This window comes from Carettochelys insculpta, chromosome 19 (assembly GCF_033958435.1).
Source record: "Carettochelys insculpta isolate YL-2023 chromosome 19, ASM3395843v1, whole genome shotgun sequence".
NCBI lineage: Eukaryota > Metazoa > Chordata > Testudines > Carettochelyidae > Carettochelys > Carettochelys insculpta.
In genome coordinates this window covers 12,733,043-12,877,221 of record NC_134155.1, presented here as the reverse complement: position 1 = coordinate 12,877,221, position 144,179 = coordinate 12,733,043, and the positions used below count along the sequence as shown (strand labels likewise).

Sequence of the window (144,179 nt, the reverse complement as noted above, 5' to 3'; positions counted from 1 at the left end):
ACTTGTGTTTGCTTTATCGCAGGAAAAAGCAGCACAGCACTCCCCTTGCTGATATTATGCTTTTAGCTTTTTAAATAGTGGGGTGGAGTTTTTTGTTAAATCAAATGTGCATTGAGACACAGGTCTATGCAACAAAGAAAAACTGACCATCAGAAAATTTAGAGTCTTATTCTGGTGACTGAGTTTTAATCTGTAAAGTTTGTTCCTATATCTTTGTGGGACGTGACATTGGCAGAACAGGAGCCAATGTAATGTCTTCTGCAGGTAGAATTGAACCTTAAGCTCTGGAGCTAAGTGCATGAACCTCTACTGCATGAGCAAAAAGCCAGCTGGCTGTTAGGTGAGGCTGTGGACCTTAACCTTAGTTCATCTTATGCTTCTTAATACATAGGGCTACCCGCATTCTCCATGCTTGCTTATCAGCTGCCGTATGTCCTAAGTCCTCCCAGTTCAAATTCAATTTTTCTATGTGGTTGATAATCATATACTTCATCCTAGGTCAGGGGTCGGCAACCAAAATAGCAAGAAGAGCCATTTTTTCCAACTCAGATAAAAACTCAATAATTCAAGAGCTGCAATGCATGTGAATATGAGACGGTCCTTAATAAATAACATCAAAACATACTTTTTGTAACCCCTATGTTAAGAACGGGGCACTAACAAGGATTTGTAATGTTATAAATGTTCACTGCAGGATGTTCACAAGCTTTTTACTCATTCTATTTCCTCATACTTATGTGTGTGTTTGTACCACTGTCTTCCTGATTTTCCATTCGTGATCCTTCTCTCTCTGAAGGATGCTAGGGAGAGTTATCCAATGTTTCGAGATCACATATCGCTTGCGATTTCAATATGAGTTGTTCATATGGGGACTTTTAGATGTTCACTGCTTATTGACAATAATCAGTTATAGCACTGGGATCCACAAAGAAGTCCTTAAAGAGCCACATCCTCTGTCCAAGGTCTACCCTTTTTTCTTGTTGGATTTACTGCCTTCCAACTGTGAGCCATAATCCTTAGTCGATCCATTCATAATTCATGCCTTAGCCAGTGAAGACTCATAATTTTCTCTGTAATTGGCCTCAGTGCCATTAGATGGCACAGTACACCACACCAAGAAGATGTGTGGGTTATACCAGCTGACACAAAAGCCCTTAGGATTCCTTGAGAGGTGCTGCAGGAAGTGATTTCATTTACAACATCTGCCAACCATAGTATAAAGTTATACTGAGTATGTGCTTTTTGAAACTCTGTAATTATATAATTCACCAAACAAGAAAGATGCATTAATTTAGCATAAACTTCTGGTGCTGCCCACAAGAAGTCCCACTGAAATCAAATGAGCCATTGCAAAGCATCAAAAGACAAAGACTCAGCTGGTTGCTCCCTTACTCCCTACTGGAAGAGGAGGTACATGCTGATGCTGGTTTCATCAGTTTGAACTTTCAGGAAAGGGAATACAAATCCTTGACCAGAAGGAACTGCATCACTATGTTGCTTGGAATTTAGACAGGTCAACATTTCTAGGTATCAGCAAGGAATGCCCAATCTGCTTGACTTAGGATAGCTCTAAAGGACATAGAAAGATTGCACATTGCTTTTACAGTTTGAAACTCTCTAGTCCCACACTCTCTCATCCACAACATCTGTGATCCACCATGTTTTTAGGTAGCCAGACAACCGCTTATCATAGGTGTGGTCAAGTTTCCTGCGGTCCCATAAATGTGGTTTCCAGCCAACAGTCCTGGCTCTCGGTGTTCTATGCTGTTATTTAGCTGTAATTTACCCATAAATATCTTCTAAGAGCCCAGCAAGTAGTGGAAGTGTTGGTATTGACATCCTGTGGTCTGGCAAATTCTCTGGTTTAGCACTGGTCAGGGCACAAGGGTGCTGGACTAGAGATTCATCCTGTATTACCTTTTGTTCTCCTGGAGGCTATAGTTTATTCTATACTCTTTTGACAGAACACAGTTCTTTCTGGTATCATACTGCTTAAAATCATTTTCCTTTTCACAACCCCACTCCAAGTGGAGAAAACACAGCCATGCAAAAGACCTGAATCACATATGTGAGTCAATGTTTTCTAAAAATGTGCCTGCAGCCTTAATGCTACCTGCCGGCTGAGGAAAGAATCCACTGTCATTTCTTCCTGCTTTAACAGTATCCAATATTCTCTGGACATTCCAGCATAGTTGGTAAAGTAGTTGTAGTGGCATTGCCACAGCACTAAAATACCATTCTAATACCTTTATTTCCTCTCACAAGGTATTATCCAGCCCTGTAATATCCTGTATGGGGGGCCTGATGGAAAGATGCCTCTGGACTTCAGTGGACTTTGGATTAGGCCTTAAATGCTGTCTGCTGTTGGGAGGGATCTCATGTCCTTTAAGCAGAAGAAAAATGGTGTCAGGGAAATTATGCGGGTCAAAATGCAACTTTCCCTCCCTCCCCGCTCTTACTGGCAGGGAAATATTGAGGAAAATGCTTGCTAAGCACTTATACCTGAATTCTTTGTCTCTGACAATTACTGTGACCTTTGCTGCCTGCCCATGATAATTTGGCACCAAGTTTGCAGAGTAAGAGCTGTGGGAAGGTTTTGTAATGCTGCTGGAAATCAGGCAAAGCCAAATTCAGGAGCAGTTTGCTGGAAATCTAACATGCCACACAGCTATTGTGCAGAGCTTGCACCTGTTTCCAAGCATGCTGTGCCCTTAAAGCTTTCAAAAACACGGTGACAAATAACGTACAAAGGCGCTGGTTGGAATCCACATCTCTGCTTTAAAAATAAGAGTTCAGAGTCCTTTGCCATGGTAATAGAATCTCTTGACCTTTTTGGAGATCACGATTCCTTAAGGGTGACAAAGGTGTGAATGGTTTCACTAGAAGCTCTGGTCTTAATCTATTAAAAGCACTGATGTCAACACAAAAAGCAGTCAAGTAGCACTTTAAAGACTAGCAAAATAGTTTATTAGGTGAGCTTTCGTGGGACAGACCCACTTCTTCAGACCATAGCCAGACCAGAACAGCATATTTGCCGCAAGGCGCTATTTGTCATGTGTTTTCAGAAGGCACTGGCCTGTTAATCATACAGACCTTCATGCCTTGCAGATAAGCAGCCAAGCTAAGCTATTCAGTGAGAAGCTCTCCAAAGGAGGGGCTACAAAATCTTGCACATGAGGCACAAGTGTCAGAGCCTATTTACTGGTGGGATGGAGTGAGGTGCACCTTTGAGGTAGTTTTCTTGAGGCCTGAGAACTGTGTCCATATAATTTTATTATATCATAGAATGAACTGGACTTCCAAATTCCAGCATGGAAAATCTAAGCTGTAATAACTGTGATGATTTGGGGATCACCCAGACCAATAAAGTGTTGCCTTTATAACTTAGGGCATCTTAATTCTATGCCATTATAGTTCAGTGCTTTGATGCCAGTAGCCAGACTATAAAGTCCCACCTTGGCTTCCACAAAACTAGTGATTCTATATAGGGGAATGCTCAATAATCCCTTCTGGTTCTGAGGCTTGGTTTACACTAGGCAAGCAAGTCGATTGCAGATACGCAATTCTATCTATGGCAACTGTGTAGCTAGAGTTGACTTATCTGCAGTTGATTTACCTGGCCATTTTCACAGAGGGAAGTCAATAGGAGAAACTCTCCCATTGACATCTCTTACTCCTCACAATATCGAGGAGTACAGAGGTCAACTGCTAATCCCAGATAGTTCAATTTCATGCATGTCTACCATGCACATGAAATCAAACTCCGGAAGATTGACCCTGACTGGGTCAGTCTTCCGTGTAATGTAGACGAGCCCTGAGTCATGGCCCTCTCTGGATCAGTCTCCCTGAGTTCTTAGCTCCCAGCCCCTCAGATTTTCTCCTGTGGTTCTTCACCCTAGATGGCATGAAACCTGCCCCCAGTTATCAGTTCATCTAGGTGCATGTGCTGCATAGCGTTTACACAAGAGCCCTGCTAGAGGTACAAATATACAAAAAGTTGAAGTTTTTTTCATCGAATAATCAGCTTCAGAGATAAAATAGCAAGGCAAAGCGAACAGAAAACTGAGATGCAGTCTCAGGCTTGACACCTGTCTATTAGCTAAATTTCCTTTTCTTGCCTATTGCCTCTTTATAGTTTCCCAGCAGGTCCTGTGTCCGAGGACAAATGTGTGGCTAGCAGCCAATTTAGATTCTGGCCCTCAATTTCTGGTTATCAAACCTCAAACCCAGAACAGATTTTTAAAGATATTTGCTGTCTTTGCCTGTTACCTCCTTTTTCTCTTGGTGCACTCCCAGCTTTTCCCATGACTGGCGTTTTCTTTTCAACTTCAGTGTCAGTCCATTAACTTGAATGATCCGCCATTGTGTCTTCCTGACTGGGAGATTGATGGATACTTTAAGTTTGTTTCATGTAAACAACTAGGCTAGCAGGTGCCTCTCCTGCTTGATTACTTCACCTCCTGTTGTGGAGAGATGCTGTTGTTGCACAACAATTACGATATTCAACACATTCACATGCCAACATTCATAATTGTAACCTAGCTTCTAATAGCCATCCAATTCAGAACATTACAAACTTTCATAAAAACCCTAGTGTGGAATATGTTAATCTAATCAAGGTCTGAAGGACATCTCCCTGAGAGCTAGCAATGAGTTGTAAGGGAAAAACACCTCAGGACCAGACTGTATTTGCATGACACGCCTACTCTCCCTAGGTAGCCAACAGACAGAACTATGTCATTCAAATGAAGAATTATGACTGACATTGGGTTACAAACCGCTTTAGTATTTGTCACTGACATCTTGAGAACTTGAAGCTGCAAGCAGAGCCTGTCCTAGGGGTGGGTGAGCCAGGCCATCACCCAGGGCTGCCAATTAGTTAGGACTGACCCTGACTGCAAGGCTAAAACCCCCATGTTGATTGTCCAAGCCCTGGGCACAGAGGACCCGAGTAATGAGTCAGTGTTGAGCAAAAGTGGAGTTGGACAATGGTACTCTTGGCTGATGCGGCAACTCATGGTGTCAAACACCATCAGGAAGTCAAGGGACATCTACACAGAACACATCGCCGAACATCTGCAATATCAGGAGAGATGAAGAGGAGCACTGACTGATTACATTTGCTACCCACACTCAAGCCTCTGGAAAACTTCCCATGAGTGATGTACCTGTATATTCCATTCAAATATTTAAGCTGTACTATTAACCCAAATTTAGGTGCATACATTTATTGCTGATGGTGCACTATTTAGCTATGTCTACATAATAGCCTAAACTCCAAATAGGCTATTTCAGCATTCGGTACTGTCTGAACAGTGCCACATGTTGAAATGGTGCTATTTTGAGGCATCTCTTACTCCTCTGTAGCTAACCCAAGCATGACACCCAGATGTACAGAATTTCCTCTTCTTTAACCTGTGTCTTAGATAATTTTTTAAGCATAAGCTTTAATAAAAATGTTTAAATTGGAATGCAGGGATAATGGAGAGTTGTTATCCTTATCATATGAGTAACGGGCAGCAGACCTGTTCTTAGCCTGCCCTGATTTGCAGGGGAAGGTCACCCTCAGCTGAACTGAATTCACTAAGCAAACCCAGGGGATCAGATCACAGTGAAGAATTAGAGGGATGGGGGCAGGTGTTCCTACTGTACCCATTTAACTTGCCCATCTCCATTGTCTAATGCTATAGCTAACTAGTCTCCATTGAGAAGCTTTTAAGTGATCACTAGAGATGAAATCACTACTGATCAGATATAAGAGTTGCTTAGCTGTGTTGGGGAACAGCGCTTCTGCAGAAGAGACTGCCCAGCCTGTGTGGGAAGGGAGGTTCTCCCACTGAGACCTAGAGTCGTGACAGCAGCATGGCGTTGACTCAGAGAGGTCACAGTCAAGAGGCAGGTGGCCACAGAATGTGACAGCGCAAGGCCATTGGTGACACAGCAGTGCCATGGAGTGAATGGCAACAGGAGGAACAACCCAACCAGAGCGAGCAATGGGGTAGCAGCCGGCCACCGTGCACCGTGAACGGCCATGACTGTGAGCCAGCTGCGGTGGCAGGTGTCGTACATTTTTTCCCCACCCTCCCTGCCTGGAGATGAACTCACACGAATGCACCTCTGAATTCTGTGTCTTCGCTGACCAAGGAGAGCCGTTGTGAAAGGGAGTGGCCATGCTCCTCTCCCTGTGCGAGTTAAAAGGAAGTTGGTTGGTTGGATTTTCACATGAAAAGACACTGCCTGAGGTTCTCTGGTGTAGGAGTTTTGCTCATGGCCAGATGTATTCGAATCACAGTTGTTTCCCCAAATTAATTACAGGTTTCCCCCCATTTTTATTAAAAGTTTTAACTGCTTGATCGAGGTCAGTAACCTTTCCAAGGCAGAGTGCCGAAATTTTACCTTTTGACCTCTATGTAAGGTCCAAGTGCTGGTGACGTTTTTGACTAATAGTCCTACTTACAGCATGGTCAAGGCCAGCAGATTAGCAAAGTGCCCAAAGCCAGCAGCATGTGTTTCTACTTGTGGTACACATCCCCACACGCCTCAGCACACAATAAAATTTATTCTACCCGCAATGGAAAAAATTAGAGGAAACCCTGAACCTGGCCCTTGTTGCTTCTGACTACACCTGACAGACAGCTTACATTTATACCCTAATTGATTCAATTGCTTGTAGCACTGTTCCCTCCACAGAGTATCTGGCCCTCGGTCATCCCAATGACCCACTCCTGCTCAACAAGTAGTTCTTCCTATTTGTGCACTGTGTGATGAGAAAAAGCTGCATCACAGGAAGGACTATAGCAAGGGGAGGGAGCAATCTGCCACTGTATAACATAGTTCATAAAGCAAGGGCAGCAGCTAAGAAGAGAGAAAGAGATCACATTTTATGCTCCTCGGCTGAATGGTATACCGTCTGGCTTGCACTGCTTTACAGTTGTGAAATACCCACAAGACCAATGGAACTAGTCAGTTAAAACGGGACACTATATAATTTGATGCTAAATCTAGGTAATGCTGCTGTTATCACAGTAGCATTTGAAGTTCTTAACTGGTGCTATGTCTATCCACTTCTCTGATGGATATAAGATTTCACTGACTTAAAGCTTGTCCCGCCATCACAGGTACCACCTGTTGTGGAGGCAGGAGTTATGAAGATGACCAGGACACGCAAAACGGGGTGGAGGGGGGCAAGCAGGGGCATCCCAGTAATCACTGAGCGCAAAGAATTTCTGGGAAGACTGAGCAAGGAGCTGCTGCCAGGGCAAGCACGGTAATGAGCTCCTGCGTCTTTCAAAAGAGGCCAAATTTGAATTCCTCTGTGTGCCTCTGAAGCTGACAGGAGAGCTCTCATTTGTCAGCTTACAGAGTCTTCGCTAGAAGCACGGTTATCAGGGTGCAGCTGCATCAGTGTAGCTGCTGGAGAGTAGACATGGCCAGAGGTCAGCATCAAGTGCAGTGTAATCAATCTCACAGGCTTGGCCTATACCAGGAACTTGATGAAAGAATTCTTCTGTCGACATAGCTCGTGCCTCTCAGGACAGGCAGTGTCTACACTGATGTGTTCTGCTGTGTCCCTGTAGCCTTTTAAGTGCATACAAGACTTAAAATGTTTTCTCCAACTGAAGAACTCTTTTTGGAGAGTGGCTAAAACCATCTTGTAATCAAAGCTTTGTGGTGTTTCTTCTTACCCATCTTTTCACTGGTAATTACCACGCCAATTAGAATCTCCAATTAACGGAATCAGAGGTGGTTGGTAAATGACCTGTTAACTCATGTTTTAAAAAAGGTTCTATTACAGAATTCTCTTTGATATACTGCTTCCAGGTACACTAAGCCCTATAATAATTACTCTAATTACAATGCCATCTCTGAAAAGCACTTAAAACTACATATTTACAGATGGTATAAAGGGGAAGCCAGGTGTTTCATCTTCAGCTCAGCTGTACTGAAAACAAGAATAAAGAAAGCAAATTTGGTGAGTTTTGTTAGCAGGAAGCATTAGAATAAAATGGAATGATCAAGGATAAATGTAGAGCTTTTTTTCACAATTTGACAAATGGTCAAGGTGTGTTACTGTGATCAAGGGAAAATGACGTCAGTACTAGCTACAGCTAGGTAAGAAACAGTTTTCCCATCCTGTAGACACTGTTACAGCTTTTAAAACCTGCTCCCATTCCAAATCAAGGCAATGTTGAAATTTCAAATTTTCTCTCTCTTAATACATGCATGTACACAGGGCTTGAGATCAAAGTGGTTTGGTTTGACTTTGACCTTTTAAAAATTTTACTGTAAATAGCTTACATCCCTAAACAGTTATTTCAGACCAGATTTTTTCTTTTAAATGTTTTGCTTTGACAATTAAAATAAAAAGTAAGTAGAAAAAATTAGTCAAACTGCCACTCCATGCAAAAAAAGCTTTGATTTTGACAAATGGGCATTTTCCAGTAATTTCATTGTATTATTTAGAAAAAAACTTATAGCAATTATTAGTTTCTCTTCTATATATTTCAGCCTGTTGCATTTGATTTAATATGAACACAAGCACAAGTTGCACTTGAAATATGTATGTGAAGTGCTTTGCTGAATCAAGGCCCTTTTGGAGTATTAAGCTAGCCCGTGCAACCAGATATTCTTCTGGGGTGATCTTACTGCCATTCAAATTCATGGGAAATGGATTTGAGGGGTGCTGGATCAAGTCCATAATGGGTCTAGAGGTGGGCAGTGACTGGTCATGTCATTTTGAGAGAGATCATCATCTTGGCCTGGTTTTGTATCAGATCTCAACTCTAGGGTGGAGAGTTAATGGAAAAACAGACTAAGACCACAATCTCTCTCCACATGACATGACCAGTCACTTCTCTACATACTAGGATGATTTCCCAATTACTACACCCATGGCTTTGAATATCCACATGGAAAAGCTGCCATTTATATGGAAGTTGATAAGGAACAGTGTGGAATTTTCTATAGTATTTCCTGAGGAAAAGGAACAGGAAGGTCATCATAAGTGACATGCTACTACTGATGTGGAAACTTTAATTATTCTACAGCTGGTGCTCAGAGCACATTGTGAGCTAGTGTTTCCCCAAAAGCAAAGGCAGCCCTTGATCTCAGAGCCCAGTATGAAGAAACGACAGAAATAACAGCAAGTGCACGGCAGCTGGGTGGTGTGGTGAGTTCCATCGCCAGTGGCTCAAAGAAAACAGTTAAGAAGAAAATCAAAGATGGTTGGATTTGAGATGAGGAAATTATCTTTTAAAATCTATGCTGCTTTTGCAGGAAGAAAGAGTCCGCCTTTCCTAAAGATATGATTCGTTTGATATTGAAACCAATTCTGTAAATAAAAAGTCTTCATTATATTGTCATGCAAGGTCTAGAGAATATGATCTGATAAGTTTACTATATTCATTTAAAAATCACTTTTGGTGAAATCCTGACCGTATTTAAGTCACTGGCAAAAGTTTTATTGTCTTTAATGGGCTATTCACCCTTTTTTGCATTTGTCAATTTGGGTGTTGCAACAATTACACACACATATTGTGGTGCCAAAACAGCAGCCCTGTAGCACTTTAAAGCCTAAGAAAATGAATTTATTAGGTGATGAGCTTTTGTGGGACAGACTCACTTCTTCATAATTTCTAGATTGGAAGAAGTGGGTCTGTCCCACAAAAGCTCATCACCTAACAGTTAATTTTGTTAGTCTTTTAAGTGCTACAGGACTGCTTTTTTTGCTTTGTGAAGATACAGACTAACATGGCTACCTTCCTGGGAATACTATAGTGCTGTAGGAGTGCAACTTGGCCATTTGTATCATTAATATTACCACTGTTACGCAATTGTACACAGTTTGCCAGGTTAAGGCATCAGTGGAAAAGTGACAATATCAAATCTGATTATTCTGTTTATATGCATGTATCACTTTTGCATCTAAAGTTATAGACATTGCCTATGTATTGGCAAATGTGCTGTATTCCTGAGTATCACCCACCAGGTAAAATCCACATTGTAACCAGACAGCACATTGTGAATGGACTATTCAAGTTGATGTCTGTAGCAGATAGGCATGGGCTCCCCTGGAGGCTAACAGTCAGGGAAGGCCAGGTTTCCTCTTGGTGGGCAGCACCAGGAAAATCACACATGCTGAAAGTGGGGTGGTGGTGCGGGGAACAGGAAGTATAAAAGACAGGCCTGGTAGCTTAATTGAAGGGAAGTCACTGAGGTGGACAGATGCTTCCACCCCGCTACCAGAGCCTGAGGTCCTGAGGACTCCTCCAAACTATACTGAGCAGTGACTGGGATTATCATTTTCAGTATACTCAGGGGAGATGGAGGATAACCCAGACATCCAGGTACACCCCAAAGGAAGGATAGGAACTGGTGCAGGGACAGCTGACTATGGGCTGGCTGGGTTGTTATCTGATGATATGTCTATACTACACTGAGGATTGACCCAGCAGGGATCAATCCATGGTGCAACGATTTACCATATCACTGAAGATGCAATAAATTGATCTACAAATGTGCTCCTGTTGATGCCAGTACTCCAGCAAAATGAGAAGTGTTATGGGAAGTTACAAGAGATTTTACAAGCCAGCAGTCTGTAACGTCACAGCTATAAACCCGATCCAAGAACTTTGCAATGATTGTATACATATGGTATCCGTGTCCATCTTCACTCTTTCCTCTTTCTTTTCTCTTCATAAATAAACTTTTAGACAGTAAAGGGTTAGCATTTGTGAGTTCTACATTGTCCTGGCTATGTGGGTAATCTCTTGGGATTAGAAGGTCCCTTTGGATATGTCTACACAGCAAAATTATTTCGAAATAACAGCAACATAATTTTACTGGCGTCTACAAAATAAAATTGCTATTTGGAATAATTTTGAAATAGCAGTTGGCCTATTTTGCAACTGGTAAACCTCATTGCACAAGAAATAGTGCCTATATGGAAATAGATATTTTGAAATAGAGGCTGTATAAACAGGGAATACGGCCTATTTCGACATAAACCATAGTGTGCCAATTAATCTACTTCCAAATAGACTCTACTGTGTTGTAGACACTCTATTTCAAAATAGCTGAGGGCTATTTTGACATGCATTTTGTGTGTAGCAGCATTTTTTCAAAATAAACTATTCCAGAATAGTTTATTTCAAAATAAGGCTGCTGTGTAGACGTACCCTCTGTTTCATGAAAATGGTTTCAAAAACTCTAGTGTCTGGATAGTGAAATGAGTGCTGGAATACCTATAGAGACTTAATTTTTGACTTCTTGTTAATCCATTAGCTGAGACAGAAGTGTACTTCTGTTACTGACTTGTATACCTGACACATCCCAGATGGGTCGTTATCCACCCTATTTTCTTAGCAATTCATCCTGAATTTGGTATCTTCAGCTGTAACTTGTTGAGGCACGACACATATATATGTAGATACTTCTTTGAATGTCTAGCATCAACTATGAAACTGCAACATGGTTGCAAACCCTATAGGACAGGCCTGGAATCTCCACGTATAGGCCCCCCTACTGGTAATACACCTGCTGCAAGCAAATAAGTCTTTTGCATATGTGTATATATACTTTAATTATTCTAAATTGAAGACCTTTCAGAAATGATGCTCAAAAAATGGATCAAAATATTAAACTGGATGTCAATGAGCATTCGGTTAATGGATTTTCTTGTGGCTCTTGTAGCAGATCAGTTTTTCTCTTATGTCGACGACTAATATTTTTAATAAGGAAAATTGCAAATTTTACTCAGGTTGCTATGAGACTTCTAAACTACCCCAAAATGTGGCTGTTAGATTTGTCTGTTAAATAGTCAGTGGGGTGTGCCAGATGCTCAGCACTTTTGACGGTCTGGTTTCTAAAGCTCTGGTTCTGTAAAGACTCTACATAACTTTATGCACTGTCAATAGCCCTACTGAAGCAGGCAAAACGAGCATGTCTTGGCAGCATCAGGGCCTCATTAAGATTCCAGGCTCCGATACTGCACTTGCCTATGTGTAAATGCACCTAAGTGGCCTGTGTGAAGCCCCACAGACAATACTGGGAGTCTGCCCAGACATAGGCTTCATCTGTCCATATGGACGTACAGGATCAGATACTAAATAGGGATTTAGAAGCCAACTTTACATTCCTATTTGGAAACCCAGGCCAACATACATGGGCATGGACTTGGTGGTGGTAGTAGTATATAATAAATGCTGGAGAGTGTAGATATAGCATCTATTAAACAGTGAGGCACTGGGCACCTGGGAAGAATAAATAATGTGTGCATGTGTTGAAATATAGTGCCCTTCTCCTTCAAACATCCACACCCTGCTTGACAACTATGATGAGTAGTTCCACTGATTTCATTGTGGGGTAAGACCTAAAGCACATTTTTTTTTTTGGAAAAAATGGTGTCTCCAACAAAATCCATGTTGATATTTTTCATACTTTTGTCCAGTGTTTGCAATTTAGGGTTTGTGGTCTCTCTCTCGGACACCAGCTTGCTGGACTGGAATTTAGGCAGGGTTCCATAGCCCTCCACTGTAGGACCTGGGTATTCATTTCCACACTGAACTGGTAAGGTCTGTTGTTTAAAACAAAAAATAAAACATCTGGCTAGAGGTACATAAACCTTCCTATTGTGCTCTTCAGATACAGACTCAGAAGCCCAAATAGCTGACAGAGCCTGAGTGGGGTCACATAATGGGCTTTTAGTTTAAAGTTAAATTCAGGGAGAACTGAAGTGATCCTTTCCAGACCCAGCAAAGTCAGTTTGTACTGTTGCTTTGATGTTGCCTCTTAATGTTTGTAAAGTTACTTCAGTCTCCATTAAGGTCCCAGAGTGGTTCTTGAGTGATAGCTTCCCTGCTCACTAGCGTACTTAAATGCACTTCCAAATGCTTCCTTTACCCTTTTAGGATTATTGTCAGCCTGTCCTTTTGTTTCCTCTGGTGGATATGGAGTCTTCAGTTCACGCTGTATTGGCTCTAACCTGAGCTAATAGACTCACCCTTTTGTAAACCTCTTGGCTTTTTCCCAAAACCTCATTAAAGGCCACAAGATATTCAGAGCCAACATGCCTGACTTCTTGCTGGAAATCCAGCGTGATCATCATCTCTGTTTTGGAGGCTTTCCCTGGTTATTTCAAGCTTGTTTTATTGATTAGTTTTCTTTTCTTCTTCTTTTTTTTTAAGAAGCATGCTCATGACTTTTAAAGTTGTTTATGTCCCTCATTAAAAGTTATTTCATTCAAGTATTGACAATATGATTGGTGATGGTGCTGCGGTATTTCTCAGAGCCTGAACACTATATAGGCACAGAACAACACAGGTCTGTATAGAAAAAAATCTTATGGCCTGATTGTGCAAAGACCTAGGCATGTGCTTATTTTTACATTCTTGAAATAGCCCCTCTAAAATTGATGAGATTGCTCATGTACTTAAAATGAAGCTTTTGAACAATTCTTTGCCAGACTGAATTCTAAAGGGTTGATCCTGCTAGTGCCTGTGAATTTTTCCTAAGTTTTGCACTGGATTGGGCTATATCTCTGCTGCAATTAGACATCTGTGACAGCTGAATCAGACACATAGGGGCTAAGGGACTATTTAATTGCAGTAAAGATATTTCGAATCAAGCTGAAGCCTGGGTTTTGGGATCCTCCCACTTTGCAGGGTCCCAGAGTCCAGGCTCCAGTCAAATCTATCCGACAAGTAAAAAGCCCACTGAGCCAGAGTCAGCTGGCATGGGCCAGTCTTGAGCTTTTAATTGCAGTGGAAACAGACCATTAATCATATTTGCCCATTGGTGAGGGGCAGGGGTATCTCAGTGGTTTGAACATTGGCCTGCTAAAACCAGGGTTGCAAGCTCAATCCTGGAGGAGGCCATTTAGGGATTGGGGCAAATAGATGTCAGGGATGGCACTTTGTCCTGCCAAGAGGGCAGGGGACTGGACTAGATGACCTTCTAAGGCCTCTTCCAGTTCTAGGAGATGCATTTCTCCAACTACATACATACATACACAGGCTGAACCTCTCTCATCTAGCATTCTCTCACCTGGCAACATCTGTGATCTAGCATGATTTTAATTAGCTGGACAACCACTTATCGTGAATGTGGCCAAGTTTCCCATGGTCCCACAAAGTTTGTTTACAGCCACCAGTTCTAACTCTGTGTTCTGTGCTGTTATTTAGCTGTAATTTACCCCTAAATGTCTTCTAAGAACCCAGTAATCAGTGGAACTGTTGGTAATGCAGCTAGACAACATTGACCTCCTGTGCTTTGGCAACTTCTCTGGTTTGGCACCACTTGGGTCCCGAGGATGCCAGACTAGAGAGGTTCAACCTGTACAAACTACTTAACTTTAACAGGGCCACACCTGTGCTTAAGGAACTTAATTATTTGGGCTATAGCCCCCAGCACACCTGCATGTTTTTTTCCCTAAATAATGATCCACCCCCCCAAATCACCAAGCTCAGAATTATCCAAGGAGTGGATCACGTTGGGCGTGCATCTCTTACAAAACTGTACGTTCTGACTGTAGGTTCTGTGGACTTGACCTGGCTCTGGAGCTGGGTGGGAAAGGTTTTACCTGTCCCCAATAGGAATTATTTTTTCCATGCATGATTGGTACAAAAAGTCAAAATCTTGACTATTTTCACAAACTGACAGACCTTTTTGTTAGTTATCAAACACAATGTTTTATCTGATCACTTTAAAACACTCTTTCAGTGTCCATTTTTTTCTGCTCAAAAATGTCAAAAAGGAGTGATGCGTCTACTCTGAAACATTCTCCCCTAAAAATAATGGTTGCATTGGGAGATGTCTGGAAACCACCTGTGTTTTGCAAACAGTGTAGGTTTTGACATAGTCATTTTTCAGCAGTCTCCTCCCCCTCTATTCCCAGTTCACTGAATAATCCTCAAAACAGATCTACCATATGTTAGAGAGGCTGAAATTCAGGGAGATAAAAATAAAGCTCCATGAATATTATTATGTTTGATGGCAGGTTACCTTGGTTAAAGCTTGTATTTTTACTCCAGCATAAACAAACAAATGGTACAGAAGCACAAGAGGATGACTGTACAAAAGTCATCCTCTTCCTGTTTGGTTTGTAGGGTAAACAGAAATCACGGAGACACAAAACATTGTTCTGAAAGTAAATCAGCGGGAGACCCTGTTGACTGGAGCACCGCTATATGAGATTGATGAATTAATAGCACAATAGAGAAATGAGCACACGCACCAAAGCCCAGAAGGAGGTTGAATGTTCCCTTATTGTTAGATTTATAAAGAGACAGCATGGTACTTTCTAGAGTGCTTTCCTAAGAGGAATTCATTGGCTGTCCATGAGAAAATTCAAAAGGATGTATGTAATTTAAGAGAAAATGAGGCCGTGACAACTCATCTTCCGTTTATCAAAGCAAGTGATAATTTTTCTACTTTTCCTTAGTCACAAATGTTACATTTCAACAGAGCGCATCATTATTAGAACTAGGTCAGTGCTGAAAAGGACCTGGGCATTATAGTGAATGAGAAGCTGGACATGAATCAACAATGTACCCTTGTAGCCAAGAAGGCTAACAGCATATTGGACTGCATTAGTAGGAGCATTGCCAGCAGATATAGGGAAGTGATTGCTCCCCTTTATTTGACACTGGTGAGGCCACATCTGGAATACTGTGTCCAGTTCTGCAGCCCTCATTACAAAAAGGATGTGGATGCATTGCAAAGAGTCCAGCAGAGGGCAACAAAACTGATAAGGGGGCTGGAGCACATGCATTATGGGGAGAGATTGAGAGATTTAAGCTTATTTAGTGTACAGAAGAAAAGAATGAGGAGTGAGAGCAGCCTTCAACTACCTGAGAGAGGATGGAGAGAGGATGATTTCAGTGGTGACAGAGGACAGAGCAAGGAGCCGTGGTCTGAAGTTGAAGTGTGAGAGGAGGGTGGTGAAGCACTGAAATCCGTTGCCTAGAGAGGTGGTGGTGTCTCCATCCCTAGAGTTTTTTAAATCCCAGTTTGACAAAGCCCTGACTGGGGTGATTTAGTTGGGGTTGGTCCTGCTTTGAGGAGGGGATGGACTTCATGACCTCCTGAGGTCTCTTCCAACCCTCTGATTTTTAATGGGGGTGATGACTGAGAATAGCAAGGGGCCTCTTTTTTACACCCAGGGTGCACTTTTTCAATAGGTCTTAATCTGAAATTAAAATTATACTCTGTAATGGAAAATTGTAATGTGGGTCTGAGGAGGGAGGGGGGGAAAGTTCTCCTAGTTTTGATGTTGGCCCACACTGAAAGCCATCAGGGTGAATTCCAGTCTGGGGAGTCAAACATATATTGCGTTTCAGTTCTGGCCTGTAAGTCCCACTGACTTTTAATGAGACTTAAGTTCCTAATTCACATCGGTTCTAGATTTTTTTTACCCACAAGTTGTTTGAAATGCACATGCTCAACACTCACATCCTAAGCCAGATTTTCATAAAAGCTCAACACCCAACGTGACATTCAGTGGCACATGTGCTTTCAAGTGATTTAGATGTTTTTTTGAAAATCTCATCCCCAATCTATAAAAGTGGTTGATTTTATTTTTCAGTTTAGATCAGAGCTTCTGGCACTTCCTTATCTATCAAAACTGTATGTAGTGGAAAACAGGGTTTCAACCTAAGCACATTTTAGTTCACAAAAGTGTCTGCTTTCTATGAAAAATCAGGATTCCCCCCCCCCATAAAAATCAGTAAAATTTTAGTCAAAAATACTAAGTCAGCAAAGTGCCTTGTGGATGTTGTAATTTTATTTGTGGTCCCCCATCCCCCCCGACTTGTGTGTAGGGTTGCTGAGTGTCCAGGATTGTCCTGATGTCTTCAGGAATTAAAGATTAATTTAACTTGAAGTCTGTCATGTAATGGAACCTCTGGTAATAAGTCCAACCAAAACTGGAAACCCTCTCTATGCACTGGGCTCCCCAGCTGGAATTGATCTCCCATTAGTCCTCATATGTGCAAGGCTGAGAGTGAATTGCCTGTCCCCTCCAACCAAAGGAGAAGACGAAATAGCACATCATGGGAGAAGCGACCTTACCCATGAGCCTTGTCTACTGTGTTACTGCTCCCTTGAGATACCATTGTTGCACCTCAGAATTTAGATTTTTTTCAATGCAATGTTGAAATTCTCCAAGGAAATCCCTCTCCCATTTTCTAACCAGCTCCTTTTGGTAGTTCCATCCAAGAGGGCAGCTTTTACCATTATGCAGACAGCTTGGCAAAAACTGATCTAATTCTGTGTCTTCCGCAAGCACTGCAAACTAAGGCTTGATCCCAGTAGTGGAGTTACAGGTGTCTCTGGGCCAGCTGTGAGCAGAGTCTCTGCCCTGAGATTGGCTGGCTGGTAGAGGTAGCCATATCCTGTGCTTTGTCCATACAATCACAGAAGGTTACAAAATCAAGTGCCAGGGCTGTTTTTTAAAAGGAAGCAGGGGGTTTTAATATCTGAGTCCCATATAACAGCATAGACCATCATTATGAATGTTATGAAAATCTCATGCTTCCAGTTATAAACTGATTGTCACGGAAAGGGTTTTTTTAAGCTCCTTCATGTACAGTATTCTCCAGCACGTTCATTTTAGAAGGGTTTCAATTTCTGAAGCATCAGGTGTTTGCTGATGGCAGACCCAAGATGTGCAGACTTGATATCCACACTCATGTTCCCCGTAAGCTGAGCACTACAGCGCCCCCCGAGGAGAGATTCAGATGCTGCCCAGCGAATTAGCAGAGCATCCACAGCTGTCCAGAGCCTCCAACATGTGTTTCTATTGGTGGTGCACCTCTGCACATGCTTCCATGCACATAACAAAATTTATTCTGCCCATAGATGAAAAAAGAGGAATACTGATGGCCTTTATACAAGAGGACAAGACCTCCCCCCTCCACCCCAAACAATATGTTAGCTAAAATTAGCTGTCAAGACAACAGAAGCCAGATCCTCAGTTGTAATAAATCAGTGTAGCTCTAGTGAAGTCCATGCAAATAGGCCCAGAGCCACACATGAACATATGATTCTTTTCTTCTTCTATTCCAATCATTCTGAAATCTAAGGCTCCCTGAATGCCCTAGCTCAGGAAATAAGTGTAACTCAGTTGATTAATAAGACCCCAATGAAACAAGAAATTCAGAAACACCATACCTCACTTTTAATCAAAGGAACAACCCAGAGAATCTGTAAGCAAAGCATTCTCATTGGTTTGACTTTTAAGTGAAGGAAATCTTGTAGCACAAACAGAGGTCAAGATTTAATAGGGAAGGATATGAAACTTTTTAATAATTCTTGTTGCCAAGAAATCAATGCTTAGAGAGGCTGTTATTTTAGAAAAAAAAATAAAAAATGCCTTTAACTTTTGCTACTGGTGCTCTGCCCTATGATTTGCTGGCTGTTGATTTTAACACTCAGGACAGTAAGTCAATAGTCCCTGTTGAAGATTGCAAGCCCTGCTGGTTAAATAAGTAGGCCACCAGAATTAAATGTTCTTGAGGGACAGCATTCAGTGATTGGTCTACATCCTTTGGAATAATTTCTCCGGGTATTTGGGAGAGCTGCCCTGATGTGCATATAGGCTGCTTCCTACACACTTAAGTATTTTATTGCTAATGTTTCTTAAGAAGTTCAGTCTCCTGCTGTGGATCAGTTTTATGCCCTTCAAAAGGACTGAGGATTTTTATAATGTAATTAACAGACCAGCAACCTTATGGATAGGAATTTAATCAGCTTGTTCTATCCATATTTTGAAAAATATGCTAAGTCTATTTAAAATGGAAGGCAGTAATATGGGTGTATGGTTTACTGCACACTGAAGTGCACAATTTCAGTATCTTGGGTTTGTTTGGTTAATTTTATGTGGTCCCCTTTAAAACTGTTGACTGGGGCATTACTTATATCCATTTGGAAGCCTCATGCTAATATTTAATTGCTTCCCCTTTTTAACTGAAATATTTACTTTTGAGGGAAGGTGGGAGAGTCAGGCATTGCTTGCAATCTACATGACGTAGACACAACTACCCTAAGTGATAAATACAAGACTTGATGAAAAGTAAATATGTAGAGGTATTTCCCCTTGAGAACTGGCAATGAGGAAACACTGGCAAATTAAAATGTTTCTTAGTTATGTATTGGAAAATTAGCAAGAGCCTGCATTAATTGAGATTCAGTTCTCTATGTATATCAATTCCTCCTTAGCCTTCTGGGATTTGCAGCAGTGAGAGAAACACAGAGCAACAGATTAATCCAAATGTTGGCAGTGACATAGATAAACTGAGGGTTTAAAGCCGCCATTGAAATGAATTACTATTAAAAACCTGTTCACTCTTCTTCCTTAGTTTCTTATAAGAACAGGTATTTTGTCAAGAAATGTATTCCTGGTTTGTAGACTAAGATACTGTCACTGGAAAAGGCAATCAGAGGGCTTTTGGCCTAGCTAACCCCCCAAAATTTCAAGCTAATGCTTTCATGCTGCCTGTCATGTTGGGGAGGATCTCCTCATAAATGTGAGCAATAATGCTTCATTGTTCTTTTTCAGCTTTGTCCTTAAAACTCTCCTGTGAGGTGTTGCCTATAGGAAAAAAAAAAACAACAAAAAAACCTTGACAATGGTTAGGTCTATCATGTTGACCAATAATGATTGTTCCCGTATGCTCCTGTACTGTGCATCTGTATTAAGATGTTGTCTCATATCTTATAGCTTAGATTGTACATTCTTTGGTGCAGTGACTGCCTCTTTGTTCTGTGCTTCTACAGCCCTTAACACACTTTGGCCTTTGTCCATGACCTTGGTTATTATGCTACTGCAATAGAAATAATTTAAAATATTGATGTCAATATTTTATTGACTTCAGAAGATTCCAGATGAATCCAAATATTCTTTTGGAGTGATTTTAGGTGTCTGAATATTGGTTAAGATGTGGATTCATTTTAATGTATCTTTTTCATGATCTTTGGCCTTATTTACTAGAGATACTAGATAACAGTGCAAGCCCATTATAATGTTGTACTGTTCTCTTTTACTTGAGCACTCAAATCTAATAAGCAACCTGATCTAATTTTCTATCTTTAGAAAATTTTAGATTAGCCTCTGCATAAAGAGGTGAAATCACAGAAAATTAGAGTAATTTAGAATATTCTATAGGGGGCTTTTCATGGCATCTGAAAATGTGGTGCCAGTACACTGAAAGCTATCTGTTGAGCATGGGCATGATATTTTTTTCTCCAATTTAAATGTGTGAGCTCCTTGAAGACTTAGCAACAGACTCATTGGAAATCAGAGGGGTGCTCTGTGCTACTTTGCGGAGGCAAAGTAGTCATTAACCTAATTTTAGTTAGCCAATTACGTGGGATTTTTGTCTCCTTTGGGTGACTGCAGTGGCTCAAAGCAGCTGAAGTGAATTGGTGAAAACCTTAGCAAATAAAATGCCAACCTATGAACCAAAGGTTTGGCTACTCGTCATGTTTTTGTTTAAAAGTACAGGTTATAGGATGCTTTCAGTGTTATGCCAAGGAAGGAGAGAGGACAGGCCAGATCCTTGCTTCACTTCTTTGATTCCAACAGATCTTAGCTGACTTGCACAAGCTGAAATGTACACTGGTTCAGTTGGGTTAATACAGCTGAAGAGGACAGATGGAAGAGAAATGCTGTGTGGCATCATGATATACTGTGAGATAGGAGTCCTTCCTTCAGTCACAGAACACTATGGGGCAAGCTGAACTTGTATAATGTGCTTCATGGACACGCCTAACCATCACCTGCAGGGGAATGAAACTTGTCCTTTGCAAATCCTTGAGCTTTCATCTGAGATTGTCCCACACAGTCAGTACTAATTGTGATGGTATTTGTGATCTGGACTCTCACTCACTAGTAACTGGACAGAGACCTTCCAATTGCATTTCATAAAGCTTCTAAACAGCTATAACAACTTATAAGATGAAACTGATGTGATAAACAGTGTGCCAACAATTTGGGAGACAATACATCCTTAATAATGCAGTATCTGATTCATTAACGCATACTCCCAATTCTAAAAGGTTGTTACAAAGAGGAGGGAGAATAATTCTTTTTCTTAACCTCTGAGGGTAGGACAAGAAGCAAAGAGCTTAAATTGCAGCAAGGGAGGTTTAGGTTGGATGTTAGGAAAAAACTTCCTAACTGTCAGCGTGATTCAGCACTGGAATAAATTGCCTAGGGAGGTTGTGGAATCTCCATCATAGGAGGTATTTAAGAACAAATTAGATAAACATCTGTCGGGGTGATCTAGATGGTGCTTGGCCCTGCTGTGAGTGCAAGGGACAGGACCCGATGACCTTTCAAGGTCTTTTCTAGTATTCTATGATTCTCTGATCAACTATCTTAAGCTGCCATGCAACTTGGTTCACACAGCAGTGAATTAGTCCTAGACTTAGGCTAAAGGCACATTACATCAGAGATCGACCCACTCAGGGTTTTGTTCATATATGTGCAAAACAGCACTTTCCAGGATCAAAGTCAACCCCGGAACTCCTCATGAGCAGTGAGGATTAATGAAGGTCAACAGGAGAAACACTCCCACCAACCTTCTTCCATGTAGACAGCCATTGTAGTCGACTGCTAATAAGTCAATTTTAGCTACACTATTGGCACAGCTAAAATTGTGTATCAACGATTGACTTCTATGTCTAGTATTGGCATAGACTTAGAATGGAAATGCTGTACAAGTTTAATGTTGTTCTTCTGTTCTGTAATATTAAAACAGTTTTGTATGCACTCTTCATGGTTATTATTGATGTTGCCTTATTCCTAAAATTAACAAAATACTAGATAAAATAGTGGACTGGAAGTTATTTGCAGAGGATCTCAATAGATGAAGAATGTGGACCTGGTTCTGAGGTTCTCACTCCATACCGATATGACTTTCATATACCAGATGAAGTAGTGCTTTGGAGGTTCTTCAGCTTTTTGTGCTATCATTTTTAGAAGAAAACAAAATACGTAGCTCTGCCAAATGAAGATGTTCATAAATTTTCAACTTGCTTATCTTAAAACAAGCTATTTTTTTTCTGTAGATGTAAAAGACTTGCATGTGGCACATTTTCAGCATATGTCCAAACGCATGTAGTCTGTGAAGCACTGTGTCACCACATCCATGGCTTTGGTTTTAAGTTGGCATCATTAAGTTGTTGGAAACTTCCATGATTCTCACTGGTTAAATATCCATTACTTTGACAGTGAACTAGGTATTGTGTCGTCCTCATATAGCCCTTGCTTACTTCTCATCATCAAAATTCACGTTTGGTACCACTATATAGAGTTAAGTTCAGGCCTACCCATGGGGGAAGGGGCAAAGGAAACAATCACCCTGGGGCCCAGCAATTCAGAAGGGCCTAGGGCTCCCAGCCACAGCTGCTACTAGGGCAGCAGCAGCAGCAACAGGAACCCCAGGCCCTTTAAATTGCTGATGCTGTGCCAGGCAGTGCACTCCAGACAGTGCTGAAGGCTGCTTGGGGTAGGCATGGTGTGCTCCAGGAAGCTGTGAGGGCTGGCTGGCAGTGGGAGTGTGCAGAGCCAGCCCTTTCCCCCACCTTGCCCAAGGGCCAGGCAATTCTGTTGGACCCCTGGGCCAGGTAGTCATATCTGAAGAGAGTCATTCCACATCGGTATGTTATGTTGGAAGTTTTAGTCTAAATAAGGAGCAGTGTATTACTGCTCCACTTGCACAAGAAACAGTCCCAGGAAGTGATGTGACTCAGTTTATTTCAGTTCCTTTCTTGCTGCCTGGGAGCCTTTTAATTGGCCCATCTTACAGGCCCAAGCTCGTACCTGGCCAACTCCTTGGATCAGTAGGACAGTGAAGCATAACCAAATTTCATCTCTTTGCAAGGCCTTTGCTCACTGAAGCTGCGTCTACACGTGCACGCTACTTCGAAGTAGCGGCACTAACTTCGAAATAGCGCCCGTCACGTCTACACGCGTCGGGCGCTATTTCGAAGTTGAAATCGACGTTAGGCGGCGAGACGTCGAAGTCGCTAACCCCATGAGGGGATGGGAATAGCGCCCTACTTCGACGTTCAACATCGAAGTAGGGACGTGTAGACGATCCGCATCCCGCAACATCGAAATAGCGGGGTCCTCCATGGCGGCCATCAGCTGGGGGGTTGAGAGATACTCTCTCTCCAGCCCTTGCGGGGCTCTGTGGTCACCGTGGGCAGCAGCCCTTAGCCCAGGGCTTCTGGCTGCTGCTGCTGCAGCTGGGGGTCCGTGCTGCATATACAGGGTCTGCAACTAGTTGTTGGCTCTGTGTATCTTGCACTGTTTAATGAAAGTGTGTCTGGGAGGGGCCCTTTAAGGGAGCGACTTGCTGTTGAGTCCGCCCCGTGACCCTGTCTGCAGCTGTGCCTGGCTCCCTTATTTCGATGTGTGCTACTTTGGCGTGTAGACGTTCCCTCGCTGTGCCTATTTCGATGTTGGGCTGAGCAACGTCGAAGTTGAACATCGACGTTGCCAGCCCTGGAGGACGTGTAGACGTTATTCATCGAAATAGCCTATTTCGATGTCGCAACATCGAAATAAGCTATTTCGAAGTTGGGTGCACGTGTAGACGTAGCCTGAAGGAGCCAAGATTGCGCTCTGCACTAAGGTCCCAGTAGGCTGAGCAAGGAGGTGTAGGGGCTTTCTCTCCCGCTAGCTTGAGTGTGACAGCAATCCAATCAGCTCCTTTAATCCACATTCTGCCTTACTCATACAAAGCAGTACCTTTCTGTCCATTTAATCCTTCTGTAGTCAGTGTGATCAATAGTGCAGTAAAGCACTGCCCTAGTATGAATCAGTGTGTCATTATTTGTCCTTTACTGAGGCTATATATACACCATCTTGTAGATCGACCCAGTCAGGGTCAATCTTCTGGGGTTCGATTTTGTGTGTCTAGTGGGGACATGCAAAATTGAACTATCAGGGTTGACCATTGACCCCTGTACTCCTCTGTCTTGCGAGAAGTAAGGGAGGTTGATGGGAGAATGTCTCCCGTTGACCTCCCTCAGTGAGGATGGCCAGATAAGTCGATCCTAGATATGTCGATTCCAGCTGCACAATTGCCATAGGTGGGATGGTGTATCTAGGATTGGCTTTCAGGTCTAGTGCAGACCTGGCCTATGTCAACGCTGTTTCCTGTGGGACAGCCACCTCTTCTACCACTGAGCAGAACTCACTTAAATATTCACGTGGTTAAAAGTTGTCAAATTAGCTACACCAACTGTTAATTGAATGTGTATTTAATGCTGGGGCTTTTCTGTCAGCATCCAGAACTCACCTCTAGCATGATTTCAAAATTAACATTCATAGTTAATCTGCACATGCTAAATTTGCTCAAACATTCAGTTAGTTCCATTCCAAGCGTTTCTAATCAATATTGTGTTCTAGCAGCAAAATAATACAATGATTGCCATTAATAGGATAATTTTGTGCTGTTATTCCTGACTATTAGCTAATCTTTAGTTAATATTTGAGATATTAGTTAAATATTTTGATTTTGATTTTTTTCTCCCCTCAGCACCGATTCAACTAGTAGGATTAACCAGAACTTTTTAATTCTGATTGCATAGCATTTCAGTGGGGACAAGTTATTGGGCTTTTTTTATGCCCCCTCCCCTACTGCTAATTCAGGCCATATTCAGTGTCAGCTCAATTTTATGAAATGTAAAAGGGAATCAGGGTTCTTTCTAAAACACCATTTCATTTCTATTTTTTGTGATTTAGGATTAAAGGTAATTTGCAAGTATGCAAATGATTATGTGATTTTTCACTCTGCTAATATATAAATATAGGAGTACTAGAAGACTTACCTAAAGTTGCCCAGGTCCTTCAGAGCAGGGGCTGGCACTGTGGAAGAGTGAGGGTTGCGAGTTTAGGAGGGACACAATGGTGAGGAGGGCTTTCTCTCCCCCTCCAGTACCCACCCTGGCTACCACTGGCCTTTTCTCTCTCCCAACCCCCACCATCCCTGCCCACCAGGAGCCTTTTCTCTCCCCACAGCCCCCACCTCTCCTGGCTGCCAGGGCCCTTTTCTCACCCTCCCAACCCTCCCGCAAGCCACCAGTGACCTTCTCTCCCCATCTCCAGTGCTGCAGCCAAGGGCTGAGGGTGTGTGTGTGAAGGGTTTGGGGCAGGGGGGCTTCTTACCTGTTTTAATGGCAGGCAAGGTGGCAGAGCCCCAGTCCTGCTGTCCACTCTCATGGAGGAGCAGCTGCTTCCAGTGGCCACTCTGAGTTTCATGTCCTTCCTGTCTGTGCCCCCTCCCTTTCTATGTTATGGAAAGCAGTCACACTCCTGGCACTTCCTGTTTTCCCAGCACAATGAACCCCTGACCTAGCTTTTAAGTTGGGGTGAGAGGAAGCTGCAAGACATGGACAGACAGAAGCATTCTTATATATACACATACATACACACACACTAATTTCTCAGCAAGGAAGAACTGAAATTCTGCATTTTACCTTGAAGAAATATTCTGATTCCAGTGAGTCAAGTTCTGGTCTTGCTAGAATACATTGGCTTTTTCCCCTGCTTTCATGCTGTGCAACTCAAGAGGATCTTGGCTTTGGGGAAGCAGCTCTCTCCCTAAAAATGTCCTCTCCTCTGTCATTATTTCAGCATGCCTACCATGATCCTTGTTACCACCACCTTCCATAGAAACACTAAATAATTGCACACCCCTGACAAATGAGAATTGTGTTTGGGTTAAGATGCTGGACTGGGCCTGAGGAGGTTGGAAGTCAGTCACTTGCTCTGGGCACAGACTTCCTGTGTAGTCTTGGGTAAATCACTGAACACCTTTGTGCCTCTGTTCTTCACATGTAAAGTGGGGATACTTTGCCTCTTTGCAGGAGCATTTTAAGGGTAAATTTTTGGAATTATCTAATGACTGGAGCCACAACACCAACATAAAGTAAAGCAAAGTGTGATCCTAGTATTTATACATCAGACAAGGAAGAGTAGCAGGCTGTAAACATAATACCTGTAGTCCTGGGAAGCCATATGTAGAAGTGACCCCTTCCTCAGCAGAATAGTGGTGCTCTTGGAAGTATTCATCTTTCTCAAACATAACAGACATTGTTTAAAGAGTGCCCCTCAAACAGGGTGTGTCCAGCTGTGGGTGTCATAGTTTTCAGAAAAATTAGGAGAAACAGGAGAGAGTCCAGGGATACAGCAACAAAAATCACACTAGAAAATATGACCACAGAAGAAAAGTTTTAAAATGGGCATGGTTAGGTTTGAGAAAAGAGATTTAGATGGGACCTGAGAACAGTCTTCATCTGTGTTGAGAGCTAATTATAACCTGGACAGTGGTCGGTTGCTCTTGATGATTACAGAAGGTTGGACAAGAAGTAATCAGTTTCGTCTTCAGCAAGGAAGGTTTAGATGTTAGGAACACTTCCAAAGTATAACCCAAGGATGGTTAAGTGCTGGAATAGGTTACCAAGAAATGTTCTGAAATCCCCAACATTGGAGGTTTTATGGTAGACAAATACCTGTCAGGGATAGTCTAGGAATACTTGTTCCTGCCTCAATATGAGCGAGGTGGGGTGGACTAGATAACATCTGAGGGTTCCGGACAGCCTTATATTTCTTTGATTGTATCCTTAGCCAGCCACAGCAGGAACTTAAAAGCCCTCTGAGGCATCTAAAATACATCACATGAATATGTTTGCAATGGAAAAAAAATCAAAAGTTGAAAAAGATTTTACATATAATTAGCAAGATAATTTAGGAAATGGTTACAAACTTGGCTTTCACTTCTGCCTCAAGATGGATTAGATACGAATAATACCAGGCCAGCTTTGCTCAAGTTGTTTCAAAATATCTGCTTCCCTGCCCGTCCCAATATAATAAATACTGAAGAGCCTAAGTCAGATCTCTGGCCTCTCTAACTCACTGTAGCTCCACTGACTTCACTCCTGCTGAAATATGTAGCCAGATCTACAGAAGATTATAGACCCTTAACCATCAAATACAAGCTCTCTTGTGGAACATAAAATTAACTTCATTGGAAGTGAAGGTCTGGGTCCTTTCCTCGTAATTTATCGCTAATCAACTGCAGTAGATGCAATAAATTACTGCAGTCCACAATTAATACAACTAGCAGGAAGGGCTGATAGGAAACAAGAAATGCCAGAAAATCTGTCCGCTCTGGGAAGATTTGCAGCCATAAGCCATAAGCCATGAATAAAGTTGTTGGATGTTTATTCGAGCCAGCTGAACCTCTGATTCACCTGTCACGAACAAAGATCTCACTGCCTACTCAATTATCCAGACATAGGAAACCTTCTCATTCCTTGTCAGAACTTACTCACGGCTGTACGATTCCAGCTGTGTCTACAAGCTTCCCATATACTCCATGCTCAGCCTATGCTGCAGGGTGCTAGCTGGCTCCTCTTAGCCAAGGCCATCCATCCATGAGAATTATAGGTTAGCACCAGGTTAGCTGGTTTCAGAGAGAGCAAGGCTATTTACTGAAACAATATCTCAATTTGGAGCTAGCCTGTCATTTTGCACTGTATAACTATGCTCCAGTCTATCCATTTCTTAGAGAGGGCATTAGTAACTCTCTTAGCCATGCCTGGACTTCTTAGGTGTAATAGATTTTCCCTTTTTATTTCTCTGTCTATAGTCTATATCTAGTTACATGTTGCTGTGTAAATGAAATAAGAGACTATTACATTATTTTTTCTCGTGCTGAAGAAATGTGCCAGACTGTGACAACCATAAAGAGTGGCACCCTTTATTAATCCACATGCTGCCTTACTGCTGTGGAGGAAACTCCTTTTAGAACAAGATGGTAGTTTGCTCTTTATCCAGTCCCTCATAGTGCAACTGAAATGTACAGCTGGTTTGAAGATTTTCAGTGGTGTGTGTTGTTTGGTGGGAGATGTGTCGGTTTGCATAGGGGGAGGGAAAAGTTTCTCTGAAACGCTGTAGTCGGGGTGCAGGTCAGTATTAACTCTAAGCTGAGTGCTTGGGCAGCCAATCAGGGGAGTTTGAAATGCCAGCCAGCTGATTAGCAGAGAGCCAGCAGCAAGCAGTGTGGGTTTCCGCAGGTGATGCATGTCCACCTACGTCTCAGTGCACGTAACAAAATGTATTCTGCACATGGATGGAAAAAATAGAGGGAGTGTTGATGCAGGTTCAGATCCCCTTTCTGCCTGAGCGATTTGAGTGAAAAAGTGCTGCTCTGAGTCCGGCAGAGTAGGGTCTTGAGTATCTCACATGCCAGGCAAACGCCCTACCCACGAAGGTAGCTGCACCCCAAAAGTTCCTCCTTCACCCTCACAACTGCCATTTTGACTTGACATAGAAATGGCATCCTCCAGTCTGTAGTGGTAGAAGAAGCTCCGAGTTCATACTCACGTCAACTGAAATGAGATGCACATGTTATGTGATGTCTATGCTACGCACCCATCATGGAGGCCACCTGTGAAACTGCTGTAGCTACCTGGGTCAGTAATGACAACAGGGAGAGGCTCTGGCTGGGAGGCAGCACAGCAGCAGTGAAAGGCACTGGCAGCAGGGAGGCAGTGAGGTAGTGAGAGCCATCCTGGGTGAGAAGAGACCTGGGGATGGTGTCTAGTCAAGCACATGTCCACAGACTTCGTGTGTTTTTACCCCATTCGCCTGAGCTCTACCTTCTCATCTGCCCTGCTCTTTATCATAGGTGGTAGAGAGTGTAGCCAATATATATGCCTATATGCTCCGGCCAGCCGTGAGGGCAAGGACCACCACACGGCAGCCCAAGCTCTCTGGCTGGCCAAGAGGGCAGAGGCCACAGCATGGCTGCCCAGATCTCAAGCCACCAGGTGCTCTGGCCACCTGGGAAGTGTGGGGCCATTCTACCCACTAGCAGGGGGGATGCTAAGGGCACTAGAGATGTTCAAGGCAGAGAGTTGGCGCCGAAGTTGTGGAAAGGGCGGGGCCTTGAGCGGAAGGGGCAGGGCTGGAACTTGCTTTTCGCAGCTGGGCCTTCAACCCCCAACCCATGCCGTTTACATTCACGTATGTTCTCTACGTGCCGCTGAAAGAAGCATGCCGGGTCAATGTACACCTAAGTGTGTGTATTGTTCCCCCATTGCTGTAACATCTGAGCCTTGCACAATCTTCAGCAAAGTCCATCAGACAGCTTTTGTCCCTGCTAACCTAGGTCGGAGTAGGCTCAGCCAGGGGCACGTGGCTCCTTCTCCCATTAGCAATCCCCAAAACCACTCTGATTAATTCCTCACTGACAAGTTTGTTTTCTTTAAATTTTTCTTTAAAAGAAAAATATGCAAGGTGAAGTTCCTTTCCTTGTCCTCCCTTTTTTCGTTCAACACATCTCATTTAGCAAACAAAATCCCCTCATCACGCCCTTTGACCCACATAGGGTCCTAAACAGCCATATTGCGGCAGTTAGTAGTCTGGATTTTGACGGGCAGCCAGAGAGGCAGATGGCAGACAAAAGAGAATCCTAACATGCCTTTCACTTTTACCCATGCTTTTAAAAGACAGTGGTTTGCCCCTTTAAGTGTCTGGGGACAGCTAGCCCTATTCAATTATGGGAGCCAGCTGGGGAGGGATCAGGTGATTAGGCAAGCTAGCAAGTGGCTCATGTGAAGAGTAGCTGAAGAGGGAAAGGAAGATAGGTCTCTGCAGTGGGTGTTGAAGCAGGAGACCTGGAAGAAAGAGGGTCTTCTCTGTTTAGCAGTGAGAAAGGCAAGGGGGAAAGCCCTGGGGGAGCTTCAGCCTATGGTAAGCAGAGGAGCTGCTTTATGTTTAGAGACTGCACCCTTGCCTGAGAGAAGTGGTACTGGCCTTTTCTGGGCTGGGTAAACAGCCCAGGATCCTACAGTTTTGTTTGTGTTAGTCTCCCAAATTATGTAGTGATGACTCTGAAAATGATCCTCTGGACTTAACAGCCTGGTGCTTAGTGTTCAATACATAAAGAGAAACATCTGGCTAAATTACACTTGAAGAGGAAAGAAGACATTTTTGGAGGTCTGGGGATAAACCTGTACAAGCAAATAATTTAACAGGTTAACTTTCACCCTTCTGCAGAGGTGGGTAGGGAAATGTTTGTTGTTTCCTGAGTGATTCCCCTACCACCTCTGAGATTTTGCAAAATGTTTATCCTCTCACATCAGGATGGATTCGATCATTAGAAATATAGATAGTTGGGTTTGTGATGACCGGGAGAACCGTATGGTGACTTGCCTGCCTGGTGCGAAGGTTGCGGATCTCTCGAGGCATCTAGACAGACTTATGGGCAGTGCTGGGGAGGAGCCGGTCGTCGTGGTACATGTTGGTACCAATGACATAGGGAAGGGTAGAAGAGATGTTCTGGAGGCCAAATTTAGGTTACTAGGAAAGAGACTGAAATCCAGAACATCTTTGGTGGCATTCTCTGAAATGCTTCCAGTTCCACGCGCAGGGCCAGATAGACAGGCAGAACTTCAGAGTCTCAATGCGTGGATGAGACGATGGTGTAGGGAAGAGGGGTTTAGATTTATTAGGAACTGGGGACACTTTTGGGGTAGGGGGAGCCTATACAGGAAGGATGGGCTCCACCTAAATCAAGGTGGATCCAGACTGCTGGCATTAAACATTAAAAAGGACATAGAGCAGTTTTTAAACTAAGAGGTGGGGGAAAGCCGATTGGTGCGGGGGAGCACCTGGATCGGACGGAGACTTCTCTTACACGAGGCTCCATAGACAGGGATTCCCTAGAAGTTAGTCAGATAGGGAACGTGGGAAATAATATATGGGCAAGATCAGATGTAAAACAATCATGCATAAAAAAATCCACCGTGTCTGTGAAAGGCGGACATATAAATAGTGGTAGTTTTCTAACATGCTTTTACACTAATGCTAGGAGTCTGTCTAATAAGATGGGTGAACTGGAGTACCTCATATCAAAGGAGGAAGTTGACATAATAGGCATCTCAGAAACATGGTGGAATGAGGACAATCAGTGGGACACTATCATACCGGGATATAAATTATATCGGAAAGACAGAACAGGTCGTGCGGGTGGCGGAGTGGTACTATATGTGAAGGATAATATAGAATCAAATGAAGTAAAAATCCTAAAGGAATCAAAATGTTCCATAGAATCATTATGGATAACAATTCATTTCTCTAATATGAATATGGCATTAGGAATATATTACCGACCACCTAACCAGGACAGTGATAGTGATGCTGAAATGTTAAGGGAGATTAGAGAGGCTATCAAAATAAAAAACACAGTAATAATAGGAGATTTCAATTATCCCCATATTGATTGGGTGCATGTCACCTCAGGACGGGATTCAGAGATTAAATTTCTTGATGCCTTAAATGACTGCTTCTTGGAGCAGCTAGTACAGGAACCCACAAGGGGAGAGTCGGTTCTCGATCTAGTCTTAACTGGAACGCAGGATCTGGTCCAAGAGGTAACTGTTACTGGACCGCTTGGAAATAGTGACCACAATATAATAACTTTTAATATTCCTGTGTTGGGAAGAACACCGCAGCGGTCAAACACTCTGGCATTTAATTTCAAAAAGGGGAATTACACTAAAATGAGGAAGCTAGTTAAACAGAAACTAAAAGGTAGAGTAATTAAACTAAAATCCCTGGAAGCTGCATGGAAACTGTTTAAAGACACCATACTAGAGGCCCAACTTAAATGTATACCCCAAATAAAAAAACACAGTAAGAGACCTAACAAAGAACCACCATGGCTAAACAGCCATGTTAAAAAGGCAGTGAGAGAGAAAAGGGCAGCTTTTAAAAAGTGGAAGTCAAATCCTAGTGAGGAAAATAGAAAGGAACATAAACACTCCCAAATTAACTGTCATAATGTAGTAAGAAAAGCCAAAAAAGAGTTTGAGGAACAGCTAGCCAAAAATTCAAAAAACAATAGTAAAATGTTTTTTAAATACATTAGAAGCAGGAAGCCTGCTAAAAAAGCAGTGGGGCCCTTGGATGATAAAGATATAAAAGGAGCGATCAAGGAAGACAGTGCCATTGCGGAGCGATTAAATGATTTCTTTGCTTCAGTCTTCACGGCTGAAGATGTTACAGAGGTTCCTAAATCTGAGCCAGCCTTTTTAGGCGACAAATCTGAGGAACTCACTCAGATTGAAGTGACATTAGAGGAGGTTTTGGAATTAATTGATAAGCTGAATAGTAACAAGTCTCCAGGACCAGATGGCATTCACCCAAGGGTTCTGAAAGAACTCAAATGTGAAATTGCGGAGTTATTAACAGTGGTTTGTAACCTATCCTTTAAATCCACTTTGGTACCAAATGACTGGAAGACGGCCAATATAACACCAATATTTAAAAAAGGCTCTAGAGGAGATCCTGGCAATTATAGACCGATAAGTTTAACATCAGTACCAGGTAAATTAGTAGAAACACTAGTAAAGAGTAAAATTGCAAGGCACATAGAAGAGCACGAATTGTTGGGCAAAAGTCAGCATGGTTTCTGCAGAGGGAAGTCGTGTCTGTCTAATCTATTAGAATTCTTTGAAGGGGTTAATAAACATGCGGACAAGGGGCACCCAGTGGACATAATATACCTAGATTTCCAGAAAGCCTTTGACACGGTCCCACACCAAAGGCTTTTATGTAAATTAGGTGGTCATGGGATAGGAGGAAAGGTCCTTTCATGGATCGGAAATTGGTTAAAAGACAGAAAACAAAGGGTTGGAATAAATGGTAAATTTTCACAATGGAGGGGGGTAACTAGTGGTGTTCCCCAGGGCTCAGTCCTGGGACCGATCCTGTTCAACTTGTTCATCAATGATCTAGAAAATGAGGTAAGCAGTGAGGTGGCAAAGTTTGCAGATGACACCAAGTTGTTCAGGACAGTCAAAAGCAAAAGGGATTGTGAAGAACTACAAGGAGATCTCAGCAAACTGAGTGATTGGGCAGCAAAATGGCAAATGAAATTTAATGTGGGTAAGTGTAAGGTAATGCATGTTGGAAAAAATAACCCAAATTACACGTACTACATGATGGGGTCAAATTTAGCTACGACAGATCAGGAAAGGGATCTTGGAGTTATAGTGGATAGTTCTCTGAAGACATCCACGCAGTGTGCAGCGGCAGTTAGTAAGGCAAATAGGATGTTAGGAATTATTAAAAAAGGGATCGATAACAAGACAAAAGATATCATACTTCCCCTATATAAAACTATGGTACGCCCACATCTCGAGTACTGCGTGCAGATGTGGTCTCCTCACCTCAAAAAAGATATATTGGCATTAGAAAAGGTTCAGAAAAGGGCGACTAAGATGATTAGGGGCTTGGAAAGGGTCCCATATGGGGAGAGGCTAGAGAGACTGGGACTTTTCAGTTTGGAAAAGAGGCGATTGAGGGGCGATATGATAGAGGTATATAAAATCATGAATGGTGTGGAGAAAGTGAATATAGAAAAATTATTTACCTTTTCCCATAATACAAGAACTAGGGGACACCAAATGAAATTGATGGGTAGTAGGTTCAAAACTAATAAAAGGAAATTTTTCTTCACACAGCGCACAGTCAACCTGTGGAACTCCTTGCCCGAGGAGGCTGTGAAGGCCAGGACTCTATTAGGGTTTAAAAAAGAGCTTGATAAATTTTTGCAGGTCAGGTCCATAAATGGCTATTAGCCAGGGATAAAGTATGGTGCCCTAGCCTTCATAACAAGGGCAGGAGATGGATGGCAGGAGATAAATCACTTGTCTTCTGTTCTCCTTCTCTGGGGCACCTGGCATTGGCCACCGTCGGCAGATGGGATGCTGGGCTTGATGGACCTTTGGTCTGACCCAGTATGGCCGTTCTTATGTTCTTATGTTCTTATGAAAACGTCCTAATTCCAAAAATGTTCATGAACAGATGACTCAATCTGAAAGTTTTCGTTTCATTTTCATGATGATCATTAATTTTTTTTTTTAAACTAAAATTTTAAGAACAACATTTCTGCCTGGGAGAAAAAAAATGAAACTGCTTGGAAAATGATGTAGGACACTTTGACAACTTGGAAACTTTAATTTTTTTTTTCCAAATTGGAAGACTTTTATTGAAGCTGACTCTTTCCCACAGCCATGGTTGGTTTTAACAAATACGCCTTTTCCAAAATATGAAAAATACCCTGTCAGAGAACAGGTTGGTACAAGATTCCCAGCCATTTCTAATCCTCACTACCTAATCATTCACTTAGTTCACTCAAAATGTGACACAACCAGTGGGGAAAAAAAAAGAGTTGAGGCTGCTATGAGGTTTGTAAGAGACCTAGCTATGCCACTTGGGAGGTCCTCAAGTATTAGTGAAGAGCACTAGTTAACAACCTTAAGATAAACTGAACAAAGCATTAGAAAATATCTTGTAGGCTGAAGGGAATATGTTACATACTATATGATTGTGGCCTACCAGTAGTTCCATCCCCAGCAAATCTTGTTCTCAGCTGGTGAATATTTATTAAGTGTAACTCTTATGTCCATATATATATCAGTGTGATATTATTTAGAGCCCAGTAATAAATTTCTTATTCAGGCAAAGGCTCCCTATTGAGTAAGGACACGTGATGAGTCCCTTACGAAGAAAATGTCTCCACTGCTATTTAGGTTTCCTATCAGTTTAAACTCTGGCCTTAGCTATACTGTAAGTATTTTTGTATCTGTAATCTAGATCAGCAATATTTTATATGGCAGGAATTGTCTATTTACCCGTGATTTGTGCCTATGTTGTTTAGCATTTTATTCCATGAGTGGTCCGGTTAACTTTTGTGGAGCTACCTGTTGTGAAAGGTACCACTGAACTTGAAAAAAAAAACAGACTTTGAAATCTGGCTGTGTGTGCTTTAAATAATGTCTAGTATAATTATTTCCTACTTATAAAATTAGTGACATCATAATTAGTGATATGTACCAGGTCACCTGGGCAAAATTTCCTCTTTAATATTTCTCAGAAGGGTAGAAGTGTAAAACTGTGTCTGCAAAAACAAAAAGGAGTCCTGTGGAAACTTAAAGACTAATAGATTTATTGAGCATAAGTTTTCATGGGTAAAAAACTACTTTGTCCAATGCGCAGGGTGTGACACAGGACTCCTTGTGTGAGAGGAATTCTGTAGTGAAATATCAGCACTTACTCTAATGCTATGTATTCACATACTGCCAAAGCAAAGACTGTTAAAAAATTATAGAAAGGATGATGTTATGCTACTTCATCTTTGTTGTCTTGTAGAGTCAGAGGATAAGCGTTTGCTGAGTTCTTCCATATCATTTTAATACGTTTTTTCTGCTGTGTATGTTTCACATGGTAGTTGTTCTAGTCAGACTTACATTAGAGAGCCCCTGGGCCCAATTAGAGCTTCTGAGAATGTACAAGCCTGCACTTTTATTTTGTTGTCCTCTCCTGATCCTGACTTGTGTGGGTATAGCTGAGAATATGGATAGCACAGGTTGTACCTCTCTAGTCCAACACCCTCAGGACCCAACAATGCCAAACAAGAGAATTTGCTGGACCACAGGAGGTCAATGTTGTCAAACAGCATTACCAACATTTCCACTGCTTACTGGGCTCTTTGCAAACATTTAGGGGTAAATTACAGCTAAATAATAGAACAGACAGTAGGGAGAGACTATTTCAAAATGAAAGGCAGGGAAGAGCCTTTAACTGTAAATGTTACTGCAGGTTAAAGTGCAGACCAGCTATTCCAGTTAACATGCTATTCATTGCACTTTTCCAAATATCAGTTGATCACTTAATAACTAGTGCTTCTTTGGCACCTTAGAAACTAATGTATTTATTATGTCATGAGCTTTTGTGAGTAAAATTACTGCTCTGAGGCTTGATGACTTTTGTTACCGCTGCAAAGCCATTTGGGACTGCAGTGTGCTAAGGCTACTAGGGATAACTTTTGTGTGGCGAAGAAGCTACTACTGCCTTACAGGTGACATTGATGCTTGTCAAAAATTGTCTGGCCTTCTGAATCATTTAAATCTTTAGAATATTGTTTAATTGGAACTTACTCTGCTTGTGGGTGGATTTCATCCCCAGCAATGTATTGTATAAAATCTCAGCATCACTCTCTTGAAATAAATGGAGCTGTTCTGATTTACACCAACTGAGGATCTGGTCAGCAATGTATTTTTTTAGAAAATGGATGGTGAAGACAGGGATAAGTTAATGAATAGTGATTTGATGGTTATTGTGGGTTTTTTATTTTTATCTTTCTGCCTCTCCTCCCCACACTCCTATGCCCCAATCCAATATGTGATGTCCTTGGTAGAATCAAACTTGATTCAAGTATTGCAATAACTTTTATCATTCCAATCCCACTGAACTTTGATAGTTTCTGGAATGCACAAAGTCACTCTGCAGTGAGTTGGAAGTTCCCATTTGTATCTTGTCACTGAGAGTTCGCTTTTTCTCTTTCAGGTCACAGTGGAGCATTATGGCCTTTAAAGCATAATTAAATGATGCAACTTGAGAGCATCTGTCAAAGGTGAGTCTTCTCTTCACACACTTAGTTTTACACTTGCGTTCCTCAATTGACTTATCAGAAAGTCACTCTGATTTACGTGAACACAATCAAGAGTAGAGGCGGGTCCTATAAACTTTGATGCATCAAACTGATTAGGTTGAGGGCCTAACAAAATGCTTATTGAAATTTATGAAAGGATATTATTGATTTGGATCAAATAGTGTGTGCATAGAAAGCGTACATTTTTTTTCTTTTCATGTGCAGTATGTTCTTTGTGGTCAAACAGAGAACTGGAGATATTAAACATACCCCTGACCAAAAAAAAAAAAAAAAAACCCAGAGGCCCACAGAACCTTAAAGACTATGGCTATGTCTATCTGGGCAGCCTCTGTAGACAGGTCATGGATGAAGAGACCTTTGCAGTACCTCAGTTGACAAATTGTGTCTACACATAAAAGTGGCTTGAAAGCAAGCTGCTCTGTCAACAGCGAACTGCTGGACTGTACTGCCCTCCCTCGACAGAACGGCTAACCGGAAGCTCTGCAAACAGGGCTTTCTGGAGAACCCCAGGCTCCATCTGTCAACAGAACGGTCTGCTGGCCACTCTGTTGACAGAGGCATTATACCTGATGGGGGAGAGATATAATGCTGCCGGCTGAACAGCTGAGTTTTATCAACAAACTCTCCACAGTGCGCTTTAACCATGTAGACACTCAGTGAGTTTTGTCAACAGAAACCCAGTTTTGTCCGCAGAGGCTGCCCGTGTAGATGTAGCCTATCTGTTTTATTATGGCGTAAGCTTCCCTGAGCTGCAATTCACTTCATCAGAGGCATGAAGGGAAAGAAAAAGGAACCGATAGCAGAGACACAGAGATGGGAGTGTTAGAGCTAATTCAATCAGGGTGGATGTGGATAAAACGGTGAGAATGCCTACAGTGGAAAATTACTTATAATGAGACAGCCATTACCTATTATATAACTACATATTATATGTAATGTGAAGAGAATTATATAATATCATTACGAGCATTATATCATATGTATATTGCCATTATGCATTATTACAACAAGTAATCTCCTGCTGTGAAATTTAAATTCATTGCTCGTTTCTCTGTGTTAGGTAGCAGGAACACACACCAGGTCTATAGGGTATAGAAAGGCAAACTTAGTCTAGGCTCATGAATGTGAGCTATTTCCCAAGTGCATCCTGGTGGGTGTTGTCATAAAAAAAGTCTCCATGTTTATAATTGGTACAAATTGGAACAATTCCTCTTGAAAGATAAAACCTACTTCTTCCTAATCCCCTCAGTCTGTAATCACGAGAGGAAAAATATAACCAACTGATGATATTTTTAGCAGCCTAAATATTTATTAAATGACAATACAAGTGTGCCACAAACTTCTGATGGAATTTTAATATTTTACCCCTGGCCCCCGTGCTTTTTAAAAGAAATCTTACTCAGAAGCTCTAGGATTTTCAAGGAACTGTTATATCTTAGCGGGGAGGTGGGGTATACTTTTTAGGTCACTTTTTTCATTAATATTCATGAAGTAAGCTGCAGTGTCAGAATATTCAATTATTGTGACCTGTGTGGAAAAGAGGGGTTTTTGTTTTTTTACTTGAACCTTTTAGAACCTGTGTTTACATGCTGTAGTGTCATGAATAATGCATAAGGTTAGGCGCTAAGGTTATTTTCAAAGTCAGCCATTTAGGGATCAGGCTGTAGAAAACAAAGGAAGAAATGAGGAGCTCTGTTTCTTTTTTCTTTCTTTAAGTGGACTCATACTCTGGAAACAGCACTGAAGTTTTATGCCGATGGGATTTCTTACTAAACTTCAAAGCTTAATTTAGACTCTGTTGTAATGGAAAGAGCGCCACAGTACAATCCATTTAAGTGAATGACTGCAAAATAATAGTTTCTTAAAAAAAAAAAAAAAAGTTCAACAAGTATTGCAAAAAAAAAATCATGCAGCATAATCATGGCTAAGAATCTAGCCATTCTAATGTCCTCTTCTCATCAGACCTGTTTGGAGGCCTTTTGAACTATGCAAGCTCTGAAAAACACGGACAACCAATGTGTTTGAGAGAAGGGGCTTAAGAAATCTGGGGGGGCGGGTGTGTTTGAGGGAGGACAACTCCCTCTCCTGTGTGGAAGTCCCCCTAGAATTTCTGGTGTGAGCAAATGACGAGGGACTTACAAAACTACACATAAATATCCTAGGTCTTCGTTGTAGGATGTAGGAGTAGAAGTCATTTCTCTGCTTTGCCATTGGCCTGATTTTTCTCTGCCAGACTCGGACCACAATTCAGTATTGTGCATACTGTGCTGCTGGTGAAGAATTTCTTCCATCTGGCCCAGCTTTGCAATTAATCCCTGCGTTTAGTGCCAAGAGCTGTGACACCTTTTCTTAACTGATGGGAAGGGCTAGCTCATTCTCCCCCACAGCTTTGGGGGATGGGTTGGCCCTGTAATCATGCAGGCTTGTGATTAGTTAGACCCAGAGTCTTCGCACATTGAAAATCCATTTGCTTAAATTGTGTGTGTGTGGCCCGTAGTCTCGGTCTCTTTCACAAGGGATGAAAATACAGTTACAATGTGCACACACACCTCCATTTAACAATTTTCCAGAATGTCATTTTAATAAAGTATGCCAGCATGCGAGATCTGGTTCATTTTCCAGCATATTTGATGCTTCATGAAGGATGGAGTTTTACTTCATGTCAAGAAAATGTTCTTGTCACTGGCAAGGTGCTTCATTTAAATCATTTCCCTCTCTGTTTTTTATCCATTGTGACATGAAAATCTTCTTCTATGAAATGAGCTGTATAATTTGACTAAGAAAATGCTAAGGGCTTCATTTTAGAAGCATTATAGGTTAATGAAGACTTTTAACACCAGAAAGAAGAAACAATCCTAGTTTTTCTGTCTTAACAGTGGTTTTAAGGTAATTTCTTAACCATGGCCATGCTGTGGTTATGGAGTATTTCTCCTGACGTGCCGCATTGATGTAAAAATGAAAATGAAAGATCCTTTCGCTCATGTATGTGTGGAACAGTTTTCAGAAGTTGGAACAGTTGGCAATAATGTAGCAGTTTTCAGGATATAAGGTGCTAGTGACAAAGAGCCCCACCAGAATGCAAGTCATCCAGGTGAGCAACTGGATGCAGTCATGCGGAGGCGGTATGGGAGGAAGAGCTTTGGTGAAGGGCATAGGCAAGGTTTTAATTTTATGAAAAGCATCCTGGGCCTTCATGCCAACCTATTCCCAGTGCACAGGAACTCGGAACCTGATTCTTACCTTACACTGGTTTTACATAAGTACAACTCCCTTGATTCCAGTGAAGTTACATCTGACTCACGTGATCAAAATGGTGCCTTGGGCTTTAAAGGTTTCACCTGAAAAACCATCATTCTCCCTCTTCCCTGCCAGTACAATAAACCACAAGGGATTTAAGTGGCTGAAGGGCTGTTGATTTTTCCAGTGATGATATACAGATTCCAGGGGATCTGGAGATGTCATACCCAATGGATACAATGTTGAACAAATGATCAGAGGGACAGCCGAGTTAGTCTGTATCTTCAAAAACACCAAGAAGATTTGTGGCACCTTACAGACTAACAGATAATTTGTAGCATAAGCTTTCATGGGCAAAGACCCCCTTCGTCTGACGAAGCAGATTTTTGACCACGGAAGCTTAAGCTACAAAAATCTGTTAGTCTAGAAGGTGCCACAGAACTTCTTAATGTTGAACAAAGTTCATTTACCAGCATTCTTCTGAACTAGCTCTAGGACTAAATTGTTCTGAAATTAGATTGGTCTAACCCAACTGTTAAGTTCAGTAAATCTGCCAATTTTTTCCTCAGTTTTTGTAAGTTCATATAAATGGCACATTTTGCCTATAACTTTAAGCCATATTTCTCTTTGGATTTTCTATCAGAATGATATAACTTAAAAATGTAGTTTCTTTGTATTTACCCCCATATTTGAACATGTATTCAAATACGAATAGTAACTTCAAGAGCCTACACGCTGGAAGGTTTCTTACCGTTATCATAAGATCTGGGGAGGGGAGAATGGTGAATATTAAATTCACGGAATAGCAAGTCTGTTGCGTGCCTGAAAACTAATTATGACGTTCGGTCAAATTTGACAAGTAATGTTGGCCAAAAAGTATGTGGTGGCCTAGATAATTTTTTCCCCTGAAAAAGTCAAAATTGTCAATTATTTTGACACGAAGCATCATTATTTTGAGGTGTACTATATTTAACTTTCAACAAAAAAGGTTAAGTATCAATACATTTTACTGAGTGTTTTTTCAAATTTTTTGTTTATGTTTTTGTTTTTTTGTTGTAGTGCAAAATGGAGAGCTCAGTTCTGGCTTGAAACTAACCATTTTTTTTCTTGATTCACTCTCCAAAGAGGAAAACAAATGATTCACTTGGTTCTTATCAGTACTCAGTTCCCTTTACCCTGTCCAGGAACATTTGTAGATCTTGAGCTTTCACTGTCTGTCTGGTGTGAATCTCCTATGTGAACATCACATTAGCTACTTTGATGTACACAGTTAGGCTCTTTTAATCTTTGGTTTTCTTCCTCCCCTTACATAGTGACAAGTGGTTCCATCCTCATACAAGGGGAAATTCAGTCCAGTACAAAGCACTAACGCCTTCACGCTTCATGTAAGGCCTACTTTGGATGCTGTATGTTGCATCCACTTTAGCTGTGTCTACACTTGCATTCCTCTTTTGAAAGGCATGCAAATGAGGGAAATAAAAATGCAAATGAGGTGCAGATTTACATATCTGGGTGCCTCATTTGCATATTTTCTTTCAAAAGACAAAAAACAGTGTAGACACACTTCTTTCAAAAGTAAACTCGGTTTTCAAAAGAACCCTTCTTCCCTTTTTTTTAATGGGAAGAAAGGTTCTTTTGAAGATGTAATTTCAAAAAAGCTGTGTCTACACTGCTTTTCTTTTTCAAAAGAAGCTCTTTTGAAAAAAGAACATGCAAATGAGACACCCAGATATGTAAATCTGCACCTCATTTGCATTTTTAAGTTTCCTATTTGCATGCCTCTTTCAAAAGAGGAATGCAAGTGTAGACACAGCCCTTATGTTGCTTATTTGCATAGGGATGAACATCACCCTTTAAGCATTTTCTTTTTCACATTGTCTATTTGTACTGCAAAAGGTAGAATACACATGGGCCAAATAAAGGGAAAGATGCAGTTCAGGATAAACATGGAGGATTAAATAAGACATGAAGAAAACAATGAGTAAAATTGGATTGGATTGTATTTGAATATTTAAAAAAAATCCTTGGATCTGTAACAGTGCTAACTGTTGCATTAAAACATTTCATTATAATAATGCACATTAATTGCAGCATATCTTTTCAGTGGTGGGAGTGCGTAACCCCCTTATGTGAAACAAACAAGTTCTGCTTTTACTTGTTGCTCTTAGGCATAGAAGGCATATGCTTTGGCCAAAAATAAGGCTCCGTCAACAACGAGACCGCACATTTAGAAATGATTTAACTTCTCATGTGATTCTCTTATTTTCATGGACACACACTGAAAGTTACTCTGTTAGTAAAATGTTACTAGGTTGCTCTCTGGAAATGTACTACACTGAGTAAATCCATACCTGAGTTGATCTATGAGCAAATCCTGACACAGGAAACTATTTACTCAAAAATAGACTATATTTTAAAGGTGTTGTAAGGGAAGACAGGAACAAAGATGCAGCTGTAAATGCTTCCATAATCCTCACTGTAACGAAAGTTCTAACAAATATATTGGCCTTTGTTGTATTGTACTTTGGTGGTGGGTGGGAAATTGAATTAAAATCCTTATAGAATTACTACGTCTGAATCTGTTACAGTAATTAAATGCTAATAAAATAAGAGAGATTAAAAGGATAGCTTCCTTTAAAGACTACTCTCAACTACCAAGGTCAGAAGGAAAGGATAATTCTGGCTGGATAAATGTCATAACTGAAACAAGCAGTAACTCAATTTTCTATATTTGAACATCTCATTATAATCCAGGCCATTGAAAGACATTAGGTTTCAGAGAGGTGACACAAGGTCTCCTGCTGAAAATTCAGCCTTTAATTATTTTATGGAGGTTAATGTGGCTATAGAGTAGTAGCTTGGTCTTAACAGTGAATAATAGATTTCAAGAGAAATGAGTTTAATAGGAAATTAATAAGGCAGCAAGGAACACTTGGAATTAAATATGAAGGCTGATGATGAGCACAGAAGAGGAGCAGGTCTTATAGCTCAGAGTTTGCAGTCTCTTGCCAAAGGTCACATTTCTCAGGTGGTTTCCCAGAGGTTCCAATGGTGTTCACAGCAGAATGCAACTAGCATAGTATGTAAGTTTAAAAAGACAACTAAATCAAAATGACACAAAAGCACCCTCCTTTCTCTGTGTCCTCTGCTGCATCAGCAGAGGCAGGTTATCACTGTCAAAAACGGACACTGCAAAACTTAATTGGTGGTCTTTCTGTAGGAACGGTAACAGTGTTGGTCTTTTATAGGAAGCTATAGGCCAAGTGTGGCCTGAATCTCATTGAGCGCTAAATCAAGGGATTCTTGAGAGGTGTCGTTCATGGAAGTCCGGTCACCCAGTCCTGCCCTTCTATAGATGCAATGACTGTATTCCCAGGTAGCCCACTAGTAGGCGGGAAGCCATGTATAGGAGTATGCCATTTCCTGCATACCCACAGGAAGTACCTTACTAAAAGACACACAGTAAAACCCAACTTAATCAATATTTACTTGGTTTTGAGTTCCATGAAGTGCTTGAGAATCAGCCCAGGTCCATCCAAAGGCTTGATCTTTCAAGCAAACCTCAGCTTGGTTCAGCAAAAACATATCCTAAAAGTCATTATCTACAGCTTCGACATCGGCTTTCAACCTGCTTGACTAGCCCCTGGTGTGTTTACAGCATTGCAACCCCAATGTGGGGTGCATTTGCACTGGTAGAGCGTACTTCAGTTGTGGTGCAAACCACAGCTACATCAGTCTGCAATTAAATGTTTGTCAGGAATCAGGATCTACAGCAGAACCAGTTTCAGAGCAACCTGATGAGTGTGGTTGGCCTACAACAGGCTGCTAGCTCTTGTATCTGAGTCTGAAATAGCGATGAGAATGAGGAAAATATAATCCCATGTCAAATGAAAGTGAAGGCTCTCCACAACAGATCTGACCCAAACCCTTCTTGGCTCTGCTTCTGTACTGAACTGAATCTTAACAGAGTAACGGGCAAAATGCTATATTTTGACTGAGGGATGCTTACTTTGAAAGCATTTATGGCTGCAACTTTTTGTTTACATTGAAACTTTTTTCCCCTTTCATAAAGAGCTGTTTACTTTTCTGCTTATGACTCATAGCTCTAACTTCCCAAGGAAAATTGAGAGCTCGGGTAATTGAGTGCATATTGCTACTTCTAATAGGCTGCTTTTGAATATAAAATAGGACCGACTATGCATAGTGAACATCAACATGGTTTTTAATGGCATAATCATATTTTTCTGACTAAAACATCCTGGGTAATTAGGCCCCAATACAATGAGCTTAGAGCTTGGAGACTATGGGAAAACCTGTCTTGTTAAGTTTGCTTCCTGCTTTTTAAAATTGAATAGAAAGGAGTTCTTTGTGTGCTTCATTGAAGTCGATGGAAGGCAAGCAATTCAGGTAATTCAAATGCAGATCCAGATTCCCCAAAACACTTTGGCTGCTTTTTGCATCACCACAGTGCTGCAAAACAGTCACAAACACAGCTTAATTGACTAATTTAGCCAGGTTTGTAGCTGACATGCGTCCCTGAACAAGCATGGGGCAGGCAGGCTGTATGTACATTGCCCTTCATTCTTGGATTTCTTGGGTGGAACAAACTTATGCCATTGTCAGTTGTTTATGAACATAGGGCTCATTTGTACTATGCATGGGTTTTGGTTATTGAATTTAGATTTAGTGCATTGTTTTCCTTTGCTGATGAAATGAAATGTACATATGCCAGTTTTCCGCCCTGGCTCATGCCCCTGCCTCCTTTTAATGCACATGTAAACTTTGAGAAGTCTCACTCATCTGAGCTTCTCCCCAAGTGGACTCTTGAAGCTTTATTGATGGTCCCTAAGCCAAGGCTACTGCATGATTGGAGTATGAGAGTGAGAAGCAGTGCAGAAGGTAACTGCATCTCATGCTGCCATTTTATCTGAGCCCTGTTAGTCCCGATCCAGAGCCCACTGAAATCAATGGGAGTCTTTCCATTGTACATCTTTTTATTTTTTTTTATTTTTCCGGAATGGATGCTGTCTGATAGTGTGTGCTAACTTGTTGAATTCTGATGGTTGTGCGTACACCTAATTACATTATGCACTGTTGGAGTATAAAGTTCTGTCTGACTTACTGATTGCCTGTCTCATTTTATAATTTCTCAATTTCTGGCCTTGCTGATTCTTTAAAAAAAAGTCTCTACTTGCACAGAGGTCAACGAAAACCATAAGTCTAGGAAGGCTGAGTTAACTTGAGGGTCTTATTCATATCTTCTCATCTTCTCACTTACATCAGTTTTATGCCAGAGTGGCTTGGTTGGACTTGGTTCTGTTACCCTCTACCTTGGGTAGTCATTCACCTCAGGGCAAAATGCCACCATACTAATCAAATAGGTTTTTATCAAATGTGGAAAAAGTGCTCAAAGTTATTTGATAAAAGTGCAACTGCTTTTGGGGAAAATGTACTCGAGTACAAGTCACTGGTGTTCTTCTGGAAAACTACAGCTATGTCTACACGTGAAGCCTACATCGAAGTAGCTTATTTCGATGTAGCGACATCTAAATAGGCTATTTCGATGAATAAAATCTACACATCCTCCAGGGCTGGCAACGTCGACGTTCAACATTGACGTTGGGCAGCACCACATCGAAATAGGCGCTGCGAGGGAACGTCTACATGCCACAGTAGCACACATCGAAATAAGGGTGCCAGGCACAGCTGCAGACAGGGTCACAGGGCGGACTCAGCAGCAAGCCGCTCCCTTAAAGGGCCGCTCCCAGACACAGTTGCACTAAACAACACAAGATCCACAGAGCCGACAACTGGTTGCAGACCCTGTGCATGCAGCACGGATCCCCAGCTGCAGCAGCAGCAGCCAGAAGCCCTGGGCTAAGGGCTGCTGCACACGGTGACCATAGAGCCCCGCAGGGGCTGGAGAGAGAGAGTCTCTCAACCCCTCAGCTGATGGCCACCATGGCGGACCCCGCTATTTCGATGGTGCGGGACGCGGATCATCTCCATGTGCCCTGCTTCGACGTTCAACTTCGAAGTAGGGCGCTATTCCCATCCCCTCATGGGGTTAGCGGCTTCAACGTCTCGCCGCCTAACGTCGATGTTAACATCGAAATAGCGCCCAACACGTGTAGCCGTGACGGGCGCTATTTCGAAGTTAGTGCCGCTATTTCGAAGTAGCGTGCACGTGTAGACACGGCTTACATGAGTAAAAGTACTGTGATAGACCATGGCCCACAGCAGGTTACAGCAGCCTCATGGATGGTAACTAAGTGGGCAGTTGGGTCTGTGCATGTTTCCTAGAGACTGAGGTGTATCCAGTATCAGCCAGGCTAAACCAGCACCTGCTGGTAATTCAACACCTGTGGCCAATTAAGGCCTGTGGAACCCTTCAATAGAGTTTCCCTCAGGTGAGCAGGGAGGAAGGAGATAAGGGATGGATAAGGAGTGTGGAAGGAGAACTTCTGGGAAGACAGAGCTGCTGCAACCACCTGAGAAAGGTACCAGGGAAACATTTGGTGGAAGTGGCCCAGGGATGCAGTTGCTGCAGGAGGGACCAGGGAGGGAAGCCCCTCTAGCTGCTGCTGAATAAGGTCCCTGGGCTGAAACCTGGTTCATGTGGGAGGGGGTCTGGTTTCTCCCCAGACCACCCGCAGCCCTAGAGGGTAGGAGGAGACCGGGCACACCTGGGGAGGGATCTTCTCCACTAATGACTGCGACATGGACTGTGTCAATGATGAGACTGGCTCAATGATGTCATAGCTCAGGCCTCTGTGAGAACACGAGGCAGAACAGGGATATGGCAAGCCTCTGAGGCCACACCTAAACCGCCACCAAGCATAGGACCCAAGGAGGACAAGCTTGGGGCTTTGTCACCGTACACATGGGCACATACACGCACACACGTGTCACATCTTGATGGCACTTATGTATCTAGAAGTGGAAGTAGCTGCAGTTTTACTCGAGTAACTTTTTGGGTACTTTCCCACCTCTAGTTGTTATATTTGCTTTACGCAGGTGCACATGGCTGCACAAAGTTTAACGTGACAGTGAGTTAGATGCACTTAATCCCCAGAGTTACTTCTGATTCACATCTGAGATAAAGGAGAATCAAGCCCATGCTTTTCCTTTTGAGTCTCATGGGCCTGTAAATAATTCCATAGCATGCACTGCTGTCTGAAAAATTTAAGTACGCTCATTCCTCCTTAAACGAGTACTTTATTTACGAGTACTCGCTTAAACGAGGGACACACATACTTTCCTTAGTTCGCTTAACGAGTTAACTCCCCCACCCTGCTAACACGTGCCTTACCCCCCTCCCCGCAGCTCCAACCCCCTAGTCTGACACCCCCTGCCAGCACCACAGCCCAACCTGCTGCAGCCAGACCCCCGCCCACAGCCCCAAACTGGGGCAGCCAGACCCCCTCCTGCCTGAACCCCCCACAGCCCCCAGCCTGACCCCCCTGACGGTCCTGCAGCCCCAAACTGCAGCAACCTGAAACCCCGCTGCCTGTTTTCCCCCCCACGGACCCAACCTGCCACCAGAATTAACCCTCCCTCCCTCCCGCTCACGGCTCCAAACTACCCCCAGCCATTAACCCTCCCCAACCCAAGGTTTATTTACCGTTCAAAAGCAGCACCACCTGCTGCCACTCCTTCTGTAAGTTAGGAGCACTAGGAAACAATCAGAGACTTTTGCGTGTATTTTAATGGTAATTTAGTGTCCCTCTTATGAGTTTTCACCTACAAGCAGAAGGTTGGGAACCAATTGTGTCCGTATAGCGAGGGATGAGTGTACATCATACTCTTATGCAACGCTGGGAGGCAAAAATTCATCCACTTATTAGAAAGCTTGGCAAATTGCTGGGGGTGTGTCTAGACAGCAATTTTTTTCTTTTTTTTAAAACAATGGCTGCTATTCCAAACTAATCTTGCGAGCATCTGCACAACGCTACTGCTATTTCTAAATAATTTCAAAATAATGGATGATTTCTTTTGAAATTGGTAAATCTCGGGGGGGCATGTTAATGAGGCAGTTTGGAAGATGCTAATGAGGCACTGATGTGCATATGCAGTGTCTCATTAGCATAATGGCGGCCGTGAGTGATTCAAAAGTGCTGCTTTCAGAACGCACGCCTCCTGTGTAGACGGGAGCCTCTTGAAGGACCCTCCCCAACTTCAAAAGCCCCTTCTTCCTATTTGGTTTTAGGAAGAAGGGGCTTTTGAAGTCAAGGGAGTCCTTTCGAAAGGACCCCATCTATATGGGTGGCATGCCTTCTGAAAGCGGCACTTTCAAATCATGCACAGCTACCATTATGCTAATAAGGCACTGCATATTCATGTCAGTACTTCATTAGCATCTTCTGAACCACTTCATTAACATGCCCCTCTGAAAGGTGGGGGCTAGTGTAGACACTGCCATTCTGTGAGGAATAGCACCTATTCAAAATAAGTATTTCAGAATAGGGGCTGCATAGACAGAAAAGGGGCTATTTTGAAATAAGCCCTAGTGGTGCATTTAGGGGCTCTAATCTGAAATAGCTCTACTGTTTATAGATGCTCTGTTTTGAAGTAACTGAGCACTATTTTGATCCACATTTTGGCTGCATCTACACAGCATTCCACTTTCGGAGGAGGAATGCAAATAAAACGAGTGAGGAAGAAGGGTTGTTTCAAAAACTTTTTTTTTTCCCTGAAGGAACCCCATTTACACGGCTGTCTTTGCTTTTGGAAAAGTCTCTTTCAGAAACACGATCACACAAAATTATGCAAATGAAACATGAGAATTGTAAATCAGCACTTCATTTGGATCTTTGATCTTTCTCATCTGCATCCTCCTCTGAAAAGTGAATGCTGTGTCAACACGTTCTTTGTGTGTAGCAGCATTATTTCAAAACAAGCTATTCTGGAATAGCTTGTACCGAAATAATGCTGCTATGTAAACAGAGACTGGTTGCTATAACTTTCCAAAATAATAATACTAAGAACCAGAGCCTCTGGGTCTTTTCTTTGATAAATGCTGTTTCTCCTGTCCAGTTTCACTAACTCAGAAATTTTATTTGGAGATTGGCAAATGACTTGCCAGCTGCATTTGTGAAGGAGTGCATTTTGGTGCAAGGTGCTCATTCATCTTTGTGCCGGACCAGCCTTTTATCATTGCAAATGTTCTTAATTTGTATTTTTCATAAATTAAACACCACAATAAGAAATATGGAGAATATACGTAACAGTCTATTAAGAGTTAGAGCTTGTCCGTGGAGGAAAATTAAACCAGAATAATGCATGGTGTTAATATGAAGAGGATTAACTATTTCTGATTGATGTGCGGGGTTGCTTCTGTTCTGGAGAGAGTGCCTTATTCTGAATGACTTCCAAAGATCCTTTAAGTATAGGTAATCAGGAACAGCTCCTTGTATAGACAGGTCATCAGTTAGCTAGTGTTACTTGTAGACAACAAACCCGCTTTGGCATGCAAAATGATACTGCATATTCATACTCTTTAAAATCTAATTTTAGCCAGCTTGAGACTTCATTACAAAGACGATCGCATAATTGAACAGCTTTCTTCCAAGAGTTTTTGAATTTTCCTATTATTCTTCCTGACTTGCACAGAATGGAAATGATGCAAATGCTTTTCAGTTTTTTTTAAAGATGCACAGCTAGAGGAGACCACTAAAATTCAATTTCACACCAAATTTTAACCTCAGAACTACAATGCTTAAACATACAAGTAAGCTCATACAGGAGTAGCCCATGTCTTACAGTGTGGCGGCTGAACATTGATGAATAAATCTCATATATTGATACCAACACAGGCAGTTTGTGGTGGGTGCTAAATATTCATTTGGGTACTTTGGTGGTGATTTGCAAAGGGGCCTCTTCATATATGACTTCAGTGAATGATAATGGGGAAATTGCAGAATGTAGGTTCTGACTTCATGCCCAGCTAATTATCCTGTGCACTTGAGCATGTTACACTACATAAACATTGTTGAGATAGCTGGTGTAAAAACTGGTGTTTTTTTATTTGTTAATAGTAATAAAATTGGGGGAAATATTAAAAATAAAGACCTAAGTAGTTTTAAACTCATCCCTTCCACTCCTCTCTAACCTTCAAAATGTCCATATGTAACCTACACACCTTTTGGATATAGTTAATTGTCCTAGGTAGTGGTGCTTAGACTATTTACAGAGAGAAGAATGAAGGTATGTATAGACTATGCAAAAGATCAACCCAGTCAGGGTAGATCTTGTAGAGTTTGATTTTGAATGCCTGGTAGATACATCCAAAATAGTTACCTGGAATCGCGAGTTGACTCCTGCACTTCTCGATATCTCCAGAAGTAAGGGAGGTCAATGTGAGAGTTTCTCCTATTGACCTCCCTCTGCGGAAAAAGGCCATGTAAGTCAATTGCAGATAAGTAAATTCTAGCTACGCAATTGCAGTAGCTAGAATTTACTTATCTGCAATCAACTTACCTGCTTAGGGTACACCCAGCGGGAGTCTCCAGGTGGCTTTTAGCTCAGGGTATAGAGGCTCATGTCCCAAGCTTCAGAGAGCCTAGGTTCAGTTCTCACTGTTGGTAGTTACACATTGGCAGCTAATTGGCTCTGGTTCTCATTGGCAATATATTGGCCCTTTCTAAGAGAGAATCCGAGTTGGAATGATTGCAATCATGGCACTATAAAGCCCAGATCCTGCAAGCTGCCTTACATCATGGATAGAGCTCCATGGTGGTAATAGCTATCAGAAGAACTTTACATGTACTATAGAATGAAGGTCAGTATCATGAGCCCCATTCTACAGCTATGAAAACTGAGGACCAATGAGGGGAAGTGATTTGTCCAAGATCACACATTAGGCCAGAGACAAAGCTAGAAATGCAACATGGGAAACCTGAATTCTAATATAGCATTTTAGCCACTGGTCAACACTGCCTTCGGGCAAGCTTATATGGAAACAGGTGTCTGCTTGGGCAGACCAGTTTGCAGAATTGAGGCCGGAACAATTATGAACGGAATTCCTCACTGACCTCTGCATCATGTGCAGTCAGTTGCAAAAAGGGGGTATAAAATAACATATGGTTCTCATGTCGTAGTGTCCTGTCTCCATTTGATGACACATTATGACCTCTGTTCTCCGACAATTACATTAAATCAATATTCACTGAAATGAAGACCCAGGATAGGGTTTATATTTTGTTAGAAATGTAAATATTTTCCCTCTTCTAGAATTACAAGAATCCACCTATTCAACTTATTCATAAATGATCTGGAGAAAGGGGTAAACTGTGAGGTGGCAAAATTTGCAAACAATACTAAACTGCTCAGGATAGTTAAGACCAAATTAGACTGTGAAGAACTGCACAAGGATCTCACAGAACTGAGTGACTGGACAACAAAATGGCAAATGAAATTTCATGTGGAGAAAGGTAAAGCAATGTACATTGGGGAAAAAAATAACCCCAACTATACGTACAGTACGATGGGGGCCAATTTAGCTACAACTCCTAAGGACAGCGATCTTGGAGTCATCGTGGATAATCCTCTGAAAACATTCATGCAGTGTGCAGCAGCAGCCAAAAAAGCCAACAGGATGTTAGGAATCATTTAAAAAAGGATAGAGAATAAGACAGGGAGAATATCTTATTGCCCTCATATAAAACCAGGGTGTGCCCACGTTTGGAATACTGTGTACAGATGTGGCCTCCTCATTAGAAAAAGTTCAAAAAAGAGGAACTAAAATGATTAGGGGTTTGGAAGGGTCCCATATGAAGAGAGATTAAAGAGACTGGGACTCTTCAGCTTAGAGAGGAGGAGACTAAGGGGGTGGGGGGAATATGATAGTGGTACATAAAATTATGAGTGGTGCGGAGAAAGTGAAACAAGGAAGATTATTTCCTTGTTCCCATAATATCAGAGCTAGGGGACACCACATGAAATTAATGGGCAGCAGGTTTAAACAAATAAAAGGAAGTTCTTCACCCAGAGCATTCAGGCTGTGGGACTCCTTGCCAGAGGAGACTGTGAAGGCTAAGACTATAACAGGGTTTAAAAGAGAGCTAGATACATTCATGGAGGTTAGGTCCATTAATGACTATTAGCCGGGATGGGTAAGGAATGGTGTCCCTAGCCTCTGTTTGCCAGAATCTGGAAATGGATGGCAGGAGAAAGATCACTTGATCTCTATGTGTTCAATCCACTACCTCTGGGGCACCTGGTATTGGCCACTGTCGGCAGACAGGATACCGGTCGGACCCAGTATGGCCATTCTTATGTTCACGTGTCTCATAAGCAATCATTTTAAATGATGGCTTCTAGGCTCATTACATCTCTTGTGTTCTTTTGCCTTGATGTAAATGAAAATAGATGTTATATGCTATTAAAAACAGGACATGAAATACATTCTGACCATCTTAATTAAAATGATTCCTCAGATTCCTCAGTTATTTAAAAAAAAAATTATATTACCTTAGTCACATTTGTGCATCTATATATGGAGAAACTCCACTCCAGCTACAAAGCAAGCGAGGTGATGGACAAAGAAGACTTAAGGTTTCTGAAGTAAAATGGGAGTATGTACTACCTTTTGAGCTATTAAGACTTATGCACACAGACTGACTTGTTTGTACTCAGTATGCATAACTGCTTCCCCTCTGGATTTTCATAGCTTGAATCAAATTAGTACATGGAGGGTAAAGTTGTGGCTGTATTGGGGGAGCACTAAAATCAATAAAAGACCTTGTGCAAGGGGGATACGCGGTGTCTGTCAGTTCTCCTTCCCTAAAATGTGATAGGGGTATAACCTCCAAAAGTACTGAAAGAGATAAGCACTTAGATGCCTATGAGAAAGTTACCAAGAAATGCTTCTTCTCTCCCACTGTCTTACTTACAGTTTAAGCAAAACCAGGGAGGGCACAGACTACTTCACCCTAGGTGTATGTGCAGCACCTAGAAGCATGAAATCCTGATTTTTCACTATGAGTTTCAGGCACTAATGTTGTCTTAATTACAGACATATCTTTGAAAGGCTTTTTCCCAGTCTGTGTCCACCATTGGTTTTATATTTTTAGCAGCCGTGCCAAGAGGCACTACCAGCCCCAGAGCATGGTAGGAGGAGGGCCTGGCTCTGTACCCCAGAAGGGGCAGGGCCAAGGGGAGAAGGGGTGGGGCCTAAGGCATTTGGCCCTCAGTGCCACCTCAGCGGTTCAAAGAGGCCTGGGGCCAGTTGCCCCTTTGTCCCCTCCACATCCCCATCATCCAGCTTGGTTTTTAGCATGGCTAGTTGAGTACAACACTGAAGGTTACCTGTGTTCCACTTAAAGCTAATTAGAATTGAATGAAGCCTTGAAAATCTCTTTGGTACATGGTCACTCTTTTGTCTTATTTTTTTATCATCCTCTATGTGCCTTAAGATGGATTTGTAGCAGCACAGTTGCATTGATTTCAGTTATGCTACATTGCTCATGTGAGAAGAGAATTAGACTTACTGGGCCTCACTGTAAACTCTCTATAGTACACAACAGACAACTTCCCTGAAGTTAATGGGCATTAAGCTGGTGTAAACTGGAGGAATAGAGTGGAGAAGCAAGCATGAGGCAGGCAGTTTTCTCTATTTTACACCAGAATCTGTCCCCACTCAAGCCAGGAAGTCTCCATCCATTTGGATTCCAGCTGAGAGGAGATTACTGTGTAGTTGGTTTCAAGACACTGAGCAATTCCTCAGGCACAGGAAGAAAGGAAAACGACAAATACATGTGGAGCACAAACAAGGAAAACATATAAAAGACATGAACCAGCATGTGCTTGATGTACTATATTTCAAAGCATCAATGGTACATATGCAAAGGAGGTCCAGCTCCCTTCATATAAACGGTTTTATTTTTTATTAAAACTAATGCTCCATTGGGAACTCAAGAGGAGTTGTTTAAAAGTGAACCATGAATAAATGCACCGTAAAGTCGTACAAGCTTCCAAGCATAGCCCCCAAAGCATATAGGGTGATACAATGACTCCAAGCTTTACGAGTGATGCCAGCTGATGCCAAGGATGGTTCTTTGGCCCCCTCAGAGTCAGGATGGCCTTATCTGAATGCACCAAGCTAATCAGTGTCAGTTTATTGCATGTGTTCGAGACTGGAATATAATCAGTTAAGGGAAGAATAATGGAAAAAGACCCTCACCCCAACCCCAAGCTGGAAAGCCACCCACCTTTTTGTGTTCAACCACCAGACTTACATACTGGGCCTTCATTATCTCAACAGTTACTTCATAATTAACTCTTAAATAACAGCCCTTAGGGGCGGGGGAAAATTGGAGATGGCTACTGAGGATGACAATGAGTAGCTTATGTCATTAGCTAGAACTCTAGATGTCTGGATCTACCCAGGTAGGAATTTTTTTGTCTGATAAGAGGCCAGCGGGCATGTTGTGTGACAGTATGTGGCATGGTCCTCTTTGTTCACCACCCCCACCAGCAGTATGGTTCAGCCATTGGGCTTGTCTTTTTGCCTGTGCCCCCTTCCCCAGTCCTCACATTCACTAGTTTTAAGCACCTGATGATGGCCACTACTCTTGACATTCTTGATTATTCAGCACTCCACACAGCTACGCTCCCAGTTGGGCCCAATGGAAGGACCCATTGTAGACATCATAAACTTAAAGACAGAAGGTTCTTGGTCAGGCAGTGAGTGTCACTGGCAACAGCAATTTAAATGCTTTATCCTTCTCTTGCTCTTATCTCTCTTCCCCAACCCAGCTGGGATATAATATACAATGGGGCTTTTAAGAAACTTGAGGTATGTCCCTGAATTTGGGGCTGGTTTAGTGGAATACCATGGAGCTTTTGCCTATACATTTATCCTGAATCACCATTTTCTCCTGGGGGGAATTCCTCCTTTTCCCTGCCCACATCCCTTCTGTGTGGGGTTACACATCACGTCACCAGAGGAGACCCACCACTTTCCTCGATTCCAACCCAAAGAGGTTGCAAGCTGGAGGCATAGTATTCCTCCCTCCTGAAGATTATATAAATACCTCCTCTGAGTCCATATTATCATGAAGACTCCAAATCAGTGTTGAATCAGATCTATCATGCAACAATGCAGTTTCTGACAAGTCAGTGGACTGACCAGTCCAAGCCTAGGTTTTTAAAGTGAGTGTTAGACACTGTTCATTTGACAGTTCTTATCTCTGTGGAAGTGTTCACTGAAGGTATATTTCTCTCTCTCCTCCTTGCAACAAAAGTCTAATGTGAGGATGTTGGGATGAGTAGATGGTAAAAAGAGAAGTTAAGAAATGAAAAGGGGAAAAATTAAGATGAAAGCAACTAACTTCCTTAGAAGCTGGGGTGAAAAATATTTATCGGCTTTAAGGGGTTTCCATACATACAGATGATGAACGTCCAAATCAAGCACTGCAAAATCTCAAGCTATTCTTGACAGGTATTGCTAGTAGGCAGTAAGGATGAGAAGACAGAACCCTCTTCCAGCATTAGCAGTTCACAGCTGTTAAATTTGTAGCCATTTATATAGGGAAGGACATATATATGCGAACATTAATCATTTAAATCCCCATTTCCATCCTTTGTTGTTTGCCTTTTGAATCACATAGGGTCCCTGAAGAACCTCCAAGAGTGGAGAGTATTTGCATTCCTCAGCAGACTCCAAGAACAACTTTGCTTTTGTGGCTATAAAGCTCTGGCCTCGTCTTTTATTTTTATTTTATTTTAAAAACACAGCTAATTGCTACTGGGCTATCATCTTGGAACATATTCTCTTGGCAGCCCCGTCAGGTTTCTTCTTTTCAGCTCATCATCTACCATCAGGATGTATTTGTTGATAAGATCTTTCATTTCCTGGGTAAATGGCTGAAAATCCTTCTGCTGGGCACCTGAACGCTTGAAATTCCCATCTCTGTTGTTTTCAACACAAAGCAGTCGGTCCTCTGTCACTGTCATGTTTAGGAATTCCACCATTTCCTTCAGCTTGGGGATAAGGTTCTGTTTTAAATCTTCATAGTGAACAACAAGAAGACGCTTTCCATATTTTAACCAGTCTATAACGTGAGAGGCCCACCATGAGGCATAGCTGTTTACAAAGTCTGGCCATTCTAAACATTGGGGAGAAAGAGATGGGGAAATGTTAGCTGATCTTACCCACATGGTGTTTTAATAATTTTCCAAACATTCTCCTGGGGCAGCAGTAGAATGTAACAAAATCTGATCTTGCTGAATGGTGCAACAAAAATATAAATAGAAGCAGTGCTTGTCCTGTTTCTTAGGGACAGCTGACTTATATTTGCCAGAGTGTGGCCTAAAGCTGGTGAGATTTTTTATTTTTTTTTTTGTCAAACTTGTAAAATGTCAGAGCACGCCCACCCCCCCCAGCCAAAAAAAGTTAATGTTTTTAGCGGAAAACGTTCACTGTTTTAAAAATCAGCAAACACAAGAAAAAATACACACTACAGGTTGGCCCTCTCTAATCTGGCACTCTTGGGACCTGGCTGGTGCTGAATAAGAGAAGTTGCCAAATCACAGAAGGTCAGTATTTTCTAGCACATTACCAACACTTCTAATGCTTACTGGGCTCTTAGAAGAAATTTAGGGGTAGACAGCATTAAATAACAGCACAGAACACTGAGAACCAGGACTGGTGGCGGTAAACAAACTTTATGGGACTGCAGGAAACTTGGCCATACCCATGATGAGTGGTCATCTGGCTAACTTAACATCATGCTGGTTTATGGATGAGAGTGTGCTGAATTAGAGAGGTTCAACCTGTAGTATGAATCAACACTGACTTGGTGTGTTTGGTCTGAATAGGAAAGTGGCTGAGTTTGACCAGTGTATTGAAAAACAGGAGCAGAGAAAGGGGTGTATTGGTGTGGGGCGGGCGGAGGGAAAAGAAATCTATAAAAGACTCCTAAAGGAAGGGACAATTAGGATAATCTACCCAGGGTCCCAAACTCCTAGCCTCAGGCTGCCCCCAGCCAGAACAAATGCACGATCTAGCCTGGGAGTACCAGTGGGCCATGGAATGTCATGTCTGAACTTGTCTTCAAGCCCTGCCCCTTCCTGTCACCTCTCCATCCTCTCCCTCCCATGGCACCTGAACCCCCCGAGGGACGCAGCCTCAGAAGCTACAAGGAGGGCCTGGCATGGAGTCTCCAGCAGCAGTCTCCTCTGCCCCCGGCTCCCCCCAGTCCCACAACTTCCTGAGGAGGCAGGAGCTCAAGGGAAGAGGCAGGGGCTGGAAGTTCCTCCCCTTTCCCCATTGAGAGGGGCAGCAGAGGAAGGAGCTGAAATGACTGCCCCATCGCTCCCATGCCTACCTCATCAGGCCCCAGCCCTGTACCCAGAGATGTGATAGCTCAGTGGCGGAGCTGGGGATCAGCGTTCCCTATAAGTTGTGCGCTTGGGCGACCATCCAGCAGAGACTCAGATGCTGCTTAGATGATTAGCAGAGTGCCCCCAGTGCCCACAGCCAGCAGCATGTGTTTCTAGACGTGGTGCACATCTGCACATAGCTTGGTGCACATTACAAAATTTATTCTGCACATGGAAAACTGTAGCAAGAACAGTGCAAGATGACTGGCAGTGCTGGAGATGACTGGCAGGCATCTTTCCAGTACTCTTACTGGCTAAAATTAACTGGCTGGTACAGCATACAGGACCATACTAAACCATTGGCACCACGGATACCCCTGCCCCACAACCCCAACTTACAAGGCTTTTTGTGTGAAGGCAATTTTAGGCACTCATTGATTAGCAGTGGCTTGGAATGTTACCTTTACTCTTCCAGTTCCTGTCTGCTGCATATCCCAGGTGCCCTGCACATTTCCTGTTGAATTCTGCCATTAGAGATTTGTAGGGGTTCCTTATCAACAAGATGGAGGAATCAAACATTTCAATCTCTCTCTTGCCGCTTTCATGTGTTTTCACACAGATAGTCCTCCTGCTTCGCCAGTGGTCTTTTTCTCCCTTAAAACCTGTTTTCAAAATAGGAGAGAGTCGTCGTTTTCAATAATTCAGGTTTCAGTTTATGGATGAGATCCCCTAATGGTGCAAACATAAGAATTGCCAGACTGGGTCAGACCTAAGGTCCATCTAGCCCCGTATCCTGACTTCTCACATCCCCTGTCTCCCATTCCTAGCTTCTGATAAACAGGTCAGGGACTCCATCCCCGCCAGTCCTGGCTAATAGACATTGATGGATCTACCCTCCATGAATTTATCTAGCTCTTTTTTTTTTGGATCCTATTAGAGACAGGGCCTTCACAACACCTTCTGCCAAGGAATTCCACAGCTTGACTATGTGCTGTGAGAAGAAGTTCTAACAACTACAAGAGAGAAAATAACTTAATGGATAGAATGCTGGAATGGGAGTCAGAAGGTTGAGAATGCGATTCCTGATTTTCTCAGTGACCTGTTATGTGGTAATTCTTAATTATACTTAGTCGTAAGCTGTTTGGTGCAAGGACCATCTTTTTTCCCCTTGGGTTTGGATAGCCCCTAGCATAGTAGGATCCTGGTCTGTAGCTGGGACTCGCAGGTGCTACAACAATATTAATAATTGTAAATAAAGTATACTTGGGTGGCCAAGAAATTAGTGGAAGCAATCTTGGAATGGTTAACAATTCTCTTCAAGAACTCTATTAAGGTTAGGTAGGCCCCAGAGGAAAGGAGACAGGTTCTGTGTTTGCCAATCTGTAAAAAGGCATAACAAGGTGAACCCAGGGAATTATATGCCACTCAGCCTAGCTTTGATAACTAGAAAGATACTGGAACAAGTTATTCAACAATTTATCAGCACCTAGAAGACCAAAGAATTATTAGGGGCTAAGCAGCATGGACTTATTGAGAGAAACTCATGCCCCAAACCAGCCTAACTCAAGCTTTGAAAGGATTACTGGCCTATTGGATGGGGGGAAGTAGTGGCCTTCATCCATCTTGGTTTTTTGTAAGGCTTTTGACACAGTTCCACAAGACACTCTCATAAGCAAACTAGAGAAATGCAGTAAAGATAAAAGTACTCTTAGGCTGTGTCTACACTAACCTGCAACTTTGAAGGGGGCATGGTAATTAGGGTGTTGGGAGATTACTAATGAAGTGCTGTGGTGCATATGCAGCACTTCACTAGGCTAAATCTCCCCCGCAGCAACTTCGAAGTGTGAAACTTTGAAGTGCTGGCTTGTATGTAGCTGCGAATCTGTCATGGGAAATTTGAAGTGCCTGCGCTACTCCAAAGTCCCTTTAGTCCTCAAAATTTGGAGGAGTAAAGGGATTTCGAAGGAGCACGGGAACTTGGAAGTACTCACGGCTGATCCACAGCTACACGCAAGTCGGCACTTTGAAGTTTCACACTTCAAAGTTGCTGTGGGGGAGATTTAGCCTAATGAAGTGCTGCATATGAACCAGAGTACTTCATTAGTAATCTCCCGACACCCAAATTACTATGCCGCCTTCAATGGTGGGTGCCAGTCTAGACACAGCCTTACAGAGATGCAAAACTGCTTGAAGGACTGTACATGAAGATATTCATGTATCTGGCACGCTCCTGCAAGGATCTGTTTTGGGTCCTAACTAGTGAGGCCTCAGCTGGAGTACTGTGTCCAGTTCTGACATCAGCCTTCACAAATATAATCAGTGATCAATTGGTTTTGTCCACTGAAGGTGGGATCAGAAGTAATAGGCTTAATCTGCAGCAAGGTAAGTGTAGGTTAGATATTGGCAGAAACTTTCTAACTATATGGGAAGTGAAGTTCTGGAACAGTCTTACAAGGGAAGTTGTGGCCTCCCCACCACTGGAAGTTTTTAAGAACAGGTTGGATTAACACCTGGGAGGGATGTTGTAGGTATACTTAGCCCTGCCTCCATACAGGAATCTGGACTTGATGACCTCTCAAAGATGCCCTACATTTTTATCATTCTCTGATTTTCTTACGTGATCAGTGATTTTTGCGTGTCCAACTTGAGATCATTGACATGGTCCTGATTTTCAGAGGGTAGGTGCTTCCAGAAAATCAGAACCCTTTAACGTTGCTCTCTCATTGGGTCCACAGCTGCTAGTCTGCTTGGAAAATCTTGGCCCACATTCTGTAGGTGCCTTTGAAAATTTTAGCCTAAGAATCTAGTTCACTTTTGTTTACAAATTTCTTTATGAAACTGTTCTGAGAATGGGCCAGGGTAGAAAGAGAGGTGTGTGTGAGAGAGAGAGAGAGAGAGAGAGAAAGAGAGAGAGAGAACATAATAATAAATGACTAAGTCTGCAGTTTACCTAATATAACCCTACAAATCAGAGTAAGTTTATATTTGTGAAAATGTTTGAGAATCACTTTACATATGCTAGTCAACCACTCTGTACATTGGGCAACACAGATGAAAGGGTAGTATGATCACATTCTGAAAAGGCATTCAAATTTTAGAATGGGTATTTATAACATTGACAAACAAATTTATTCCAAACAGAAACAAGTTTCAAGACTAGTAAATAAATATTCATATTTAATAATGATTTCACGTTTTCACCTGTATCCGACAACAATACCTTTGTTATATAAGGTTCCATCGAAGTAATAGCTTCCAGTGTAGTATCCAGTGGCGTGTTCTATTAAATGGCGAGCCCAGGTATTTCCCGCCCCAGGAAAACTAGACAAAGCCACAAACACTTTGGATTTGGTAGTGAGGAATTTCCTGTCTGTGCATCTGGTGTCTGCAAGTACAAAACATTTTATTATAAGCATGGTGGGTTCTTACTAAATTTTACTGACAGCTACTGATTACAAGGTTATGGCTTTTGTTTTTCTATTGGTATCATAGGGCATCATTTTGAGTCCAGTTACTATTCAGATATTTCTCAAAATTAATTCAGTTTATCCTTGGAGGAAGCTTTCATGGAACTGATGTCATGTTAGAAGACGCCTTATTATTGGAACTGCAGCAAATTATTGTGCCTACCTACAAGTTCTGATAAAAGCCCTTGATATATGTTATGGCAGGCTGGGTGTTGACTGCAAATCAAGTGTCTTGGTATTTTAAACATAGACCTGTTAATGCCTGCCTAACCTCAGAGCAGGGAATGAAGATAACCAATGAAGGGGCTACATAGGGCCATGCCTAGTGAACAGAAAGAAGAAATGCTGCTCATTGTCCTTTAACACATCACATGCAATGCCACGCATCTAAAAGTCGCCATGGACAAATACTTGCTCGTGATCCAATTGGGAGGGTATCCCAAAAGCCCACTGCAACATCAGTGATTTCTAAAATCCAGGCATGCTTTGAAATATTGAGAGTTCATTTCTGGTAGCCTGATCCTGCTCTCACTGAAGTCAGTGGGAACAGTCCTAGCAAGAGCTCCTGGATTCTTACCCAAATTAATGTGAACTTCCAAGCCACTTGACAAGTGCACAATTAGTCCTCTGGGTTTTCAAAGCCATTTGGAGGGTTGTAGCCCATTAGATGGGAGAACCAGTGAATGCTCAAGAGTGGGCCTTACCTAATCTACTTTGAGACTGATAATGGGCTGTGAGCAGAACTTTTGGACCCTATCCAGTAAGGTTCTTACAGCTGTACTCAGCTTCATGCATGTGGAGTTGTCCCACTGAGATCAGTGAAATTACTCATGCACTAAAATATGCGGTTATCTTTCAGGAATTTGCTGGACTGTGGCCTACTGTCTGTTACCAACCTACTTCTAGATGCTTATGGGGCCAAACACAGAGAGGAAGATACTTAAAGTATATTACCAATGCTGGTAGCATTTTCTTTTAATGCAGCTATCGCTGTGATATGTGCGAGCCAGAAAGAGCATGGATTGTCGTTAAAGCATAAAGCTAGAAGTCTAGGCCCCGTTTTTGATTGTCATATAGCTGATTGGCTTTGGGCAAGTGCGTGTGTGGGAGGGGATCAGGACTGGCTTCAGTGTGCAGGTAGTGTGCAGTGTGTAGTTGGTGTTGCTGCCCTAATATATACAGGCTGACACAATGGAGGCTCTGGTTTGTAAATCATTGTTTGTAATATTGGCGTGAAATTCTCCTTTGAAAAAGTGTTTTTTGACATACAACATATTATCAGTGTAGTTTAATTTTAGGTGCAGGAAAGGTTCTAATTTGTGTAATTAAAGTCATTTGAAATATGTAAAGCCCATGAAACTGGCCAGGAATCTTAATGCCCAGAATTTCCAAAAAGCCACTGTTTTATTATGCTGTAACCATAATGCCTTGTTTTGATTACATGACTGTTTTACTCTTGGGAACATCATGTACAAAAGCATTTGTTTTGTGTTAATTACTAAACTACACGTATATAAAACACGTTTGTGTTACTTAACACACACATTTTATATGCACCTATGCAGCAAAGAACCTTACAGCACTTTGGAACCACTTTATTTACCACTGAAATGCTACCATCTCGGGGAGGAAAACACTCAATTTTTCAACAAGACCTGACAAAATCACATATCAGTGTACTAAAGGCAGTGAAAGACTACCTATGAATGAAACTGCATAGGAAATTTAGATATAGGCAGGCTGCAGTGAGTCAAACCACAATGTGGCCTTGACGTCAGAGCTAGATGTTCACATGGTGTAAGAAACTCTCCATTTCCTTTTGGGAGTGCTTGTTGAATTTCAGCATTTACCTTGCACTGGAGTCTGATAGACTTGGTAGTAATTCTCTTCTCTTGGCACCTCAGCCCTACTGCTGGCATTTTGCAGTCTGCTACAGAAAAACCTGTCCACACTTTCATGAAGAGTGAAGTGCATTGTGGGATAGCCGCAGTAGCATTCTGGCCCTCTGATGACCGCCAAGGGAAATTCCTGTCCAAGAGAATAAAACAGATCACAATGCAAATGCCGTGGCATCCACAAAAAAAGAGGATGCTCCTAATACAAAAGCAAAAATATACCTTCAAAGAGCAAACTGTGGGGATCAAAGTGATATTTGTTTTCACTGAAAATCTCACGCCTAAGACACTACAGGTTTGTCTACACAGCAAAGTTACCTTGGAATAACATCCACTGTTGCAAACTAACTTTGTGAGCATCTACACAACTCAACCGCTATTTCAGAATAATTTCAAAATAGCAGATGGCTTATTTCAAATTTGGTAAACCTCCATTCCATGAGCAATAGATAGATATTTTGGAATAAGGACCTAGGTGAACAGGGGCTATTCGAAATAAACTGTAGTTCATCCAAGGACTCTTATCTGAAATATGCTCTTTTGTGTATGGATGCTCTATTTCAAATAGCTGAGTGCTATTTTGATATGCATTTTGGCTAGGTCTACACTGGTCCCTCCCTTTCGAAAGGGGTATGCATTGTGCCTCATTGGCACAATGGTGGCCACTCACCATTCTGGAAGTGCTGTTTCTGAAAACCAAAATAGCCGTGTAGACAGGGTTCCTTCAAACCAAAGCCCTGCTTTCAAAACCACCCTTCTTCCTGTAAAATATGAGTGCCTCATTTGCATTTTCGATTGGCTGTTTTTGCATGTTTCTTTCAAAGAGGAAGGGCCAGTATAGATGTAGCCTTTGTATGTAGAAGCACTGTTTTGAAATAAGCTATTCTGGAAAAATCTGTTCCAGAATAGCTTATTTCAAAATAATTCTGCTGTGTAGACATAGCTTATTAGACCTGTTTGTCCATTTCTCAGGACAAATTTTTGAACCTTCATCTGACTGTTTTGCTGAGAACTGAACAATTGAAAAATGCTTTCCATCTTTACTACTAACTTATGGAATTTAGGTTCAGAAGAAACCTCTATGGTCATCCACTCTACCTTTCTGCAGAACACAGGCCACACAATTCCAGCTGGTAGTTCCTGCAGTGGAGGATGTTGTTACTGATTACTGTAAAAGTCACTAGTGCATAACATTTAAAAAGATGTCCACCCACAACTTTAAGACTCCAAAGGCTGGCTCCTCAGCTGGTATACATCAGCATAGCTACATCAACATCATTTTAGTGATTCTAGATTTTCAGTATTTGAAGATCAATCCCAGACTAAGAACAAAACTGAATAATCACTGAAGTCAATTGCGAGGGTAGAACCCACAGAGAGGACAGGCCTTGGACTTCAAAACTTCAGTTTTCAGGAAAGGGATCAAGGGCACAAGCACATATTTAGATGAATTAAATGACCAATATGTTTACAAAACAATAGACAACCACAAAAAACTGCGTATCTCCTACTCTCTGACTCATTCACACAACTCGGTCCCCAACCAGTGTTTATTGTGTATAGTTTTCAGACGGAATCTCCCAAGCTGATGAATCAGAAGCGGAAAACAGTAATTTGAAAACAAAGCCAATCAGTTCTGCACCAAACTCTGTTAAAGAATATAGTAGGAAGCAATGCTTATGCTATGGTACACAAAGACTGAAGTAACAGTACATATGGCCCTCCATCAGGGTTTCCAGAGCCAGTGAAAGATCTGTAACACCATAGGCACAGCAAGATGACGTTAGGGTGAGTTAGTGGCAGAATGGACACCTTAGTACTCACTTCCCTTGTGTCTAGAGTGACATCTACAGTTGAAACATAACGGTGGCATAGTTGTACTGGTGTAGCATTTGGTGTGGATGCTACAGTGATGGGAGGGGTGCTTCTCTCGCTGTCCATAATCTACCTCTCCAACAGGGAGTAGCTAGATTGATAGAAGAGTTCTTCCTTTGATCGAGCACTGCCTACACTGGAGTTAGCTCAGCTTCACCCTGTCTCTCACAGGCGTGGATTTAACACCTGCTCTGCCCCAAGTGATGTAGCTATACCAATGTTCAGTTCAATACTTGATACAGCAATTTTACCTTATGGGTCTCTTAAAGCATTTTAACTGGATCAGGGTGCTGACATGAAGATGGATAGGGAAACACCTTCTGTGTGCATTACACGGGGGCTTAGATGAGGATAAGTCATTGAGCTGCTTGGTGATCAGGACTGAGGTGAGCGTGCATGGCCAGCTGTTGAAATGTAAGCACCATGGGGAAACCTAAGCACATAGGGTGGGATTTACAAGGGAGACTAAGTCCAATATTTAGGCAGCACAGATACTTAACAACAGAGATACTAAAGTTTAGCCAGTTAACTAGCAAGCCTCACCCTAAGTGGTCTGCACCAGACCTGGAGGGCAGGGGCGGCTGGGAAAATGGGTGCAGTGGCTCCCCAGCTCCCCCCACCCACCCATTTAATCAGTTAACCAGTTAAACGTATCAATTAGCCAGTTAAATGGGATTTGATGTCCCTAATTTACAATACTCCTGCTCATCTGCTGTCAAACACTGTGGGCACCTCAACTCCACCGGCGACTAAATCATTTTGAAAAACTAGCTAGTTCAGTTAGGAATTTTTTTAAAAATATGGACACTATATTGGCTATGTAGGTCAAAACCTACCATGTCTCTATCAAAGCGTATCTGGGGGAACTGAAACTTAAACAAAACATCCGGATACTGGGAACCAGTGTTTCAACAGGTGAAAGGAGGTTGCAACTGAGGGCAGATTTTCACAGGCGCTCATCTTCTACTGTGGAACCAAAATAAAGATGAGATTTTCAATAGCTCTCTGCCTCCAGGAGCTCCTGGGATGATGTTTATGGGCAAATTTTTCAAAATTTCAGGTCTTTGAGAATGAGTGAGTTTATTTAGGTGCCTGAATGGGAGCTGAGCTTCCTTGAAAACCTGCCCCTTGCTGTGGGTGCTGAGCTCCAAAATAGCAGATCCCAAGGTCTGATATTTCTGGACCAGATGTCATCTTTTTCTTAAAAGCGACAGCACCTCTTGGTTTGGATTTATTGTTCAGTCAGGCCCTTAGACTTCAATGGGGTTCCTTAAACGAGACAGGCTTGCTTCATTGCACAGAGTGAGTGGACCACAGTGAGGTATAATTTACATGTTTTAAGAATGCAGTTCAGCACAGTTATGAAAATCTAATTTAGTTTTGGAAGTGTGAAAGGAGCCTAAGTTTTGGGAAAGCTTGAAAAATTGTAAGTTTGGCTTTGCCTAGACTACAGGCTTCTGTTGAAAGAGCATGCACACAGACTGCAGATCTCTTGGAAGAAATGTGCTGGCCGGGAGTGTTCTGTCAATGTCCTTGTACACCTTGTTTCATGAGGAGGAAGGGATGTCTCGATAGAGGGTTTTTTCCCTGACATTTGGCCCCATGTGGATGGGCCAAATGTCGGGAAAGCCTTTCCCAACAGAACTGTCGTCAGGAACCACACAAATGTGTTGCGCAATTTGCATATATTTTCCCAACGGTTCATGGCAATCTAGACATAGCCTTTATGGGCAAGTTCTTTTCCCTTAAACAATACAAATGAGTAGTCACGTAGCACCTTAAAGATTAACAAAATAATTTATGAGGCTATCAGCTTTCAGAGGGCAGACCCAGTTCTCCAGACCTGATGAAGTGAATCTGTCCTGTGAAAGCTCATCACCTAATAAATTCTTTTGTTAGTCGTTAAGGTGCTACATGACTGCTCGCTTGTTTTGTAAGAATACAGACTAACACGGCTACTTCTCTGTTACTCTTTTAAACAATGTCACCTTTTTTGTCCTTTAAAAATATCATTCTTTTGGCTTCTTGTTTATTTAATCTCCAAGCTCAAGACAAAGGAGTTCTTTTCTCCTTTAAAAGACTTTCCTTCTGGCATGTGTATTTGGGAAAGAAATGCTAGGAATTTTTATAGGCAGGGACTGACATGTAGGAAAGTGGAGCATAATGTTTGAGTACGGAGACCTAGGAGTTCTAATCCCAGTTCTACCATTTTGAGACATTGTGTTTATGTCAGTAGGTAACAGCATGGGTGAAATTTCATGGTCTGATTTACAGGGGAGGTCAGCCTATATATTCATAATTGTCTCTCCTCGCCTTACAATATATAAATATATGAACTCTGCCCCTGTTTCTAACATGGATCTAATACGTGCCTTTTCGAGGACTATGAGACTGTGTTAATTAGCAAGTGATGCACTTTGAGATCCTCATATCACAGGAAATATGAAAGGACAAAAATTGTATAGTTGTAAGTTTGTACATGAGGAATGGCAACTTTCTTGTTTTGCAAACTTATTTAATTTTAGACCCATGTAGGGGTACACACTGTAATGTTTGTGAACAAATGCCTGCTCATGAATTTAAGTACTTAATTACCACATTTTTATGTTTAGCATTTTTTAAACTATTACCCCTCATTGTCAATAGAAAAGGAAGCAGAACTTTTCTGGAAATTTGTCTAAAGGAAATTCAATTGCTTCTGGGCATGAGGGTGAACAACCGGCTAGACGGATGCTAATACAGCAGGCTGGATTACAGCTGTGAATTCTCTCTCATTGTTATAAGGATGGAGACCCTGTAGCTCCTGGGATGAGATAAGCCAATGCTTGCCCAAGAAAAGATTAATGAAACTGGTGTGGTTTTGACTTCTGAAATGCTAAGAAGCTCCTATCATAAAGTTCCTGTGCAAAGTGCTCCTGTTCTGAAGAAAAATGGCTTTTAAGTGACAAGCCAACATTTTCGTGGGAAAACTATATTTGATGCCATTATCCTGTTTTTCAGTGAAAAAATACTGACACCCAAAACTTTTGCTCCCCCCGCTCAAAAGAAGAAACATTATCCAAAATCAATTTTGAAAAATGTCAAATTTTTACCAAAAAAAAAAGAAGAAGGCATCTGTAGGCATGTCAATGAAGATGAGAGAATTCTCCCCTATGGAACATGGCAGCTAAAAACTGTAATTTTAAAGCCATTTCTTAAGGCACTGAATTAAATTGTCAGCATAGCAATAGGTCTTGCAAAACGGGGAGAGCAGGTGAAATGCTGCAAAGCTTAGTCTTCTGGCAGAGCAGAAATGAACAGCAGTATGTGTCTTTCTGCATCAGATAAGAGCCAGGGCAGGCAGAGCAGAACTAGTGATAGGTTTTCAGATCTGAAGAAGCAGTCAGTTCTTCTTTCCTAAAGGAAATACTGTCCAAATGATTCTGGAAGAAAATAAAGAATCTGGTGGGCTAGATTCTTCTGCAGCACTGATGTTAAATCAGGAGTTGAACATGGACCTCAGTGAATTTACACTGGTATAAAACTGGTGCACAAGACTCACTATGGGTGCATCATGTCCCCAGTGCGGCAAGGCATTTAAGCACATTTGTCATAAAGTTAGTGGGAATAAATGTGGAGCTCAAAAGTTAAACACGGCCTTTGGTTCTTTTCTGAATAAGCATGTGACCACTTATGCAGTGAAGGTGAAGTATGTGCTTAAGTGCTTTGCTGAGCCAGGGCACGTAGAAATCAAAATGACTGAATCTGGGAGTGCTTCTCCTGTGATGCTGTGAAACTTTTAAAGACAGGGCCCCAACAAATATTTGCATGAAGTGTGGGTGTATTTGCATATGCACATAGCAGGGAAGCAACATGTCCATAACCAAGAGTTTAAAAGAAGCTCAAAGAATTGTTGAGGCATACAGAGGGTTGAATCCCAGTGACTCTATCTGAAAGGGTTGCAAAGCTGTCACTATCTTTATACTTTTAGCAAATGCCTTTTAAAAATCTTTGTGATTCTCATCTATGGGAGTACGTGAGGGAACTGCTGAGTGGCTTATCTCTTGCTCTTCCACAGTGCTTAGCCTCTGATAAGGAGTCAAATATGTTGTGTGCACTATTTGTGCCCAAACTACCAACATTTGCTTACTGAGTGAGATATGAGATTGTCAAAAAGTATTTGCAGATTTGGTCCAAGGGCACAAGGGTCCCATTTCTATTTGGAAACAGAGCTGCAGCTTTTCAAAATAGTGCAAATAGTATATTTCCCCTCCTAATTTGGCTTAGAATTAAATTTCATCATTTTCTTCGCGTGCCAAGTCCCTTGTGGGTGTTCTGCGCTTCTTGGCATATTTTATTGTGTGCCTCAGAGACTTGCAGTGGCCCTTCCACTGCCTTGGGTCTTCCAGAGGCAAGGGTCTCCATTTACTGAGCCACTCTCATCATAGGCAAGTCACAAGAGGGGGCAAGACCTCTTCAGAAGGTTCTGGTAGCTGATGAGGCTTTTCCCCTACCCCAAACACAGCACCTTTTCCCTACTTCTCCCACCACTTCCCTCTAGCACCTTTCCCCTTGTACCTGGCTGAGCTGTTTCTCTCTTCCCAAACTTCAGTCCTCCAGCCTCTCTTCCTGGTCCACTCCTCTTCCACTCCCACGTCCATCCATCCATCTATCTGTCTGGGTGGGTCAGAACCTTTTATAGTGAACCAGAAGGCAGCAGGTGCCTATTTGCTGCAGACTAATTTTTAACGAGCCTCAGTTGACTACCCTGGTTACTGGACTGCAATTTGTGAGCCTAGGTGGGGAACAAAAAGGCACCGAACCAGCTCCTGGTATATTTGCCTTCCACCAGGCTCTTGTAGCATGCTGCCTTTAATCTGCCACATTAGCAAGATGGCAGTTCCGGAAAACTTGCAAAAGTATGGGCAAAGCTAAGCAAGTGTGCCTGAGTCTCCATCCTCTGTACCGTTTGCAGTTTTTTCCACCAACACAAAGTGAATATGAAATGCTGCCACTGTAAAATGGTGCATAAGATATAGTGTGTTGGTGAACTAGGGTCACTGTTTTGAACTAGTGCATGATACGAAAAGCCCAGATCACCTTTTGCTTACATAAAGCACCATGCTGTTCAGATGCCACTGACTTCAGGAGTTACTTCTCCTGGCTCTTTCTATAGCTGTATCTCTGTGCCTTTCCTGGAGTTTCCTATGGTCAGTGGAGACTTGGGCTCAAACAAAAGTAGAACTGGGAACTAATCGTACATCCTCTGGCTAAATGTACCTGGTACAGGTTGAACATCTGTAGTCTAGTACCCTCAGGACCTGATTGGTGCATTACCAATACTTTCACCGCCTACTGGACTCTTAGAAGACATTTTGGCAGAAATTAGAGCTAAATAACAGCACAGAACACTGAGAGCCAAGAGTTCTGGCTGTAAATAAACTTTATAGGACCACGGGAAACTTGGCTACACCTATAACAAGTGGTCATATGGCTAACTAAAATCATGCCAGATCATGGATGTTGCCAGATGAGAGTGTCAGACTAGAGAGGTTCAGCCTGTACCTTTCCTAGATGAGTCTGCTGAATGGGCCCAATTCTACTGGTAGACTGTGTGTAAACATCCATTGGAGAATTCACATCCAGTCAGAAAAAGAGGGTGGAAACCCCAGATGCTTAGGGAGAAATCTTTCTAAAGGCTTCCAACCAAAGGAGCTATCTGAAGTAGTATCTGGGTTTCTCTGAGTTATCATCTGTTTATGCACATACTTAATTTGAGCTAGATAGAGCACCATCTTATAAGCCTCTGGGTCTATTACTGGTGCTCCCAACAGGAATCGTCTGTTGTGAGGGCAGAGGCACCGCCGTTGGGGAAGATAATGGACAGGTGCTATTGCTCAGTGCATCTACTGAGTTAATGTATTCTCATTCCTGGTAGCCACAGCACTTCTCTGTGGTTGCATCATTATGTGCAAGGATGGGATATTCTGGGCTTTCCCACTGGTTTTGACGTTAACACAAATGCCCACTTCAGGTATAGCAGTTGCCTCCTTGTGAAGCTTTTTCACAAATAAATCACAAACAGGGTTGTACTCTGCCATCCCTGTTTCATACTGTGGCCTGCTGTGCCAGCCCCCATGAGGCCTGTAAATAAGTAAGAAAACTGTCAAACCAATCAATTACCATGTTTCAGGAAATGCCCTCCAACAACATTAAATGTCAGCTGCCTCACTCAGCCTGGAAATATGATTTGGTCGCCAATGTCAGCACACACAGTGGACATTTCATTAAAATTTCAAATCCTTGCCTATTTGCCAGCCCCAAAGAGAAGCCAAGATAATCAGAGCTCCTTCCCCATTCTTTGATGCCAATTACTTTAATGGGTTGGCAATTGTTAAATCAGAGGAAGCTCCCCCCTTCAACTGCATGAACTGTTTTGTTTCATCAAGTATATTAAACTGTCAAATCTCTGTACATTTTCAAAATGACTGGAGAATTTCAGATAATAATGTTACTTTATTTACAGGTTTCAGGTTTCAGCAACATGACTTGATTCTGAAAATGCAGAGCAATTTTGAATCCTGCAGGGAATTTCTAAGAGTTAATTTCCATAAAAATTAAATATATATGCAGCTTCCTTTTTGCCTTCAACATGTGCTGGGGAAGGGGAAAAAAAAAAAGGAGCTGGCTTCATCAGTCAACAATTTTCAGCAAATGTATTGCGCTCAGTGAGAGCTCAGCAGCAGTTCTGGGAAACGCACCAGGAGTCCAAGCACGAATGTGAAGAGCTTCAGGTCTTTATGTTCAGCCCCCTGATTATTCAGATTTTGTGCATGCAGAAACTGGAGTGATTACAAAATAATGTATTCAGCTATGACTTCTATTTAATCAACAACTACAATCCATCCCTATACTGTCAATTTCACCTTCACTAGTGACACCGCCCCATCCACTTCAGCATGTGCCGAAACATAGGCATATGAACTGTCCCATTGTAAATCAAAGGGCCTAGTTCTCTAGTACTAGGGGAAACAGTCAGCATGGATTTGTCAAGAATAAATCATGTTAAACCAAACTGATAATTTTCTTTGATGGTATAACAAGCCTCTGAATAAAGGAGAAGTGGTGGATGTGGTACACTTGGATTTTAGTAAGGCATTTGATATAGTATCACGTGAACTTCTTATCAGTAAACTAGGGAAATGCAATCAGAGAATAGTTACTAATGGTTCACAGTCATGCTGGAAGGGAATAACAAATGAGGTTTCAGAGGTGTCAGTTTTGGAGCCAGTTCTGTTTAAAATATTCATCAACAATTTAGATAAGGGCATAGAGCGCATGCTTATGAAGTTTGCAGGTGATACCAATCTGGAAGGGATTGCAAGTACTTTGAGGGATAGGGTTAAAATTCAAAATGACCTGGCCAAACTGGAGAAATGGTCTGAAGTTCAATAAGGACAAATGCAAAGTAATGCATTTGGGGAGGAACAGTCAGTTTCACACATACAACATGGGAAGTGAATCCCCAGGATGGAGTACCATAGAAAGGGATCTAGAGTCATAGTGGACCACAAGCTGAGCATGAGTCAACAGAGACACTGCTGGAAAAAGCAACTGTGATGCTGGGATGCATTGACAGGAGTTTTGTGAGCAAGATGGGAAATTATTCTACCGCTCTACTCTGCACTAATTAGGCATCCACAGGGTACTGTGTCCAGTTTGGGGACCACATTTTAGGAGGGATGTGGAGAAGCTGGAGAGGGTCCAAGGAGGAGAAACTAGAATGATTAAAGGTCTAGAAAATGTGGCATATGAGAGAAGATTAAATGAATTGGGTTTGTTTAGTCTGGAAAAGAGAAGGCTGTGAGAGAGGACACGACAGGAGCTTTCAAGTACCTAAAAAGGTGTTACAAGAAGGAGGGAGAAAAATTATTCTCCTTGGCCTCTGAAGAGAGGACAAGAAGCATTTGGCTTAAACTGAAGCAAGGGAAGACTAGGTTGGACATTAGAAAAAAAATTTCCTTACTGCCAGGATGGTTAAGTACCGGAAAAAATTGCCTAGGGTGGTTGTAAAATCTTTATCATTGGAAATATTTAAGAACAAGTTAGTTAAGTAACTAGCAGGGATGATATTGATGGTCCAGGTCCTGCTGGGAGGGCAGGGGACTGGACTCGATGACTTCTTGAGGTCCCTTCCAGTTCTATTGTTCTGTGATTCTGCTTTGTTCTAGTTCTACAGCAGTGTAAATCCACTGCAGTCAGTGAGGCTACCGTGTGCTTACACTTAGGCACGTGTTTAAGTGCTCTGCTGTACCCAGCCTTACTGCTCACACAATCCTATGGAAGCAAATGGAACTCATGGGGCGAAATCCTGGTTCCAATATCCTTGGAGTTTTGCCATAGAAAACAATGGAGCTAGGATTTCTCCTGAAGTACCCCAAAATGGCAGACTCTAGCAGCTTTCATTGAGTTCCTATTTGTGTAAGCATTTGCAGGTTCAGGGCTGCAAGCTCTCACTACTCACATGAGTAGCTCTTACTTGTGCCAGCCATGCCATTGACATTTAATACTGGTTTTCTCATTAACACAAACACAATATAGGGCTACAAACAATTCTAATTATATTATTTGCCTTCCTTACAGCATTTTCCATGCTTCCATAAAGGCATCCTAACCCTAGCCTCTCAAAGTCCTTTTCTTATAAACCTGGTAAATTAGTGAATTGGCAAGAGATCAAAACCATGTGTAATTAGTTGAATTCTGAATATGGCTACATCTTTGATGCTGCTTTCCTTAAAATGGGTGAACATGGCAGTAACCACTCACGAGGCACAGAGAGGTACAAACATATAAGAGGAAAAGCAATGCCAGGCATCAAAAAAAATCATCCTCCATGTGATGACAACGATTTGGCATTTGTTTGAAAATATCCATGTTCATTGTGCAACAAAGTCATACATCATTTCACAAAATTTCTATCAATGTGACTGTCCCAAGTGTCAAAAAGGAAAATGCCTTGAAATTAACTTTCACCCTGAAATAAAAATCTCTGCCTAATTTACATTGCAAGCTCTTCTTGGCAGGGAACAGTTCTGAAATGTTTGTGAAGTGTATAACACAGTAGGACTGGGATACTGAATGAGTTCTCTCGGTGCAACTGGAATATCAACAAAGTTAATGGAGCTATGATTTTTATAGATGAAAATCTGCCCCAGTTCCTGTTCTCTTACTGAGAGTTCCAATTCCCAGTGAAATCAACAGGAAACTTTCCATATTCTTCAGGGAGACTTGGAGCTGGTCTTTAAGGGCCTTATTTTAAGTACTCATTAATTAGCTCAAGGTTTGGCAACCCCCCAGCACGCATGCCACGGTTGCCATGTGAGCCTATTTTAAGTGGCACATGACTGGAGCTCAGCCCCACCCCTCCTCATCCCATGCAGCACAGGAGGGAAGTGGAGGACAGGGCTGGGGCCCTTGCTGCAATGGCCATGCCACAGCATGGGCCTGGGGCTTGAGTCCTGACAGCAGGGTGCTGCCCTCCCCCTCCTCCCCCACAGCATGGAGCTGGGGCTGGAACCCCCAGGGCTGTGGCCAGAGCCCTGAACTGGGTGGGGTGCCTGGAGCCCTTGCCATGGTGTGGGGCCAGAGCCAGATTCCTGTATGGTGTGTGGCCAAGGCCCCCATGGAGCCACCCCCAGAGCTGGGTGGGGCTGGAGCCTGCAGCGTGGAGTCCTGAACAACCTGGTGCAGGCTTGTTTCCCTCCCCCTCCCCAGTGAGCTGGATGTGTGGGTTCTGGCTAGGAGGGAGGGTGCAGGGGCAAGCTGGGGGTTGGGGATATGGATGGGAGGTAAAGTGCAGCAGTGGGTCGGGGGTGTTCAGGAGTGGGCTGGAGGTAAGAGGCCTGCAGGGGAGGGAGGGTGTAGGAACAGGCTGAGGGTAGGGGTCTGGGCAGGGTGGGAGAGGGAGGGTCTGGGCAGGAGGAGGGGCAGGAACAGGCTGGTTGTGGGGGATGCTTATCTTGTTGCTGCACCCGCAGAGGGGGAACACCAGCAGGGAGAAGAGTGCCCTGGAGAGGCTTTTCTCCCATGCTCCCAGATAATGCTGCCCCCACCACCCCCAACACTGCTCTGATTGACAGGAATTCCAGACAATCAGAGCAGCAGGGGAAGCCACTCTGCAGGCAACCTCTGTGGGTGGGGCTCCCTAGTTCAGCAGCATCTGTGGTCCTCCCAGACCACAGATCTTGACAGATCAGAGAATCTGCGATAAGAGAGGTTCAACCTGTATCAAAATCCCAGACATTTTTAGATATTTAAAAAACCCAGCGGGCTGGAGATTTCAAGACTGAAACAGTAAAATTCTGCATCTTTATGTATTAATGAAGCTGTTGTGAGTAAGACTATTAGTGACTTGAAAAAGTATCACTGGCACTCGGACCATACATAGAGGTGAAAAGGTCAAACTTCGGCACTCTGCCTCAGGAATGTTGCTGACTCCTGAATTAGCTTTTCTGAAGAGCAGGCCCCTTTAAGCTGTGCCAACAATAGTAGCATCCCAAATCACCAGTCATTTGTGAAAATGTAGATATCTGTGTTTTGAGTGCTTTTGATGATAGTAACTTTTCTTCTCCAGGGTTTTCCATACAATCATCTCAGAGACTGGCAAGCGATTATCACATCTCACATGTGCATTAGTTAAACCCCATTAAATCCCCATGTGGACATTTTTATTCTGAATTAAAGTGCCCTTAATTTGGTTTACAAATAACAAGCAGTCCTGTAGCTCCTTAAAGACTAACAAATTTATTAGATCACAGGCTTTCATGGATAAGAGCCACTTCTTTAATTCAGTTTAATTCATTTAAAAACAGAACTAAAGATGCTTTAATTCTGAATACGAGTGTCCACAGTGGTGTTTAAACTAGCCTTAATTCAGAGTGGAAGAGAATTTAACTCACCTGAATTAAGGCCACTTTAAATATGAATTGAAGTGTCCATAAACAGCTTTAATGTGAATTTAAAAAGGATTAATTAAACCACACTTTTAGCTGGTTTGAATTAATTTCCCTGCATGTCCCTATGTAAAAAGGGTGCTGCTGGAGAGAGAAGCCAGAAGTCCTCTATGCCTTATTCTCACACATTCCCTGTATCAGTACTATGCATGCGCACACACGTACTATGATAATTAATTAACACAGAACAAAGCTTCAGTGGCATTTTTCTCAAAACACACTGAACTGAGGAGGTGGCATAAAGGATATGTTGACTGGAAAAAGTCTTCCCACTCCCCATCAAAGAATAAAAGCTGCTAAAATTGCTCTACCTAGTGATTATGAAGATTTGTCTTTCACGCCTTAATAGTTTTAATAAATTTGTGTTTCTAGAAGACAAATTAATTGAATGTTTGGTTCACTCCATGGCATCTGAGGGTGGCTTTAGGCTAAATCTGACCACAAAACAAGCCGCCTTCTGCACAAAGCTAGAACCCAACTTTGGGGACAGAGGGGGACTCCGCCTGGGCCAAATGCTCCACTCCATTGTCCCAGTTCCTCTCTACTCAAGTCAGTGGAGTGAGTTATGTGGCTGTTACCCAGCTGACTGAGGAAGTACAGCCTGGATGTTAGTTTATAGGCCAATAAGTAACAGGACTTTATCGACCACTGTTTTGCACCATGTGCGGTCATGTGCACCAGAGCAAAGTGGGTATAAAATCTTAAGTCAGAATTTCCCATGCAGGGTTTAGCTAAATGCACAAGTGAAATCACTTTCCCTGCTGCTAGAGGGGAAGTATTGCCCACTTAGGGTGTCACTGCAGCGTGTATCGGCAGAACTGAGCTGGCTTTGATCTGGGTACCTGTGGTAACAGCAGCAGTGAAGCTACAGCAGGCCCAGGCCCAGCTTGTGCAGGCCATACTGCTGTGCAGGCAGCGCCCTCTCCAGCAGTTCTAGTGTCCCAGGCAGGGACCTGCTCCACAGTGCTATGATTAAGGGTCATGAGGCTGGAGCAGGGCAGCTGGGTAGGAAGACAGCAGGAACTGCGCCTGGCTCTGCATTCACCAAAAGCAGTGGGAAGCGGAGCAGCCTGGTGTCCCTAACTTGCTATACGGTACAAAAACTGGGTGAAGACTGGGCTTAATTGTAATGGTATAAAACCTAATTCTAATTCAAACTAACGGTGTTTGCACCACTCTGGCCAGACCTATATGAAGTCTCTTTAGTGTAAATGAGAATCAGCCCCATAGTCACTGTCTGAATTACCCTGGCTTCTTTACACCGCTCTGCAGTGTAAAGGTGCCTTCAAATGGGGATAAACGTAATCTACATCCACTTTAAGGCCCCAAAGGTGAATGAGGATCAGACGCTTTGTAGCTGTCTGGGACAGCTGCAAACATGGCCCTACAAAATGCAAGAGTAGAGAGTCATTTCCAGAGCCAAAATGGTCCTTAATCTCCTCCCATGTAGGTGAAGTGGAAGGAACTCCACTGAGCTTAATGAAGGTACCTATGAGTAAAGCTGGCGTGAATGGGGAATGAAGTCAAAGCAACAATTTTTAGAATGTAATCCAAATCATTCTGGATGTTTGGGCTGTGTATGGTGGGTGTAAAGTGCTACCAGATTTCTCCTCTAGTTGTATTAGTACAGGTTGAATCTCTCTAGTCTGGCACCTTCGGGACCTGACTGGTGCTGGATGAGAGAATTTACCCAACTACGAGAAGCCAATATAGTCTAATATGTCACCAACACTTCCACTGCACCCTAGAAGACACTTGGGGGCAAATCAGAGCTAAATAACAGCATGGAACACTGGCAGCTAGGACTGGTGACTATAACCAAACCATGGGACCACAGGAAACTTGGTCAGACTCCTGATAAGTGGTCCTCCAGCTAACTAAAATCCTGCTGGATTACGAATCTTGCTGGATGAGAGTGTGCTGGACTAGAGGTTCAACCTGTAGTTGCTTTTTTAAAAGAGATGTATGAAAGGCAAAACAGAGGTCCAAATCCTCAGCTGGTATCAACTTATGTTGTTGGAGCATCTGGTTCCAGGGTTTGATTCTGATTAGCCATACACATGGGCTGTGGGTAATACAGGTGAGAGAAAGCAATGCCTTTCCAAATAGCCATGTTTGGCCCTGCACACCTGTGCTCAGCCCCCTCTATCTGCATGCAGGCTACTCTCGATGGAGCATGCTGAGCCTGGAGCTTCCCAGCACTGGAGTGTCCAGCATTGGGCCCTTAAAGCCACATATTGGTGGGAGAGCAGAGAAGCAGCTTCAACTGGCAGGTGCTGGTGGGGAACAACAAGGGGTAGGGCAGGCCAAGGAGGCTGGGGCTGTGTGACATCTAGGGCCAATCCAGGGCTGCCCAACATTCCTGGACTTGATGAGCTGGGGGCAGCCAGCATTCCAGGTGCTAGAGTTGGGAAGCTGAGGCCACATGGCTGCCCAGTATTGTGCTGTGGGAGGTGCTGGCAGTGGACATCAGCGAGCTTTGGTCAGGGGAAGCTGGAGAGCAGAGCAGGGGCAGAGCCTTGGCAGAAGCGTGATGTGTTTTTCTCATTAGAGATTTGAAAAGGCCACATTGTCTGTACCATCTCACCCAAGCAAGCCAGCCATTCACCTCTCACTCAGGCCCTTACGCTGCTGTTATAGTGCTGTAATTCCAGGTGATGGGTAACTGGCAACTGTATAACTGAGATCAGAATCTGCCCACAAGGTACAGCACAGACCTTGTGAGGTACAAGAGAATTCTTCTACGCCCGGGATCAGCAACCTTTCCAAAGTGGAGTGTCGAAATTTGAACTTTTGACCTCTATGGACAATCCGAGTGCCGGTGATACTTTTTAAAGTTACTAATAGTCCTACTTACAACAGCTTCGTTAATCAATAAATGAAGATGCAGAGCATTACTGGGTAAATGGTGGTTGGTAGCATGAGCTGGTCTTTTGTTAATCTAGCAGCTGTATGGCTTTGAGCATGGAAGAGGCAAGGGTAGGGGAGTGGGGCTGAACTCCTGCCTTGTATGCAGATGAAAATGGGCTGCTGACCCCTATTCTATTCTATATCCACCTTGAGCATGCAAGGGGCTGAACTTCAATCTCAATGAATCTGTCCCATGTGGCATTCAATTCAGGTCTGCACTTGCTAATAATGTGACATACAGAACTGACTTTCTGCAGGCCTGCTGGATGGTCACTTAAGTCTGGTTTCCCTATACCTCATATTTAGTAGGAGAATTCTCATTTTGTCCCTCTCTTGCACACAACCAATAATAATTAGACCAGCTATGCCAATGAGAGCTTCCTTTGAAGAAATCTGTGCTTTGGAAACCCAATTTTTGAATCCACAGCTCCAAAGGCACTGAGGTTTTCTGTTCATTTTTAAGTAACACACACACTCACAGAAAAGTGAAAAAAGAATCAGTCTTACTTTCTTGGAGCAAAATTCAGAGCACACCTCCACCGTCAAATTGGACTGTATCAAAGAGGCTGGAAAGGTGACTGTTAAATTTTCTGGCGCTCTAAAACATCCTCGATAGATAACATTCCTCCCTGCAGGGATATGAAATAGGTTTCCCTTGAGAAAACAGCATCCATAGTAGCCTGTCACTATCACAAAGGACAGTAATCATTTTGAATCTTTAAAAAGAATTCTCCATATGTATGTATTTCCAGAGTAGTACAGACATGAGAGAAAAGAGAGAGAGGGACTGGGAAAATGTGTTTCCAATTCTGCTATACAGAAAGGAACGCAGGCATCCCTTTAGCCCTGTACTAACTATTGAAAGTAGGGTGGCAGAGAAGAATTTAAATTAAATTCCACTGGCGGAGGGCATTGCTATTGTTTGCGAGCCCTGGTTTTCTTTTGAAGATGTTTCCCCCCTGACAGGCTTAAAAGGCCTGATAAAAATCTACAAAGCTTCCCATGATCTATAGCAGAAAAGAAATGAAATTTAAATGAGTTTCAGAAGCCCCTTTAGGGACCCACCTTTCTGCACATCTGTTCACTTACTAAGAAGTCCCATTCACTTGCATTCTTTTCAGATCACAGGAATTCATTGCAGCCATCAAAACCTGAACTTCGTTTTTACAAATCACTCAGGGAGAATGCACGCTCTCTCCTGAAGTCCTGAGGGCCAGATTCAGATCTCCATTGCACCAGTTTAAATGCTTAGGAATTACGGAAATCAGCAGGGTTGCTTTAGATTTACATCTAAGTAATGAGATCAGAATCTGGCCTTGAGTCTGGCTCACACTTCCACTGCAGTGTTCCTTTCTACTTACCATAGAAGGGCAAATACCCCTGTGAGCCGTTGCCCTGGAAATATACTAGCCTATTCAAACAATTAGCTTTCCTACTTCATGAGAAGGTAAATGATGATGATACAGAAAGCAATGATATTTTATTAACCCAGTCACCTAACAGTAATGCCTCTCTTTTGATATCACTTCTAATCCCTAGATCTCAAAGGAGGCAAATATCATTCTTCCCATTTTAGCTGTGGGAAAACTGAGGAATAGAGAAGTGCAGCAGCTTGCCCAAGCTCACTTAGCAAATCCGTGACAGACCTGGGAATATAACTCAGGTCTTCTGAGTTCTAGTCCAGTGCTCTATTAAAAATACACTCAATTGACAAATATAGTTAATATTGGATTGAACTAATGTAGTTGGGGTTTTGAAGAGATTACATGCTTATGACTGGCAACATGGCCCAAGTTGTAAATTCAGTTACACCAGTGTGGATTCAGAGTAAATCCACAAAGTGTCATGGAGTTGCTCCTCAGTGAAAAATGAGTATGTGAGAATGGATTCTGGACCTAGAATTTTATATATGTCAGCAGGAGGGAAAAAATAAGATCAGAGCTACACTCACTGAGATACAGGTTTTAAGGTGATGTGTTTGTTTCTCGTTAGAGATCTGAAGAGGCCACATTGTCCGTACCCAGTGCTTTTTTCCTAGAACAAAGGGTGGCAGAAGTCAAGTCCTGCCATCAGCCTCAGCTGTGGGATCCTTGGCCGGGGAGCAGGGGGACTCTGCAGCCCTGTGGCTGACAGCCAGCTGGGGTGCAGAGCCCTGCTGGCAGTGCCATCTTTGGGATCCCTGGCCAGGGGGAAAAACAGTGCTGAAACTCCATTCCCGTGCGTCCCACCAGAAGAAAGCCCTGCCTGTTCCAGACCACTCACGCCAAATCATTTGTGCATAAAATTATAGATTTTTAAGGCCAAAGGGAACATTCACCCCTCTAAGCCAGTGACGGGCAGCCTAGGCTAGTGACTGGGCTACAAGAATGGCCATCTGTTATGCTCCTTCAAGATGATCTCTCGGGAAAGGGAGTTTTTGCTGATTGCGCTTACGTGCCTACAATTTGTGGATATGCCAATTGAACTGTAGCAGCGCTTTGATTGGCTGCAGAGCGAACACACGGTTTTCACAGGCAATGTTATGTGCCGTCAGCTCACACCTCACATTACAAACCCTCGCTTTGGGTGTGTATCACTTCATAACGGTGGTAGGAAAAATATACATGCAAGGAAACTGGCAGAATTTGTCAACCCTGTTCATGGGCAATGGTAAACAAAATGTCTCGTGGGCCACACATGGAACCCTAATGGGCCACATGTGGTCCTTGGGCGCCAAGTTGCCCACCACCGATCTAATCTGACCTCCTGTGTAGCACAAATCAACAAATTTCATCCAGTTACCCTGTACTGAGCTCAGTAAGTTGTGCTTTACTGAAGTGTCTTTGCCATGAGCATTCAGTCTCGATTTGAATATTTCAGATCTAGAAATTTACCACTTTGGGGTGGGGGGGGTTAAAATGTTTAAAATATGTTTCTGACAACCAGTGTGAATATGTCTTTAACTCCCAGCCTTTAGTTCTTAATATGCCTTTCTCCATGAGATTAAAGAGCTGCTTAATACCTCAGTATTATCTCACCATGAGCTTATTTCTTTATGGTAGCTTTACACTATAATCAAACCAGCTCTTGATGCTTTTTGATAAGCCACACTGATGCATTGCATCTCAGCATCTTGATGAGAATCATATAGCAATCACCTTAAAAAGCACCATGTGCCAACAAGCATCACCCTGACACATCTGTTGTAAACAGGCGAAAATTGGATCACCCAGATACCACTCTGCTATTGCTGGTGCCAAAAGCTGACCCTGCAATGGAAACCACTATGTTTGGAGAACTGAATTATATTTTTTTGTTCTATTGTCAGATTTTTCAAAGTGAACAAAAGGATTTGGATGCTCAACTACTGTTAGAAATGAATAGGAAAACTGTGTCTCCAAATGGCACTGGACAGCTCTGAATTTCCCATGCAAAAAGTATCTTTATGTTTAGTTTTGCTTTTTCTTTTTTTCCAGGAGGAAGGAAAATGAGCTTAGAATTCCAAAAAATTGAAGTGTAAGGATAGTCAACAGGAATAAGGAAACAAGGAATAAAATTGTCAGGAGCAGGATATACACAAACGAATAGATTACAGGAGTTAAAGGGTCTGATCCATTGTATTCTTCATAGGTTTTTATAATGCTGTAGTATCTGAGCCCCTTCCATTCATGCATTAAGTCAGTGTTTCCCAAACTTTTGACTCGTGCACACTCCCAGTCCCCTCCCTAACCATTTGTGGGCCCCCAGTCAATCAATCCCAACTGTTCACAGAGCCCCATCAAAGCTAATTCGAGCTGCTCATGTACACTTCATGAGATGACAAAGGAAACCACAGCATGGCTTTTCAGACACCAATTAATAACATTATTGGAACATATTTAATTTAAAAATAATCATTGATCATAGCTTTGCAATTTATTTAAAACTTATTTTCTATGACCATTTTTATTTCTCTTTTTCATGGACCCCCTGCAATGCCCTCACGAACCATCAAGGTCCACACACCCCAGGTTGGAAACCACTGCACTAAGTGACATGAGTAAGATCTGTCCAGTGGTTAATTCTCTCATTCCTCCTCGCCCCCAGAGACCTGCACATGCAGTGGAGCTTTAGTGTTTGGTTTTTTTTAAATGTTCACACTTCTCTGTGTGTGTACGAGGGAAGGCAAGTGGAAGAAATACACTTTGCACTTACTGTGGAAAAGAGATTTGTGATGCTCCTCTGTTTCTGCAGGAGTTCACTCCACTGCCTTGAATCAGGCCCTGAGAAAGTCTGGCTCCTGCACAGATGGCTGTATATACCCTTCTGGTAGACTTTAATCTCACTCACATTTGTGCAAGGTCTAATATTAGAGTTCTGACGTTACTGCTAACCTACATGGTGCAGGTCCAGTGTTTATGCATGTGAATGTCTTTAATTCTTGACAGCAACATGTTCTCTTGGCAGCATTTAAAGGTAAGTCAATATCCCGTGCTAGACCTCTCTAAAAATACGCATACATCTTCCCTCATCCAGGTCACATCTGCACTTCAGTTTCATGAGCTGTCCATTTGCCCCAAGGCAAAAGTGAGTATTTTCCAAACAATTCATAATGAATCGGGCCATGTAACTTTGCTACTGCAGCTCTGACAATTTACCCCAAGAGTTTTGTGGTCTGTGAGGGGATGTAACCAAAGTTTCCTAGAGGTAAGTTATTTCATTCCAGCAAGGAAGCTGAACCTGCATGCTGTAATAGTAGTAGTAGTAGTAGTAGTAGTATCATCCTTCAGTCTACGTAGACTATGGATCGCGCCCTTCGTAGTTCCGTTTGGCATCCTCATTTGCAGCGTCAGCTGTGACTGTGAAGACCCACACGAGAGTGACAGTCCTTGCTGCATCTGTTGAATATGTAATGGGTGTCTGGCAGGTCCTTGCTGTGCTTTCTGTGGGCTCGCTTCTCCTTCGCTAGCTGTCTGATCCTCAACTCACCCTTCTGAAGGCCCTTGTATAGTTCCTGCCTCCATCTGCTGCGATCGTCTGCCAGCTCCTCCCAGCTGTCTGGCTTGATGTCTACTTCCCTGAGGTCTCTCTTGCAAACATCTTTGTAGCGCAACTGGGGGCATCCAGGAGGTCTTTTGCCAGAGGCTAGCTCACCATACAGGATGTCTTTTGGGATCCTTCCATCATTCATCCTGTGGACGTGGCCACGCCAGCGGAGCCGCCGCTGTCTGAGGAGGGTGTGCATGGTTGGGATTCCAGCTTGCTCAAGGATAATAGTGTTGGACACTCTGTCCTTCCACGATATTCCAAGGATGCACCTGAGGCAGCGCAAGTGGAAGACGTTCCGCATGCTGTATATGTACAGCTGCATGCTGTAGTTCTTGACATCTTCTGTATGGTTAGATAGTTGTGCTACCAGTGCTCAGTGGTTGATCTTCTTATCATGAGATCTCAACACACCCTAACTATCACATTATTGGACAATACCACACTTTTAGTACCCTGTAGCATGGCACCACTTTGAGAGGTAGATAAATGCAAGCTGGGAGGAGGGGGCATGAGGAAGATGGCAAACAGGGAGACCGTCAGAAAAAGAAAAACAGAGATAAGAGACAGCGGTAGAGATAGGAACTGCTGGGATTCCATACTGACTCTTCCCACGCACACCAAAAAATCCAGTCCAAACTACTAGCACAAGGTGAACTAGTTTTCCACCTGCTGCAGCAGTAGAGCTGCAGATTGAACCTCTCTAGTACGGCACTCTCCTGTGCAGCAACATCTGTAATCCAGCACAATTTTAATTAGCCAGACAACCACTTATCATGGTTTTGGCCAAGTTTCCCATGGTCCCATAAAGTATGTTTACAGACACCAGTCACAACCCTCAGTGTTCTGTGCCATTATTTAACTGTAAAATATGCCTAATGATCTTCTAAGAGCCTAATAAGCAATGGAAGTATTGGTAATGCTGCTGGATAATACTGACCTCCCCTGGTCTGGCAAAATCTCCTTCAGCACCAGTCAGATCCTGAGGGTGCCGGACTAGAGAGGTTCAACCTCTATTTATTAGGCATGTTAGGAGAGTACTCAGAGGTCCTACTCTGCTAAGCACTGCACAATTGAGATGGCACTTGGGAGCTTTTAATCATCTTCTCCCCTATGCAAACATGCAATGCGCATCACACCAGCTGATTATAAAGAACATCCTTCGTATGTGTCTGTATGGTAAAGGGCTAGAACTGGGTAAACCTATGAAGCTTTGCTAGTTTAGATATGGACAATCAGAATGTTTACATGCTGTTCTGACTTGTGCCAGACATTTTGAGGTGTCTCTTCTCAATCTTTTCTTTAATCCTGTCCCCCTCCTTTCCACCATCTGAACCAACCAGAAGCTTCACCCCAACCCCATCCTTCTCTTCTAGGCCTCACAACCATTTCCTCTAACCCCTCTGATAGTCTAGCTCACTTTGCCTGGCCCCAAACAGAAACCTTAACCAATAATAGTCCTTCAGTCCTGCACTAACTTCCATCCCCCTACAAGCCTCCTATCCTTGGTGAATTTGTAGAACAAGGGTCTCAGTACAGATCTGGGGGGCAGGGGAACACTAGAGTTTTCAGTATGAAAACAGACTAATTTATTCTTAACCTTTGCTTTCTATCATTTAGGCAGTTACTGATCCACAAGAGGACCTTCGCTTCTTTTCAAGACTGATTACTTTGTGTAAGAGCCTTTAGTGAGAAACTTGTGAAAGACTTCCTTAAAGTCCAAGTAGACTTTATTAGCCAGATCATACTTGTTGATGTGTTCAACTCCCTCAAAGATTGCCAATAGATTGGTGAGGCATGATTTCCCTTAACAAAAGCTGAGCTGATTCTTCCCCAACAAATCATATTCACTTATGGGTCTGATAATTTTGTTCTTTACTATAGTTTGAATCAGTTTGCCAGGTACTGAAATTAGGTTTACTGGCTTGTAATTGTCAGGATCACTTCTGGAGCCTTTTTATCAAAATTGGTATCTTATGTTCTGACCAATGGCAAGGGAGATGCTTCAACTACATTTCAAAGGTAGACAACAGGGATGTAAAATCCTGTTAATCAGTAAAATGTAAATGATTAAATAGGCAGGGAGGGAGCCAAGGGGACTGCTTCAGCCTCCTGCAGCTCCCTGCACTACCACTGCTCTGGCTGGTCTTGAAAGCCCCTGCCAACACCGCAATCAGGGTTTCTTCAGCCAAGCTGAAGCACTACTGCCTGCAGCATGCACCAGGCCATTGCAGATGAGGGCTGCTCCAGGCCAGAGCACCCCCCCTCCCACTCCCAGGGGGCCCCATGGGGCTGGAAAAGCCCCCTGCCCATGGCAGACGGGGGTGCTGCTGCCCCTACTGATTAACCATAACAAGTAAGCCTCATTCATTTCGGGTGAAGCTTGTCAGTTAAACCATTAACATGCCTAACACTCAGTACAATAATAAGAAGGGGAAGAACCTCTTTGTTATCCAGTAACCAGGGAACAAAGAGGTCAGCACACTTTGCCTTGTATGAATGGTGGATCCCCATCCCTGTGGGGTTGCTGACATTGAAAGGTTGCTGTCAGAAGAAACTTATGAGTCAAGAATTGTAGGCTGTAAACTTGTAGTCACGAGGCAGCATGACTGTACTTGTGTTGTATTTGTAACCGTTTTCTGTTTCCATTACCACTTAAATCTGTCACTAAACTTATTCTTATTTTATAATAAACTCACCTCCGTGTGTCATGTTAGAGCCAGCAGCCTGGTGCGTGCAGTTGCTCTCTGTGGAGGCAGTAGACTAGACAATTTCTGACAGTAGCCAGAGGGATTCAAAGAGGTGCTTCTGGAGAGTTTGGGAGGTGAAGGACAACCACGGCAGGTGGGGGTGACAGATTTGCTGGGCTCTTGGGCAAGGTGTGGGTCTTGGGCAGAAGGAGAGGGGTGGAGGGCAGCTGTCCACACTGGGGTACACGCTGCTCCTGCCCCTCCCCTCCCATCAGCCCTTAACACTGACCAGACTATGTCGCATGAGGCTCTGGCAGTGATTTAAAGGGACCGGGGCTCTGCCCACTGCTCCGGTAACAGGTCCCATGCCTTTTTGAATCACCGGGCCCTGGGGCAGTTGCCCCTTTTGCCCTTGCTAGCCAGCCTGAATAAGGATTAACCCACAAGCTAAGTCAAGTCAGGACTGGTGGAGTCCTAAGGAGTTTGCTTGGCCACCCAATCGAATGGGCTGTTGGGGTTCTGTGACAGCCTCTCACCAGCTGATCGCTTTTGTGCTGAGGCAGAGAGTAACAGGGTAATTTACATTTCTGGACATCCCTCCAAAGGAGCACAGCAACCCTCACGCTGAGCGATGTGCTCCTCGGCCACAGTTTTTTGTTCCTCTAACCAGTGATACCCTTAACGATTACATGGACCTTTATCAGAGGGGGGTAACACCTGCTGCTATGTTGCAGGAAGGCCTTGTCAGAGTTGCAGGATTAATCAGGAAATGTGCAAGCCAAATAATACACATTGGGGTGCGGAAAGAGGTCTCCCGACAATCACATCGTTACAAACAGCACAGCACCAGTAACTCCAACCAAGAAAAAAAAACAAAAACAAAAAGCCCTGCAACCATGGAAGATTCCCGTCTGCCCACAATGCTCTTGAAAGACTCAATGCTTCCCACCAGTTCCAACATCAACATTCTATTCATGAAGCAAAAATTCTATGAATCGATGGAGAATCCTATCAACTCGGATCGGAACAGAGCTCCAGCAGCCTCTACCAACATTCTCACAGGACTGGGGAGAAGTGGGATCTATAAACAGCCAATGGAGAATACCTTAAGCTTATTGCACTGCTGTGTCTCAGTCTTCCTGATATGCAAGGGTGAAGTCTACAAATAGATGGTCCAATTCTGCCTCCTAGGGAAATGATGGACTCGTTTGTGGTTAACTATAGCTTCACATTGGAAACAGTGCCAAGGTACATTGCTGCAGCTGGGGCTATTGTTTACCTCTGGTTACATGTGTGTTACAGTTCCCAATCACATCCAATCTACAGAGGTTGTGAGTCGGTTACAGCTCTCAACGGGAGGTGAGACCTCTACACCTGTAGAGACGGATACTTCTCACTCCAGAGGACCCTGATGCAGTCTACGGGACTGGACATAGCGTGGCCACTGCCAACATCTCATCCCAGGACTCCTTCCAAAGGAGAATAAGGGGTGGGCGGAAGACCCTGAGCCTGATTTATACTCTGAGAAAATCATCTGCACCTTCCTACTGTTCTGAAGGCCCTCCCCCAAACAGAGTGGGAAGAAAAGCGAGGCTCTCAGACCACAAAGCACTTGTTTGTGCTCATTCTTTTGACTCATGCATGAATTCCGAGACCCAACTCATAACTTAGAGTCCTCAAGGTGAAGGGCAGAAGAGACCACATGGTTCATTTATTCTAGTCTGCTGTGTAGTGCAAGCCATCGATACCTCCCAGCAACCAAAACAAGACCAAACCATTTCACAGAAGAGTAAACTATTACATGCCACAGGCTGGCTATGTGTATACTACAGTGACCTTTCAAAAGAAGTCCATCGAAAAGATCTCTTCCAAAAGAACTTCTTTCAAAAGAGTGCATCCACACACAGAAAAGCAGATAAAAAGAGTTATCTGCTCTTTCAAAAGAGAGCATCCACACAACCGCTGCTCTTTTGAAAGAATGGGCCAGGGAATGAAAAATCAGGTGCCATGAGGAATGCTCCTTCAAAAAAAAAAGGGGTCTGCGGAGCGTGTACACATGTTGGGTTTTTTAAAAAGATGCTTTCAAAAGAAGGTGGTTTTTGTGTGTAGATGCTCTGCTGGATATTTCGAAAGAGCCCCCTTCTTTCAGAAAATATTTTGAAAGAACTTGCTAGTGTAGACACGGCTGCAGGGATAGGAGAGATTGAGTTGGGCCAGTATTTAATGTGGAAATGAGTGAGATACACCTGGACGGTCCTGCCAAGTGACCCACACCCCTAGTGCAGAGAGAGGCAAACTTCCCCCAAAGATTACTGTCAATATGACCTAGGGGGGAAATTCCTTCATGACCCCTCACCCCATTTCCTTCCTTACACGTCTTGAGTAATATCTTACACTTCAATGCAGTCAGGAAGATGACTGGGTATGTAAGATACTAAGCAAGGTGCACAAGGATATCAGGATATAGCCCTGTGAGCTCTGTGGAGTGAGGTGATAAAGTGGTGATCAGTTAGACCTTGATTGTGTGAGTGAGAACCAGCCAAACACCCAGGACAGACTTTCTCAGGGCCACTTCAGAGCCCTGACCCATGCCATCCAGCCTCCCAGATTCAGGTCTACCTCCTGTTCTCTGAACATCTAGAGCATCCTGCTAGTGCAACAGATGTCCCACAAAGACCGGAGCCTGATCACTTCTTGGACTGCAGCAACATTGCAGGACAGAGACTTGCTTTTGTGAATGACAGAAAGAGCCCAGGATGTGGTTCTAACCTCCCAGATGGGAATTTCTCTGGCATACAGGACATGGGATGTGACTCATATTACATAATATCCAGCTATGTGCTGAGGCCAGCAAATGGCCTATACATCCCTTAAATCACACTGGCCCTATTTTGAAGCCTTAAGGGGTGCATAGATCTCTGCAAAGACATGAAATTCACTGCTACTGACTTCTTGTAAAGGCTGAAAAATGTGCCACAGAAGTGATTCCCAGCTGGCCCTCAGAAAGCACAGCCAATATTGAAAAGAAGTGGATTGCAGTAATGTCCTTTTTTTACTGAAATTAAAAATAGAACAACTTTCCTCCTGCCTCTGTCAATGGTGGACGGGTCAGTCTTGCAATTAGTCTTTAACTAGTTTATTATTTTCCTTTGAGTTTCAAGCATCTAAGTTTAGGCACTTGAGTTTGGCAGTCTTGATACAAAAATTAATTTCCACCCATGGAATGAGCCTTGTGACTTACATGCTGTGGGCAGACTGAGCTGCCTGAGCTCTTTGGAAAAATTATTCTGCTACCTTTCTTGAAAGTCTCAAGAAACATGTCATGGACTGAACAAGCCCTGGGAATCTAACCAACTTTTGTCTACAGATGCCTGGGAAGCAGAATTGTGGTCCAGTGGGAAAAATGACATTTGCCTAATTCTTTTTCGTTCTGAAGCAGAACGAAAGGTTGCAAATATGTCACTTTCAGTGATATGAACCAAAGTGGAATATTTAGAAAACTTCCAGGCTGGCAAGCAGATGCCATGGGAACCAGCTGTGCTGCTTGGGAGCTGGACAGCCTGAAAGGCCTTTTGGGTTTGTCTACACTGTGCACTATGCCCAGGCTCTGACTCAGCTTTGACCCCAAATCCACAAACAAATCTGTCTGACTCTGCTCAGCAAGCACTCAAGACTCAGGTCTTAGGATCCTGCTCGGGAGGGGGATGACTCAGGTCCAAGCCCAGGCATTTTGCAGTGTGGATGCAGATCAAGTGGCAGACCTGAGTCCGAAGGTTGCATAGTGCAGCATGGACATGCTAGCATGGCTGTAATACACAGGCCCAGCCATTTTAAGCCCAAGTTTAAAGTATGGCATGGATGCTGATGTACAGGCTTTGAAACACTGAGTCCAGAAGCTCTGGTCTCACAGACCCCAGCTTAGGGTGCAGTGTAGATATACCTTTGGAGTCCAGAAAACCGACCGGCTGGACTGGTAGAGAGTTGGGTGACCCAGCAGGTGTGGAAAGGAGTTCTGAAAACCCATCAGGTGGGTTGCTTGGGGACTTGGACATTGCACCTGTCCACCATCTCATGGGCTGATTTGCATGCTGGTGAGAGACTAAAGAAGCCACCCGACCTGCCCCTCTGCTTGTTTCCCATGGAGATTTTGGATACACTAGACATCTTCCCATGTTTTGATTCTGTCAAATCAGCATTATCTGATGGGCAAACTCTTCCACTACAAAATTTGGACCTTCTCTACCACTGATCTTATGGGCCAGTTAGAGGCAAAATAGGAGGAATGCATACAGAAACATAAACAGCATAGACTAGGGGTCAGCAACCTTTCCAAGGTGGAGTGCAAAAATTTGACCTTTGGACCTCTGCACAGTGTAAGTGCCAGTGATACTTTTTAAAGTCACTAATAGTCTTACTGACAACAGCTTCAGTAATAAATTAAGATGCAGAGCTTTGCCATTTAGGGGGTGGTTGGTAGCATTAGGTGGTCTTTTGTTAATTCACAGGCAGCGTGGCTTTGAGCAAGCTCCCAGCTATATAGGGGCTGAATTCCTGCCTCACATGCCAATGAATATTGGCTCATGTACCACCCTTGGCACCTGTGATGGGGGTTGCTGACTCCTGACATAGACTAAATCTGGTTTATGGACTATATTCTATAGATAATGTCATTCCACATCACACTCAGGGCTATAGTCTAAAATTCTTATTAAACCTGACTTGTATCTTACTTGGCCAGTCATCCTGCTGATTTCAATGGGACCACTCAAAGAGTAAGACTTACTCAAGGCGAGCAAAGTCACCACAGTCTGGCTCATAGACATGTCACCAATGTTGCAATTTATTAATACTTAAGAAAATGTAACTTTAGCTTTTCCATTTAAATATCATTATGTGTGTACACAACACGCACACGTGTGCATGCGCGCACACAACTCCTGCAATATTAAACAGTGGTGCAAATCCTGGGAAACTTGCCAGTGTGCCTGTCAGCCTGACATTAGCAATTTAGGTCTGCAATTAATGTGTGGCAGAGTACATTACTGTACAAATCTTGACTCTTCTTTCACCATCTGGGCTGATGCAGCCTAAGGTCTTTGTTGCTTTGTTCTCAGCAAATAGCAATGTTAGGGAAGCAGAAGGTTAAACGTAAAGACTGCTCAGCTGCTTAGACATTTATGTGGTTTGTGTTTGGTCTGAAGCTTTATCTATTTTACCTCCCATGATAAATTCTAATTGAATGGCAGGCAAAACAAGCATTGGCTCTAAATAAGGCCCTCTCCCGCCCCCAACAAGCTCCAACTACTAGATGTCCTTTAGGAACTAGCAAATCTTTGTCTAATATCATTACAGCTCTCATTGAGAAGAGACAGAGGCATATTGCTCTATCATTGGAAAGAGAAGCATATTGATTTTGTTTGAGAGAGTGTGGGGTGAGGATGGTACATATATTTCTTCTGCCATTTGCTGAAGGGAATGTAAGGTTTTCTAGATTTCTCATATACTTCCATTTTGCCCTGTGATAATGAATGCAACACAGATTTTTTTTTGCAGCTGAAATCTTGTTGAGGTGACAGTCGTAATGCACTATATTTTACTGGTTCCCATGGTAACTCCAACTGTTTATCTAGCAACTATGATGCAGCTAAGTCAGATGATTCACGCTGTTCCTAAGTAGCCAGTGAGTTACTATCCTAGCTGAGGCAGATACTTGCACCAGCCACAAGAGGTCATCATGGCTGGTTTTCCCAGTAAGCTGAGCGTTTGGGCTGCCATCCAGGAGAGATTCAGGTGCCTCCAAGCTCATTAGCAGAGTGACCATAGCCACCCACAGTGGGCAGCATGTGTTTATATTGGGGGTGCATGTAAGAAAATTTATTCCACCCAGGGAAGAAAAAAGTTAAAAGGAACACTGCTCCTGAGCTTAGGCACCTCACTCTTATTAAAATCAATGGGAAGTAGGTGCCTATGTAACTTTGAAGATAGGGGCCCATAGCCTTAGAAGCATCTTTACAATGTCAGCTGTCACATGCCATGATGGAAGCACCAGTAAAGGATTGTCTGGAGAAGGATGGGAGGGTGGAATAATTATTTTTTCCATTGATCTCTGTCCCTGTTTTGAGGATGAACATCACTCAGAACAGCATGCAGAATGCCCAGTCCCCATTGGGAGAAAATACTCATCATGGTTCTTTACATTACTTACGTCGTTTGGCCCCTGCCTGCAGCTCCTCCACTCTGTAAACAGACAGCCTGTTCACCCCTCCACAGATGGAACCTTTTTCTCCTTTACATTCATTGTTGCACTCTTCCTGCTTTGCAATAGTTACCGGGAGCTTGTTCCCACAGTAACATTCTGCACCATACTCTAAGCCAGCGTAGGTATAAGCCCTGAAGGAAGAAAACAATGCCTTGAATGCAAGAAGCCCATTACAATGTTTCTCTGCCCAGATGACAAACTTGGGAAACTTTTATATACAAACTATACACAATATCCCCGCCCCTAAAATGCAGTACTGGGGAGCAAGGCAACCACTGTTAGAAAGTGAACGACACCACTGCATGACAGTGCTAAGCAAAAAGAGCAGGATAACATATCCCGTCGTTACTAAAGAGGATTTTGTTAGGTGGAACAAAACAGCCCCTCAGGGCAGTTTGGCCAGTGCACTGGGTTTTAATGCCCATGCTTTAGAAGGAAATTCTAAGAAAATATTAACGGTGACACATCCCCAGGACTTCATGAGAACAGCCATACTGGGTCAGTCTCAAGTATCCTGTCTTCCAACTGAGGTCAATGACAGATGACCCAGAGAGAGTGAACACAACAGGTAATAATCAGAGTGATCCCTCTCTTGTCATCCATTTCAAGTCTCTGACAGAGGCTAGGGACACCATTCCTGTCCATCCTGGCTCACAGCTGCAGATGGACCCATCACCATTAATGTAGCTAGTTCTTTTTTGAAGAAATCTTTGTCTTCACACCACCCTCTGGTAAGGAGTTCCACAGGCCTACTAAGAGCTGCCTGAAGAGAAACTTTCTTTTATAAATTTTAAACCTGCTACCCATTAATTTCCCATGGTGACCCCTAGCTTGGTGACCCCTGCTTCATTTTCATGTCTTATCCAAATGACACTCAAGCAGCACGGTGCCCTGAAGACTATGGTGGGTTTCAGTTCCATTGTGTCACCTACTGAATCACAGCACCAGTTTTTGAAACACCAGTGTTTGCTGGGGGTTTCTCATTCAAGCACAGGGCAGGCCTGAGCTTGTTCAGAACGGCACATGTGATGGCATCACAGCTCAAGGGGAGATGGGTCCTGGTCCAAACAAAATATTTCAGTTCCTTTTTGTACAGTATTTGACTGTTTAGAGTGGCACAGAAGCAAAGTCCTTTTCTGAAGTCACTACCCTTTAAAAGGAGCTTCTTTTGATCCAGGCAGGTAACTTTCCAAGGGTCAAAACAAACACCTGGTACTACTTAAATTTTAGATTAAAGGCATGCTGCCTCCAGGTGTAAATGTTACCTGATTCCTTGCCACAATTTGTGCTTTATCAAACAGTTGAGATATAACATATAAAAACCGGATGATAAGTATGAAAGGACAATCTGTTTTGATTAGAGAAGTTTGTTACAAATTTGAACATATGTCATGGTGCATGGAAGTTTAACATTTCAATGGATGTAGTTTAACCGGCAGTGCAAAAATGATGGTATACAATTAGAAAGCCTTTGTCTCTTATGTTGAAGTCTCTCCCTCAGCCAAAATTTCTTGCCCACACTAATACAGGCAGGCTGCGTCTACACTACAGAGATCTGTCGACAGAAGTTATTGTCAGAAGATATCTTCTGGCAAAACTTCTGTCAACAGATCACGGCCACACACAAAAGTGGATTGCTCTGTTGAGCCTCTGTGTTGATAAAGAGCGGCCAGACTGCCCAGCCAACCGAAAACACAGCAGATACGGCTGCCCCATGACCTGGAGGCCCTCTGTCGACAAAAGGCCACCCAGAGTGTCCACATGGGTTTTGTATCGACAGAATCTGTTGAAAAAGAAGCTCTGCCTCATGGGGCAGAGGCAGAAGGCTGTCGACAAAAGTGCAGGCACGCTGCGAGGTTTGTCAACAAAACTCTCTAGTGTAGACGTCGCTACAGACATATACATGCACACAGCTGTGAGATCACTGCGCAAGATGTGCAGCTATGCTGATTAACATTAGACGACACTCTGGCTCTTTATTCTTAAATATATTTCAACAAGGATCAGTAAACTGCTAGCAAAGGGACTCTCGCTTACTCCACCAAAAACAAACATAAAGTTAATGAGTTGTATTATTACTTTCAGTAGTAGGCATCCTTCAGTCTGCATAGACTATGGATCGCGCCCTTTAAAGTTTCAATTGAGGACTTCATTTACAGCGTCTGTTGTGACTATAAAGACCCACACGAGAGTGACAGTCCTTGCTGCATCTCTTCCAGATGTAGTGGGTGTCTGGCAAGTCCTTATTGTGCTTTCTGTGCGCTCGCTTCTCCTCTGCTAGCTGTCTGATCTTCAACTCACCCTTCTGAAGGCCCTTGTGTAACCCCTGCCTCCATCTGCTGCGGTCATCTGCTAGATCTTCCCAGTTGTCCAGCTCGATGTCTACCTCTCTGAGGTCTCTCTTGCAGACATCTTTGTAACGCAACTGGGGGTGTCCCGGAGGTCTTTTGCCAGAGGCTAGCTCACCATACAGGATGTCTTTTGGAATCCTTCCATCGTTCATCCTGTGGACATGGCCAAGCCAGCGGAGTCAACGCTGCCTGAGGAGGGTGTGCATGGTTGGGATTCCAGCTTGCTCAAGGACGGCGGTGTTGGTCACTCTGTCCTTCCATGATATTCCAAGGATGCGCCTGAGGCAGCGCAAGTGGAAGGTGTTCAGCCTCTTTTCCTGGCAGGCATACAGGGTCCAAGTCTCACTGCCATAAAGGAGGGTGCTGAGGATGCAGGCTCTGTAGACTTGCATTTTGGTGTGAGTGTACAGCTTGTTGTTATTCCACACTCTCTTGCTGAGTCTGGACAGAGTTGTGTCCGCTTTTCCGATCCTCCTATTTAGCTCAGTGTCCAACGACCGGGTGTCAGTGATGGTGAACCCTAGGTAAACAAACTCGTGGACAACCTCTAATGTATAGTTGTCAATGCTGATTGATGGGGATTCAGCAACATCCTGACCAAGTACGTTTGTCTTCTTTAGGCTGATGGTAAGCCCAAAGTCCTTGCACGCTTTGGAGAACTGATCCAGCAGTTTTTGAAGCTGGTCTTCTGTGTGAGACACTACAGCAGCATCGTCTGCGAACAGCATGTCTCTGATGAGGACTTCTCGCACCTTAGACTTAGCTTTCAGCCTTGCAAGGTTAAACAGTTTCCCATCGGATCTTGTGTGCAGCAAGATGCCCTCTGTTGAAGATCCAAAGGCATGCTTCAGGAGGAGTGCGAAGAAGATTCCCAAACAATGTCTGAGCAAGCACGCATCCTTGTTTGACGCCGCTCCTGATTCTGAAAGCATCCGATGATGCGCCATCATATTGGATGGTTCCTCTCATGTTTTCGTGGAACGACTGGATCATCTTGAGTAACCGTGGAGGACAGCCTATCTTGTGGAGCAGTTTGAACAGACCATCCCCGCTGACCAAGTCAAAAGCCTTGGTCAAGTCGATGAAGGCTATGTAGAGTGGCTTTCTCTGCTCCCTGCACTTCTCCTGCAGCTGCCTTAGAGAGAAGACCATATCAACGGTAGACCTCTCTGCGCGGAATCCGCACTGCGATTCGGGGTACACCCTCTCAGCAATCTTCTGGAGTCTGCCAAGGATGACGTGAGCGAACAGTTTACCAGTGACGCTTAGGAGGGAGATTCCACGGTAGTTGTTGCAGTCGCTTCTGTCTCCTTTGTTCTTATACAACGTTACAATGTTAGCGTCACGCATATCCTGTGGAACCTCACCCTCTTTCCAGCACAGGCACAGTAGCTCATGCAGGGGTTCCAGGAGTGTGTCCGTGGCACATTTGATTACCTCTGGTGGTATACCATCCTGACCAGGGGCCTTTCCTGCTGCAATGCTGTTGATGGCTGTCTTCAGTTCATCCACAGTCAGCTCTTGGTCCAGTTCGTCCATTACTGGTAGGAGCTCGACGGCATCGAGGGCTGTGTCAATCACAACATTCTCGCATGAGTACAGCTCGGAGTAGTGCTCAACCCAGCGCTCCATCTGTTTGGCTTTGTCAGCGATGACTTCACCAGATTTGGATTTCAGAGGTGCCCTCTTGTTCTGGGTGGGTCCTAATACCTTCTTCATACCCTCGTACACTCCTCTGAGATTACCAAAGTCGGCACAGGTCTGAATGCTGCTGCATAGCTGGAGCCAGTGGTTGTTGGCACAGCGCCTGGCTGTCTGCTGTACTGTTCTTCTGGCCTCTCTAAGTGCTTGCTGGGTACTCTGGCTCGGTGAGCGTTTGTACTCCAGGAGTGCAGCACGCTTCTTTTCAATGACTGGAATCATCTCATCAGAGTTAGCTTCGAAACAGTCGTTCGCGTTTCTAGCTCTTCTTCCAAACACCGACAAGGCCGTGTTGTAAACTGTATCCCTCAGATGTTGCCATTTGGATGTCGCATCGACGCCCCCAGGGCCGCTGCGCAGATTTTCCTGGAGGGTCTCTCTGAACTTTTCAGCTTTCTCCGAGTTTGCTGTCTTTCTGGTGTCAATGCGGGGCCTTCCAGCAGGTTTAGAGCGGTACAGCTTCTTGGGTCTCAGCTTGAGCTTGGAGCAAACTAGCGAGTGATCTGTATCACAGTCAGCACTACGAAAGCTGCGTGTCAGAAGGACGTTTTTGAGGTTATTACGCCTATTGATGACCACATCTAGTTGATGCCAGTGCTTCGAGTGTGGGTGTCTCCACGACACTCTGTGCTGTGGCTTTGTTTGGAAGAAGGTGTTTGTGATGCACAGATTGTGGTATGTGCACAGTTCAAGGAGACGCTGTCCATTGTCATTCATTTTTCCCACACCGAAGTGTCCTAAGCAGGAAGGCCATGAGGCTCAATCAGCTCCAACTCTTGCACTGAAGTCACCCAAGATGTACAGTTGTTCCCAAGCAAAATAAGAATTACTTTCAGTACTGTTTGTTTTATCTGTCTCTCTAGCTCCTTTCCAGTCTGAATGTAACAGAACATAATACGTGTCATGACAATCATTGTTACTAAAAGCTTAGACTAAATAAACTTCAAAGAAGGATGATTTTTGTGATTGAGCCAGTGGACTGGGACTCGGAGGATCTGGGTTCAGTCCCTAACTCTTCAACAAGTTTCTCTAGGATTTTGGGCAAGTCATTTAGTATTTTCGTGCTTAAATTCTGCATCTGTAAAATGGGGTTAAAATCTTTTCCGTGTTCCTACCCTTTGTTTGCTTTTTTAGTAAGATTCTTTTGGGTATGTGTAAAATTACGCATTTTTACGAATGCCAACTTAGGCAACATAAAGGAAAAGTTTTCAATCTCAGTCATCAAAAGTTGCTCCCTACACCCCTAGAACAACATTTATGTAAATAGGCCGATTTGAAGAACCACTGAATGCCTGTGGTTTCTCTGGCTCCAGTAGAGACATGAGTACAGATGAACAGGCCTGTCTTTGCATCTTCTGTGTCCCCCGAGTCCGTTGTGAGCACCTGCTTTTGAGGGTAATTACCCTGTGACTGTACTTAAATCCCCAGCAAGACTGACCCTTTCAATACTGTAAGCTGTCCTGAGTCATGAAGTGTTTCACCAGTTTTCATAAAGCTAGAGAAATTAGTGTATTCTAAGAGAGAGGGGCACTGGGTTTATATAGGACCTCTATGCATTGCTGGGAGCAATGGGTAGTATATAGGGACACTCCTGGGATGATGATGTGTAGGAAGTGTGAGACACATTTCTGGGTCTCTATTCTTCTGCTTCCTCTTGCTCCTGGGAGCAGAGAGACAGGTGGGAAGTGCAGCCCTATGCTAGCTGTAAATACATATCACCGCCCTACATCTTGGCTCAGTTAATCTGGCCTGTGAGCTTGCGAGCAGAGTGCAGATTCTCATCCCCTTGCTCCAGGGTTGAGTTAAACAGGGGAGTATCTTTGAACCTACACCCAAGGTTCATACTCCCTCATACTTCCCTGGAGTGAGTTGTAGCTTCTGTTACAGATCAGGCTGAAAATTGTACCAGTGACCTACACAATCAGTTCACTTCCATTTATCAAAGAAGTATTCCGAGGAAGGATGCTGACCCAAAATGGCCTTGCCACCATCGCTAGGCAGGGGTGAGAGAGTCCTCTTCTTTCAGTTTTGCCAAGCAACCTTCTCTCTGGAGGCATGATGTAAACACCCCTTTCAAAACCGTTTGTCTCCTCTTTAATATATGCACATGCTCCCCCCTTCTGAATGCAATTCTCAATTCCCTTTGTTGTCAGAGAACAGATAAAAGTGCAGTGAAAAATCTCTTTACCTCTCAGCGCAAGCTTCTTGACAGTGAGATACTGTCATTTTTCTTAAGTCATAAAACACCGCTCCCTTCAGTGTCTTCTCCCTGGAATCATCACTGAAGCATCCAACGTAAGTGCCTAAAATACATGAAATAGCACAATAGTTAGAGATAATCTTACATTGTAGAACAGTCAAGTGCAAATTCAAGATCCTTCATTATACATGGCACTTTGTTATTGGCACAGGTAATAGCAATCGGCTTAGTAGTTTGGGACGATCCATAGACAAGTCATGTTGACATTCAAGTCTTCTAAGGCATCTTTGGTTATTAGGGGGGCAGAGTTAAAGCTGGGTGAGAGGGGGCAAAGTAAGGTTGGGGCCCACCACAGAAAGGCCCAGGGATTGCTGTGTGTGCCATGGAGAATTACATCTGCTCGGTGGGGAGTGGACATTGGATGGAAGTTTTGGGGAAAATGAAATGTATCCATATAATTTATTTAAAAATGTAAGATCCTGCCTTTGCCTGTTCCTACCTGATGTTTTTTCAAGGCCCTTGCATGCTCCACTTATATCCACACAGCTGCCTTATTTGGAAACAGAATCATAGAATACTAGGACTGGAAGGGACCTCGAGAGGCCATCGAGTCCAGTCCCCTGCCTCAATGGCAGGACCAAGTACTGTGTAAACCATCCCTGGTAGACATCTATCTAACCTGTTCTTAAATATCTCCAGTGATGGAGATTCCACAACCTCCCTTGGCAATTTATTCAACTCTTTGACTACCCTGACTGTTAGGAACTTATTCCGGAATGGCTTGTTTTGAAATAACACTGCTACACACAAAAACACATTTCGGAATAGTGCTTAGCTATTTTGAAATACACTGTTTACACCCACATAGAGCCTATTTTGAAATAGAGCCATTGGATGCATCTATTTTGAAACAGGCTCTATTAATTGTAGAATGAGGTTTACCTATTTTGAACTAAGCCAACTGCTGTTTTGAAATAGTGTTTGCATTGTGTAGATGCTAGGTTAAGTTACTTCAAAATAAGGGCTGTTATTTCAAAATAACTTCGCTGTGTAGGCCTACCCGCCTTTAGTCACTTCTGTAGTGCCTTCTGGCCATCAATCATAGCAACACAGCCAAATCCACCATCCCTGGCATTTCCCTCAACCAGCTCAGCTGGCTCCATAGCTGCTTCAGGCCACCAGAACATCTTCAGAGCAGCTGTAGCAACTGGTCAAGATTTGGCCCATGACAAGCCAACAAAAAGAGTTATGGAAAATGTCCAGAGTGAAGGGAAAGTATCGTTTACAAACACCATGTCTTTCGGGGAAAAAAAAAACTTTTTCAGATTGTTACCAAAGTTCCCTGAAAAAATTCCACCCTGAAATGAAATGAGAAGTTTTAGGAATAGAAGTTTCTTTTTTGGAATAAGTCTCAGAGGCATAACCGTATTAGCCTGTATCTGTAAATATGAGGAGTCCTGTGGCACTTGAAACACTAAGGCTATGTCTACACTGGCTCCTCCCTTTCGAAAGGGGCATGCAAACACAGTGGATAGAAAATGCAAATGAGGCACTAATTTGCATATTCAGTACCTAGTTTGCGTAATGGCAACCCCTCGCTGTTCCAGAAGAGCTGCTTACGAAATGCAAAACAGCTGTGTAGATGCAGTTCCTTCAAAAGGAAACCCCACTTTTGAAACCACCCTTCTTTCTAATTTTTTTCTGGAAAATCTCTCCCAGAGTAGGTTATTTTGAAATAGCATTGCTGTGTGGACATAGCCTAACAAACTTAAATTTGTACATAAGCTTTCTTGGGTGAAAGCCACATCATGAGTATAACAAAGTGGTTTTGACCCATGAAGGATTATGCCCAAACAAATCTGGTAGTGTTTTTAAGGTGCCCCAGGACTCTTGGTTGTGTTTTGAAATAGGTCGGGATGTAAACTGAGTTTGTTACAGAAAGGTAACTTTAGCCTTAACTATGGAGCTATCTCTCTGTCTAATTTATTGCGTGGAGCCCTTTTTCTGTGTCGCTATTGTTGAGACATCATAAACACACTTTGCTTTACTTGGCACACAAAAGCAAAATATCTCAGTTAGACTGTGTCATATATATTGAGCATCTCAGCTTTTTGATGTCAGTAACAGATTTCTTGTTGCCTGCGATATATTGAAAAGAATTCACCACTGGAAGAAATATGGAGATGCATTATAATGTACAGCAACATGTATTCAAGTACATAGAGTCATTAAGGTAAAAAGAATGAGAAGAAATTTGATTCTGGCAGCATCAATATTTAAAATGGAAATATTAGAGACTGCAGGTATCATGTGATCTGTAAACAGGAAGAGAAAATAAGATTAGAATTCATAAAAATCACACTGAGGAGTAATATATAAAACTACAGGAAAACAAAAAAGCTGCTTCACATTCTAATGGTGAATTCAGAGCTAGGGAAATAAATGCAACATTTCAATGGCACAAACACCAGAGTCGTTTCAAAGAACTGCACATTGGTAATTTGCAAACATGCAATTAGAAAATTCGCAAGCTGTGTCTCTATACCCACAATAAGCTGCTAATGAGATCTGAGTTATGCACCTGCAATAAGAATTTTCTGTATTTCACTGGAGCCTTTTGACTTCTGGGGTTTGAGTCCATCCAGTTGCCACTGAAAGTGTCAGGTGTCAAACTCAGAGCTGCCACAGGAAAGTCTATGTTGATGTCAATTGCACCTGGTTCCAGCCCGTGTACGTAATTTGAAACATGGAAATATACATATCATATCTCATAGAACTGGAGGGGACCTTGAGAGGTTGAGTCCTGTCCCCTGCACTCACAGCAGGACCTACTGCCATTCCTTAAATTTCTATCACGTTAGACTCCTATAATTTTCTCATTTACTTATCGTTATCTGTCTTAATCCTAACCTTACAGGATGACACAGACAGCATATTAGAATGCAATGGTGTTTAAATAACAATGTCTGTCAAATATGGACTGATATGTAATGCAACAATAATTTCTGAGGAAGCCACATGATTTATTAAAACGCATCCTGCAACTGTGTATTATTATTAGGTGGAAGTATTTTCTGTAGCACAGCAACACACTATTATTAATCATCGTCAGCATGACATCATTTGTGTGAGAAGCAGTATTTGGGAGCCAAATTGTGCTAGGTGCTGTACAAATACCTGGAGGACACATACTCTGCCCTGAAGAGCCTCGAATCCTAACAGACAAGAAAGTTAAGAGTGATGGAAGGAAGCAAAGGAGAAGTTACTCGCCCAAAGACATGCACCAAGCAAGCGGCAAAGCTGAAAATTACAGCCGTGTGAATAACTGATTTTGTACTTATCCAGCAAATGTATTAAAAATTGAGGGAGGGATTGCTGAGTTGACCCAGAGAGGAATTTTTTCAAAAATTTTGTCAAACTGGAGTGGAAAAGAAGTGTTGACTCAAAATGCATGATTTTGAGCTTTTTTTAAAAAAAATAAAAATAAAATAACAAAACAGATTTGGAAACAAAGTTATTTTGAATTTTAAATAGCCACATGTTTGGATTTTTGTGGAGGGAATTTTATTGGTGGGGAGGGTTAACAAAAACAATTCTGCATATTCTAAAAAAAAATCTATATTTTTGCCACAAACAGTTCGGCTGAAAAATTTTGCCCATCCCTGTTGCAAATAGAACCATGTGTAGCCCCCTAGATGCAAAATGACACTGCCTCCCCATTCTAAATGATTTTTTCCAGCCTTACCGAAGTTTAGTAGATTGTATACTTTGAATGAGACCGTCAGAGCATCACAGATATTTACTGTGATGATCTCCACAGAAAGCAGGTCACTTGCTGCTTTTCTACACCAGGGTGAAATTTTCCCCTCAGAATTTTTTGAAATGATCCAGGTGTATTATATTGACAGTATTTTCAGACCAAGATAGCTTTGCAATCTAAATTGCTAAACTAGCCTAGCAGATGGCCATGCTTGGCCCCGGGGCAAGGTGTGTTGGGGGAGAGGCTAGTTCCACATGCCTAGAAGGGGCATGGCCTCAGGTGGAAAAGGCGGGGCTGAGGGCAGCCAGCTCTCAGCACCACCAGGACTGTGGTGCTCCCCCGCACCCAGCACTGCCTGGAAAATGCTGCATCATGCCCCTTTTCTCCCAGCCAACTCTAACAGACACCCAGCAGCAAATTAAACAACCTGGGACACCAACCATCCAGTGTCTGAAGCTCCATGCCCCTTTATATCACCAGGCCCAGGGCCACTAGCCCGCTTTGCCTTACCTCTGTGCCAAACTGTTGTTCAAAAAAACTCAGGCTGGGATTTTTAAAGGTGCTTCAGTGAGCTTCGCCCATCTCTCAGTAGTGCTGAGATGTCCTATATTGGTATAGGATTTAGGCTCATTCTTTTGAGGATCTTGGCCCATGTACCTTACTTCCTTAGGATGCTTTTTTCAAAGGGCGTAAAGGCCAGATTTTCAAAGGTAATTAGGTACCTAATGATGCAGGTAGGTGCCTAATGTGATTTTTCAAAAGCATTTAACTAGGTTATGTGCCTATAACTTCCTTTGATGTTCTGAAAGTCTGATTCCTTATGGGCCAAAACAGCTTTGAAAACCTGGCCCTTGGTCACTTTTGGAAATGAGATTTAGGTGTTTTTAAAAATTTTACCCTTAAAATCCTTTGTAAATCCTAGCCTTGTTGAACTATGAGCTCACCAAATTATTACATTAAAACGCATTAATGTTGAAAATATCCATACAGTTATTTAATGCCCTTGCCAATACCAGCCATTAATCTAGTGCCTGGCTGATGTTATAATTGCTAACTGAAAAGGAGTAAAGAGTTTATTTATTGCTGCCTCTTGCTGGATTGTGCACATTTGACTCTGCATCATTTAAATATTCAAATGAACATGAAGTAACAATATTAATAACAGCACTGTAACAAGCCTTTGGAAATTACAATCAATTAAAAATTAAACTTTCCATGTGTAGAGCGTGCTATTCCCCCCCCCCGCAGTAAACTTACTGGCTTTTAATTTCATTATGGATGCCTTCCAAGATGTAATGAAATACTTAGTGATGATAATGCCTGCTGAATTTTCAACTTCACACAGTGATTTCTTTTCAATAAAATATCTCATCACTTTAAAGTGGCTGTTTTATGTGTCTCCACCTCCATTCTCGGCTTATGTTTCGCTGATGTGTCCACCCCACAATTGCTTCAACATATCATTTGAACAGCAAGTAAGTCAAATTCTTGGTGACCGTAGGCGGCAACATTGTATTCTAGAAATGTAGGTGTGTTAGTTACTTCTGTGGCTCCCATTACTGGAGTATGGAGCTCCTGACAATCTTCAACGTATTTATTCTCACAGTAGCCTCTGAGATAAGGCAGTGCTGTTTCCTGAGTCAGTAAAATGTGAACTTGAGGCACCAAGTGAATTCTTGATGAACTCACATGAAGTCTGTAGTAGAATCAGGCCTACCAATGGGGAGGGCAATGGGGAAAGTGCACAGGGACCCCTTTGAAGTGCCACATGAGCACCACTCCGCCACTCTATGCAGCTTCTGAGGACAGGGAGGGAGGCAGTACTGCACTCCTGGTGGTGCCTCAGGGCTGGTTGCTCTTGTCCCCTACTTCTCGAGGGCATGGAGCCACCCCACATGCACACACCTTGTCCCTGGTCCCGCAATGGCTGTTGGTCCCCCTAGGTAGAATAGGGAAATAAACCCATCTCTCCCAAGTACCAAGCTAGCATCCCACACACTAGGCCATCCTTTCTGATTTCTCCAGTCAGTTTTGCCTTGTCTTCGTCTACACCAGGGCTAATCAGCAACAACTCAGTTGGAGTCAAGAGAGCAGGAAGAGCATGCAACTGTCCTGAATGAGAGGAGACTCAGAGCTATTCCCCTGATAGATAGCTTCTTCCATCACCCAGACTTTAAGTGGTGGAGCTTATGGACATTCATTGAAACCAGCAAGCCAGGTTTAGTTCAGAGGGCACCTTGAAACCCGTTAAAACTCGACAAGGATGTAAAAGTGTGCCTCATGAAAGTACAAATCATAGGGAATATAGATTAAGTGAATATAATGTTAACCTGTTCCATGAGGGTATCTTCCCATCCCCTGAAATCTCGTCATGTGGTACAACAAATCTACCTGGACCAAGCATGGTACACACCCTTGAGTTGCTAAATCAATATCTATTGGGAGAGCAAAAGCAGTGTGTGTACTGTCTTTACAACCAAAAAAGAGATGTTTTGAACTGGTTAAATACTAACTTTATACAGAATATAGGTAGTAAAGTGATATCCCATTGCTTCTTACCAACAATCATCCTTTGGACAGAAGCACATTAAAATATGGGGGAAACCAATGTTAGGGAAGAATTATTAGCTGAAAAAAATTTATTGATTCCTAAGTGTCAACATATCTTCACATAGTCTCAAATTAGTCACTAGTTTGAGTGACCACAAGATCTGTAAGGAATAGTTTGGCTTTGTGTTTCTTTCTAGTCTAGGAGTTTCTGTTACGGTCTGAAGCCCACAGTCTATGGACACAGTGCAGTCTGCTGTATCTCACTTAGGCTCTGCAGTGTTTAAATTGTGTAAACCCTTACGATCTTTGCCACCCAAACCACTAACTGTAAAGTTATACTCTATAAAGCACCATAAGCTGTTAGATGCTGGTTCTCTGTGAACCTGTAAATCCCATCTGCAGGACTTCAGTCCATCTACTGTGCACCACTAATGCTAACTTCTTGTCTCAGTTTCCAAAAATGTGCCCCATGGGCATAGCTGGTTGACATCTTTTTTGTGGCGAGTTTAAGGCTATCTCATTTCTTTTGATTAGGTGATCTTCATTTTGCTGAATAATGTTAGTAATGGGGTCTCTAGTTATTGGGAGTCCCTTTCATCTAGGTCTTTACTGGCCAGGAAGCACGCAAGAACACAGACCTTTCCAGTGAAGCCTAGAGACAGTAAAGTTTAGATGGGGTCAACAGTGACTCATGTATCTGTACCAGTGTCATTTTGCCATGACTTCCACATACTTAGGCAAGATTCAGCTCCCTGTTTATGGGTGTTGGAAACTCATATCCACTCTTATAGAATCTGAGTGGGCTTTGCACTTGCTAGTGAGCTTAACATATAATGGTACACATAGTGGTTGTGCTCTTTCATCCTGTAATGACCTGGCAATAGTTATTGATTGATTACTGTAATTCCCTCCTAGTGGGGCTTTTGAACTCCCCTATCTCTTTCAGCTGGTTGAGAACAAAGCAGTGGGTTTGGTCATATTACTCCCACCTTATGTCCATTTAAGGCTGATTGCCTTTAATTCAAATAACCAGACACATCTGATCCTGTTGATTTGTAGAGGCTAGAATCATAGAATCCTAGGGCTGGAAGGGACCTTAGCAGGTCACCTTGTCCAGTCCTCTGCCTAAAGCAGGACAAACCTCAACTAAATCATCCCTGCCAGGACTGTGTCAAGCCAGAACTTTAAAACATCTAGGCTACGTCTACACGTGCAGCCAACATCGAAATAGCTTATTTCGATGTTGCGACATCGAAATAGTCTATTTCGATGAATAACGTCTACACGTCCTCCAGGGCCGGCAACGTCGATGTTCAACTTCGACGTTGCTCAGCCCAACATCGAAATAGGCGCAGCGAGGGAACGTCTACACGTCAAAGTAGCACACATCGAAATAGGGATGCCATGCACAGCTGCAGACAGGGTCACAGGGCGGACTCAACAGCAAGCCGCTCCCTTAAAGGGCCCCTCCCAGACACAGTTGCACTAAACAACACAAGATACACAGAGCTGACAACTGGTTGCAGACCCTGTGCCTGCAGCATAGATCCCCAGCTGCCACAGAAGCAGCCAGAAGCCCTGGGCTAAGGGCTGCTGCCCACGGTGACCATAGAGCCCCGCAGGGGCTGGAGAGAGAGCATCTCTCAACCCCGCAGCTGATGGCCGCCATGGAGGACCCAGCAATTTCGACGTTGCGGGACGCGGATCGTCTACACGGTCCCTACTTCGACGTTGAACGTCGAAGTAGGGCGCTATTCCTATCTCCTCATGAGGTTAGCGACTTCGACGTCTCGCCGCCTAACGTCGAAGTTAACTTCGAAATAGCGCCCGACGCGTGTAGACGCGACGGGCGCTATTTCGAAGTTGGTGCCGCTACTTCGAAGTAGCGTGCACGTGTAGACGCAGCTCTAGGGATGGAGATTCCACCACCTCTCCAGGTAAAGCATTGCAGTGCTTCACCACTCTCCTGGTGAAATAGTTTTTCCTAATGTCCAACCTACACTTCTCCTTCTGTAACTTCAGGCTATTGCTCCTTGTTCTGCCATCTGTCACTACTGAGAACAACCTCTCTCCATCCTTTTTAGAGCCCCCCCTTCAGGAAGCTGAAGGCTGCTATCAAATTTCTCCTCACTCTTCTCTTCTGCAAACTAAATGAGCCAAAATTCCTCAATCTCTCCTCATAGGTCATGTGTTCCATCCCCTAATCATGTTCATTGCCTTTTACTGAACCCACTCCAATGCATCCACATCCTTTCTAAACTGGGGGTGGGGGCAGAACTGGATGCAGTACTCCAGATGTTGTCTCACCAGTGCCAAGTAGAGTGGAATAATAACTTCTCTAGGTCTGCTAGAAATGCTTCTCCTAACACACCCCAATATGCTGTTAGCCTTCTTGGCTACAAGGGCACAGTGTTGACTCATATCCAGTCTCTCATCCACTGTAATCCCCAGGTCCTTTTCTATTGTATTGCTACTTAGCCAATTGGTCCCCAGCCTGTAACAGTACTTGGGATTCTTCCGTCCCAAGTGCAGGATTCTGCACTTGTCCTTGATGAACCTCATCAAACTTCTTTTGGCCCAGCCCTCCAATTTGTCTAGGTCACTCTGGACCCTATCCCTACTCTCCAATGTATCTACCTGACCTCCTAGCTTAATGTCATCTGCAAATTTGCTGAGGACGCAATGCATCCCCTTATCCGGGTCATTAATACAGATGTTGAACAATAATGGCCCTAGAACCAATCCTTGGGGCAATCAACTTGAAACCGACTGCCAACCAGACACTGAGCCATTGATCACTACCCATTGGACCCAACTGTCTAGCCAGATTTCTGTCCATCTTACAGTCCATGTATCCAATCCATAGTTCCTTAACTTATGGATATGAATGCTGTGGGAGACTGTATCAAAAGGTTTGCTAAAGTCAAGGTATATAACATCCATTGACTTCCCCATGTCCACAGAGCCAGTTACCTCATCATAGAAGCTAATCTAATCTACTTAGCCTTGGTGAATCCATGTTGACTACTTTGGACACTTCCTGTCTTCCAAGTGCATCAGAATGGATTCCTTGAGAATCCCCTCCATGATTTTTCCAGGGACTGAGGTGAGGCTGACCAGTCTACAGTTCCCTGGACTGTTCTTCTTTCTCTTTTTAAAGGTGAGCACCACATTCACCTTCTTCCAATCATCTGGGATCTCTCCCAATGTCCACACATTTACAAAGATAATAGCCAAAGTCTCTGCAACGAGATCTGCCAATTCCCTCAGTACTCTTGGATGCATTAAATCTGGACCCATGGGTTTATGTATGTCTACCTTTCCTAAATAGCTCTTAACCTGTTCTTTCCCCACCAAGGGGTGCCCACCTCTTTCCCATACTCTGTTGCCTAGTACCATAGTCTGGGACTGATCTTGTCCATGAAGACGGAGGCAAAAAAGGCGATATTACAGTCAACTCCCCCTGAAATCTGTGGGAGTCTTTCTATTCACTCAAATAGGTTCTTAAGGCCAGCTCTTCAAATATACTTCGGACAGGTCTACATTAGACATTAAAGTTGGTTGTAGCTATGCACTTCTAGCTACAGCAATTGTGTAGCTAGATTTGATTTATCTACAATCAACTTACCTGGCTGTTCTCACAGCGGGAGGTCAATTGGACAAACTCTCCCATCAACCTCCTTTAATCCTCATGATATGGAGGAGTACAGGAGTCAACTGTTGACCCCAGATAGTTCAGTTTTGCAGGTCCCCACCAGGTGCATGAAATCAAACCCTGGAAGACTGACCCTGACTGTGTCGATCTTCTGCATAGTGAAGACATACCCTTAGGCACCAAAGATGCAGGTGGACACCTAGTGGGATTGTCAAAAGTGCTTCAGCAAGTGAGAAATTAATTCCTTTTGAAACCAGGCCAGGGTTAGTGCCTAACTTGGTCAGATACTTTTGACATCCAACTTTGGCAGGTACCTTCTTGGCTGTGGTGCACTTTAAGCTGTGAAACTTTTTCTCTCGAATAATCCTTCTTTGTCCCAGCATCCATGCTTTCATGCACTGTCACTTATTCCCCCAACAGGACTTTTCTGTAGAAGTGTGCAAATCAGTAGGTAGTGAAAATAATTGAAATATTTTTCAGTAATTGATACCAAAAAAAATCACAGAAAAAAGAATTTGTTTCAAACTCCATTTAACTCATTGTTTAGTTCCCTCCCCGCCCCCAAATAAAATATTTCATTTTCATTTTGTGATGTAATCTGGATGAGGTTTTTTGTTTATCAATGTTTTGACCTTTTTCTTTTTAAAAAATAACTGCGGTCAAATTTGAAACAAAAAGTCATTGAAAATTCAAAAGCTGAAAGATTTTCTTTCAAGATTGTCAAAATGAAACGCTTGAGGGCATTTGGGGATTTTTCTCCAGCCAAAATGATTTAGCGAATTTGACTTGAATTCGCAAAATATTACTGGTTCACCCAGATTGGCATTCTTCATTGAAGTCCTGGTCCAGTCACAAATGTTTTGCTCTGTGGTAGGTATGACCCTTTGTTTTCCCCTGAGTTACCTTAGACACCTTAGCTTCAAGACAGATATTTTATGGCTTCTTGCTGATATTCTTTATAAGGTCATTGAAACTTTTCACTATGAATTTTTCAGGCTGAATCCTGCATGTCTGATTGGGGATGAGGCTTCTGACTGAGATTCTGGCTGTGTAGCATCTGGGGAGGGAGTATAGAGCCTTCATCCCACTGTGAAGCCTTCTTTCAGGCTGGCTAGAATTACTGCTCCATGCACTCAGGGGAGTCCGGGGCTTCATCAAGGTCATGTGGTGCCAAAAAGGGGAGAAGAAAGGGCACAGAATATGGTAAAACATGGCCCCGCTACCTCCTTCCCATGCCACACCACCCTGTAGAACCATTCACATGGGGAGAGCATCCTGCACCCCTTAAAGGGAAGTAGTAATTTGCATTCAGCCCCACAATCCATCAGCGAGCTCAGAAAAGCAGAAATGTTATTAGTACCCTCACTGACATGCAGGTTTGCATTGACTTAAATGCCAGCCTGGGCCTCCAACATACAATCAAGCCCCAGGTGACTAGCCTATATTTCACAAAAACAGAAAATATAAGGCCTGATTCTGCTGTGTTAACTCATGTTTTGGTCATGCCTGTTTCTCCACTGAATTCAATGGAGACATACATGTATATATTTCTCAGCATGAGTTAAGGTGGCAGAATTGAGGTCACCATGAGGTGAATTTAGTTTAGATCAATCTGGATGACATTCCATTTAGACTGCTATTAAATCATGGGGTAAAAATGCAACAGAAGCTGTACTTTGACTTCTAATTCACAGTACTGGTGGATTGATGCACATTCCCCTTTCTATTTGCGGTCCTATTCTTGCTTTATGGCAAACCCTTCTAATACCCAGGAAGCGTTCAATCAGTTCCAGGATTTTCTCTTCTTTTGTGATGGTACTGGGAAGGAAAACCAATTTAATAATTTTCATCTCCACTTGCTTGAAGGAAGAATAAAATAAATCTGCACAACACAGTCCAACCCACTGAAAAACCTTCTATGGATGGTGTCTCCACCAAATACTTGTACAAACATAGGCGAATATACAGCTTGACATACATGAAGAAGCATTCAATCATAGAGTTGCAATGTGTTAGGGGAACTTCTTGTAACCATGTCCTCCTTTATGGCCAGGTTCTGACACCTTTGACACATATTAAGCATCATTTTTCTCTGTATGAAGTTCTATTACATTCAGTGAACCTATTTTTGGAGCAAGGTAGCACTCAAACAAGTGAGGATCACAGAATCCTAAATATTTTGGACTGTTACATATAGTTAGTTTGTATAAACTGTTTTGCACATGCTCAAGTGCTAAATAAAAATACATAACAGAAGATGGAAGTTGGAAAAAACCATTACCTTTGTTTTCACCTGTATGGCGCATCACCTTAGATCCAGTTGCTTGCATGGGTTCTTGTTCATTAATGAACCTGTGAAACCATCTTCTTCTTAACTGCCTCAGTTCTGAGTTCCGGGACATGAGCCACCGTGGCCCATACCTCTGCTCTGATGTTGGATCTCGGAGCACATTCATGTCCACCAAAAGCTTAGAGCTCAAACGTTGGTTTGGCATTGTTCTGGTATCTAGAATTCCAACTCCTATCACCAGGTCTGAAACTGGAGAGACCTGAATATTTGAGGTCCCACGTGTGCCTTGTTGGATTACCAAGCGGGATCGCTGTAATAGGAGAAGGCTGCCAGCCATTAGGTAAGCTGCTGTGAGAAAGAAGAGCAGAAATTGGGTCCGCCGAAGAAACTTCTGTAGTCTAAAAAAAGGTTTGGCCATGCCCTTACGGAAACTGGGCAATTCACGCCTTCAGAGCGGCCCTTGAATCACCGTTTGAAATCTTATTAGCTCCTCCCATAAGTTCATCCCATCACTTTAATGTGTCTTCTCCCCAGAAAAATGGTCTTCTTCCATAGCAGCAGCAACTTCAACATCCTGCTTTATATCAATAACCCTGTGAGGTGTCTGGGTAGCTCATCCGGTTCAGGTGAGCTTATGAACAGTTCCATGACTGTGGCCAGTTGGCCTTCATAACATCCGATTCCAAAAGAAAAGGAAACCTGAAATATTAAGAAAAATAAAAAAGTTGATTTTCACCCTATTAGCAAACATCATGTCGAGTTCCTTTCCCACTTCTTTTATTTTAGCTAAACACATAAAGACAGTAATACTGGTAGAATGATTGCTTTAAAAAAGATCCAGTCAGAGAGACCTATTTTTACCTTTTTCTCTGTTTTAACTTGAAATGTACAAGAAACACCTTCATGATTAGAATATTCTCCTCAGGGAGTTGGGAACTGTAAGACCTTTTATTTCCTTCTGTAAATAGCTGACATCTCTGGTCTTTCTTACTGACTGGAACAGGTAGTCACAATATAGACAACCTTATAGGAAAGTATTATTGGGTACTTTCTTTGCAGTTTAACAATAGCTAAGCTACAAATCTAGATCAGAAGAGAAACAGCAGTGTGGGTGTCTGGGGAAGAAAAATGAAATGGCATCAGCTCTCAGAGGACAAGAGAATAATTATTAATCTACACGAATCACAGTAAAATGAGCCCTTATGCAAGAAGGATAGTTCCAATATATAAAGGATATGTGTATATATTTTTGAGGCTTCAAATGCTTGCCATATTTACCAGGAAGCTACAGATTTTACTAATTTGATTCTAGTGTGTGTTTCTGTGTAACTTTTGGGTGACTGGGTAGGGATGGAGGTGTAGATATGTATAGATTTAAATTAATAGATTTTTTTTATATTTTGTTTTAAAGTGTTTCAAATATCTGTAGATTATTTCTGGGTTTTACCAGGCTGTTAGTTATGCTGCTTGACACAGTGATGGGACTGTCAAAGCAAGAAAAAAATCTTTTATATGCTAGGCAACCTTTAACCTCTTGGAACAAATAAAAATTGGCATTTTGCCATATGTTTCCTGAGTGCCCAGTCAATCACTCCTCTGTGGAACCATGAAAGCACTGGAAAAAGATGCAGTTTGTTCCAGAAAAGAAAACGTTATCGTTGTTTTTTAACTTGCAGTCAGAACACCCGTGAAACCAGCATCCGGAGAGGGAAGCTTGCTATCCACTCATCTGCCATTCTTTTCATGGCATTCCTCCATTCTTTACAGTTCCTGATTAAATATCTAAGGATACTTCTATATGCCTCTTGCCTGAAATATATATGGTCATGAAAAATTCCTTTGTGATCTTTAACTGCTCCGTTTTGCTTAGTTGTGTAATCTCTTTGCTTCTTAATCACCAATCAATGAAAGCTAAACCTTTCACATTCAAAAATATATTATGGCTCATCTGACCAGGTATTTTCTTTGTCCAATCCCTTTTTCGTTTATTTTTCCTGAAAAGCAGATTGGGTTTAGGAGAAGAGGTCAATACATTCCAGTTTTGCAGATCAGGCTAACTTGGGTTTTGATGACTTGATTTAAAGAGCTCTTAATATAAAACCAAAGTATCCAATTCTTAATCCCAGAGGGCTGAGTAGCATACGAAGCATGTGATAAGATGTTGCTGTGTTCACCTTTGCCACTCCATTTTCTTCAAACATTAAACTTCACAAGCCATTCTCATCTTCTCACCAATAATAATGAATTTTACAGCACACATCCATAATTCAGCTGCCAAACTTCAGAGAGAGTCAGTGTGTTTCGAAAGACATTTTTGATGAAATTATTTGAGGCCTCACCCTCACCTGGTGCAAATCAGCATGGCTCCATTATGTAATGCTGATGGAGACCAGCTGAACTTCTGACCCTTAATATTTAAGTTATGTAACATCTTTCAACAAGATTGAATGCTGAGAAATGATAATAATGGAGTTATATAAATATGGAAATAATGAACAGATTATTTATAATTACATATTGCAGATTACTACTGTTATGACTGTGGTGAAGTAACACTGTAAAATCACATAAGAAGCATTTGATTCACTATTTATTCATTCACCTGCTTCCAAGATCCCTGTTGTTCCCTAAATAAACTAAATCTAAAAGGAAGCTGGACACACATTAACTCTTGAAGATTCTGAGCGGAAACTGTGACATTTTGAAGTCTATTACATGCCAGACAAAGGCCTGGCAGGTAGAAGAACCAGCTAATGGACACCCTTGTGGCCAGTTTCTGAAGAGATAGCACACCTCACTCTTCCATGTGTAACCCCAGACACACTGAGACCATGTACTAGGGAGAGAGAGGTCTCTGCTCTAGAGCCTTGGTTAAGAGCCAGCTGGCCTTTAGCCCCTATGGTTGCAGGTTCAGTACCTTCTGCCAACAACCTGGGTCTGTCAGTGTTAAACATTTATAAAAGGAGAGAATACAAATGGCCATGCTGAAAGGTGAACTGTCATGCTGGATGGAGTCCACTGCTGGAGTTCCTCAGGGATCAGCCTTGGGACCACTCTAATTTATTCAAAATTTTCAGTAATCATGATGGGAGTGTTTTAGGGGGATTTTTGTTTGTTTTTGTTTTTTTTAAATCAGCAGCTGACACAAAGTTGGGAGGTGTTGCCAATACAGAGGAGGATTGGAATATCCCACAGGAAGAGTTAGATTATCTACAAAACCAGAGTAAAAGAAATTATATGAAATGTAATAGTAAAAGGAAAGTTGGGGAGCAACAATAAGCTATAAGACGGGAGAGTTATTTGTTGGAAGTGACATAGAAGAAAGAGTTGCATGTACTGTTCTGTCATGGGATGACTACAAGATGCCAGTGTAATGCAGCTGTGAGTAAGGCTCACCCAATCCTAAAATATATAAAAGAGATAAAGACTGGGGAGGGAGAGGAGTTTTTTAAGTGAGGGACTAATGCTGGCACAAGAACAAAGAAGTGTAAACTGGCTTCAACAAGTTTCATGCTTGAATTTAGACTAAGGTTTCTGATCAGGAGAGAAGTAATACCGTGGCCCTGACTCCCCAAGGAGAGAGGGAGAGCAAAAAAAGAAAAAGCACCCAAACTTATTTCAGAACTTAAACTGATACATTTATGAATGGGATGATATAACCAGGTTGCCTACAATGGCATATAACACATCTGTAAAAGCTATTGTCAAGAAGGAATTTTCCTTCGGATCAGATAGGCAGAGACCTAAGATTTATGTACTTTCTCTGCAGCATAGGGTCTGGGTCACTGGTGTGTTACAATGAGAGCAAACGATCGATTCTCTGAAAGTTTTAAGACTTCAGTAATTCAGGCAGATGTTATGGGCCAATTACAGGAGTAGGTGATAAGGTTCTGTGATGTGTAGGAGGTCATGAAAGATGATCATGGTGGTTCATTCTGGCTTTAAAGTCTATGAGTCTATTCATAATAAGGTGTGGAAGAATATATATTTAGTTTAATTTTGATAACATCAATGTTTATTTAAGGATATTTTGGTCAATTTCAATTTTTCACAGTTGTGCAAAATTATGTTTTATGAGCATTTTTTTCTATTTATTTATTGAAATGTTCACAGTTTCAGGATATGGTGAGAAAGGTGAGTTGTTAGAAAATTTGTTAATGACAATAGATTTTATGATTCAAAAAGTTAAATCTTTATTAGCAGTTCAAGTACAAATTGTCAACATCACTTCAAAATATACCAAGTAAATATCCTTAAATTAAGCTCAAACATTGCAGCTCATCCTGTGCTTTTTTTTATTTTGCCGGTTTGTAATATCTTCTTATTGTTGATGGAAATGTATTTAACCTGTGAGTGTGTGTGTGTGTGTGTGTGTGTGTGTGTGTGTGTGGCAAAATCAATGTTTACCAACATTTTACCAATAAACCTAATCCTTCCAAGCTTATTCATAATATAGATTCTGATAGCTGTCATTATTAATGTGCTACAGTATTCAATACTACAATCTCTTTATTACAGCAATGGTTATTGCAATCATAAACACGCAAATGTTTTATGATTTTTTTTCTTAACAATGAGACATGACTAGACATATTTATGACAGTCAGAATACTTTTGCGCATTTTCTTCTTATTTCAAGGTTTTCTTTGATTATTCAGAGCAGTAGCTGTGTTAGTCTATGTCTGCAGAAACAACAAGGAGTCCTGTGGCACCTTAAAGACTAACACATTTATTGGGTCATAAGCTTTTGTGAGTAAAGCCCATGTCATCAGATGTGTTGGAGTGGAAATTAGACGTACATATATATGCAAGTTGAACGTCTCTAATCCAGAATTCTCTCTTTTGGCAACATCTGTAATCCGGCATGATTTTAATTAGCTGGATGACCTTTAATTATGATTGTGGCCAAGTCTCCCATGGTCCCATAAAGCTCATTTATAGCCACCAGTCCTGGCTCTGTGTTCTGTGTTGAGATAAATTATAGCTCCAAGAATGAATGGAAAACTGTTGTGACTAGAAGCAGCTGTAGAAGCTGAATGTTAATGAATGGATGCATTATGCACCAACATGCCACAACGTGCCTGATTCTGCTGTCACTTAAAACCATTTTAGGCTGCCATATCTCCACTTACTTCAATGGCGTTATTCCATATTTAGGTAAATGGTGTAAAACACTGAGTGGTGGGGGGGTCCCAGTCCAATAGGTCCAGGGCTCACTGAACATCAATACCTGCTACACATACCTTCAGAAGGCATTGTGTTTGCTCCTTTGTGATGCCAGTAAGGTGTCTAGGGAGAAGGGTCTGGTTAGAGTTCCACCTCCAGCTCACTCAGACTTGATCTTCTAGGCTATGCGTGCTGCCAGGCATACTAGCTCTTCCACTAAGAGCATCAAGAGATACATTCTGGCTGCCTCCTGAGTCAGGGCAGTGTTGGAAAAAGGCCACCAGCACCCTCTGGCCATGTCTACACTAGCCCCAAACTTCAAAATGGCCATGCAAATGGCCATTTCGAAGTTTACTAATGAAGCGCTGAAATACATATTCAGCGCTTCATTAGCATGCAGGCGGCCGCGGCACTTCGAAATTGACGCGCCTCACCACCGCGTGGCTCATCCCGACCACACCTACTTCGAAGTCCCCTTATTCCTATGAGCAGATGGGAATAAGGGGTCTTCAAAGTAAGTGGGGTCCTTTTGAAAAGGAGCCCCGTTGGGACGAGCCGCGCGGCGGCGAGGCGCATCAATTTCGAAGTGCTGCGGCCGCCCGCATGCTAATGAAGCACTGAATATGTATTTCAGTGCTTCATTAGTAAACTTCGAAATGGCCATTTGCATGGCCATTTCGAAGTTTAGGGCTAGTGTAGACACGGCCTCTCTTTCCATTCACTACCGTGGAAAGCCATGCATTAGCCTTTTATTTGCCCCATTTGTTGAGCATGCAAAAAACACACAAAATGCATGACGTACAGGTCAACTTGGATGTAAAAGATGCTTAGCACAGCTTCCACTGAGCTGACTAGGAGAGAAGCTGTCTTGTTATTTTGCCATCATTCAGTTACTGCAGAAGGATTTCCTATCAGTTCCACAAATATTCAATCCACAGGACAGATGTGGTGGGTGGACCGGGGATAAGTGGGAGTGGTGAACAGTGAAGACGAGCCAAACTGTATGGCTCACATATGCTCTCATGCACTATTGCCCGCTCTCTCAATTTTATTGTGAGCTCTGTATGGTATATTTTTTCACAAAGCCTCAGCTCAAGCCTGGTGATTACAAGAAAATCTTAACTTTTCATTAAAAAACAGCCAGTTTCTAGCCCTCACAGCTGTAGAGAAAATCATGGAAACGTGACACAAGTTCTAAAGACTTAAAAAACAGAAGGTAAAGAAAATGGAACCCAAAATACATTACTCTGGTGATTTTAAAGCTAATCTGTTGATTTTTTTTTTTTTTGAGGAATGGCACAAGTTTTTGAAAGTTTGGGGTTAACAACAATGCTTGTGTCCAGCCAACAGCTGATAAACACAACACAGGCTGAACCTCTTTAATCCGTCACCCTCTTGTCTGGCATGATCCATAGTCTGACATGATTTTAGTAAGCTGTATGTCCACTTATCGTGAGGTATGGCCAAATTTCCTGCGGTCCCATAAAGTTTGTTTACAGCCCCCAGTTGACTCTCCATGTTCTGTGCTGTTATTTAGCTTTAATTTGTCTCTAAATATCATCCAAGAGACCAGCAAGAAGTGGAAGTGTTGGTAATGCTGCTAGAAAGTGTTGACCTCCTGTGTTCTGACAAATTGTGTCATTCAGTACTGGTCAGGTCCCAAGGGTGCCAGACTAGAGAGGTTCAACCTGTAGTATGAAAGCTCCTCTCTTTTCCACAGAAGGGGAAGAGAGGGGTGAAAAGAGTTACAATAATAAATCATTATTTCCTACAAAATAATTTAACTTCAAATATCTTCCTGAATAGGGTTGGATTAATTAATGGGAGACCCATATACTGTTTCAGCTTCCTTTCTGCTATTCATAGGTCTGCATAAAGAATGTATCCTGTCCCTTTATTTAAAAAAGTTTCAAATGTCATTAGTGACTTTTAGTACAGGCAGTGTGATGTGTATGTATTACCCCCAAATCCAGTGTCCCTCAGTGCAGCTGTCACACAAATGCATTGTAGGTAGTTTGCAAAAAGACTGGACTGGAGCAATATTGCAAATGGTCAGCTCACAAAAATTAAGTGTTTCTGCAAGTGGGAAAGGAGTGGAGTACACTAGCAAGGATAGTCACTGACATAAAAGCATGCCATTTGATTTTTCCATGAGCTGTGTATTTCAGTACTGTCAGAGTAAGTCTAGAGCAGTGTTTCTTAATATTCTTAATATTTTTGAGACCATGGAATACAATGTGATACTATTTTTATATGGAACACCTATGAAAATGTTCTTAAATACAGTCAGACAAAAACAAAGGGTGGGGGGAGGAAGAAACAAATAAACCAAAACCAGCAACTTATACAGCAAAACCAAAATGAAGTAATTTAATTAGTTATCATACCAACGAAGAAGTACATTGTATCTGGTTTTAATAACTGAAAATATATGTCAGTGTATTTTTCCAAATGGTTGTGGCCCACCTGTGAGTTGTTCATAGAACACCCCTGTTCTGTGGAACATAGTTTAAGAAATACTGGGCTAGAAAAACTGAAATAAATCACTTTTGACCATTAAATTAACAAATATGGAAGAAGAAAGACATGGTGAAATCTGCATCTATAAATGTCTTATGTCAATAAATGTTCACTGAAATCACTATGAAAAAGGCATTTCTTAGGAAGAGAAGAATCTCCACCCACCTTGTATCTGTTCTCATATGATAGGGGATGTATCCTTGAGATGCCTATTAGCCCCTGATTCATTGACAACACAAATTGGTTGCCTGGATTTGGGTTCTTGTTTAGGAACACTACAAATCCCATGGTGATCATAAAAGAAAAATAAACTACTAGGATGGATAATAAATGGGATAGGCTGGAGAATAACACTGACAATATGTGATAATATACGTGGGGTATACCCACGCCTCCCGTGTCAGGATCTGTTGTAATCACCCCATCTCCAAAAGTGACACTAGAAAGAAAAGGGAGGTTGAGGTGGGCACTGAAAATGATTAAAGAGATGGAGAGGCTTTGTAATGAAGAGACAATGAACTGGACTGTTCAGGATAGACAGAAAACAGATAAGCGGTGACAAAAGAGGCATAAATACAATGAGTGGTACAGAGAAGGTAAATTGGGTAGTCTTATTTCTCATAACATGGAAACAGGCGAACATCCAATACCAGTGAAAAACGTGCTGTCAAAGAGTCAATGCCAGCATACCCAAAGCATAACTAAACCTGTGAAACTCATTGCCACAAGGTATCACTGAAGACAAGTAGGATTTAAAAAAACAAACAAAAACAATAAATGTTTATAAGGCTACTAAGAACATCAGGACATTGGTTAAGATACATGGAGGGATCTAAACTCCCATGATTCCTGTCAGTAAATGCTTCGTTCAAGACCTGATTTAGGAATAAATTCCCTTTCTGGACACTCTTCTAGAATTCCACAATCTTCCAGTATTGCGTGTCTTGTATTTCTCCAAAGTGTCTTATTTTGGCCATTGTCAGAGAGAGGGTTTTAAACAATGGAACCTTGGGTTTGATTAAGAAGGAAAATGTCTCTGTTTTTAGAAGTATATTACAAAGGACAGCCTTACTTATTGTAATAGCAATAACTGAACCTCCAAACAGTCATATGCCAGATTCAGATCAGATAAACACCAAAATGTTTGAAGCCTTATGTCTTCTAGTCTAATCTTGTATCTGCAGAATGTTGTGTATAATTGTTCTTGTGAAATTTCACTTTTCCTCTAGCTACAGTGGAAATATCAATAGAATTTACAAACTACATTTCCTAGCAAGATAACAGAAGTGAGAAAGTGTCTGAACTTTCAGAACCTCAAAACCAACAAGGTTCAGATTTAGTTCCTGTACTATGTAAAGTCATGTTACTTTCCAGCAGTCCTGAAAATAGCCACTCAAGAAGCAGGTGGCTCAAAATCATTCCAGACGTATTAATTTGTTAGAGGTCATATCCTCCTACTCCATCCCAGCCTGGTTTGGTGAGGATGGATTGGAAGAAATATGCCCCCAGACATAATCATTAATTATAGTATCATTGAATACTAGAACTGGAACAGACATTGAGAGGTCATCAAGTCCAGTCCCCTGCACTTACAGCAGGACCAAGCACCATCTAAATCACTCTTGATGGATGTTTATCTAACTTACTCTTAAATATCTCCAATGATGGAGATTCCACACCTTCCCAAGGCAATTTATTCCAGTGTTTTACCACCCTGACAGTCAGGAAATTTTTCCTAATGTCCAGGATAAACCACCCTGGCTGCAATTCAAGCCCACTGCTTCTTGTCCTACCTTCAGAGGTTAAGGAGAATAATTTTTCTCCCTCTTCCATGTCACAACATTTTAGGTACTTGAAAGCTCAGTTTTCTCTTTTCCCAATTAAAAAGCCCAGTTCTTTCAATCATCCCACATAGGTCACATTTTCTAGACCTTTAATCATTTGTGTGGCTTTTCTCTGGACTTTCTGCAATTTCTTCTTCACCTTCCTTTAAATGTGGTGGCCAGGACTGGACAGAGTACTCCCATCAAGGCCTAATCAGCATAGAGTAGAGTGGAAGAATTACTTCTCATGTCTTGCTCACAACGCTCCTGTTAATTCATCCCAATAACTCAAAAAGGCCCCAGAGTGCTAAGCACCTTACATGCATGTAATAAGAAGACCCTGACCCAAAGACCTTACAATCCACAAAGCACTAGCATCAGCAGTACAGTGATGGTCGTTGAAACCTAAAGCCTGCATTACCTCTTGCAGCGGGTATTACATCTCTGCTTTGCAAAAAATAGATCACCCTCCCCTCCAGCTCCTGCAGAGAATATCGCCCTTTCCCTAATTCCCACTCTGCTCTGTAGCCATCAACGTGCTTGGATCCCAGTCTCCAGAAATCCTATGTCCTTCTATGTAGTTCTCCATATAGGTCCAAGTCCTCTACAGCCGTTGCACAAGAGGGCAAGATTTGCCTCTGGGGCTATAATACCCCATACCTAGTCGCTATAGGCTTCTGCTTGAAAATGTTCTCCAGGTCACAGATTCCTTGACTCTGAGAGGTTGCTGCCACCACCCAAGTGAACAAAAAAATATAAAACCCAGGAAGACATACTTCGTAAACCCACAGGGAGACATCCCAAGTGTGTCATCCTGGGTTTTAAAGGAGGATTTTTTCAGTTGGGTGGCGGAAGCTACCTTTCAAGGTCAGGGAATCTGTGACCTGGGGAAGCTTTTCAAGCAGAAGTCTGACGCATGAGTGAGACAGTCTCTGCCTTGGAATATTTACAACCTAAAGGCCAGAATTTTAATTGGTGTAAATCAATGAAGATCTATCTGATGTCATGAAGATCTGGTCCAGAGGTCTGCAGTCTGCGGCTCAAGAGCCACATGCGACCCTTTAAGGACATCTTTGTGGCTCCAGACACTGTAATTGCAACAAAAGCAGCTTATACTCAATATTCCGGTGAACAGGTGAAAGCTCATATCTCAATAGCAAACAATAAGTGATCTCGAAACATTGGACAACTCCTCCTTTAATATGTGCAGTGCATTGTGGGATATATGTGTGCGCTGTTCTTAAAATAGGGGTTATAAAAAGTATGGTTTGATGTTATTGATTAAGGACTGTCCCATATTCGCATGCATTGCGGCTCTAGATTTATTGATTTTTTTTAACCAAATTTAAAAAAATGGCTCTTCTTGCTCTTTTGGTTGCCAACCCCTGATCTAACCCTATCAATCTAATTCCCTCCTGATGGTAGTGGTAGGCCTCTGTCTCGTAAACTGTCCTATAGCGCTCTATAAATGTTTAATAGCAGTGACATGAGTAACAGATATTTTCAACACCCACACATCATTAACATGAGCACAGCGAGGTGTTGAGTTTTTTCAAGGATTTGTATGTACTGCTCCTCCTGACTTGCTTTGAAAATTTGCCTTGTAGTTAATGTCTCTGCAATACTGATAAGTAACACATAGTGTCAAGAAATGTGAGAGCACATTTAATTCCCACCGTCTCTAAAACATTCAGCAGTTAGCATCCCATTGTGCATTGACAGTGCTAAAAATCAGACCTGAGGCACTTAAAGTTCTGATTTTCTTTCAGTACATATACAATACCAGATTTAGAGCCAGGACGTAAAGAATGTGATACAAGGAAAAATCAGGTTGATAATAGGCTTCTGAAATGACGTCTGTTGGCAGGCATTAGTCACTTCTCTTATTGACCACAACACAAAAAAGAACCACATTAGGCAGCTGCATTCATACTGGTTTTTAAAAGAAAAGACACTGGAGATTGTATGCTGCCAGCCAAGTGGTAACCACAGAAACCTCTGGGGAATACTACTCACTTTTCTCAGGCTTCAGAGAAGACAACGTGAAGAAGAGGAGTCATTGACTGACAGGCGAATTTTGTGCCCTTTTCAGGGCTGTCACTAAACATGTTGCACAACACAGACTTAGGGCAATGCCACAATATAGGGAAAGAAGAGCAAGATATTGTAAATGCAGAGTTCTTGGCTTGAAGGTGAGGTTCTATTTTGTAACCTAAACAGAATGAAAAGAGACTCCTGAACAGCATTATTTTTAGAAAAAATAATCCGTCTGTCTTCCACCTTTCTCCTCTACTTTGTCAGCTCTCTTTGAAGACAAATGTCGTCAGCTTGGAAATGATTTCAAGACCTAACCAAAATAGATTTTGGCTCGCAGCCTGTCTGTTAGCTATACATGGTCATTTCCGTGAGGCTTTATTGTTGAGGGCAGGGAGGGCCAGGATTAATATATAATTTGTAGACTATAATTTGTAGTCGGATCACAGATGGCCAAAACACACTAGTGAGAAAGAGAAACGTCACAAAGTTGATTCATCTAGCTCAGGGGTTGGCAACCAAAATAGCAAGAAGAGACTTTTTTTTTCCCCTCAAATTTGGTAAAATCTCAATAATTCAAGAGCTGCAATGCATATGAATACAAGATTGTCCTTAATAAATAAAAGCAAACCATACATTTTGTAACCCCTATTTTAAGAACAGTGCGCACACAATGATTTATAGTGCAATAAATGTTTACTGCAGGATGTTCACAAACTTTTTACATATCCTATTTCCTTATACTTTATGTGTGTGTGTTTGTATCACTGTCTTCCTGGCTTTCACTACTGAGCCCATGTTAATTATGCCATTCACATTTAATTTTTTGTTCCCCTTCACAGCAGGAATGTCATAAGCTTCTTTTCATATTCAAAATCAAGACTTTAGTAGCAACACGATCAAAACACAAATATGGTATCATAATCCACAGTGCACTGCACATATTAAAGAAGGAGTTATCCAACATTTCAAGATCACATATTTGCTTTTTGGATATGAGTTGTTCATCATTGGGCTTTTAGATGTTCACTGAAATATCGAAAATAATCAGGAGGTTTCTTTTAAAAAACTTTGCAATTATAGTGTCGGTAGCCACAAAGAAGTCCTCAACGAGCCACATGTGGCTTTAGAGCTGCAGGTTGCAGACCCCTAAGCTACAGTTACCATATTTGACCTTTCAATAAAGAGAACACCCCTGATAGGGAGTCCATCAGTATCAGTATCTACCAACTCACGTTGTATTAATGTGCTATATGTACTATAACACATTAATACAACATGGCTGGTAGATACTGATACAGATACACGTCCTCTCACAGGTGTCTTCTTTTTTTATATGGTAACCCTACCTCAGCCTCACACCTAAAGCTGATCTTTAATTTCTGGCTCGCATCAGGTGTAAGTCTCCAAATGACCGAATTACATCACAGAACACCTGTCATCACCACTACTGCAAAAGTGAATACATAGCAAACTCGCCCCACAGCATCCAATATGGGTAGAGTTTACATTTGAATTGTCTGAAATCAAACAAAGGAGAGCACAAAGGTTATGATTCCAATCACATCCCACTTTGGGACAATGGGAATATTCTGTAGTCCCACCATTTAAATCACGGCGGGGGAGTGGGGGGTTGTTGCCTAGGATCAGAATTATACTGCTGTGAAGAGGTTCCGGCTAAAGTGGAAAATCAGAAGGCAAAGAGAGATTATAAGGAAAAATCCTGATGCTACAGAGCCTCATCCAAAGTCCGCTGGCTCCCTTTGACTTGCATGGGCTTTGACCCAGGCCTCTTAAGAAGACTCTGGCATTGGTCTCCCAAAAGTAGTCCAGTGTTCTCTAGTGGCTGGTGCAAATACAAGAAAAACAGGTTGTTTCCCCAGTACTCCTTCCTCCATTTTTTAAGCAAAGCCAGGTTTTTCAAAGAAGAGTTTTCAGGATAGCTTGGTTATGTGAGACAATCTAACAGACAAGTCTGTGTGGGAATAAGCTGATAACTGACTTTTCTGGCAGTTACAATATTATGTTCAAATATGAATCATCTGCAGCTCAGTGGATTGGCTTTCACAGTGTGTTTTGGTTGAGATGGATGGGAGGAGGCTCTCTAGGAGTAATGGTTATGTATTACAGCAGACTTAGATGTCTTGTAGAAGCCAGTCAACCAGGCAGTATACTTAGTGGTGAGGAATTCATGACAAAGGCTAAGGACTCTGGAGGCATGACCTCAGGCAAAATGGTGGTGGACAGTATCATTCTGATGTTACACCATTGATGATAATGAAAATCCTGCTTAGATGGGAGCAAGACTGGAGTTTAAATCATTTATGATAAGCTGAGTGATTGGCTCAGTTTTAGGCATAATTCAAAGTTGACACACTGAGGAAATAAAGTTCAATCTCAGAGAGCTTTTGCTAGTTTAGATGGAGAGAGGAAGGGGAGATATAGGGAGGAATATAAAATATCTTGAACTTCAAAATTAAAGTTCAAGGCCTTAACTGTCCAGTCAGTTTGGCTACAACTCTCTCTGAAATCAATGGGAGTTATAAATTTATAATTCATGAAGCAATAATTCCTCAAAAGTTGAGAAAGCTGGATTGGATATCCCAGAAGCAGAGCTGTGGATAGCTGTGTGGGCATCCTCATCCGTGGATGTGGATATGGTTATCTGCGGCTCATTTTTGCAGATAGGGATGTGGCTATAAATTTTGGATCTCGAACCCTGCATATTTGTGGCTCTCTGCTTCAAATCCAGGGGTATCAGATCTAGTTACCCACAGATCATTTCTGCAGATGGAGATGAGACCAGTTTTGTACAGATTGAACCTCTCTTGCCTAGCACCTGCAAGACCTATCATATTGCCAACTCTTTCACTGCTTACTGGGTTCTTAGAAGACATTTAGGGGTAAATTACAGCTAAATAATAGCACAGAACACAGAGTCAGGACTGGTGCCTGTAAACATACTTTATGGGACAATGAGAAACTTGCCCACACCCATGATAATTGGTTGTCCAGTTAACTAAAATCATGCCAGATTATGGAGTTTGCTGGACAAGAGAGTTCCAATTAGAGAGGTTCAACCTGTATCCACACAGGGCTCTACCCAAAAGTCTGAACAAACAAAAAGAAAGGTTTGTGATACAGGGACAAATGGACTTTTCTTTATTAGCTAACATTGGGCTACATCCTTAGCCAGTAAAAAACAATGTCGCTCTACAGGGCTAAATTTTACTGTCCTTTTTCATATCCAACCAAAGAGATTTTTGCCTGTATTAAGACTGTTTGTCTTGGACTCATTGACATTCCCTGGAACACTATTTAATCAATCTCAGTGAATACAGTGCTCATGAGACAAAATAATAGCATTGTTTTGAGCCTGGTTTATTGCAAACAAGTGCCCCAAAAGCTGTCACACGCAGCTCTACTAATGCACCTCAGCCTAATCTCTGTTACTTTGGTTGCATAGTTTTCTCAGCCATAGTTGATAAATATTTCCATGCATTTAGTTTACCCCAGTTGCATACGTTAGATAAAAACAAAATGTTATTTTAACTCTGCCCTCCTCTTCCATAGAAATCAGTGTATATTGCCAGTAAGAAACTAATGATGATAAACTCTCAATGAATTCCCACTGCAAGCTCTTTTGTGACATCGCCATCACCATAAATGAATACTTGCAAGCAGGATATAATTTTTTTAAAGTTGACTTTTTTTTGAAAGAGACATTGATGTAAACATAGAGAGCCAGCTCCTCAGCCGGTGTGAAATGGTAACTGATCTATTCCACTTTATCTCAAGTGAGGATCTGACCCTCATGTCTTGGCTTGGAGGTGCTCAGCACCCCTAACTCCAGTTAAACTCAACGAAAACTGTACATGCAACACATCAGTGTGGGATTAACCTTGGTTTTTTTTGTCTTAACTGTCATTAATTCTATCCCCTTTTGTAAAAGGGCCCTCCTACCCAAGTCATTAGTGACATTTAATCCCCAAGTGGCACTGCCACGTTGATACTCCAAAGGGTGACAGATGCACATGCAAGTCATGTGAGTAATGGATCTCAAATACTATAAATACAATATAAACTCAAACAGCAAACTGGAAATGAGATTGGAGCAACACGATTTCTCCAGACACCCAAATGCAAACCCTGCAGCTGGCAATTTTTCCCTCTGTTCCTTTTTTAAGTGAACATGCTACTTAATTTGATTTGCCAACTAAGTTTATCTTAACACAGGTATCAGGTTAAAGTTTTCAAATAATTATGAACTCTGATCCAATTAATTCAGAAAAAAAATTAGACAGAGATGGCAGGCAGCAAAAATGGACAAAATCCTGAAACTATCACATCAGTGTTAAAGTACATGTGTTTGCGCTGTCCATGCTGTATGGAGGTGTTGATATACAGTATACAATACAAGCAGCATTACAGTGGGTACCCAGTTCATTTGCTAAAGAGTAAAATTGTGATGTTACAAAGAGCATGGGGCTACAACCCAACTGCACTGTGAAGTCAGCATTCCCCTTGTGCAAATCTGACCCTAACACATACCTAACTGTATATTGCATTTATACAAGGCTAATTTGTTATCTTAAGTAAATGTCGATCAAGGCAATCACTTCCAGATCATTGCCCTGCCCTGGTGGAAAGCATGGAGAGAGATCACGCAAACGATAACAATAAGTTTAAGCATGGTCAGCCTGAGATGGAGTGAGTGACTTGGCAAGTATTAAAATGACAGGTCTGTAACATTAAATGTGCTGAAGTGATACACTGGGCTCACAAAAAACAACACTCGACACCTTTTATAGGTCAGCGAATAATAATCTGATTAATGAACCCACACCACTGTGGAATAACGCAGACATGCATCTACGTATGCACCGTATATATACAGTGATATGTACCCTAAAGACACACGGAGTGCTTGTAACCTGTCACACATCTTTAAAAACAACAACAGAAAGCGACATATCTGCAAACAGTCATCTGGCAGCTAGAAAGTCTTTTAGTACAAGTTAAATCACATTACTGTAACACACATCTCTTGGATGTTAGAAACTCAAACCAAGACACATCAAACGGGGCTTTAACTGCAATTTCTGAAAAAACAATATGGTTCTGTTTTCTACAGGCTGAAGTTTTTCAAGAGACTGTTGTAGACAATGCACGATGAATTGATTTGCATCATCCCACAGAAACTAAACATAAGAGCAGTTTCCTTCTGCAATACAATACATTGAACTGACAAATCCCTAAACATCCAAAGTGTTGCAAGAGTCGCGTACCAAAAATGATTACATTCCATGTATACCGTAGAGTAGGGCTCCAGAAACTGTTTAAAGAAACAGTGTTTCCTATTTTGCTTTGCCGAGCTATAAAGTACACACACACATATTGCCAGTCCTACTTCTTAAAATATAATATTTGGCTATTCTGAGAAGGGCATCTCAGCAGCAAACTGCAGTCCTCACAAACAATGCAGCTAAGCACTGCATGCTTGAGCTGGCATGGATACATTTAATAAATCAAACAGCCATGTGGGTCTGTAAGGTATGTAAATACCCCGGTGTCTGCAAAAAGTTGTCTGGGTATTATTTGCGGGATGGCCAGCAGATGAATACCTTGTAGGAGATAATGCAACTATATAAGAAATAAAGGGAGAAGAAAAACTCACCTCTCTCTTACGGTCAAGGAACTCCTATGATTGTGAGGCAGAGTCTTAGACAATCCAGTGGAATATTAGAAAAAAGCTGTAATGCATATTTGAAAAGCTGATAAATCCTGTTCTCTTTGCCCTTCCCCACTAATCCTTCTTCTGTTTCCCAGATTTCAGTACACAGAGCTATAATCCTCCTGAGTACCCCCTCACTGCTCTTCCTGTCTCTAAGCTCTGCACTTCAATACCTCCAGCTGTTTATATCAGTAACTAACCAAGCAGCAAGAGATCATATCCTGTCTGCACATGCTCACTGCTCACCAGTCTTTGCTGCTGCCAAGCTGGGAGATCTCCAGGGTCCTAGTGACTCACTAGACCGGTGCTGAGGAGCTAGGATTTGAAAATATCAGAGAGGTTTGGCTTTAGAGGGTGTATCTAGTGAGGGCTGGAGAGGGAAAAATAAGCCATGCTCTTGTGCACGTAAAATTTAAGGGAAGTAATGACATGCACAGGATTTCTTATGTGTCAAAATCAGCAGCCATAATCTGTGCACTTTGCTTTTCCTTTTTCAAGTGAGCAGAAAAAGTTCCCCTTTTGCGTTTGGTTTATAGAAAGGGTTTGCAGCCACTCACAGCTCTAGGCTTCTTTTTATAGACTTGTCCAAGAAGGCAAATCAATCTAATCATCCATTACACAGAAGTTCTAATGCAGGCAGGTTTTTATGCCTCTTTCCACGGGGGTTGGATCTAACTGTCGTGGAACCACTTTTTCCTATATGCATTCCCAACAGGTGAAAGAGAAACACAGGTAAATGGTTCTGCAGAAATTGTCCCATCACAAGTACCAGAGAGGTGGCTGTATTAGTCTATATCCGCAAATACGATGAAAAGTCTAGTGGCACCTTATAGACTAACATATTTTTTGAATCATAAACTTTCGTGGGCAAAGACCCACTTCATCAGATGCAAGTTTATGCTCCAAAAAATCTGTTAGTCTATAAGGTGCCACAAGACTTCTTGGTGTTGTTCCATCAGAGGCTCGGAGGTTTCAGACATCAGCTTGTTATTCAAGGTGCAGTGGACGGAAGTAAATTATTTATAAATGGGAGAACTGAGACAGTTCATTCCCTGTCCATAAGATTGACTGATCATCCTCATGGTGTATTTGATGTTTCTCTACCTGTTTGTTCAAATGATACGAAACAAGAATGATCAAAGGTCTAGAGAACACGACTTATGAAGAAAGGCTGAAAGAACTGGGCTTGTTTAGTTTGGAAAAAAGAAGATTAAGGGGGGACATGATAGTGGTTGTCAGGTATCTAAAAGGGAGTCATAAGGAGGAGGGAGAAAACTTGTTCTTCTTGGCCTCTGAGAGTAGAACAAGAAGCAATGGGCTTAAACTGCAGCAAGGGAGGTTTAGGTTGGACATTAGGAAAAAGTTCCTAACTGTCAGGGTGGGCAAACACTGGAATAAATTGCCTAGGGAGGTTGTGGAATCTCCATCTCTGGAGATATTTAAGAACAGGTTAGATAAGTGTCTATCAGGGAGGGTCTAGACAGTACTTGGTCCTGCCATGAGGGCAGGGGACTGGACACGATGACCTCTCAAGGTCCCTTCCAGTCCTAGCGTTCTATAATTCTATGAAAACAACATCTGTGTTATCTGAGAGATTGGAAGTGATCTTAAAAGTCAGCCCCATTTGCACCATTCTGTAATACTAGCATGTTTGCACCTGACCATAGGTTCAGAAAGTAGGGTATGGTGGGGGGGGTGCATTGCAGCACCTCCAGGTTCTGCACTCAGTGTGACACCCGTGTCTGGGGGCTCCACTGCCACCCCCATTTTCTGGGTCCTGGGTCCAGCCCCACTGCAGCCCCCAGCTGTGTCCCCAGCCAGGGGCGATGAGGAGTATGAGGCTGCAGCTCAGCACCTGCACCCTAAAAATTGTTCCAGAACCATTGAATAAGGCCATTAGAGCTGCAAATGTTGCATGCAAAATTCAGAACCAATTTTGGATCTGGATTTCAAATTACCAATCTCACTTTTCCTCAAAGCCTGGGGACTCAGATTTGTAATACTGGGTCACACTCATTTCTAACCAAGAAAGAGAACAACTTTACATATAACTTTAATTAGAGAGGGTAGCCAGAATCCACAGTAGCTGCTTAGGAGATGATTCTGTCAATCAGCTTGTTTCTTACTTGATTCTGTGACTAGCCCCATTAGTTTCTGTTCAGTAAGAAGTCTTGTGGCACCTTATAGACTAACAGATATTTAGGAGCATAAGCTTTCATGGGCAAAGACCTGCTTCATCAGATGCATGACATTAATGTATTAATTTCAGTTGAGCTGTTTGAGTAGAAAGCGCTTCAGCTGTAAACCCCAAGACGCACTCCTGGGTCTCTGAGTTAGAGGGAGATACAAGCTGCCAAATTCTACCTGTATTTCACATGCCACAAAGATCATCAGTGGTGTAACCCATGATTTATTTGGTTTAAACATTTTCAAAATAATCCAGCCCTGACGCAGATCTAGGTTTCAAATGTGAAGTTTGGAATTATGGCCTGAGCGCATTTCTATGCAGTATATTGCAAGATTTTATCTGGAAGTGTTCCAGGCATACACAGATTTTATATTGGCTCTCTGCACCAACGCGGAATTTCACCATCTGTGTGCTGTAATATTTAGGCCAGGTCTATGCTACGATGAGTATAGGTTCATACAATGGAAGACCTGGTTCTCCAGTTTGTATTTATTTTCAATATAAAGCTGAGGTCGTTTTTCTAAGTAAAGTCAACTTCCATTCCTCTGTGCATTTATATACAACTGGGATGACAGCATGATGTAGTGGATATGTCACTGGACTAGGATCCACGAGACGTAGCGTTTATTTCTTGCTCTGCCACTGAGTGTCTTTGTGACCTCGGCCAAGTTTCTTCACCTCTTTGTATCTCTCATTCTTCTCTCACCCTTGATCTGTCTTCTCTATTTTGATTGAAAGCTGTGCAAGGCAGGTGCTGTCTCTCACTATGTGTAGGTACTGTACATAATAAGCTGGTTGGATCCTTTAAGGGCTATTGTAATACAAAAAATAACTTAATATCTCCATGAAAATGACAAAATCCATCTATTTACCATGACAAGATGAGCCCATTTTTTACCATAAAAATCTTCAGATTGTTGCTACATTTTATCTCAATGAATAAATTTGCATTTTTTTTACAACAAACACCTGCTTGCAAATGTGGAAATTCAATAAGTGAAGATTAAGGGTTTCTAGCAGTAATACCATTCACACCAAGTCTGTCAGTCTTGCAGACTTGATAAGATGTGAAGCCATACTGCTAGGATCCATTTGATGATATTAACATGTCAAACATTTGCTGAGGTTTAGCATAGTGACAGAGCTACAATCTCACAGTGAGTTTATGGATTTTGTATAGCAAAATACATGCATGATAGTCTAAATATATAATATTGTGTATTTTTTCCCTTTAACCATGGAAGAAGACTCTGCTATGATTTACTTTAGCAAATAAATGGCAAGGTGCACTTGTATATCTGAAGGCCTATTGTTGGACAGTCATTTAATCTGGTTATGTCACAGTAAAGTCCAGTAGCATAGCAAATTTTGTGAATGTCAATGAAAATATACATTTTAAAAAAGAAAATATGATGCATTGCAAACATGCTTGTTTTATTTGAGAAGTTTTAGCTTGGCTTTATATTTTTTATAATGCTACATAGTTATCTAGCAAATGTTTTGAGGGCTTAATAACAAGAACTGCTGGCTTGCTGTTAATACTTGACTGTAAATGTAGAGACAGACTTCCAATTTAAAAAAAACAAAAAACCAAATTACAGACATTCCAGGTTAGCAAAGTTAATTAGCATTAGCACTGTAACTTTAAAATTCTAATACAGGTTGAACCTTTCTAATCCAGCATTCTTTCATCCAGCAACATTCATCATCCTGCATGAGTGTAGTTTGCTGGAGGACCACTTATCATGGGTGTGGCCAGGTTTCCTATGGTTCCGTAAAGACTACAGCCACCAGTCTTAGCTCTCAGTGTTCTGTGCTGTTATTTAGCTGTAATTTACCCCAAAATGTCTTCTAAGAGCCCAGCAAGCAGTGGAAACGTTGGTAACGCTGCTAGACAATATTGACCTCCCGTTATCTGGCAAATTCTCTTGTTTAGCACTGATCAGGTTCCGAGAATGCCAGACTACAGAGGTTCAGCCTGTAAACAGAAATATCAGGTGTGTTCTCCTCACACTCGCTCCAGCGTAATTCATGGGCGAGTCTATAGTTTTCCAACCCAGCAAATCCTTAAGTTGATATTTAAATGTCTAAGGGTCTGAACCAATAAAATAACACCAGTGCACATTGCTGAATCAAAGAGAGGAGAGGTATGGCCAGGGTTCCCTGGAAGATGTGCGCTTGTGTAGCCACTCAGGAGAGAGTCAAATGCCACACAGCTGATTAGCAGAGTGCCCACAGCCAGCAGCTTGTGTTTCCACTGGTGGTGCACATCTGCATATGCCTCAGTGCAGATAAAATTTATTCTGCACATGGATCAAAAATAGAGGGAACATTGGCTAAGTCATCTCAATGCACAACCTGTGTTTTCCAAAGATGCAGGAAAATGTTCTTAAGAATCCAAATAAAGGCAACAGTTACCTGCTCCAAATTTTCATTATAAAACCAAGTATCAGCAGTTCTACCAAAACACTTGTCATGGTTTTCAAACTGTCAGAATAAATCTCCATCTGCACCAAGTTCTAAATGGATCCCAGGAAGGAGCTGTTGTTTTGAGGGACAATATGCTTCATGCATTGTTTTGTCCAGTCCATACACCATTCTCTGAAAGTTTTTATGGTTCTTGTGTTAAGGGAGATTAGAGAGGCTATCAAAATAAAAAACACAGTAATAATAGGAGATTTCAATTATCCCCATATTGATTGGGTGCATGTCACCTCAGGACGGGATTCAGAGATTAAATTTCTTGATGCCTTAAATGACTGCTTCTTGGAGCAGCTAGTACAGGAACCCACAAGGGGAGAGTGGATTCTCGATCTAGTCTTGACTGGAACGCAGGATCTGGTCCAAGAGGTAACTGTTACTGGACCGCTTGGAAATAGTGACCACAATATAATAACTTTTAATATTCCTGTGTTGGGAAGAACACCGCAGCGGTCAAACACTCTGGCATTTAATTTCAAAAAGGGGAATTACACTAAAATGAGGAAGCTAGTTAAACAGAAACTAAAAGGTAGAGTAATTAAACTAAAATCCCTGGAAGCTGCATGGAAACTGTTTAAAGACACCATACTAGAGGCCCAACTTAAATGTATACCCCAAATAAAAAAACACAGTAAGAGACCTAACAAAGAACCACCATGGCTAAACAGCCATGTTAAAAAGGCAGTGAGAGAGAAAAGGGCAGCTTTTAAAAAGTGGAAGTCAAATCCTAGTGAGGAAAATAGAAAGGAACATAAACACTCCCAAATTAACTGTCATAATGTAGTAAGAAAAGCCAAAAAAGAGTTTGAGGAACAGCTAGCCAAAAATTCAAAAAACAATAGTAAAATGTTTTTTAAATACATTAGAAGCAGGAAGCCTGCTAAAAAAGCAGTGGGGCCCTTGGATGATAAAGATATAAAAGGAGCAATCAAGGAAGACAGTGCCATTGCGGAGCGATTAAATGATTTCTTTGCTTCAGTCTTCACGGCTGAAGATGTTACAGAGGTTCCTAAATCTGAGCCAGCCTTTTTAGGCGACAAATCTGAGGAACTCACTCAGATTGAAGTGACATTAGAGGAGGTTTTGGAATTAATTGATAAGCTGAATAGTAACAAGTCTCCAGGACCAGATGGCATTCACCCAAGGGTTCTGAAAGAACTCAAATGTGAAATTGCGGAGTTATTAACAGTGGTTTGTAACCTATCCCTTAAATCCACTTTGGTACCAAATGACTGGAAGACGGCCAATATAACACCAATATTTAAAAAAGGCTCTAGAGGAGATCCTGGCAATTATAGACCGATAAGTTTAACATCAGTACCAGGTAAATTAGTAGAAACACTAGTAAAGAGTAAAATTGCAAGGCACATAGAAGAGCACGAATTGTTGGGCAAAAGTCAGCATGGTTTCTGCAGAGGGAAGTCGTGTCTGTCTAATCTATTAGAATTCTTTGAAGGGGTTAATAAACATGCGGACAAGGGGCACCCAGTGGACATAATATACCTAGATTTCCAGAAAGCCTTTGACACGGTCCCACACCAAAGGCTTTTATGTAAATTAGGTGGTCATGGGATAGGAGGAAAGGTCCTTTCATGGATCGGGAATTGGTTAAAAGACAGAAAACAAAGGGTGGGAATAAATGGTAAATTTTCACAATGGAGGGGGGTAACTAGTGGTGTTCCCCAGGGCTCAGTCCTGGGACCGATCCTGTTCAACTTGTTCATCAATGATCTAGAAAATGAGGTAAGCAGTGAGGTGGCAAAGTTTGCAGATGACACCAAGTTGTTCAGGACAGTCAAAAGCAAAAGGGATTGTGAAGAACTACAAAAAGATCTCAGCAAACTGAGTGAGTGGGCAGCAAAATGGCAAATGAAATTTAATGTGGGTAAGTGTAAGGTAATGCATGTTGGAAAAAATAACCCAAATTACACGTACTACATGATGGGGTCAAATTTAGCTACGACAGATCAGGAAAGGGATCTTGGAGTTATAGTGGATAGTTCTCTGAAGACATCCACGCAGTGTGCAGCGGCAGTTAGTAAGGCAAATAGGATGTTAGGAATTATTAAAAAAGGGATCGATAATAAGACAAAAGATATCATACTTCCCCTATATAAAACGATGGTACGCCCACATCTCGAGTACTGCGTGCAGATGTGGTCTCCTCACCTCAAAAAAGATATATTGGCATTAGAAAAGGTTCAGAAAAGGGCGACTAAGATGATTAGGGGCTTGGAAAGGGTCCCATATGGGGAGAGGCTAGAGAGACTGGGACTTTTCAGTTTGGAAAAGAGGCGATTGAGGGGCGATATGATAGAGGTATATAAAATCATGAATGGTGTGGAGAAAGTGAATATAGAAAAATTATTTACCTTTTCCCATAATACAAGAACTAGGGGACACCAAATGAAATTGATGGGTAGTAGGTTCAAAACTAATAAAAGGAAATTTTTCTTCACACAGCGCACAGTCAACCTGTGGAACTCCTTGCCCGAGGAGGCTGTGAAGGCCAGGACTCTATTAGGGTTTAAAAAAGAGCTTGATAAATTTTTGCAGGTCAGGTCCATAAATGGCTATTAGCCAGGGATAAAGTATGGTGCCCTAGCCTTCATAACAAGGGCAGGAGATGGATGGCAGGAGATAAATCACTTGTCTTCTGTTCTCCTTCTCTGGGGCACCTGGCATTGGCCACCGTCGGCAGATGGGATGCTGGGCTTGATGGACCTTTGGTCTGACCCAGTATGGCCATTCTTATGTTCTTATGTTCTTATGTTCTTGTGCTGTTAGTGTTGGATTCAGTCAAGCCCCGAACTCAAAGACAAGCTTCAGACAAGGCAAGTTCTTGCCATGCCAGATCTCAGTACCATTCCACGAGGAGTCTGTTTTGATGTCAACATTTTAATTACTGAGGTGGTGAAATCACAAGGCCAGCATGGGTAACGCAGGCACCCTGTCTATATATTTTGGATTCTGTTGACTCTGCAGAGGAAAATGGGAGAGGTCTGACTTATTTACAGTAAGAACCTTGACTCACTGTGGCAATAGAATTTGACCCTAATGTCAATGAGAATCATCTCTTGGTGCATCCAAAGGCATGAGTCCCTCGGTTAAACAAAACTTCCGTCTGTCCAGAAACTGAGGCTAGGTGCAGCTCTGGGAATTTCAATGCTGGTATGATGATGTACAGCAGCAAAGGCTCTAGACCCCAGTTTCCTGAGTCTGGTCAGGTTAAAACAAGCACCTGCAAAATAATCAAATCTCTTTGATTGTGTCTCAATGGCCCTTCATTATCTCTTTCAACCAGATAGGATCTTAGCATGTATAACTTGGCTTTGACAGTGCCAGATTGCCAGTGTCCATTAGAATTCTGATTGCACTCTCCCTTCCTGGAGAACAGGCAAGGATTTAGTGTTTCTACTGTAATATTTGGATTGGGGAATCTCTTATTGAGTGTGTACATTCCTATGAGCCCAAAACTGCAGATCCAATCTTGCCCTCATGCTACTCCATGTGCCCCAAATGAATGATCTTCGTAATTTTCAATCTCATTGACTGCAGAATCACAAGCTTTTAACCTTTGAGAATAAGTTTATCCCTAACTGTTCATTCTTCACAGGCTGTCCAGAATTCTATCACTTGTAGCAAACATATAGGTTTTTCTTTTGGAAATTTAGCCATATGGATAATTGGAGATCCTGCGAAGTTACTGCACCTAATTCTCTTCAAACAAAGTCTTGCAAGATTGGGCCTTACTTTTGTTAATTATTCTATTAACACAGCTAAACAAGTCACCACAGAATGATATTGGGCCTCATATGAGTATTCCATGTTGTCATGGAATTCTGGGGGTTAAAACTCTGAGGTTCAGTGTCATGCTTAGTAGACTTGAGGCTAAATCTGCGTAGCTGAATGTCAAAAGACAGACAGAAGAATCCCAAGCACTGTTACTGGCTGCGGACCAACTGGCTAAGTAGCAGTGCAGCAGTAAAGGACCTGGGGATTATAGTGGAAGAGAGGCTGGATATGAGTCATCAATGTGCCCTTTGAAGCCAAAAATGCTAATGACATATTGGGGTGCACTAGGAGAAGCATTTCCAGCAGACCTAGAGAAGTTATTCCCCTCTACTTGGCACTGGTAAGGCCACATCTGTAGCACAGCATCCAGTTCTAGGCCCCCCAGTAGAGAAAGGATGTGGATGCATTGGAACAGGGTTCAGTGGAGGGCAACAGAAATTATTCAGGGGCTGGAGAACATGACCTATGAGGCGAGGCTGAGAGATTTGGGCTTATTTAGTTTGCAGAAGGGAAGAGTGAGGGGCAATTTGATAGCAGCCTCCAGCTTCCTGAAAGGGGGCTCTAAAGAGGATGGAGAGACTGTTCTCAGTTGTGACAAACAACAGAACAAGGAGCAATGGCCTCAAGTTGCAGTGGAGGTGTAGGCTGGATATTAGGAAAAACTATTTCACCAAGAGAGTGGTGAAGCACTGGAAAGTGTTACCGAGAGAGGTGGTGGAATCTCTATCCCTAGAGGTTTTTAAGTCCTGGCTTGACATAATCATGGCTGGGATGATTTAGTTGGGGTTGATCCTGCTTTAGGCAGGCGGCTGGACTAGATGACCTCCTGAGGCCCCTTCCAGCCCTAGGATTCTATGGTTGTATGATCCTGGACAGTTTCTCTGTTATTAGTCTGCTTCTGCACATGCATGGCCGTGTCTACACTAGCCAAAAACGCATGGCAGATAGGAATAAGGGGACTTCGAACTAGCTGGGGTCTTTCGAAAAGGAGCCTCTTCTGGACGAGCCTTGCGGCGGCGAGCCACATCAATTTCGAAGTGCCACGGCCGAATATGTATTTCAGCGCTTCATTAATAAACTTCGAAATGGCCATTTGCATGGCCATTTCGAAGTTTTTGGCTAGTGTAGACATAGCCCATGACTCCTAAAAACATCTGTGGTTTTGGCACAATATATTCTCTTGTCTGTATGCAGGAGGGGAGTAATTATTATGATGGGCATGTTTAGACTTGCATTGCTGGTGTGATTGCAGCTAGGTACTTTTATTCATGCTAGCTTTAATATGTGGCTGCAAACAGCTGTGAAGACATTTCAGTGTGGGCCGAACAAGCCTACCTACTCCCCCTTCATGTGTATGGGCTTTGCTGACCCATGTGGCTGAAGCCTGTGCAACCACTGCCGGATGATGAAATCTTCACTACTCTTTTTAGATATGCTCAAAGCTAGCAGAGATTGTCCATTCCATGACATTGTCACCCATCCAGTTGCAGTGCAGATGTGCTGTACGAATGATTCAGATGCTCAGAGCTTGTCTATATGCATGACTTTAACTTTAGGTGGGATTGAGTGCAAATTTGGTTGAACAAGTTTAAATCAGGTAGTTTCATGTAGTTTAAGTTAATTACACTGCATCAGCATTTGATAAGATTTATCAGATTTTAGGCTTATAGTGGCCTTTACTGGCCTTAAAATCTATTAATTTAAAAACTAGCGATAAATTAGAGCTAAACCAAAATAAAACTGTCCTTAGGAGATATGCACAGGCTTAAGGAAACCAGTTTAATGAATTTGTGTGTAGACAAGGCATCAGGTGGAGATAAGAGACTTTACTAGTGAACATACTCAGCACCATAAATGACCTACACCACAACTGGTAATAGATAATAGAAAACAGAAAGGAACATAAACACTCCCAAATTAAGTGTCATAATGTAGTAAGAAAAGCCAAAAAAGATTTTGAGGAACAGCTAGCCAAAAATTCAAAAAACGATAGTAAAATGTTTTTTAAATACATTAGAAGCAGGAAGCCCGCTAAAAAAGCAGTGGGGCCCTTGGACGATAAAGATATAAAAGGAGCGATCAAGGAAGACAGTGCCATTGCGGAGCGATTAAATGATTTCTTTGCTTCAGTCTTCACGGCTGAGGATGTTACAGAGGTTCCTAAATTTGAGCCAGCCTTTTTAGGTGACAAATCTGAAGAACTCACTCAGATTGAAGTGACATTAGAGGAGGTTTTGGAGTTAATTGATAAGCTGAATAGTAACAAGTCTCCAGGACCAGACGGCATTCACCCAAGGGTTCTGAAAGAACTCAAATGTGAAATTGCGGAGTTATTAACAGTGGTTTGTAACCTATCCTTTAAATCCACTTTGGTACCAAATGACTGGAAGACGGCCAATATAACGCCAATATTTAAAAAAGGCTCTAGAGGAGACCCTGGCAATTATAGACCAATAAGTTTAACATCAGTACCAGGCAAATTAGTAGAAACACTAGTAAAGAATAAAATTGCAAGGCACGTAGAAGAGCACGAATTGTTGGGCAAAAGTCAGCATGGTTTCTGCAGAGGGAAGTCGTGTCTAACTAATCTATTAGAATTCTTTGAAGGGGTTAATAAACATGCGGACAAGGGGCACCCAGTGGACATAATATACCTAGATTTCCAGAAAGCCTTTGACACGGTCCCACACCAAAGGCTTTTATGTAAATTAGGTGGTCATGGGATAGGAGGAAAGATCCTTTCATGGATCGGGAATTGGTTAAAAGACAGAAAACAAAGGGTGGGAATAAATGGTAAATTTTCACAATGGAGGAGGGTAACTAGTGGTGTTCCCCAGGGGTCAGTCCTGGGACCGATCCTGTTCAACTTGTTCATCAATGATCTAGAAAATGAGGTAAGCAGTGAGGTGGCCAAGTTTGCAGATGACACCAAGTTGTTCAGGACAGTCAAAACCAAAAGGGATTGTGAAGAACTACAAAAAGATCTCAGCAAACTGAGTGATTGGGCAGCAAAATGGCAAATGAAATTTAATGTGGGTAAGTGTAAGGTAATGCATGTTGGAAAAAATAACCCAAATTACACGTACTACATGATGGGGTCAAATTTAGCTACGACAGATCAGGAAAGGGATCTTGGAGTTATAGTGGATAGTTCTCTGAAGACATCCACGCAGTGTGCAGCGGCAGTTAGTAAGGCAAATAGGATGTTAGGAATTATTAAAAAAGGGATCGATAATAAGACAAAAGATATCATACTTCCCCTATATAAAACTATGGTACGCCCACATCTTGAGTACTGCGTGCAGATGTGGTCTCCTCACCTCAAAAAAGATATATTGGCATTAGAAAAGGTTCAGAAAAGGGCAACTAAGATGATTAGAGGCTTGGAACGGGTCCCATATGGGGAGAGGCTAGAGAGACTGGGACTTTTCAGTTTGGAAAAGAGGCGATTGAGGGGCGATATGATAGAGGTATATAAAATCATGAATGGTGTGGAGAAAGTGAATATAGAAAAATTATTTACCTTTTCCCATAATACAAGAACTAGGGGACACCAAATGAAATTGATGGGTAGTAGGTTCAAAACTAATAAAAGGAAATTTTTCTTCACACAGCGCACAGTCAACCTGTGGAACTCCTTGCCCGAGGAGGCTGTGAAGGCCAGGACTCTATTAGGGTTTAAAAAAGAGCTTGATAAATTTTTGCAGGTTAGGTCCATAAATGGCTATTAGCCAGGGATAAAGTATGGTGCCCCTAGCCTTCAGAACAAGGGCAAGAGATGGATGGCAGGAGATAAATCACTTGATCATTGTCTTCTGTTCTTCTCTGGGGCACCTGGCATTGGCCACCGTCGGCAGATGGGATGCTGGGCTGGATGGATCTTTGGTCTGACCCAGTATGGCCATTCTTATGTTCTTATGTTCTTAGATATTTTCTACAATAACTAGTAGCATCACCTGGTGATTTAATGTTTGTGTAACACTTGCTTACACCAGTAGAACTCAGTGGACAACAAAGAAGGCATTCCTAATTTGCACTTCACTTCCTTCATGTAAACCCTTGTATTCCCGGAGGAGCATAGGTCATCTACGAGTCTCCTCCACTTCACGCCAGCTCGGGACAACACTTCTAGCTGACCCCAGGAGTACCCCAATTGTCGTTCAATCTCAGTAGATCTTCTCTACATTGTCTTTTGTATCTTCCTTGTGGGTTCCGTTTGAGAGCTTGACAGACTATGCTGGATGATGGTTTTCTGGAGTGTAGCCTGGCCATCCCCACTTTCTTCTCTTGATCTGAACGTTCAGTGGTTCTTGTCCTGCTCTGTTCTGTAGCTCCTCATTTGTGATGAAGTCTTGCAATTTGATGTGAAGAGTGTACCTCAGGCATCTCTTTATGAATGACTGTAGCTTGTGATTTGAAGCCTTTTTAATATGCCAGGTCTCACATCCAGATGAGAGCACACACTTCATATTTGTGTGGAAGATCCCCAGTTTCATCTTTGCAGATATTATTTGTGATCTCTGTATGGGACAAAGAGTCTTGAATACAGCAGTTGCCTTCCCTATTCTGGCATCGATATCCTAGTATGTTCCTCCATCTCTGCCCATAATATTCCCCAGGTAGGTGATTTGCTCGATCTCTTCCAGGTCTAATTTGCATAGGTGTTATTAAATAAGGATCCATTCCTACATGGTTCTGGTAAGGACAGTAGTAGTGAAAGGTGCTTAGCTAATGACTCATTTCTGTTGTATATCACTTTAAGATTTACTGCTGAAAAGTGCTATACTTATTATTATTATTATTATTAGTGCCTTCCTCAGAGCACTCAGCACCTGGCATCATAAGCTGCAAATCCTTGCAAAAAGGAAGACTATATGAATATACATATAGCTCTCAATGTTTTGTTTTTGTATTTTTTGTTTTTTTCCCCTCAGCAAGAAAGATCTCTGCATGTCTCTTTTACTCCCAATGCGATTATAGTACTTTAAAAATAGATTGAATCTTTTTTGTTTGCTTTCTTTTGTTGTTCAGGCAGTTCATCCCTTTGTGAGATCCAATGATCTTTCATTCAATAGAGGTAGTGCTAGCTATGTTTTGATACTAATATGCTATTACACTGAAAAAGTAACAATCGATACAGGGTTGTAGTCAAGAAAATAGCAGGAGGAATTCTGAAATTTGCTTTTGCTGCACACTGGTGTAAAGCAGAAGTGATCCCAGTGAAGGCAGTGGAGTTGTTTCTGATTTACACCCCTGTAAATGACAGCAGAATTCTGCCCAGTGTCTCTAATAAAGTGTTGGGTGTGTGATGAAAAATATGAAGTTGCGGAGAGAAAAAAAATCAGATGCCTGAAAAGCCTGGTTCTATTGAAAGCTTTTAGAAAAGTACAGCATTTTCTGGTAAGTGGACAGGAAGCTGGAAAAAAGAAAATCAAACCACTTCATAGAAGCAGTGATGGAAAGACAACAGGTGGCCTTAGAAATCTGAAGCTCTTTTGGTAACACAAATCAACTGGACCCATTATTGTTTCTCATCCAGGAATATACAGGATGCCAATTCACTGCCATCTGGATTTCAATTAAAGTCTATGAGAAAATATGATTTTCTTTGTTTTATTCTTCTTGCTCCTCAAGAGCAATGGTTTATTTCACATGGTTTTAAGAAGCAGCAGGATAGTGCCTTGCAGGGACTGGGAGTAGTGACTATAATCAAGGTGAAATAGGCTTTGCAGGTCTTCCATTCTTTAATTACTTTTTGGAAAGAATTTGGAATTCTGATTGGCTGAATGATAGAGAGGGGCCTAAACCCCTCCCCCAGGTTTGACTGTCATTGCTAAACAAGAAAAGACTGATGATCTAACATTTAAGTCATTGGACTGAGACTCAGAGGATCTGAGTTCAGTTCCCAGATCCACCATAGATTTCCTGTATGGCCTTAGACAAGTCACTTAATTTCTCTGTGCCTCTCTTCTCCATCCATAATATGGGGATGAAGATAACTCCTTTCTCTCATCCTTTTCTACCTTTTTGTGAGCACAGACTCACTTCATCAGATGCAGCTGTGCTCATGAAAGCTCATGCTCAGAACTTTTCTGTTAGTCTATAAGGTGCCACAGGACCCTTCGTTGCTGTTACAGATCCGGATTAACACGGCTACCCCTCTGATACTTCTTATTTTGTGTGACTTTTGTTCCAGTCAACCACAGTCATGAAGCTCTTGTTTTATTTCTACTGCTTCACCTGTCACTGATCATATCATTTCTGTTCAGTTGCTTGTTAAATGCCTTAAACATGGGTATGTATGTGGCATCAGAAGTGCTGACATAATCTCAAGTGAAGCAGTGCAGAGTCACCACTGTAAAAGGTGAAGAAGCATGCTGAGCTTCAAGTAAGTCTGAGAGCACATCTACACTACCAGGTAGATCAACCCAGTCAGGGTGGGTGTTCCAGGGTTCAACTTTGCAGGCCCAGTAGGGATGCACAAAATTGAACTAACAGGGGTCAACAGTCAACCCCTGCACTCCTCAACCTTGTAAGCAGTAAGGTAGCTTGACAGGAGAGTTTCTCCCTTCGACTTCCCTCAGAGCGAATGGCCAGATAAGTTGATCATACATAAGTCAATTCCATCTACACAGTTGCTGTAGCTGGAATTGCATATCTACAATAGACTTTAAGATCTAATACAGACCTGGCCTCAGTAACTAGGCCTTCAGTGTGGTGCTGCATGAACTCTCCTAAGTTACCACTCTGCACTGCTATTAAACCAAGACTTTGAGGAAAATGGTTCAAGAAAAGTTCAAATTGTGATGCAGTCTATGAGGAAGGTTATGTGTATAACTTGTTGTTAGGCAGAACAGGGGAGCTTGTTTTCCTTCATTTTCAAAGCCATTCAGACATAAAGTGCATGAGTCTGATGTTATTTTCACTGCCTTTGCACCACTGTTGTTCCACTCTCTTCGGCGGTATTGCATATGATGCAGACATATAGAGGCTTGCTTCAGCTTCTACTGAAGGGAGTGATTTTAATGGGAGCTCAGTCAGGCCCTAAATGAGAGAAGATTTGAAAGTTTAGCTCAAAAAATAGTGGGCTCAGGTTCCAGTTGGGGAAAAGGGAGCAGAGAGAGTAGAAAATGGAGGGGAAGTGATTAAAAATTAAGCAAAGTGTGGAGAAAGGAAAAAGTAATATAATGAGACCATGAAAAAAGGTGCAAGTGTGGGAAAAATCTAATGAGGGAAAATAAACTACATTTCTGTTGTGGTGAATTCCTAGGTCCACTGAAGTCCACGGCAAAACTCCAGGATTCCACCTACCATGCATGGGGGTATCCACTTACTCTCTCGAATGAGAGAGAGAGTCTTCTATCACTAACCCACTTCACAAAATTCCCATTAACTATAAAAATCAAGAGCCAGGCACCCAACAGTGCAGCATCATTGAATGACTTACACCAGCTGGAGATCTGTCCCAGCATGTTGAGGACATGGGCACCTGGACATAAATGTTAGCAGTATCCAAATAATATCCAAGACAAAGAGTGACATGTAAAGTTTTTAAAACATCAAACTACACAAGAGTCACCTGTCCTAGAATTATCTATTATATATATTAGAAACTTTGTGTGTCTGTCTGTGAGTTTGTTTGTTCAAGAACTGCCTCTAAATAGTAAGGACAAGGACCACCAAACTTGATATGCAGCTTCTTCTTATCGTAACTTAAGTGAAGGTCAGGTTCTGGTTCT

General features: G+C 42.3%; 1 protein-coding gene across 1 annotated transcript; it reads right to left on the bottom strand.

Moving 5' to 3' along the window:
* Positions 1-53,583: 53,583 nt before the first annotated feature.
* On the bottom strand, positions 53,584-128,131 carry WSCD1 (WSC domain containing 1). The gene is made up of 9 exons (XM_075013603.1): positions 127,920-128,131; positions 110,691-111,398; positions 98,433-98,547; positions 92,139-92,323; positions 78,747-78,868; positions 62,419-62,596; positions 60,322-60,486; positions 57,563-57,763; positions 53,584-55,885 (listed from the first exon to the last, which is right to left on the bottom strand). Exons 2-9 carry the CDS (start codon positions 111,115-111,117, stop codon positions 55,533-55,535), a joined length of 1,746 nt encoding a protein of 581 aa, XP_074869704.1. The 5' UTR covers positions 111,118-111,398; positions 127,920-128,131; the 3' UTR covers positions 53,584-55,532.
* Between the last annotated feature and the right edge of the window lie 16,048 nt (positions 128,132-144,179).

Bases quoted from the DNA above. Each gene is read 5' to 3' on its own strand.
- WSCD1 (XM_075013603.1), bottom strand. From the start codon at position 111,117: ATGGCCAAACCTTTTTTTAGACTACAGAAGTTTCTTCGGCGGACCCAA. The intron at 92,324-98,432 runs GTAAAGAGATTT...TTCTTCCTTCAG, and splicing joins CAAGAAGCTTGCGCTGAGAG to GGCTTATACCTACGCTGGCT. The intron at 78,869-92,138 runs GTAAGTAATGTA...ATATCCCTGCAG, and splicing joins GCAGGCAGGGGCCAAACGAC to GGAGGAATGTTATCTATCGA.